The sequence below is a fragment of the Myotis daubentonii genome, chromosome 2, assembly GCF_963259705.1.
Source record: "Myotis daubentonii chromosome 2, mMyoDau2.1, whole genome shotgun sequence".
NCBI classification, from domain to species: domain Eukaryota; kingdom Metazoa; phylum Chordata; class Mammalia; order Chiroptera; family Vespertilionidae; genus Myotis; species Myotis daubentonii.
This window is the reverse complement of record NC_081841.1, coordinates 163,856,144-164,000,322: the sequence shown is the minus strand read 5'-3', so window position 1 is coordinate 164,000,322 and position 144,179 is coordinate 163,856,144. Positions and strand designations below refer to the sequence as shown.

Here is a 144,179-nt window from a genome sequence, read left to right as displayed (position 1 = left end):
ATATTATTTTATAATACATAAAATCTAAGCCAAAACATTTAGAACATTACCACTAAATATATAAGATATAAAACAATTACAGAGGTGATAAACACCAAGCTAACAATTTTTTAAAAACCTGAAACAAAGTATATGTACTTGTTAATTCTCATGATTAGTATAATGTAGACAAATCAGGTATGCTAACATAAAAGGAATAATTTATAGATTCCGATAGATGTCAGCTATATTAATCTGCTACATTGCTCTCAAAACAGAAAATCATTTTATTCCTCCCTAAAAAACATAATTTCCAGGCTAGCCTCGTTTTGTTGTTGTTGCTGTTTCTTTTCTTTTTAAATGGTTTACATTTAAATTAATTGTATTGATGTTAGTCGACTTGGCTTTGGTTCCTAATATCACCTAGCAGCTCTAACTCACAATGGTCACTGCTACCATTTACAAATCTTTTCAGATTTTTTAATTGCCATTATATCTAAGGCAGATTGGGCAAAACTATTAAGGTAAAACAGGAAGAGGGGGTTTACAGTTGGTGGAAAGCAACAGCTGTTGGATATCTGGCAAAGGGAATTAAGGACAAAACAGAAACTTTTCTGTTGATCATGCCTGCAAGCAAAAGAGATAAATGACTCAATTAAATGTCTCACTTCATTTTTAAGTAAACTTTGTAGCTGTGGCTTCTCTACTACTGTGTTAAATATTTAAATTTACCTTTAATTATAGCTAAAGACTAGACACTAAAACTTAAATTCTTTCAGCCTGCTGCAGAGAAGACATTAAATACTTTCTTCCAAAAATAACTTTGTAATTGCATTAGTAAGACATAGATCTGGCAGCAGATCCCTTGAAAATAAATACTGCATGGATCAAATCATCTAATTATTTCAGACAAGCCATAAATGAGTTTTAATGGGCCCAAACTCTAAAATTGTTGGAGGCACTGCATAGCTTTTTGGGAGAATTAAGTTATATTGCTGCTAATAGTATTTTTATGTACTCAGATAAGACTTGGAACTATACACAATATATGGTCAAAGAACTCTTAATTTTAAATTGAAAAGAAAAATAAAGCGGTTATGATTAAGCACCTTCTAAATATTTTCATTTTTCTATTTTTGTATTCGTTTATTTTATTCTTCATTCAACCTTGAAAGCCTCCAAGCAAGAGAAGGAAGAACATGAGAATTGTGGACTATAGATCTTTTTTGTTCTGAGGCTGAAAGAGGAAGAAATAGGAAGGGCAGCAAACAGAAAGGGAAGCAAAGTATTGGATCAGTTGGGGATTATTGGTTGTAAGCAACAGTTCTTGGTAATTAAGTGAAATTAAGGGAAGCACATGAGTAGTTCACAAAATGGTGAGTAAAGCTTGGATCTAAGACTTCGAAAGGACAGGAATGAGGGCAGAAAATAATGGCCACATTCTTTCATATGGGATAAATCAGTTCCAATGATTTTCTGTCCTTCCATCACTGTGCCCTGGATACAAATATCAGAGCTAGAGTCTAACCAGCTAAGTTTGAGTTAATGCCTATCCCTTTAATAAGTGGCCTACCTTATTTCTTATTATGGCCTTCACTTTGAGGTCTATTTTGTCCTCTCTCTTGGCTAAAGGAGATCCAGGTGGATGGTCTCCCACCAAGACTGCCCCTATTGGGAGAATGTAGAAAGGGGAGCAGAAGACAATGCAAAAAAGTGAGAATGAGAAGCAACTAAATAACAATAAGCCTAAGCAAAAACAATTAGTGAATCATTTGAACATGTATACATTCATTAAATTAAAGCACTTTTTTTAGGCTCCCACAAGTTTTTTGGCAGGATGAGGACAGAAGGGGGTGAATGAGGATGGTCAAGAAATTGAATGTTTCTCAGAAAATTGATCAGTAAACCATTTTCTAGAATTTCTAATAGTAATATGAATAAAAGATATACATTCTAATTGAATGCTCTGTCTTAAAATTGATTTATATATGACTACCAAAGTAATTTGCAAAATCAATATGAATTATAAATTATGTTATAAAGAAAATCACTGTTTTGTTTATTTAAACACAATATTTTAATTAAATGCCAACAAATTTGGAGTTTCTAGAACTCTACTGTTTCTGGAATGCTACAATTTTTTTTTAACAGTTTTAATGAGATTAAGTACCATAAAATTACTTCCTTTTAATTATACAATTCAACAGCTTTTAGTGTATTCATAGAATTGTTACCACTATACAGCTTTGGAGCATTTTCATTATCCCAAAGAATCCTCACATTCATTAGAACAACTCCCCATTCCTCTCTCCTTCCAGCCCCCAGCAACTACTTCCTGTCTCTATAGATTTGTCTATTTTTGTTATTTTATGTAAATGCATTCATAAATTTTGTGGCATTTTGTGACTACCTCCTTTCACTTAACATGTTTTTAAGGCCCATCCATGTTGTACTACACTTATCAGTACTTCATTCCTTTTTATAGCTAAATATCATCCCTTTGTATGAATATACCAAATTTTGTTTATCCATTCATAAGTTGATGAAAATTTGGCTTTTTGGTATGTTTTGTTGTTGTTATGAACTTTATTTTTTATTTTTTTCCTTTATTGATTAAGGTGTTAGATATGTGTCCTTATCCCCCCGTTGCCCCCCAACCTCCACTCATGCCCTCCCCCCACTCCCCTGGTGTCTGTGTCCATTGGTTTGGCTTATATGCATGCATACAAGTCCTTTGGTTGATCTCTCCCCCTTACCCCCACCCTCCCCTACCATCACTCTAAGATTTAAAGGTTTCTTTGATGCTTCTCTATCTCTGGATCTGTTTTTGTTCAACAGTTTATTTTGTTCATTATATTCCACAGATGAGTGAGATCATGTGATATTTATCTTTCTCTGATTGACTTATTTCGCTTAGCATAATGCTCTTCAGTTCCATCCATGCCGTTGCAAATGGGAAGAATTCCTTCTTTTTTACAGCAGCATACTATTCCATTGTGTAGATGTACCACCGTTTTTTAATCCATTCATCTGCTGATGGGCACTTAGGCTGTTTCCAAATCTTAGCAATGGTAAATAAATTGTGCTTCTATGAACATAGGGATGCATATATCCTTTCTGATTGGTGTTTCTAGTTTCTTTGGATATATTCCTGAAAGTAGGATTGCTGGGTCAAATGGGAGTTCCATTTTTAGTTTTTTGAGGAAACTCCATACTGTTCTCCACAGTGGCTGCACCAGTCTGCATTCCCACCAGCAGTGCGCGAGGATTCCTTTTCTCCGCATCCTCGCCAGCACTTGTCATTTGTTGATTTGTTGATGATAGCCATTCTGACAGGTGTGGATGGTACGTCATTGTCATTTTGATTTGCATCTCTCAGATGATTAGTGACTTTGAGCATGTTTTTATATGTCTCTTGGCCTTCCTTATGTCCTCTTTCAAAAAGTATCTATTTGGGTCCGTTGCCCATTTTTTGATTGGGTTGTTTATCTTCCTTTTAGTAAGTTGTATGATTTCCCTGTAAATGTTGGAGATTAAACACTTATCGGAGATAACATTAGCAAATATGATCTCCTATGCAGTGGGCTTTCTTGCTGTTTTGTTGATGGTTTCTTTTGCTGTGCAGAAACTTTTTATTTTGATGTAGTCCCTTTTGTTTATTTTCTCTTTAGTTTCCATTGCCCTAGGAGCTGTATCGGTGAAGAAATTGCTTCGGCATATGTCTGAGATTTTGCTGCCTGTGGATTCCTCTAGTATTTTTATGGTTTCCCATCTTACATTTAAATCCTTTATCCATTTTGAGTTTATTTTTGTGTATGGTGTAAGATGGTGGTCCAGTTTCATTTTTGGCATGTATCTGTCCAATTTTCCCAACACTAATTATTGAAGAGACTGTCTTGACTCCATTGTATGCTCTTGTCTCCTTTGTCAAATATTAATTGAACATAGTGGTTTGGGTCAATTTCTGGGTTCTCTATTCTATTCCATTGGTCTATATGTCTGTACTTGTGCCAGTACCAGGCAGTTTTGAGAACAGTGGCTTTGTAGTATAGCTTGATCTCTAGTATTGAGATCCCTCCTACTGTGTTCTTCTTTCTCAGGATTGCTGCATGTATTTGGGGTCTTTTTTTATTCCAGATGAATATTTGGAAAGTTCATTCTAGATCTGTGAAATATGCTGTTGGTATTTTAATGGGGAGTGCATTGAATCTACAGATTGCTTAGGGTAGTATGGACAGTTTAATGATGTTGATTCTACCAATCCATGAACACGATATGTTCTTTCAATTGTTTATGTCTTCCTCTATCTCTTTTTTCAGTGTCCTGTAGTTTTCTGACTACAGATCTTTTACCTCCTTAGTTAAGTTTATTCCAAGGTATCTTAATTTTTTTGGTGCAATGGTAAATGGGATTTTTTTTATCTCTCTTTCTGTAAGTTCACTATTGGTGTATAAAAATGCCATAGATTTCTTGGAGTTAATTTTGTATCCTGCTACATTGCCAAATTCATTTATTAAGTCTAATAATTTTTGGTGGAGTCTTTAGGGTTTTCTATGTACAGTATCATGTCATCTGCGAATAATGACTGTTTTACATCTTCTTTTCCAATTTGGATATCTTTTATTTCTTCTTCTTGTCTAATTGCTATGGCTAGCACTTCCAGTACTATGTCGAACAGGAGTGGTAAAAGTAGGCATCCCTGTGTCATTCCTGTTCTTAGGTAAAATGGTTTTAGTTTTTGCCCATTGAGTATGCTGTTGGCTGTAGGTTTGTCATATAAGGCTTTTATTATGTTGAGGTATGATCCCTCTATTCCCATTTTGCTGAGGGTTTTTATCAAGGAAAGGTGTTGGATTTTGTCAAGTGCTTTTTCTGCATCAATTGATATGACCATGTGATTTTTATCTCTCAATTTGTTTATGTGATGTGTCATGTTTATTGATTTGCAAATATTGTACCATCCTTGCATCTCCAGGATAATTCCTACTTGATCATGGTGTATGATCTTCCTGATGTAATGATGGATCCAATTTTCTAGAATTTTGTTGAGGCTTTTAGCATCTATGTTCATGAAGGATATTGGCCTGTAATTCTCTTTCCTTGTGTTATCTTTATCTGGTTTTGGTATTAGGGTAATGCTGGCTTCATAGAATGAGCTTGGGAGTGTTTCTTCCTCTTGAGTTTTTTGGAATAGTCTGAGGAGGATAGGTTTTATTTCTTCTTTGAATGTTTGGTAAAACTCCCCTGTGAAGCCAAATGGCCCCGGGCTTTTGTTTTCTGGAAGCTTTTTGGTGACTGCTTCAATTTCCTCCATAGTTATCAGCCTATTGAGATTTTTAGATTCTCCCTGATTGAGTTTTTGAAGGTTTTATTTTTCTAGAAATGTGTCCATATCCTCCAGGTTGTCTAGTTTGTTGGAATAGAGTTGTTCACATTATTTTTCAACAATCCTTTGTATTTCTGTGGGGTCTGTTGTTATTTTGCCTCTTTCATTTATGACTTTGTTTATTTGGGTCCTCTCTCTTTGCTTCTTGGTGAGCCTAGCTAGAGGTTCATCAATCTTGTTTATCCTTTTGAAGTACCAGCTCTTGGTTTTATTGATCTTTTGTATTGTTTTTTGGTCTCTATGTCATTTATTTCTGCTCTGATATTTATTATCTCCTTCCTTATGCTCACTCTGGGCTTTTCTTGCTGCTCTCTTTCTAATTCTTTACGTGGTAGGGTTAGATTATTTATTAACCATTTTTTCTTGTTGTGTTTTGTTTTTGTTTTTGTTTTTTTGATGTAGGCCTGTAGAGCTATAAACTTCTCTCTCAGGACTACTTTCACTGTATCCCATAGATTTTGGATTGTTGTGTTTTCATTGTCATTTGTTTACAGGATGTTTTTAATTTCCTCTTTGATCTCTTTGATAACCCAATCATTGTTTAATAGCATGCTATTCAGCTTCCAAGTGTTTGAACTTTTTTGATTGTTTTTATTGTAGTTTATTCCTAATATTATGCCATTGTGGTCTGAGAAGATATTTGATATGATTTCAATCTTTGTGAATTTGGAGAGACTTTGCCTGTGACCCAATATGTGGTCTATCTTTGAAAATGTCCCATGTGCACTGGAGAAGAATGTATATTCCATGGCTTTGGGGTGAAATATTCTGAAGATGTCAATTAAGTTCATCTGATCTAGTGAGCCATTTAGGATTGCTGTTTCTTTGCTGATTTTTTGTCTAGATGATTTATCCAGTGATGTCAGTGGGGTATTAAAGCCCCCTACTATGATTGTATTGTTTTCAATCTCTCCCTTGATAACTTCCAGGAGTTTTTGTTTTGTTTTTTATGTAGTTGGATGCTCCTGCATTGGGTGCTTATATGTTTACCAGGGATATATCCTCTTGTATTGATCCCTTTAGTATTATGAAGCGGCCTTCCTTATCTCTTATTATGGCCTTCACTTTGAGGTCTATTTTGTGAGATATAAGTATTGTTACCCAAGCTTTTTTTTCCATTTCCATTTGCCTGAAAGATATTTTTCCATGGCTTCACTTTCAGTCTGTGTGAGTCCCTTGTTCTGAGGTGGGTCTCTTATAAACAACATATATATGGGACATGTTTTTTCATCCATTCGGCCACTCGATGTCTTTTGATTGGAGCATTTAATCCGTTAATGTTTAAAGTTACTATTGATAGGTACTTGTTTGTAGCCATTTTTATTTTTTGTTCCTGTGTTCTTTCTTCCCTTTTTATTTCTTCTTTTTACAGCAGTCTCTTTAGAATTTCTTGCATTGCTGGCTTGGTAGGGATAAACTCCTCCCTTAGCCTTTTTTTGTCTGTGAAGCTCCTTATTTCCCCTTCAATTTTGGATGACAGCCTTGCTGGATAGAATATTCTTGGATTAAGTTCCTTGCTTTGCATGACTTTGTAAATTTCCTTCCATTCCTTTCTGGCCTGACGTGTTTCTATTGAGAAATCATTTGATAATCTAATGGGAGATCCCTTGTACGTAACATTTTGTCTCTCTCTTGCAGCCTTTAAGATTCTCTCTTTGTCCTGAATGTTTGCCATTATAATTACGATGTGTCTTGGTGTGGGTCTTTTCGGGTTCATCTTGTTTGGGACACCCTGTGCTTGTGTGACTTTTGTTCCCCACATCAGGGAAGTTTTCTAACATTTTTTCTTCAAATAGTTTTTCTAACCCTTGTTCCTCTTCCTGTTGTTCTGGCACCCCTATTATTTATATGTTGCTTCATTTCATGTTGTCCCAAAGTTCCCTTAGGCTCTCCTCCTGCTTTTTAATGCTTTTCTTCAATTGCAATTCAGTTTGGGTGTGTTTGGCTTTCCTGTCTTCTAATTAGCTAAATTGGTCCTCTGCTTCTCCTAGTCTACTGTTGAAACTTTCCATGGTGTTTTTTATTGCAGCTATATCACTCTTTATTTCTTCTTTATTCTTACATAAGTTGTTGATTTTTTCATCCATTAGGTTTATGAACTATATGACCCTTAGTCTGAATTCTTTTTCTGACATATTGCATGCCTCTGTTTCACTTAGTTGCTTTTCTGGTGCTGCCTTCTTTTCTTTCCTTTGGAGGTTTTTTTTTGTCTCCCCATTTTTGCTCAAACCAAAGGATCTAGGTGTCCAGTCGTGCAGGGGCTGCTCTTCAGGCGGCAGCAGCTCCTTGGGCGGTGGCTGCTCCTCGGGCTGTTGCAGCAGCAGCTGCTCCTCAGTTGGTGGTGGCTCCTCTGGTGGTTGCTGCTCACAGCAGTGGTGGCTCCTGTGGCTGGCAGGGGCAGGGTGCTTGCGCAGCTGCTGCTCCTCAGACAGGTGCGGGCTGCTTATGAGGCTGCTGCTCCTTGGAGAGGGGTGGGCTGCTCAAGTGGCTGCTGCTCCTTGAAGGATGGGGAGTGCTGAATGGGGATGCTGCTCCTCAGACACGGGCAGGCTACTCGCAGGGCTACTGCTCCTCAGATGGGGGCGGGCTGCTCACCTGGCTGCTCTTTGCATGGTCTCAGTGCCCTGGGCTAAAGTGTTGGGCTGGCCTGGGGGGAGCATGTTTTGGAACTCACATGAGCCCATGCTGGAGTCTCAGTGACTGTGGGACCACAGCTGAGGCAGCAGGTCCCTGGGTGGCTGTAGAGTCCCGGGTGTTGTCTGAGGGCACCCTGGGTGGAGGTGAGGCTGGGCTCTCAGTCACAGCAGCTCTCCCCTTCAAAAAGGTGCAGCTCTGGGGAAGAGCTGTTCTCTCCAGGACTTTTTGCAATGGTAACAGAGGCTGCCTAGTTAGGCAAGCCTGGTCAGTCTGCCCCCAAAGGTCCTGCAGGATCTAACTGTGCCTCACTCACACACACACATACACACCCCACATGTCCACACACTCCTCTTTCGTTCCCTCACTCTTTCATGCTCTCTCCCTCACTGCCACCTTCTTCCTGCCTCTGTAGTTGAGTCTGGAGTGTTATTGACCCATTCGTGGATGGAGCCTCTTCTCCAGGTGTCTGGTTATATTGGCTCGCTCTCTACCACATTGGCCCAACAGGACAAAATGCAACTCAATAAGACACGACACAAAGGAAACAAAACACAAATGTACTCTCGACACTGATAACTCCAATCTAAGTGATCACCAGAGAAAAGAGAATTAGGGGAGAGAAAAGAGAGCATAAATGATATCGAAAAGAGAAAAAATGGTATGAGAAAAAAGAAAAAAAGAAAAAGGAAAAAATATGTATATATGGAGAAAACACTAGAGAAAAGAACAGATAAATCAAAACATAAAACACCAAATACCCAGTAAAGAGGGTTGGGGCAGAATCTGTAGAGGCTGAGCTTATATACAGAACGTAAGGTTAAGGAATTGAATATGGGGAGGACCTCAGTTCAGTATAGAGGAAATAGAAAGAGGATGAGTGGATAAGAAGAACGAGAAGAAAAAATAATAATAATTAATTAATTTAAAAATTAGGATAAAATAAAAAATAGAATGATGAAAAAAGAATGCAAAAAGAAATAGAAAATAAAGAAACAAATGAAAAAGGAAAATAAAGAGAAAAAGAGATAACAAAATAATAATAAAATAAAGTAAAATAAAAATGAAAAAGTGAAGTGTCATTTCTTTCTGCCAAGTTTTAATTCCCCATGGGGGCTGGTTAAAGATCCCATCTTCTGTACTGTCTGCTACTTCTCAGTTTCCTGTTGCTGGGACTGAACAGCCTCTCTTTAGGCCAGTTCCTGAGGACTCTCAAGGACTACCAGTTATTCTGATTTTTTTTGTATCCTTTGTACCACTCAGGGTGTAGTCTGGGTTTGGCTGTATTGGTTGCCTGGAGACTGCAGGGATGGGGCTATCTCTTCAGGAGCAAATGGCTGCCCAGATCTGGCATGTCAGTTATGACTCAGCCCCAGACTCACGACCACCTCTCCCCGACCCTCTCCTCTCCTCAACCCTCTCCTCTCTCCAGCCTCTCCCCAGACTCCACAAGTCCGCACCTTCACCAGCACCTCAGCCACAGGTGAGTGTTTGTATTTGAAAGGTCCTAGGAACTGGGTTTAGCGAATAAAAGCAAAGACCAAAAAGAGGGGAAAGATGCGCCACTGCGAGCCCCTCTCCCCCTAGCACGGTGAGGCTTGGGCAGCCATCCAAGCTGCTCCCTCTGGGCTCAGTGTCTCATGGCTGTGGACTGAGATCTAGAATCCCCTGCCACCAACAGCCCTGCAGATCTCCCTTCCACAGTCATACGCTATGCCTATCCCAAGGGACGTGACCTCCGTGCCGTGAGGCTTCCTTCTGACCCTCTGGGCTCCGAGGTCTTGCAGTTCTCTCCAGCCCAGATCCCTGATTTTACCGTTCTCCAGGTGCCCTCTGCCCTTCCCGGCTGCGAATTGTCTCACCAGCTGTGTCTACTTTGCCAGTTCGGGGTGGATGTTATTCGACTTAGTTACTCATTCTATCTGCTCTGGCACAAGGCTCCGGACATGTCTGCCTATTCTGCCGCCATTTTGTCTCTTCTAGCCCTATAATTTTATTAATAGATCATTTTATAACATACAAATAAATTATACTGAACATACCTAAAATAGATTATTCTCTTAAAAAGTTATCAGCATTTTCTTTGCATTATTTATTTATTCATTGTTTTAACTCATTTTTATTTTAAAGAGAAGAAGAAGAAGAAGAAGAAGAAGAAGAAGAAGAAGAAGAAGAAGAAGAAGAAGAAGAAGAAAGAAGAAGGGGAAAGAAGAAGGGGAAGAGGGAGAGGAAGAGGAAGAGGAAGAGGAAGAGGAAGAAAGATTAGTTGCTCTGACAAGGGAATAAACTCAAGCCTGGGGAATGTGCTCTGACCAGGAATGGAACACCCACCTTTTGGTATAAGGGATGAAGCTCCAATCAACTGAGCAATACAGGCCAGGGCTATTCATTCATTTTTAAGAATCTGGCAGAGCTAAACTCCAACTCAACCTGGATGAAATTTCCATGAAATTATAATTAAAAGGGTACAGATTTAAAAGGTTTTATGTTATCTTAATGTAATAACAATACACTAAAATTTTTTTAAACCTGTCTCTTTTAACATAGGTTTTAAATATTTTAGAAGCAATTCCAAATATGTGTTTATTTTCAAAAATTTAGCTTCAAATATTTGAATATTTTATTTATTTATTTTTTAAATATATTTTATTGATTTTTTTACAGAGAGGAAGGGAGAGGGACAGAGAGTTAGAAACATCAATGAGAGAGAAACATTGATCAGCTGCCTCCTGCACACCCTCCACTGAGGATGTGCCTGCAACCAAGGTACATACCCTTGTCCGGAATCAAACCTGGGACCCTTCAGCCTGCAGGCTGATGCTCCATCCACTGAGCCAAACCGGTCAGGGCAAATATTTGAATATTTTAAAAAATAATTTCATAAACACAGGATAGGATAATAAAACATAAAACAAAAAAGAACATAATTTTGAAGGAGCCCATGTAACTAATGTCATTTAAATAGTAGCTACTTTAACAAAGGATGTCTGGTTATTATAAACAACTAAATAAATAGGCATCTATGTTTCTATTTCTTAGTTATGTGATGTTATTATGTCACTTAATCTCTCTGAGCCTCAGTCTACTTGCCAATGAAATGGGAATAATAACATTGCTTACCTCATAGGTTTGCTGTGATGATTATATAAGTAAATGTAAAGTGCATGTTGTGATGCCTCACACATAGTAAGTATTGGATAGTTATTAAAATTACTAGTGTGTCACTATATAGATGAAGCTCTTGCAGTGGTTCTCAACCTTCCTAATGCCGTGACCCTTTAATACAGTTCCTCATGTTGTGGTGACCCCCAACCATAAAATTATTTTCATCGCTACTTCATAACTATAATTTTTCTACTGTTATGAATCGTAATGTAAATATCTGATATGCAGGATGTATTTTCATTGTTCACGACCCACAGGTTGAAAACCGCTGCCTATAGTCTGAACAAAAAGAATAGAAAAATGACATTACTCCAGATATGAGGTAAAGACTTTCCAAACTGTGGTACTGCATTTCTTATAACTAGGCAATTAATATTTGTCATATAAAATAAAGTCTAAGCAGAGCAAAGCATCAGTGTAAACTTCCCAGCCTGTTCTACTAGTCCTCAAAGTAGCAGATGATGTTAAGATAAATAATGATGGCAGTGATGTGCTTTTCTCTGTATAGCATAACTATTTCATCATCCAAATGTGGTTATATAAATTGCTTCCTGATGGGAACTGAAAACCCCCAGACCTCCTTCCTATTCATTCTATCCATGCTCAGCAATTGTGCTGTCCTCTGACAATGAAGTCTGTCTCCATTCTCATCACTAATTGTTATCTCTTTGAAAACTCCCAGCTTCAAAGGCACTGCAGAGAGTAGCCCCAACTCCAAATGTTCTACTCAAAAGCAATAACCACACATGAGTGCTCTGCCTTGGTGAGCAGCTAGCTAGCTACTTGGGTGTCAGCTATTTGTTGAGCCCTGCATTGAAGGCCCCTTCTGTCCATTAGGTACCCTGGGCTCAGTGCCAAGGGCCAATGAACTTGCCAAGACCTACAAAAATGTTTGGGTCTAAAAAAAAATCATAAACTCCAAGATACAAAAAGAAAAACCAAAATTGAAGTAAAAAAAAACAAAACCTTTAAGTTAAGGCCTGTTTCTCTCCCATTGTTGTTTCTATTTAATTAAATCAATTGCTTGAGTACATTGATATGCATAAAAATTTTATTATAGTTGCAAAAACTTGCAGATTGGTTTTTCATACTTTACCTAACTTTCTGACAATTCACAGTGATTACCAAGAAATATCAGCCAACCATAAATTAAATTTTATTATAACCAAGTAACTTTAAACTTAAAAAAACTAACAAAAATAATTATTTCTATGTGGAACATGAATGCATTGAAATGCATATGCAATGATATGACAAGGTGACTCTAAGATAAAGTGCTTATGAACCACTAATGTCTCTTCCTTCTGGCTTGTAGGCTTTGGGAATACAAGAATGAGATATCTCTTTCTCCCAAACTGCTTCCAAGTCTAACCAAAGAGACCAACAAAGCAATATGAAAGGATTCACAATAGAGGTAAGTACAGGTCCTGTGTCTATGCATATGAACCAGGTGCACAAGAGTGCCTCCCCCCCCCCCACACACACACACACACTCACACTCACACTGGTAAATGATGGGGAGAGAAGGCATGATCTTCAAGTGACACCTTCACTGATCTATCAATCCCAATTTTGAAAAACTAGAATTTCAATCTAGTTCGGGAATATTATTGAATTGATATTAATATAAATGTGAGTCAAGTATGATTAAGATACATGATAGAACAGGAGTTCTCCATGTTTGATTCTCACCCCAAAACACATGAATGATGACTCCATTTTATCAGTTAATGTGTATCTACTATTTAAAGCAAAACTGTTCTAGGTTCTAGGAATACCTATTTGGCACTTCCCTATGATCTTGAGGACATTCCTGCAAGTTTTGGAGAATAAAGCTAATTTTTAAAAATATAGTATTCACAAAGCCATGGATTAGTAGCTGGCTCTCAAATGGTTTCAAGCATAGATAAGATCAACTGTGAATTGTGCTCAAGCTCTAGTTCTTGCTCCCCATTCAGGAAAACAAGAGAAAGCTAGTGAGTGATATAGTATTAATCATTCAATTGTAAATAATTTCCCAACATCTATACTAAGCTTTTCTTAGCAAGACCCCAAAGCACTTTTTCCTACTGCTCTCAATTACAAGAATAATAACTGCTAGGTCATAAAGGAAAGTTGACAGATTATTTGATTAAGAGGAAGAGAGTAAACAGCTGTCCAATCCTTAGGGTCAGTGGCCATTTGAGTCTTAAGTATTTCTAAGGACTAAATAATACTCAGTACTCATCATGGGCAGCATAGTGGGGGAGAGTGGATTCCATTGGGAAAAAAGAAAGGAAGAAAAGCTGCAGGAGAAGGGAAGAAAAGAAATAGGGGAAGGGAAAGAGAGGAGGAAGAGGAAAAGGAAGGAAGGACACAGAAAAGAAAAGGATGCAGATATTAGGGCATTTCTGGAAGCTCTGTAGCTCTGAAGTTTACTACCCCCACTAGCCCCCACCTCTTCCCTCTTCTGCTAATTTTGCATTTTGAAAACAACAGCAAGAAGTAATAAATGTTACCTTCCCGCTCCAAGTGTTATAATCATACTTAGCTAGTTACTAGTATTAATATTAATAATAGGAAAGGAACAAAGGGGAGGCCAGACATTATAAGCATGGTCATCAGGGCAGCTTCGCCAGGAAGCTGCAACTTTACACTCCCCAGGAAACCACCGGCCCATTCCCTGCAGATCACTGGGGGAAGGGTCCAACAGAAAGGAAGATGGGAGCACAGTGAAGTCGGGGTGCCATAGGGAAGGTGCTTGGCTGTCAGGCTAGCCTGGGGAACAAAGGCCATTGGCTATGGGGGGCGGAGGGGCAGTACTACTATAAGTATGTGAAATCTTGAATAATTAATCGGTTAAACTCCCAGTTATAATCCCCAATGAGTTCTCACTCTCTTGTTCCTCTTGCTCCACTCCTGCTTCCTTGCACTCACTTGCACATTGACCCTCATCTGCTTGCCATGTGACCCTAAAAAGCCACATGGCCCTGGGCATGCGGACACCACGTGCAGTGGACTGCCACTAGGAATACAGACTAAGCTAGCCAGACGCTAGAATGGACTGTGCTTTCTATGGAGCAAAGACTTGCAGTGGCTTTAATTCTAGCCCTGTTGAAGACAGGAGAAACGAAGAGAGACCAGAACTTGGAGGGGAACTTCCTTAATCTTACATCATCAATCAAGCTTTCCACAATACCTCATCCTCCTGTGGGGGCCTCAGGAAGTTCTTGTTCCTACGGCACCCCAAGAACTTCCTTTCCACCAGTTATAGGTGGAGACAGAGAAAGCTTCCCACCGATAACACCAGTTCTGACAGTTGATGTGAGAAGAACCAAGATAACAGATTCTAGTATATCTAAGTGAACTGAATTCCTGGTCTGAGTTAAATCTGAAGTCTTTGTTTTCTCTGACCTTTCTCTTTCAATTTACTTAAAAGATGGATTAAAAGATTTATCATCTTTAGTTCTTAGGAGTGAGTGCCATTTGGTATGGCGAGTTGCATCTTTGAGCCCAGAAATCATCATGGATAGAGTAGTTAGTTTAGTTTTATGAAGAAGCACTTAACAATGATAAAGCAAATGCAGAAGAATAGGTACATTGATCCCTTGAATAAATTAGTATCAGATTCAGTACTCCAGATGAATATTTACTGCATTTGGCTTGGAAAGACATAACCGAAAATGAATCTTCCACTGGCCAGAGAAAGGGAGATTCCATCCGGTTTTCTTTTTCAATGTTCCAGTGTTGTTTTGAGATTGGAAAAAGACATTCTTACAATGACATGACTTTATTAGCCTTCCAAAAGAAGTTTAAGATTAACTAGTGGAGATATTACTTAGGACAAAACATTAATAATATATTCTGCAAGGAAACAGATGCAAAAGAAGCCAATAAGCCCAGTCAAAACTAATTATTTAGCAGGCAAAACATCAAAACCGAGTCGAAAGATATATTCCACACGAGTTTGCCTTTGTGCCTGAGCCACTGGAGCCTGAAGGATCATCGCATTACTCTGTTGGCAGATGCATCCAAAGAACTGGCCATGTTGTGTCTTGTCATCACAATGCTTCTTTCTGTTAAATGGTTTGAAATGTTTGACAAGGGCATTACAAAGCTATCCAAGGAAATGCTTTCCTTCCAGGGATTAGATTCTTGAAACCAACCATTAACACTAGCCTTTGTCAGCTATTCAGCACACACACACACACACACACACACACACACACACACACACACACACACAGAGAAAGGTTCTTACAGACTGGGCTCTTAAGGAGCCTCGGAACACTGAGTGCTTTGTTACTGCTCCTTCACACACTATTAATGGAGGTTTACCTCAGGGAAAGGGGTCTTCCTTGTCTCCAGCAACTTGTCTTTTTTTCCCAACAGTTATTTCCAAACTATATCATATTAAGGCAGTAGTCAAATCAGATTGCAACGAGACTAATGACTTGGTTCCTAATTAAAAGGAAGGAAATCATCTAACAAAATGGTCTTTTTCTCCAGTGTATACACCTACCAAAAAGCCAAAGAATGCTCAAACCATAGAAAATAGGACTGGCTCCAGATGAATATTTCTCTACATAATAGGGCAATGATGCAACTAGTTCTCCTTTTCATTCAGTATTTATTACCATGGGGTAGCTTGACTATCACTTGGTTTTGCAATTTGTTTTCATGGAATTTTGTTTTGAATTAAAAATTGATCCTATCTTTTATCATTTGTTCACACTCTCAAGTCTTTACATCTTCTTATTTTATTTCCTGTCACAGTTTCCAGAAACTATTGACTGAACAAAGAAACTTCAATAGCTCATCATAGTCATGAAAAACTCTCCCTCCTACCCTAACCTTAAGAGACACATGGCTACATCTCAGTTGGAAGTTGGTTACTTGTCCTAACATATTTTTCCTTATGTTCACATATAGAAGGAAAGTGAAATAACAGTTTTTTTTCTCTGAATCACATGCTATAGTATTGCCCCTACTTCCCATATGAGGGCATATTATGGAGCCAGTGAGATGATATAATTAAATAATTTCCCCAACCTCTAACCAGGAGGTCTTGTCTGACACAATGACACAATTGGGATTTATAGATCACTATTAATTGAAAATTATTTAACTTAAGAAATATATGTGTATATACACACACATTGTACTTTAATTTAATATTGTTGTGCACTCATTTTTCAGTTTTCTGTTGCAGAACAAAGGTCTTTTGAATTTTTTAATATGGGTGTGCTGATTGAACCTGTTCTCTGCATAATTCCATAAAGACTTATCTATGAAGTTCAGGGTTAATTTTTAAATTTTTTAAAGCAAACTAGAACTTACCAGTATTTGCAAAGAGCAAGCTTAATGCAGAATCATAAATTTTAATTTTCCCCCAATATTTGACAACTATCTCACCAATGCTTAATTTAATATAATTTTTTAAATCACTCTCCTTTGTGTTGTCTTTCCAATATTCTGTATGGTTTTGCACAGGAAATATCTTTCTTCTCACATTTAATCACTTTAAATATTTAATTAAGTTAGCTAATTAACAGTACATTTAAAATAAACAGCTTAAGGAACAAGCATAACTAATATATAAATTTCCTAGATATGACACAAAAAGCAAGATCCATTTAAAAAATTGATAAATTCAACTTTAAATTAAAATCTTACATTTTTCAAATGACACTATTAAGAAAATAAAAAGAGCCCTGGCCAGGTAGTTCAGTAAGTAGGAGCATTGTCCCATACACCAAAAGGTTGCAAGTTCAATTTCCTGACAGGGCACATACCTAGGTTGAGGGTTCAATTCCCAGTCAGGGTGCACATAGGAGGCAACCAATCAATGTTTCTCTCTCTCCCTCTCCCCCTCCCACTTTCTCTAAAGTCAATAAACATATCCTCAGGTGTGGATAAAAAAAGAAAAAAAGATTAGCCACAGATTGGGAAAAAAATATTTACAAGCCATACATCTTATAAATCATTTGTATCCAAAATATATAAAGAACATTTATAACTCAATGGTTACACAAATAATCCAATTTTAAAATGTGCAAACTTTTTGAATGATATTTCATCAAAAAAGGACATATCAAAGTTTAAAACTCACATGAAAAAAATATAATTGACTAATATCCTTATTTTATGGATAAAGAAACTGAATCAGATACAGGTTACATTATTTGCCAAAAAGCATATGGTAAGAAGTGGAGCCAGGATCCTGGCAACCTGACTCCAGATTCCCATCTGTCTCTAAAGTACTGCATGTACACTGTCTCCCAATAAAAAAACCAGTCTCATTACTTCATCTGAATTGTTAAGTTTAATGAGATTTGAAGCATTCTCAAATCTTTCTATAGTCATGATAATATAAGGCTCCCAACACCTTATATATTTAACTATATCAAATCGCCGATAGTGGACCATTCATGACCTTAAAAAATGGCAGTTCCATGTGGTTCAATCATAACTTTATCTTTTTTCAAAAGTTACTGAAATAAGAGCTCATAGTCAAGTACATGCTATTTTCTATTCTAAAACATTCTCATACTCATGCATTATCTTCCTACTAGAGGCCAAGTGCACAAAATTCATGCACAGGTCCTTCAGCCCAGCCTGCACCCTCTCGCAATCTGGGACCTTTCAAGGGATGTCTGACTGCCAGCTTAGGCCCAACCCCATGGATATCCCTCTTGCAATCTGGGACTGCTGACTTCTAACTGCTCACCTGCCTGCCTGACTTCACCCCTAAAACTCAAGCTCCTTTCTTTCTTTCTTTCTTTCTTTCTTTCTTTCTTTCTTTCTTTCTTTCTTCCTTTCTTTCTTCTTTCTTTCTTTCAACTATATTTTATTGATTTTTTAGGGAGAGGGATAGGGAGTTAGAAACATCGATGAGAGAGAAACATCAATCAGCTGCCACCTGCACACCCCCTACTGGGGATGTGCCTGCAACCAAGGTACATGCCCTTGCCTGGAATTGAACCTGGGACCCTCCAGTCCGCAGGCTGACGCTCTATCCACTGAGCCAAACCAGCTAGGGTGCTTCTTCTTTTTTTAATTTTTAATATTTATATTTCTTCTTTATTTTTATTTTAAAATTCAAGCTTCTTGAGAACATGAGGCGTTTAACATTATTCCATATTCCTTACAGGGAGCTAAGCATGGTAAACACAGCAAATACTTAATACTTATGGGCTTCTATACAAACACTTCCCAACCAGGAATGTCTTAATAGGCAGTCTCCAAAAATTTGAACTGGAAAACCTGTAAGTAGAGTGCTCAGATTTCAGGCATCAGGTGCTATTAGCAGGATTTCTATCCCAATTAAACTCTAATTCTGAGCTCTCGACAGTCTGGACAAACTGCCCTTCACTATCTCCAAAGATTTTTGGGTGGTTTTTTTTTTTTGTGTGTGTGTGATTCCAAAATAGAGATTTATTTATTAAGAATTATTTAGTGTTTGCATAAAAATCACCAATTGTTCCTCACTGGGTTTTTAACACACATGAATTCTTTGGGGGTCCCTGTATTCACCCCAACACTTTCAAAATACAGCTCGTGTTAGTGCCAGGAGGGACAGTTAAGGCAGCGAGGTGTTTCCTTGGGTCTCCGCATCGGGAGGGCTCATGGTCTCCCCTCTGAGAGAACAGACATGATAGGTAGTTTCTTTTGTGGGATAGGCTGTCTCTGAAGAAAATACTTATGCAGAAGAATGCAAATTCAGTCATCTGTGGTCAGTTACTCATACCTGATAGCTTTAAAATAAAGTCCCCTTGGTCAAGGTCATCAAAGGCTTGCTGGTTGTTTTCAGCTATTGTGGGAAGAGCTCAGGAGATTTATCTCAGTGCAGTGGCAGATGCAATGGCGTGAGGGCACTCCGCCTATACAAGCTTCCTTGGCACACCGGGAAGTGGCAGCGCCTGCCTGAGTAAGCCCCCTAGAGCCCCTACATAGTACCCAAACTTTCCTACCATTGGTTGCCCTAAGGATGTTGTAAACTTCTGATTGGTCCAGAAAGTTATATATATCCCTGTACTTAAACAATAAAGTTCAGACTGCATCTTGAACCTGTCTCCGGAGTCGGGCATGCTTCGATAGGACTCCGTCGGCCTCACCCCCGCGGGACCCCCTGCCTCAAACTATAAAAACCTGTCTTGAAAAAGACAGTAGGAAAGAGCGGGGTCTATACTGACAGCTGTGCGCTGGGCTGTGCAACCACAGGAGAGCACACAGCAGTCTGCTTTAAAAAAAATCCCGTATAATTTCAAGTCAGACTCCTCATGGTCCTTACACGATCTGAAACATCACTGCACCAGATCCTCATTTTTAAAATGAGGTGTATGACAGGGCTCCCCCAGGGTCACGCACCATGTGGGGGGATGGGGAGAGAAAACCCTAGGACTTGACTTATTAGCAACATTAGCTGATGCTTATAACACTGAAATGAAGGCAGTGGGTCTGTGCGGCCCTGAAATTAAAGGTGATTCGGAAGTAGGGTGGTTATTTATTGCTGTTAGGATAGACCCCGAAAATGACTTTTCAGAAACCAGGGCTGTCCCCTGCAACTCCAGCCAGACTTTGGGCCATTCTGGGGGACGTAAGCCAAGATGGCCTGCCAGCTTGCTTCACAGTGATTCTGGCTGGTCTGTTTCTGGGAGTGCCGGCCGCTGGGCACGCCTACATCTTGTAGTTGAGCTCGGCGTTCATCTTGGTGTACATCTCATAGATGACGTCGATGCTGGCCATATAGTTGACCAGGAACAGGCGAACCTTCTCCATGCACTCCTCCTCCATCACGCTCTGGCCCTTGGAGAGCACTATCAGGAAGTCAGACTTGTAGGGTGCGGCATACAGCGCTGCCTGGAAGATCTTCTGCACGATCCAGCTGTGGTACTTCTTGAGCACCATCTCGTAGGCCTTGGTGGCATTGACACAGATGAGGTTGAGGTGGCTCTCATCCTGCTCCCCATCGCAGATGCTCTGCAGAAAGACCTGAATGAAGCGGGGCCCCTTTTCAGCCACATCAGGCCAGCGTGACCCCCACTTTGGGCCACTTTGCTCCATACATTTCCTTCTCCCCCTCCAGGATGTTCTGCAGGGTCCGGAACTTGGCCAGGTCGGTGTTGTACACAGCTTTGATCTTTGTGATGTTACCACTTATTTCTGCCTTGATGGGCGTAAACACTGGGGACGCAAGGCAATCGAAGAAGGGCGGCAGGTGGGACACTACCTCCAGGAAGGGCTGGTCTCGATCTGCTTGTCCTTGGGCAGTGGCTTCAGCAGGTGCTTGGCCAGCAGTGCCATTTTGGGGTCGATGCCGGCGGTGATGCTGTTTTCTAATTGGATCTTCCTCTTCCTTCCCCAGCACACTCCAAACCTACTTCAGAGGAACCACCCCAACCCCGCAGACCCTTAAGAACTTCCCCCTTATTTCTTTGACTTTTCCCCATCAAACTTGAACCCTATTGTGTTGCCTAGAGGCGCCCCGAACCGCTCTATGGGGGGGCGGGGTCAGCCTAGCTAGGGGCCAGGGTGGTTCTTTTCTAACGGTTATTACGGTCATGACACTGTTATAGTCGCTGGATTTTTATATATATAGACTAGGGGCCCAGTGCATGAAATTCGTGCACTGGGTGTGTGTGTGGGGGGGGGGGAGTGTCCCTCAGCCCAGCCTGCCCCCTCTCACATACTGGGAGCCCTCAGGCGTTGACCCCCATCACCCTCCAATCGCAGGATCGGCCCCTTGCCCAGGCCTGACGCCTCTGATAGAGGCGTCAGGCCTGGGCAGGGGACCCTCATTTCCCCCCATCACTGGTTCTGCCCCCAGCCCAGGCCTGATGCCTCGGCCAGAGGCGTAGACCCCCATCACCCTCTGATCGCCTGATTGGCCCCTTGCCCAGGCCTGACGCCTCCGCCAGAGGTGTCAGGCTTGGACAGGGGACCCCCATCTCCCCCTAATCACTGGCTCTGGCCCCCGCCCAGGCCTGAGGCCTCTGGCCCAGGAATCATGCCTGGGCAGGGGACCCCCATCTCCCTCTGATCGCTTGCTCCACCCCGCGCCCAAGCCTGATGCCTCTGACCCAGGCTTCAGGCCTGGGCAAGGGGATCATGATATCCCCCCAATCCCCGGCTCCGCCCCCCACCCAGGCCTGATGCCTCTGGCCCAGGTCTGATGCCTCGGCCAGAGGAGTTGATCCTCATCACCCTCCGATCACCAATCACCGGATCGGCCCCTTGACCAGGCCTGAGGCCTCTGGCAGAGGTGTCAGGCCTGGGCAGGGGACCCCCAGCTCCCTGTGGTTGCAGGCTCCGCCCCTGCCCAGGCCTAACACCTCTGGCCTAGTAGTCCGGCCCGGGCAGCGGGGACCCGCAGCTGCAGCGGCCCCGCGATCGTGGGCTTCGCTTTAGGCCCAGACAAGGGACCCCTAGCTCCTGGGACTGCCAGCTTCGACCGTGCCCAGCTCCCATCGCTGGCTCCACCCCTACTTCCTGCTATCACTGGCCAGGGCGGCAAAGGCACCTGATTCTCTGATCATGGCTGGGGGGCAGGGCAAAGGTGGCCCCAGGGCCGCCTTTGCCCTGCCCCCCATCTCTTAGCTCCCCCCTGGGTTTCCGATCACTGTCAGTGGCAGGGGGCTTCTTCCTGCTTTCCCTTTCGCCTCCCTGCATTGTGCCTACATATGCAAATTAACCGCCATCTTGTTGGCAGTTAACTGCCAATCTTAGTTGGCAGTTAATTTGCATATAGTCCTGATTAGCCAATGAAAAGGGTATCGTCGTACGCCAATTACCATTTTTCTCTTTTATTAGTGTAGATTATTACCAATTCCATAATGCCCTTAGGCTTTTTAAACAGTGGCTAAAAATGGTTCAGTCTGTTAAAATCTATTACCCTCACTATTGCAGTTCCTATAACCTGCTAGTTTTGTGTTGGCATTTTCTCTTTTTATATTTCTTCATTAGTATTTCTGAAGATGACATCTATTTGGCCTCTTTTCATCATAATAAAATGACAGACCCTTACAGAAGTAGACACTGTTTTATGTAGTTTTCACAACAAAGCTCTGGGGTGAGAGTTTTATTATTTCTAGTTTACAGATGAGCAAACTGAACCTTAGTTTACTAAGTTACTTAGCTACTAGTAGGTTTTGCCGAGGAGATAAATTCTCAGGAAGCTTAATTTCAGAGACTATAGTTTAAACATCATACATACAGGAAAAATTAAACAAGATAAAGTTAAAAGATCTGAAGAAAAGAAAGAAATTTTGTTCAGCACATCCAGAAACCTGATTCTATTCCAGGAGTTTTCTATATATTGTCTCCTCTGATACTTAAAAAAAAAAAAAAAAGACTCCAGAAGGGCAACATTAGTCCCATTTTATAGACAAAGAAATCAAGGCACAGAAAAGTTGAATAATTAATAATGGGTAAATGGCAGGATGTAGATTCTAAATCTGTCTGGCTCCAAGCTGATTAGTGTGAATTCTGAAATACTGTTGAATTGCTGGCATATTATGGGACTATAAACAGTTTGGTGTGGTGAGATAAAATGTGCAAGGGAGAGAGAGATAGAAGATAGAAATAGAGGAGCTGAAATGGAGCAGAATGGGTTGTGAGGTCTTTATTCATGCAAAAAAAAAAATTTTAGTTTTTTCTGAGAGTGATTTAATTTTAAGCAGGAAATTAATACAGCCAATCAGATTAACATTAAAGTGGCATATATGCCCTGAAACTTTTGATTGTAAGAAATTCAAGTCCACACTAAGTTTTCTCCTTGGGAATGAGGGGAAAGACATTGATATAACTTAACTTCAGAAAATGGGATTTTTTTTTTATCTTGATGTCTCAATTATTTGCATACTACAGTGCTTCCATATTTAAACTTGTACATAGATGTCAGTAACAACTGATTAGTTGATTATTGTCCTTTCACTATGTATTAAGAATGACCCTGTATTAGGAATTCTCTTACTCAGTTATCTACATGTGGGATAGTTATATAATACTAGAGGCCCCGTGCACAAAAATTTGTGCACCCGGGGGGGTCACTCAGCCTGGCCTGTGCCCTCTCGCAGTCTGGGACCCCTCGGGGGATGACCACCTGCTGGCTTAGGCCCACTCCCCGGGGGAATGGGCCTAAGCTGGCAGTCAGACATCCCTCTGGAAGCCTGGCAGTCCTCGGGGGATGTCTACTTGCCAGCAGGGAGCAGGCCTAAGCTGCAGTCGGACATCCTTAGCGCTGCTGAGGAGGCGGGAGAGGCTCCCACCACCACCGCTGTACTGGCAGCCGTGAGTCTGGCTTGTGGCTGAGCAGAGCTCCTCCTGTGGGAGTGCACTGACCACCAGGGGGCGGCTCCTGCATTGAGCATCTGCCCCCTGGTGGTCAGTGTGTGTCATAGTGACCAGTCATTCCCAGTCATTCTGCTGTTAGGGTCAATTTGCATATTACCCTTTTATTATATAGGAATGCATGGCCAGCCTGGGTGAGAGGCTGATGGCTGTTTGCAGGCTGGACACAGCACCTTCAGTGTGGGGGTCCCCACTGGGGTGCCTGGCCAGTCTGGGTGAGGAGCTGAGGGCTGTTTGCAGGCTAGCCACAGCCCCTTGAGGGTGGGGGGTCCTGCTGGGTTGGCTGGCCAGTCTGAGTGAAGGGCTGATGGCTGCTTGCACTGGCCAAGCCCCCCAGCAGGGACCCTCACCCCATGAGGGTGTGGCCAGCCTGTGTGAGCAGCTGATGGCTGTTTGCAGGCTGGCCACAACCCCCAGCCACCCAAGCTCCCAGTGGAGGCTGGCTGGAAGCAGGTATCTGGGATTTATTTGTCTGTTATAATTGAAACTTTTTGCCATGAGCCTAGGCCACAGCCGGCTCAGGGCTGGTGGGAAGCTTGGCTTCCTCCATCGCCTGGTCAACCAAGCCTCCTGCTTGCTCCAGCTCCGTGGCTGCTGGCTGCCATCTTGATTGGGTTAATTTGCATATAGTTGCTCTGATTGGCTGATGGGCATGGCTTGGGGCATAGCAAAGGTACAGTCAATTAGCATCTTTGTCTTTTATTAGTGTAGATTGTGCTTAAAGAAAAAGATAAGACAGTTTTATAGACAAGTCTGAACAGCTTCAAGTGTCAAATCCCAACGCAAGTTTTAAATCTAGTATGTACAAACTGACATAAAAGAATGTCTTCCTAGGATGGCTACTAGAGGACTGTTATCATTGCAGTGATTTTATTATTATTACTAGAGGCCCAGTACATGAAATTCATGCATTGGGTGGGTGGTCCCTCAGCCCGGACTCCACTCTCTCCAATCTGAGACCCCTCAGGGGATGTCTAACTGCCGGTTTAGGCTAACTGCCTCTGCCTGCTGGCCTGATTGCCCCTACCTTGGCCCCCTGCCAGCCTGATCAACCCTAACTTGCCCCCCAACCCGCCTGATCTCCCCTAACCACCTCTGCCTCGGCCTGGCTTGAGCCGCAGTCTGGCCTCCCTCAGTGGGAAGCAACATGGCGGATCAGGGGAGGCGCCACCCCCATTACCCCACTGCTGCTCCCACTGCTGGCCTGAGTCTGGGCCCTTCACAGCTGCTGTGACTTTGTCCGAAAGACATCCAGAAGGTCATCCGGAAGACATCTGCCCTAATTAGCATATTACCCTTTTATTAGTATAGATTATTTTGGCTAAAAATTGGCCTTGTGGCTTTGGCTTTCACTTTATTTAAGACACCACCCTTTATTAACTGATGGGTGTTAGGAGCAAAAAGGTAAAGCCAACCATGCCTGATTTTCCTCTTCCTTGTATCTCCATATAGGAGGTGCTCACAACATACTTATTTAATAAATAAATGAAACTCAATTTAGGTCTTCTCAAACACTAAGAATTTTCAGGAATTTTTTTGTTTTGTTATTGTTCTGGCAATACCAAGATGGATAAGACATAGTTCCTATCTTCTGTTTTAAATTATCATCAGGCACAAATATTTATTGAAATACTGATTTGGCAAATGCAACAACAGAGTGCCATGAGAGCAGAGTTTAGCCACCTAGCCCTGGGCATGAAAAGATCAGAAGAGATTCTTGGAAAAGTTGAAGCATTATCTGAGTCTTAAAGAAAGGATCAGAGTTAGAAAAGCAATAAAGGGGATGAAGGCAGCAGCATGGGGGCATGTACGTGACCAGCATTAATGTCTCTCAGCATTTCAGGGATAGAAAATGTAATATAAATTCACTTGGGAGTTGGTGCACATTTCACCAGTCAATGCCTGGAAACCACCTCATTCACCCCTCCCTCCATTATCTCCACCTACTACCACTCCACCACAGCAATCACAGGGAGTTTTAAATAACCATAAAGAAATTGCTGGCATTGATGAGATTTAGTATGAAAGTTAGGCTCATACAAAACAAGCAAGGCCACTGGCCTGGAAAAGGCCTTTCTTCTCTGTGTACTCTTCCTACATGTCTCCTATAGAAAACAGAGTTCCTTTGGATTAAAGAATCAAAGAATCCTGGAGCAACAAAGGAAAGAGTTCCTTTTGTTTTTGTTTAAAACAGTTCCGGTAAGCCAGCCCCAGGCTTCAAATCTCCAAGTCATAAATAATTGCTGTGGTGTGCAGTAAAATGCTAGTGCCTGGGGCAGTCACTAATGTCAGAGGAAGGAGAAGACCAGAGTCTGCAAAAGTGAGATCATAAACTTGTCTAAGGATCCAAAAATTTGGTTGGGGATACTTGCACTGAGGGAGGAGGATTAAGAAAAGGGCAAGGGCTTTGGGGTCAGATACAGGTGGGTTGAATCCTCCCTCTCCTGCAAATAATTATGTGGCCTTGAGCAAATCACCCAATATCCTTGAACTTCAGGGTCCATATCGACAAAATGGGAATAATAAAGCCTTCCTTGGAAGGTTGTTCTGCACTTTAGTGAAAGTATATTTTAATCCTTCAACACAGGGCCCACCACAGAGAAAGTACCTAACAATTGGTGACTGTTAACTATCATTACATCACCATCCTAAATCTAGTTGCTCAATACATGTAGCTTTGGAGAGGAAGGTGGCAGCTCCAGAATCTTCCCAATTGCATTAACATACTCAGGTTCACTGTCCAAGGCCAGATTTATCCCCCTTGCTAATTGTAAATTAATAAAACATTCAGGTAGATCTTATAAGGTATTCTCTCATAGTCTTGCAAACCCTGACATAACTAACACTCACCCTGCTTGTTTATTTAGATCTGACATCAGTCTTTAATTGAGAAAGACCTTTCTCCCTGACCAAATTTGCCACATCACAGCTCAAGGCTTTAGCCATAAAAATCTACAAAAAGGGCCTGGCCAGTGTGGCTGTGGTTGAGCATAGATCCATGAACCAGGAGGTCACAGTTGGATTCCTGGTCAAGGCACATGCCCAGGTTGTGGGCTGGATCCCCAGTGTGGGGCATGCAGGAGGCAGCCAATCAATGATTCTCTCTGAATTGATGTTTCTATCTCTCCCTCTCCCTTCCTCTCTGAAATCAATAAAAAATATATTTTTAAAAATCTACCAAAAGGGACTGACAGACTCAATTTTTAGAACAAAAAAAGTTCTTAAAAATCAATCATCAAATAAATAGAAAAAGACAATTGTAATCAAAGTTGGTTTTTAAATAGTTTGGTTTTGTTTGCTTTTGTTTCACTAAATGCAGAATTAATAGTGAAAGCATCTTCAAGGAAAAATTGCACTAACAAAAAGACTAGGCACCTTCTAGATATGCATTAAAATAGAATTCAAGTCCTTTTATGGAAAAGTAGCTTCAGTATTTACTTCAGTACATCTTTTCCCATTAAATGTTTCTGTGTCTCTGCAGTATAATGTGATATATATCTTTGGGTGATATTTTTTCTGTTTTTTGATACATCATATGGAATCTCTTTCCACATTGAATATTTGTGAATAGTTCCCAAAATTGGAAAATAAATGTTGGAGGGTTTTTTCTGCTCTACTACACATCTAGAAAAAAATCAAATTGTTTTCCTTCCACTAAATTTGAAGTTCTTCTTTGGGAAGAAGAAAAAACACATTAATATTATATTTATGCCATATAAAACAACAGAATCAGTTACTTTATTACCTATTTTATATTGTAGTAAACCAAGTTAGATAATTCAGAGTAAAAATCCATGTTAGGTCCATCATAACCAGCTGTCTACCCAGATGAAATTAGGTAGTTAATTGTCAGATCTGGACATTACTTTGTGCATTGAAAGCAATCTAAACATTGTGCTTCATAATTTAAATTTTTGCTGTTAGTATATGACACTTGCCTTGTTCTTAAGCATAAAACAGTACATCAAAGGTTTACTTTGCAAAGCAAAGGATGTATTGATTACATTAACATTTTTCTTATCCTTCCCACATCCCACCATGCTGTGGATGATGGCAGAGAGAGGGCTTCACCCTCACTTCTCTTAGTGGAGAGCCGTTGCTTCAAAGTTGCTGCCACACCAGAGACCACATTTCCTAACCCTCTCCTTTCATGTACTTATGGGCATGTGCCTGACATGTTCCTGTGGAATGGGAGCAGCAGTAATGTATGTCACTGCCCTGCTGGGATGGTTAAGAAGTAGGTGTTTCTTTCCTGACCACCTCGCTTTCCTTGGTAGATGTCAATACCCAAAGAGACCTGGATGTTGATGATGGCTGCCATCCACTTGGACCTTGTATAGTTGAATGGGCACCTCATCTCCCCACCAAGAACATTTGCACTAGAGTGTGAACAAAAAGAAATAGTTTATCTGGTTAAATGACTAAAAAATGTTGGGATTTGTGTATTATAGCAGCTAGTACTATCATAACTAATACATGGCATATATATTATAATTATTTAAACAAAGAAACTGAAATACACAACAAATTAATTACACAGTATACTTACTATAGAAGTCAATGTGGATAGAGAATTAAGATTACTGCCAAAATTAAATAACAATGTATAAAATGCCAGCTCAGACAAAGCTTGTTGTATAGTATCTTAGGGTGTAAAGTCAACTTTGTTTAGATGACCTATCTCACATTAGCTAAACTCATGAGATGAATTTATAATCCTGAGTACCAATATATTTATTTACTATGGTACCTATACCTATTACATCTTCTTGAGAACCTAAGATAAGTACTCCTAGAGACATATTCATCAATCCTAGTTTTTTCCCCCAGATTCTGTTACATAATTATTTTAAACTAGTGGCCTGGTGCACGAAATTTGTGCACATTAAAAGGTAATTAATTAGAGGAAATATTTTAATAGTGCTATTTGCCCTTTCTCTATAATACAAGTGTCAGAGATGAAAGAAAATTAGTAAAATGTATATGAAAATCTTCCTGTTAGAGTCTGGGTTGTGCCACAGGACCTAGAATCAAGTCCCCACCCACTTGCGTGTGCCTCAAAATTGTGTGAGACCGAGACCCAGCCGGCCCCACCCCCATCAAGCCCTGCCTGGTGGGGGGGGGGGAGGCACAGCCTCAGGGCCCCTGTCAAGCCCTGCCAGGCGAGGGGGTGCAGCCTGAGGTCCCTTGGCCCAGTGCCAGGGTGGGCGTCGTGGCCTGAGGTCCCCTGGGCCAGTGCTGGGGCAGGGGGTGTGGCCTGAGGTCCCCCGTCACAACCCATGCAGCCTCAGGTCCCTGCTGATCACTCATTAAGGGAACCCGCCTCCGCTGTGGGCTCAGCCATCTTGTGATGGTGTGACAGAGTGAGGGTCAATTGCATATTACCTAGGATCATTATGTTATAGCAGAAATGAGTAGATAAATGTTACATCATTATCTCTGCAAATATATCTGACTCACCTAGTAGAGACTTGGAAGTCGTTTACTTTTAAAGTATTTCTTGAGGTGGATTGCTACACTAATGACTACAGGAACCTTCTTTATGTGATATTTATTAGTTTTACTCTAAATGATTGACCATTTTCTTCACTGTAAGGGATACACTGTGCTGAAAAGAAATACACATTACCTAAGGTCATAGAAGACAAGAAGTGGGAATAAAGAAAGGTTGAATAATTATGTTGTGAGAGATGAATAGCCCTGAAGAGAGATGCATATATCAAATTAAAAGGATATTTCTCATGACATCATTACTTGCATTGATGGCCAAGAAAATTGAGGTAACTGGATTATTTACAGAATTACTGTGCTTATGGTTGTGATCCATATTTTGCTACATCATCCATAATGCCTGAGTAAATGATCTTCTAGAATGTATTTGTAGAATACCTGCCCCATGTGCTATACTTTCCTGAGGGCCAAAATTCATGTAAAAACATGTAAGATTTACTGGGCCAGGGAATTAGAAGGCTATTTTTATTGATTTTATTGATTTTTTTACAGAGAGGAAGGTAGAGGGATAGAGAGTTAGAAACATCGATGAGAGAGAAACATCAATCAGCTGCCTCCCGCACACCCCCTACTGGGGATGTGCCTGCAACCAAGGTACATGCCCTTGACTGAAATCGAACCTGGGACCCTTCAGTCCTCAGGCTGATGCTCTATCCACTGAGCCAAACCAGTTAGGGCTAGAAGGCTATTTTTTAAGTGGACAGATTTTTCAGGATAGAAGAAAAATGGAAATCTTAAAGTTTAAAAAAATTACTTTTAATATTAAATGAAGATTATTCCAAGAGAATGGAGTATATCTACTGAAAAGTTCTAAGTGTGCTTGAACTTACTTCAACACAAGAAATACCCTACTACAAACCAAACTTGTAGACAGTGAAATGTATTTCAAAATTTGTGTTTTTAAGAAAATTCTGTACAGAGACTCTCGTCTAGTGTACCATGCCATAAAAATACCTTTCCATCATTATGCTTCATTGTATTCATCTGGTCTACCAGATAAGCCACCACTACCACCACCACCCCAGCTTCATGAAGCAACAACTACATCTTATTCTTCTTTTGCCCTTACAACCAAGTCTCCAGAATGAATACAAAGATGTTAAGCAAGATAATCTAATATAATACAGGAATCAAAATATTAGAACTTCCATTAATTTACTTAACCTCATTACTCCACTTATTAAATATGTTTTAAAATAGAACATAGTATTGTATTTACAAAATAACTATTTGGGGAGAGCATGAACAAGACTTCTTAATTAACAGTGATATATTAAGATATCAGTGATATTTGGGACTAAAAAGTCTATAGACCTTTGCCTTATGGAAACTAGCATAAGAGAAAAAGAAAAAAAAATTAAAATGATGTGCTGACTTGGCTGTTACCATGCCAATGGTGTAGCTGCAGAGAAAATGAAATGGATGCCCTTGAGATTAAATTCACTCTTTCATTTAACAGTTATGCATTGGGCATCTACTATATGCCAGAGGCTGTGTGGGGCAGCAGCCACCAGAGAAGCGATTGGGTTGTTAAAAATAGAGTGAAGTGTCAGTAAATCCATGATCACTTTTTCACTGGGGATTGTCCTTCCATTTCCTGAAAAGTGTTCTGATCCTTTATCTTCAGTTAAGGACATCCCTGGAGGAACCCCCTCCATTCCTGTATGGATGAGAAACTATGATCTACTGTGGTCACTTAATGAATACTTATTGACATACTGACAGAGTGATTGCCAACACAGGGAAAAAAAGATAAATTAATTCAATTATTTCAGTATTGCTCAGGATTTTCAAGTGCCTATACTTTTCAGTTGTGCGGGCCAGGGTTCCAAAAGAGAAAATGTGACCCATACACAGTTGCTGTGAATGGCAGTTCATAATTTCTCACTATATTCTAACAATTGCCCTCACAGATACCTGAGGAGCCCTAGATGCTACCTTCACATGTAATCGTATAATTAAATAGACATAAACAAATAGAGCAAGATTGTAATATAAGACCAACATTATAGTGATCCCTGAGTTAAATGTACATAAGAGAAAAAGTCATAACTGATAAATTACAAACATAAGGCATCCATAGGATTTGGAATAACATGCTGCAAAAAAAAAAAAAAAAAGAAATATCTGACACATGTTTGGTTTTTCTTTTCTATTTTTTTTTTCTCCTTAAGGAACATTCACATGGCTTGCTTAGTCATGTGATCGTCTGTCTTGAGACATCTGGCTGAATACATCATAATATTGTAATGCATGTTTTGTCTCTGGAAGCAATGTTTCCCCAAAATTCAATCCCTGTTTAAATAAAAGTGACATTCTCTCTCCATATTAAAATTAAAATAGAAAGAAATAGCTATGTTGCCCACTAGCATTTTCCATTTTTCTATAAATAAGGAAACTTAGCAAGATGTGATCCTTCTTCAAAATATTTACAATACTCAAAGGAAGTCTAATTTATATACAGATCACAGTGAAAAAACATGTAGTTGATTTAATTACCTTAGTAAATGGAAAAGTAAGAATCAACCAGTCCAGTTTTACTCCACTCACCTCATACATGTAGTGAATGGGGGCTCACAACAAAAGATTATTAATTTCTTGGCTCACAAAATCTGCCAGAAACATTTTCTGCTATGAAATACTGGAAAAAATAGAGAATTTTGAATGACACTGGCTTTTCTCCATCATCCTTTATTCAGTATGTCTGACAACAATTTTCAATAAATTTTTCAATAAAATTACCAAGCAATCATTCTATTTGATCCCTAGAAATAGAATCTAATCTGATTTAGATTTATGTGTTAATATTGAAAGAAATCATAATAATTTTATTATGGAAAGTAATTAAGAGTTAAACTATTAAATGTAAAAGAATATATTAATAAAAACATAAACATATTTCGCAAAAATATAAGCATAAATTTCAACATACCCCAATGGATGTGTTTATATAAAAGACGGAATGTGTGTTATAAAAATAACATGATATAGACTATGCCTAAAGTTGTTTAGTCTTAAACTCTCAGAATCACAAATAAAAACCTCTAGTAGTCTAGCAACATAGTCTTGAAGAAAGGAAAAGAGGAAGCAAGCCAACTTGGGAACTGATTAAGTATTCAGCAGAACATTTTCTATGGCTCTGTCCAAAGGCTCTGTCAGTGCATTTAACTATCCACACAAAAGGCTGTGAAATCACACAAAGGGTTTTCCCAATTCAAATGCTGCAGATGAAATGATAGTCACACAGAAGCACAGCACATCTCCAAAGCTTAATAAAGGCCACATCTATTCCTTTCATGACTTGAACTTGCAAGTGGAGTCAGAAACTGAAATAAAACAAGCATCAAGAAATTTCTTTAGGGATGGAATCCCTATTTATACTTTACATATTTACTTCAAAGCGCACATTCGGGAAGAGGGCAAGTGCTAGGTCAGACACAAAGAAGAGACGTGAGCAGGTTATTTCATCCCAATGTAAGAATAGCACCCATTTCTATCAGGCTTTAAGAGCCTCATTTTGTGAAAAGTGGGCAAACACTTTTGTGTTAGAACATTTTTAGTTTAGCATAACAGTCTGAAATTTTACATTTAAAGCAGCCACCTATTCAAATTTGGATAAGGCTTAAAAAATAAACAAAACGACTTCATGTATTTAATGGCTCTTTCATGGGTCAATGGGTGCAGTAGCTTTAATCAGTATTAACTCAACAATAGAGGAGGAGGGGGGAAGCAACAAGTCAGATTACCTCCACCAAATGGGTGTAAATTCTGTGATCTTTTTCTTGCTAATGTTCTGTGCTCACCCTGTAGTTGAATCATATAAGATTCCAATCAGAAAGACCTTGGTAACATTTAAGAGAGAATTTCTCAAACTATGTCCCACAGACTCCTTAGCTCCAAACGAGGTGGCAGGAAAAGAGGGAAGTGAGAGGGAAGCTGTAAGAGCAGGACCCCAGGCTGGCCTCTGGAGAACCAGGGAAGTTCTTTTTTAAAAAACCATTTTATTGAGATATAATTGACATATAAAAAACTGGACATATTTAAAGTATGGGACCTGAAGAGTTTGGAGATCAGTAAACACCATGAAACCATCACCACCATCAAGGCCATAAACTTATCCATCACTTCCAACAGTTTCCTTCTACCCTTTTATTTATTTGTTTCATTTTTTAATTTATTTTTAAAATTATTTTATTGACTGATTTGAAAAAGAAAGAGAGGCAGAGAGAGAGAGAGAGATTTGCTGTTCCACTTATTTCACTTATTCATTGATTGATTCCAGTATGTGTCCTGACCAGGGATCAAACCTGCAATCTTCATGTATCAGGCCAACACTCTAGCTGAACTACCCTGACAGGGCCTATTTGTTTAATTTTTTTAAAATATTGAGTTAAGATCATTTAACATAAGATTTACCCTCTTAGCAAATTTTCACGTACACAATACAATATTGTTGACTAAAGGCCCTATGCTGTACAGTAGATGTCCAGAACTTATTCAGAAACTTGGTACCCTCTCATAGACACCTTCACATTTCCCCTCCCATTAACTCTTGGTAGCTGCCATTCTATTCTCTGGTTCTATAAGTTTGACAGTTTTAGAGTCCTCATTAAAATGGGATTCGACAATATTTGTCCTCCTCTCTGACTTATTTCACTTAACAAAAAGGCCCATCCTTTTGGCTGCAAATGGCAGAATGTTCTTTTTAAAGGCTAAATAATATTCATGAATGTACTACATTTTCTTTATCCATTTCTCCACTGATGGACATTGAGGTTGTTTCTATATTGTGATTATTGTAAAATGCTGCAGGGAACTTGAGAGGAGTACAATATCTCTTTGAGATCCTGATTTCAAATACTTTGAATATATACCCACAAGTAGGATTGCTGGATCAAATGTAATTCTATGTTTAACCGTCTGAGGAACCTCCATACTGTTTCCATAGTGATTGTACTCATTTAACATTTAACTTACTTTCCCACCAACAATGTACAGGAGTTTACTTTGTTCCACATCCTGACCAACATACTAGTATATATATATATTAAATAGCCATTCTAACAGGTGTGAGGTGATAACTCATGGTTTTTACTTGCATTTCCCTGGTAATTAGTGATGCTGTGCACCATTTCACATGCCCTTTGGACATTTGCATGTCTTCTTGGAAAAACGTCATTCAGTTCCTCTGCCTACATTTAAATCAGATTGTGTTTTTGCTCTTGAGTTGTGCACTTTTTTATGTATTTTTGAATTTAACTCCTTATCAGATATAAGATTTATAAATATTTTCTTCCATTTCATAGGTTGCCTTTTCATTTTGTTAATGGTTTTCTTTGCAGAAAATTTTTAGTTTGATTTAGTCTATTTGTTTTTTGATTGTTTGTTTGTTTTAAAATATATATTTTTCTATTGAGTTCAGAGAGGAAGGGAGCGGGAGAGAGAGATAGAAACACCAATGATGAGAAAGAATTGCTGATCAGCTGCCTCCTGCACTCCTGCAGATAGAGCCTGTACCCTGACTGTGACTCAAACCATGACCTCCTGGTTCATAGGTTGACACTCAGCCACTGAGCCATGCTGGCTGAGCTAGGCTACTTGTTAATATTTGCTTTGTTGCCTTCATTTATGATGTCAAATTTAAAAAATCATCACCAAGATCTATATCAGAGAGCTTTCCCCTGTTTTCTCCAGAAATTTTATGGTTTCACATCTTACTTTCAAATGTTTAATCCACTTTGAGTTGTTTTTGTGTATGGTATAAGGTAGGGGTCCAGTTTCATTCTATTACATGTGGCTTTCCAGTTTTCCCAATACCATTTATTAAAGAGACTATCCTTTTCCCGTTTTATATTTTTTGCTCCTTTGTTGTAAGTCTGTTGACCATATAGGCATGGTTTTATTCCTGGGCTCTCTGTTTTGTTCCATTGGTCGATGTGTCTATTTTTCTGTTCATATCATGCTATTTTTATTACCTTTGTTTTGTAATATATTTTGAAATCAGGAAATGAAATGCCTTTAGCTTTGTTCTCCCTTCTCAAGATTGCTTTGGCTATTTGGACTCTTTTATGGTTCCATATAAATTATAGGATCATTTTTTTTACTTCTGTGGAAAATACAATTGGCATTTTAATAGGGATTACATTGAATCTGTAGATTGCTTTGTGTATTATAGATACTTTAACAATATTAATTTTTTCAATCTATGAGTATGGAATGTTTTCCCATTTATTTCTATCTTCAATTTCTTTCATCAATGTCTTATAGTTTTCAGTGCACAGATCTTCTACCTCCTTGATGCAATTTATTACTAGGTATTTTATCCTTTTTTATACAGTTGTAAACGGGATTATTTTCTTAATTTCTCTTTCTCATAGTTTTGTATTAGTGTATAGAAATGCAACTGATTTTTGTATACTCATTTTATATCGTGCAGTTTTACTAAATTTACTTATTACTTCTGACAGGTATTTGGAGGAAGCTTTAGGGTTTTCTATAGATAACATCATGTCATCTGAAAATAGTGACAGTTTTCTTCTCCCTTTCCAATTTGGATGCCATTATTTTTTCTTGCCTCATTGCTGTGGCTAAGACCTCTTGTAATATGTTGAATAAAAGTGGTGAATGAGCATCTTTGCTTTCTTCCTATTTTTAGAAAAGCTTTCAGATTTTTACCTTTGAGTATGGTATATGTGGAATTGTCATATGTTGCTTTTATCATGTTGTAGGGTGTTCTCCCAAAACCCAGTTTATTGAAAGTTTTTATTGCAAATGGATGTTGAATTTTGTCAAATCTTTTTTGAATATGATCAGGTAATTATATGATTTTTATTCTTCATTTTGTTAACATGGGGTATCCTATTGATTGATTTATCGGTATTGAACTATCCTTGGATTCCTAAAATAAATCTGGCTTAATTATGGTGTGTGATCCCTTTTATGTATTATTTAATTCAGTTTGCTAATATTTGTTGACGTTATTTATGTCTATGTTCAGGGATATTGGCCTGTAACTTTCTTATAGTGTCCTTGTCTGATTAAAGCTACGGAGCTCATATTTTGTTCATAATCTGGCTGGTGGCAGGCAAGTGCACACTGCCCATTATTTGGAAGAAAAATAATGAAAAAGATTTCATTCAGACTGGATCACTCTTACAAATAGCTATCAACCAGATTTTAGAGCAGTAAATTCACTGTTTATTAGAGGGATGGAATTTCTGGGCCCCAAATTCCCTAAGTAAGATACATTTTTTAAATGAAATAATAATTAATTGGAATCAAAATTATTTACACAAAGGAGAGCTTAGCCCCAAAATTAAATGACTTTTTAGTATGCATCCAATATTTTAATAGTTAAAACATTTATAAAACTAGCATTTTTCTTCAAATGCTTTCTCTTTACAAGTGGAATAGTAACAGATGGCTACAAAATAGAGTGGAAAGATTCTTGTAGAATTTAACCTTGTAGATTCTTGTACACAATCATAGTTTGTTATCCCCAAAAAGAGATTATCTCTTGTAAATTATTATCAGGACTGAAGTATCATAATTTTACCACTGACTCCTCAATTTAAGCTACTATTCTGTCCATGAAACTATATGTTGGCCTGTGGCTACACAGAAATATTTAGTACACTTATTCTTAGAGTTATCATTCGTCAAATATTGTTAGATCAGACAGGCTACCTAGGTTTCAGTTTCTTAATCTGCCTCACAGAAAACATCAATCCAGGGCCATTTCCAGAATTCAGATTTACAATTTAAAATATGCTAAACAAACTCTCAAAATTGGGAGGTTTCAGGTAATTATGCATCAAGAGTTTTTATTACATTTGCACATGACAAACATCAGAAGCCATTGTTCTCTGTTGCTAAAAACATCATTTTCTATCTTTTGGCACATTTAATCAAATTATCAAGGAGTATGACTATAGCTAGAGCAAAAGGCTCTTTTGATTTAGAAAACTGTCACTTGCTTATGCAAGTTCATTTGTACCTCCTCACTTGATTCCTTTAAATATTTTATCTCTCTTTACCCAAAGCAATAAGAGTTGGCTAGGTGACATTTTAATTTCAATAAAAAGAGAATGGGCTTGCCACACATCTCCTCTTGTTTTCATTTGTGAGATGTGCTTGCTTAATAAAGTGGACATGCTAGGAAAGATGACATGTTCAAACTGTGTGGCAATTTGGCCAAATCTGAACTGCAGGGGGAAGATGTAAAAAAGTGGATGAATGAATAAACTGAATGGGCAATTTGGGGTGAGTACTTTGAAGACACCACCTGCTAAACACCGAAACCTACAGAAATATTGCTCATGCGTAGAATGAAGAAGGGTAACTGTGGAGAAGAATTAAGAATTGTAGATGAGTCCACTGGATGGAGATGGTTAACAGAGGGAATACACTGAAGTTACCAAAGTGAGGACAACTGTCTTGTTAGCACTTAATTAGGATGATAGGTATATCCCTGGTACCCTATCAGGCCTCTTTTTTACTTTTAAATTGTGAGAGTTGGGTTATTAGGCATGGCCTCTTTAATTACCTTTATATTCACTTGTCCAATAAAACTGATAACAGTCATAGTGTCCTTCAGACTCAAAACATTAACTCTACCAGCCGTGCAAATGAATAAGAGGGAGAGGACCCTGTTCACCTCTAATGGGGCTTTCCAACCAGCCCTCTCATCAACTCTACAGCCTGCTTATTACTGTGAGCCCTGAAGATTGGTAACAGTTACATGAATACTGGAAGGGAGACTTTACTTTTTGCCTCTTGTGTCCATTTGAATGCCCGATCTCACCCAGTACAATGTGTAAACTACTCAAGAGACATTTAGAAAAAGAATGCCTGGCTAGACCTGGACTTAGTATCTAACATTTACCCTACTCCAGAATATATAACTTAAATCAAAGTTACCAGTTCCTTTGGCAATCAGCATAAAGAACTGGCAACTTGTGGGGCTTCACTAATTGCCACAACTAATTGCCACATAGTTCTGGAATCCAAGAACCAGAAGGAACCTTATTGCATAATCTAATTTAAAGTTCATTCCACAAGTACGGTCCTCCTCAGTCATGTAAAATGGAAGTTGATTTATGCTAAAAAAAAAATACATAAATAAATTAGTAAATAAATAAATAAGGATTTCATTTATTTTTGTCAGCATTAGTGTCTATAGTTTAGCCTGGACTTGATTATAAGTCAGTTATGAATGAATAATATAAGCATCAAGATCCTTATGAGATGCTGTAGGAAATTAAAATGAAGACATAATCCTTGAAATCAAGAAATTTACTGTGGAGTGATAGAGGCAGAGCAAATACAGGTACACCATCTGTAAAAAGAACTTGCCATCCTCAGTGCTGAAGTCTTGATCTGGTAAACTAGTTTACCCTAAAGTGTTTATTCCATGGCCAGGTGGTTAGATTCGGCTTCTCTGGCCAACCCCTAATTGATGTGTTAGTTGGATTATCTGTCATGTTAGTCCCTCCTTATGAACCCTGCCCCACCCTACAGCCATGCCGGACTCAGAAGAGATCTTAAAATAAAAAATATTCCTGGATATGAGAAATTCAGGCCAAAGGATCAGAGAGGAGCTGAGACAGCAGAGGTTTTTACTTCGTTTTTTCCCCCCAGTGAAAATGAATAAGCAGTACCTGTCACACACACCATAAAATATTTATTAATTGATCTCTCAATCTTCTATTTTATTTCACACTATCCTAATTCTAAGAACCCTAGGAATTTCCTTTACTTGCAGTGTTTTAGTCACTTTTATATATTTCTTTTAAACTTTTAAAGTCTTCCATACAACTGTAAATGTATAACAACACATTTTATAGCATAAAAAATAAAGTTACAGCTCCTGTGTGCCACATAATTATATTTACAGTTATAATTATAATTGATTCATGCATTGAGTTAAGTCATGTTTTGGTAAAGTCCAACGAAGTCCGAATCTGGAAATTTATTCAGTTAGACTTCTGTCTGTAATCATATGGGGGAAATTCATTTTATTTGATCAAATAAGGTGAATAACTTACATTAAACATTATAGGAAGATATTGGATAAGACTGTTTGGAAATTTAAGACTTCAGTTTAAACAAAGTGTTAGTGCATCATTAAAATTAAATATTTTAATAATTTTTCCATGTCTGGGTCTATAAAATATGTCACTGGAAAGATATTTACAATTCTTAGTCATCCTGTCTGATATCTATATAGTGGCTATATAGTCTATTAAACCTTAATGAGAATTACTAGAAATAACATAATCAACATTTATCTTGGACACAATGTAATACTCAGGGATACTCTTACCCTACATATAAGAAATATAATCATAACTCTGGGTATTAGGCCAAAAGTTCTCAAATCTCACATTTTGGAACCTGTGATTGCAAGGAGTAGTCTTCTGTTCAAATCCTAGGCTCCTTTGGGCTGTGAGATCTCACTTGGAAATAAGGGAGTACTGAGACCAGTATCCATCTGTTCTCAGGACAATTGTATTAGTCAAGGTCCAAGCAAGAAATAGAAGTCACTCCTCAGATTATTCAAATGAAGAGACTTTAATAAGGGGAATAATTACAATGATGAGCACAGGGTTAAGGGAAACAACAAGGGATGTTACGACACTGAGATATTAGCAACAAAAGGGAGTCATTACTATCATGTTGGTTAAAAGAAACAAGGGGAGGAAATAGAATTATCAGAGTACAATGAAGACTGAAGCAACAGGGGAGGATCTGCCAGATAAGAGCAGTATTTTAGCTATTACCAAAGTCAGGCCACCAAAGGGAAGAAATGGAGATGAAATACTCCAATTATCTCTCCTCCGGCCCTTTCATCTTCTGCCAGTGTTTCCCATTGGCTGAACCCAACCAGAATCTAGAAAAGCAGCCTTTCGAGGCACAAAACAGGGCAGAAAAGAGAATAGATTACAGGGAGGGCAAACAGAGAAGAACTAGTATAACCACCAAAACCTAGCAGAACCCAAGAGAAAGCAAAAAACTGTGTAAAGTCTTCCAGCCTCTTTTCCACACTTTTAGAAACTTCACTGTCCATTACTAAGAAAACTATAATCCCTACACTTTTCACTAGAGAAATATGGCGCCAATTCAAATGTCCCTGGCTTGTACGTACTAGGAGAAAATAGCCACAAGCTGTGGGCAGAGAATACTTGCAGATGTTGACCAGAACTGTGGGAACAGAGAGAGTGATCAACTGTAGGCCATTGGTGGCTGAACTTACTCATCAACCAAGGACCTGGATGAAAATACCTGTCACCATACTTCAGGAACTTACTGAAATGTAGAATAACAATTCTATATCTTTCTCTGCTTCCAAACACCTCCATAAAATGAACCATCAGCATTTCAAACTCAACATGTACCAAAAACAAACTCATAATTTCTCCCTCTACCTAAACTCTCCCATATCATTCTCCACTTAAGCCCACTATCAAACTTATACACACACACCACCAACCAAAAACCTGTCCATCTTTCTATATTCCTTATTTCTAATGATGGACTTTATAATACTGTAATTTAAGTGATATATATTTTATCTCATCATCTTTGCTCCCTATCCCCTAAATCTAGAGCCAAGCACCTCTAAGAGATAACATGCCCTTACATGAGCTCCCAATAAGAGTAAGCACCAAGCATTGTGCTTTGCTTACTCCATTGTCCTAAAAATTTTTGGTTCTTTCCACTTAAAATGTTTCCTTACAATCTCTTTTGAGTCTCATTCATTAGTGCTATATCCATTAGTGCAAGACCCTGCCCCATTAGCACGTACCTTTTCCCAACTGAGGGCATCATTTACACCTGCCATCTACACTGTTCTTTGTTTCCAGTATCTCCGTGGCAATAAATACCCTGCTTGATCCAGAAACTGACTCACTTGATCAGTCCTTTCACCAATTTTGTTACAGGCCTAGAAGAGCAAAACTGAACAATTGCCTTCCACATAGAACTATCTCCTAAATTTTAAATATTCAATTTAAGCAAGTACTCTCTCTAACCCAGCGGTTCTCAACCTGTGGGTTGCGAACAATGAAAATACATCCTGCATATCAGATATTTACATTATAATTCATACAATAGCAAAATTACAGTTATGAAGTAGCAATGAAAATAATTTTATTGTTGGGCGTCACCACAACATGAGGAGCTGTATTAAAGGATCGCGTCATTAGGAAAGTTGAGAACCACTGCTCTATCCTCTTTTCTGTATTCTCACTTATGATTCTTATTCAAGTATATTTTTACCACCTTTTGTGCCTGCATCCAATTTATCTAATATTATAATACTGTTCTTTTAATCTGCTATGAACACTGAATTCATCCACTCAAGTATCTCGTCAGTCTTCCTATCTCCTATAGAAGAAAGACGAAATTACTAACATGGTAGTCAAGTTCTAGCCTCCACTTAACTTTCCAAGTTTATTCTATATAGCTTTCCTGTATTTTAATATTACAGCCAAACTCATTTATACTGTATTTCTTAAATATACCTTGTATTGCTGCTTCTAAGACATTTCTTTCCTATAATGAATAGTTTACCATCTTTATATATCCCAATAATTCTTTTTCATTATTCAAATCACTCATGGCCTTGCTCAAATGCCACTTCCTTTTCAAAATTTTCTCTATTATTCTCCAATTTTAAAAAGTTATAAAGTCACTGGCATACAGTAGACCATAGATAAATGTCCCCTACCATCTACCACCTTTTCTTATTTGAGGAGTCAAAGGACATCACATGTTCCTCTTGTGGGATTCATTACTTTCCAGCTTATACTATGGTTACTTATATATTTTATGTACTTCATAAAATTATGTTCATAAGAGAAAAAAAGATGTTTGCCAATTTTGTTTGGTACACAACATCTAGAGGAGAAAAATGCTTAATAAGTACACCTTATACTTTGCAAGCATTACCTCATTTAGGCCCCATAACAACAGCAACTGATCCTAATAGCCCTGTTTTATAGATCAGAAAACTGAACCTCAGAATGGTTAATTAACTCACATAAATCAAAACTAGGACTACAATTCATGTTAGACTGTGTTAAAGCTCTTATTCTTTTGAAAACACATTGCGGCATTATGTGGATGGCGTCTACAGGGTGTTGTGATGAATTCAAAGAAAACTGAAGACACTGGTCTGAAGGGCATTTCAGTTTAGGAGTCATCTTCAAACATGGTTCACCACCAGAGAATTTAACACTTTTACTGATCCTAAGAAGCAACACCAAGAGCTTCGCTTAAAATAAAAATCTGAGTGAGAACATTACAGACTTGTAAGGATATTCTTCTTTAAAACACATGTTTATTTGAGTATAAAATACATATAGAAAAAGGCAAAGATCAAAAATGTCCAGCTCAATGAAGTTATACAAAGTGAACTCATTCATTTATCAGCACCAAGATCAAGAAACAACATAATCACACCCTAGAATCCACCATGTCCACTTCCAGTCACTCCTAGCATACTCACGGACTATCATGACTTCAATTCCATACATTAGCTTTAAATGTTTCCATTTACACAAATGGAAGAGTATGCACTATTTTGTATCTGCTTCTTTTCATTTAACACTATGCTTCTGAAATTCATTTATATTGTTGCATATATATATTGTGTATTCATTCTCATTGCTGTATAGTATTATATTACATGGATATACTTCAACTTATTATTGATAATATTATTGATGAGCAATTGGAGAAATTTCCAGTTTGGGGTTAAATAAATAATACTACTATAAACAATTTTGTACATATCAATTTTTTGAAGAATTGGAATTTTGTAGAGCTGGAATTACCGGGTCATAGAATATGCATATTGATATACCAAATATTTTCGCAAAATATTCTAGTGATTATTTCTACTTATATGCAACCAACAATGTACAAGAAGTCTGGTTGCCTTACATCCTCAACCAGAATTGTAGTTCTGAGTTGTTGTTTTTTTCTTTTTTCATCTTAGATATTCTAGTAGATGTGTATTAGGTCATGCAATGGTTTTAATTTGCACTTTCCTGATGATTAATATACATTTCATATTTATTTTGACTGTTTAGATATTGTCTTTTGTGAAATGCCTGTCCCAGTATTTTGCCCATTTTTCTATTGGTTTTTATACTTATTTCTTATTCATTTTTAGATGGTTTTACTATGGGATTGGAAATATTTTCTCCCATGCAGTGTGGTGTCTTTTGATGAACAGAAGTTCTTAATTTTAATATAATTCAATTTATGAATTTCCCTTTTATGTTTTAGAGCTTTTTATCCCTTGTTAAGACATTTGCATCTGCTTCAGAGTGATGAAGATGTAGTCCTAGGTTTTCTTCTAAAAGCTTTAATTTTTTTTCAACTTGGTGTAGAAATTTATTTTTGTGTATGGTGTGAGAGAGAGTCAAAGTTCAGTTTTTTTCATCTGGATATTAGGTTGGCCCTGAAATATTTATTTAAAAGATTATCCTTTACCCATGTCATAAATCAGGTGACCGTACACAGGTAGGTCTTTCTAAACTCTATACCCAGTTCCATTGATCCTGTGACACATTCTATTACTTACCTTTAGAAAGCAAGATTGTTTGAATCTGAGATAACTTAAAATGCTTTTCTCTTAAACAGTACAAATAAGACAAACATGTGTGTATTTCCCCCCATAACTGTGAAGTCTATATTCCTCAATAAGTTAGCGAAATCTGTGTTCAGTTGTATTTACTTAAAGTTTGGCATAGACGCACTTACATTAAAAATAGTCTTACGCTCAAAAGCTGATCTGGCTTTTCTTGGTCAGAGTAATATTGACATACTATAGCAATTTTTTTTCTTTTTCTTTTAATGAAGATTGTACATGCATGTTCTTTGCAGCTTTATTCACAACTAAAGGCCTAGTGCATGAATTCGTGCACCAGTGGGGTCCATTGACTTGGCCTGTGGGATCAGACCAAAACCAATTCTCCAACATCCCATTAGGGTTCCCGGATTGTGAGAGGGTACAGGCCAGACCAAGAGACCCCACTGGTGCATGATTGGGGCCGGGGAGGGACGTGGGAGGTTGGACTGTGGGATGGCTCCAGGGCGTGTCTGGCCCATGTCGCTCAGTCCCAATCGGCTGGACCCCAGCAACAAGCTACCCTACCGGGCAGAGCATCTGTCCCCTGGTGGTCAGTGCACATCATAGTGAGCGGTTGAGTGGCCTTAACATATCATTAGCATATTATGCTTTGATTGGTTGAAAGGCCTACTGGATGACCAGACACTTAGCATATTAGGCTTTTATTATATAGGACTAGTAGCCAGGTGCACGAAATTCGTGCACGGGGGAGTGGGTGTTCCTCAGCCCAGCCTGCACCCTCTCCAATCTAGGACCCCTCGAAGGATGTCCTACTGCCGGTTTACAGGGATCGGGCCTAAACCGGCAGTTGGACATTCCTCTCGCAATACGGGACTGTTGGCTCCAAAGCACTCACCTGCCTCCCTGATTGCCCCTAACCACTCTGCCTGCCAGCCTGCTCGCCTCCAACTGCCCCCTGCTGCCGGCCTGCTTGCCCCCAAATGCCCCCTTGCCAGCCTGATCACCCCCTGCCCCCCCGCCTTCCTGGCCTGCTCACTCCAAACTGCCCCCCCCCACTGTCCTGATCACCTCCAACTGACCCCACTGATGTCCTGCTTGCCCCCAACTGGCCCCCCTCCTGTTCTGCTTACCCCCAACGGCCATGGCCCCCACCAGCCTGATCACCCACAATTGCCCTTCCCTCTTGGCCTCTAACCGCCTTTACCTTGGCCCCGCCACCATGGCTTTGTCCAGAAGAATATCCAGAAGGTCTCCTGGAAGGTCTCCCAGTCTAATTAGCATATTACCCTTTTATTAGTATAGATAGAGGCCTGGTGCATGGGTGGGGGCTGGCTGGTTTGCTCTGAAGGGTGTCCTGGATCAGAGTGGGGGTTCCCTTGGGGCATGAGGCAGCCTGGGTAAGGGGCTTATGGCTCTTTGCCGGCTGACCATGCCCCCCAACGGGGACTCTTACTCCATGGGGGGGGGGGTGGCCAGCCTGGGTGAGGGGCTGATGGCTGTTTGCAGGCTGGCCACAGCCCCTGGTGACCCAAGCTCCAAGCCCCTCCTTGCCAGCTGGAAGCAGGTATCTGGGATTTATTTATCTTCTATAATTGAAACTTTGTAGCCTTGAGCAGAGGCCAGGACGGGCAGGAAGCTTAGCTTCCTCCATCGCCAGGGGCAGCCCAAGTCTCCTGCTTGCTCCAGCTCCGTGGCCACCGCCATCTTGGTTGGGTTAATTTGCATACTCTCTCCTGATTGGCTGGTGGGTGTAGCTTGTGGGTGTAGCAGAGTGATGGTTAATTTGCATGTTTCTCTTTTATTAGATAGGATAGCCAATAAACTAGAAACAATCCAAATGTCCAGGAACAGGTTCATTCATTTTGACAGGAACCTAGCAATTCATCTACACATAACTCTGAAGCACAGCCCTTCTAAAATTTCTAAGTTAAAGTAAATTTAAGTGTCTTTTCTCTCATTTTAAAATATAAAAGTTATAATCTATACAAAGTTACTATTTAAATTAAACAAATGAGTTAACTCTCACACTTCCCTCTGGTATTGCAGTGATATGATACCTTTCTTTGGGTCAGTTGTTCTCAACCTGTGTTGCCCATTGGCAACATGTGTGAAACATTAAAAAAATACCTGGGTCCCACACCCACAGATTCTGATTCCATTGTGCTGAGTACAGTCTAGGCAAAGGGATTTTAAAAAACTCCCTCCACCTGCAGGCAATTCTAGTGTGCAGCCAAGCTTAAGAACTCCTGTTGTAGGCTCAGCAAGCATCTCTATCTCTTCTACAGGTGGCATGATCAATTAGGGGGATGCATGGGATTATTGTGACAATCAAATAAGATCACACATATAATATTTACTTACTCATCCCTGCCAGCGTGGCTAAGTGGTTGAGCATTGCTCTATGAACCAGGAGGTCATGGTTCGATTCCAGGTCAGGCAGAGCACATGCCCAAGTTGCGGGCTCAATCCCCAGTGTGGGGCGTGCATGAGGCTGCCAATCAATGATTCTCTCTCATCATTAATGTTTCTATCTCTCTCCCTCTCCCTTCTTCTTTGGATTAATAAAATATGTTTTAAAAAAATAAAATTGACTGACTTAGTGAGTAGCACATGATAGTTACCCAACATATATTTTTTCCTATGCACCTACTTACTTCTAGTTTCCCCTCTAAAACTGCCAGTCTGTCTGGGGGAGGCCATATTCTTTTTAGGTGACAGTTTCATTATCAAATAATTAATTCTTAGGCAGAAATCCAACTACTAGAAACAAAAATCCTTTAGGAGTTAGAGGAAGAATAACAGCAAAAATGAGAAGAGGCTTGTTCATAGAGACAATGGATACATAGCAAAACTTGGTTTACCTAATACAGACTCCTAACAGTTTCTTGTCAATTTCTTCAAGAAAGCCAAAAGTGTGACACATAGAGATTCTTCCCTAGTAGTCAGCTTTTTCCCAAAGATTCTATCATCACATACTCAACATTGGCCATTAATAGAAGCATTTTTAAACTGTCAATAAGAAGCACCAGAAAATCCTTCTATATCTTTTCCACCTGCCTGCTAAAGTCACCTTTCATCCATCAAGACCCAAGTCAAATCCCACATCTTTTAAGAAACCTTTCTAGATCATCTAGGGTAGAATTATTCTCTACCTTACCACTGTAACTCTTTGCTTATGAACAGAGTATGAGTTATTATTAGAGATGTTTACATATGACAGTCTCTGACAGACCATGATCCTAGAAGGCAGGAACCAGAATTGGTCATCTTTGTAACGTCCACCATGACTGGTAACAGTGCCTGTCACATACCAAGTGCTAGATAACTGTGGAATTTGAGTGTGATGATCTGTATGCCACATAAGGTTCTTCTGTGGTATGATATTTGCATTCCTAAAAATGATTGTGCTATGCAATATCTTCCTATATAAACCATAGGGCACATGGAAAACTATGAGATTAGTGTACCACATTCATTAGTGGCATGTAAAAACAGTAGTGCAGTTTTACACATGTTAAGTGGTTAAGAAATGTTACAGTAAATATGGCACTATACTTGAAAAAGACCCGAAGAGTGCTGGCAGAAGTAAAGTCTGGAAGAATTGCAGCTTGTGAGTTATTGTGAAGTGGTAGAAGCAGGATTTTCTGAAATCAAAGGGAAAGTTGTAAAGGCGGCTGTGGATGGGACTGACTCATAATACATCCAGATAGATGGTAGACGTTTGATGCATATGGGGTTGGATTTTATGCAGTCCCATGCTGCTAGTGCCAGCCAAGTGTAATTCTCTTTGTTTACCTATTGTTTCTGAGGACACAAATCCTTTACTAATATTTCAATCACATGGAAGCACATTCACATTTTCAAAAATCTGTTTTAGCAGAACTAACTTATAATATTACATATACAGTGTAAAATATTATTTATTTATATTTGAAAATGGGCCAAAAAAACTACATAAAAATACATTTTTAATGCTTCCAAAGAATGCTCAAGTATGAGATTATGAGCCAAAAACATAGATTCTGATCTTCTTTTAGGATGCAATGTAGGCAAATCACTGAAGTTCACTCTGCTCTTCTTCTACATTCTCTAAAATGGGAATAGCATGATGTCTCCTTACCGGATTACAGGACAGGTGCAGTGTGATGGCTGGGTAGTGTTCCACAGCCAGTGAAGATGAACGTCATTCTGATAAACTCCAAGGAAAGAGCTTTTATAAACTTCATAACAAAGTTCTCTTTTTTGCATATCAAAGAATGAGCTTTGCCAACAGATAGGATCTGTACTTTCTAGAAGAAGTTCAGTAGTTGACTGACAGTCAACATTTTCATGTAAGATATACAGGTACTGTGATGCATTGCTTAAAGCTGGTCCTTTAGGGTCAGTGTCTCTTGTGTTATCTATATTGGCTGTAAGTGACCTGAAGCAGTTTTTTTCTCTAGTAGTAAAAAGAAAACTTTTTTTAAAGATTTGGACTATAGTTTAATATTAAATTTGCCTTTTAAGACAAATGTCAAAAATGCAACTTTGTTTTTTTACTGTACTGAGGAAATGAACTGATGCTCCTCAAAAGTGACTTAAGGCAAGAAGACATTATAAAGGCTCTTCTATACTCAGATTAGAAAAAAGTAGAGACCACATGAATGCCACATGAGACCATCCAGTCATTTCCTGAAACACTGGTTTGGATTGCTAAGTAATAAAACAGGAAATAACTGTAGTTTTTCATTTATTTGCTAGGATAAGGATAGTTGTGTAATAAAATTTGTATATGTATTTATCATCTATCAGGAGGTTATTTCCTATTGAGAGGTATGAAGATTTTAACTTTTTTTCATTCTACTCCTTGAAAATGGAGTCTTCCCTTTGCTATCTATTCAGTCCATATTATTGATACATACACTCTGTACTTCCTAAACAAAGTTGAAAATTTTATATTGGTTCTTAAAATCTTATATTGACATACCTTCTAGAAGTTATTAATTTTGGTACTTTAAACTATTATCTAGAATCAATATGTCTGCATTCTAATATCCATATGACTCCTTACTGATTCTATAGAGAGTTATATAATTAACTAGGGGCCTGGTGCACGAAATTCGTGCACTGGGTGTGTGTGTGAGGGGGGGGGGGAGGAGTGTTCCTCAGCCCAGCCTGCCCCCTCTCACATACTGGGAGCCCTCAGGTGTTGACCCCCATCACCCTCCAATCACAGGATCGGCCCCTTGCCCAGGTCTGACGCCTCTGACAGACGCGTCAGGCCTGGGCAGGGGACCCTCATTTCCCCCCATCACTGGTTGTGCCCCCAGCCCAGGCCTGATGCCTCTGGCCCAGGCATCAGGCCTGGGCAGGGGACCCCCAGACCCCTCCAATTGCTGGCTCTGCCCCTTGCCCAGGCCTGATGCCTCAGCCAGAGGCATAGACCCCCATCACCCTCCGATCGCCTAATCGGCCCCTTGCCCAGGCCTGACGCCTCCGCCAGAGGTGTCAGGCTTGGACAGGGAACCCCCATCTCCCCCCAATCACTGGCTCTGGCCCCCGCCCAGGCCTGAGGCCTCTGGCCCAGGAATCATGCCTGGGCAGGGGACCCCCATCTCCCTCTGATCGCTTGCTCCACCCCCCACCCAAGCCTGACGCCTCTGACCCAGGCTTCAGGCCTGGGCAAGGGGATCATGATATCCCCCCAATCCCCGCCCCCCCCCCTCCCCCCAGGCCTGATGCCTCTGGCCCAGGCCTGATGCCTCGGCCAGAGGAGTTGATCCTCATCACCCTCCGATCACCAATCACCGGATCGGCCCCTTGACCAGGCCTGAGGCCTCTGGCAGAGGTGTCAGGCCTGGGCAGGGGACCCCCAGCTCCCCGCGGTTGCAGGCTTCGCCCCTGCCCAGGCCTAACGCCTCTGGCCTAGGCGTCTGGCCCGGGCAGTGGGGACCCGCAGTAGCAGCGGCCCCGCGATCGCGGGCTCCGCTTTAGGCCCAGACAAGGGACCCCTAGCTCCCGGGACTGCCAGCTTCGACCATGCCCAGCTCCCATCACTGGCTCCACCCCTACTTCCTGCTATCACTGGCCAGGGCGGAAAAGGCACCTGATTCTCTGATCATGGCTGGGGGGCAGGGCAAAGGCGGCTCCAGGGCCGCCTTTGCCCTGCCCCCCAGCTCTTAGCTCCCCCCTGGGTTTCCGATCACTGTCAGTGGCAGGGGGCTTCTTCCTGCTTTCCCTTTCGCCTCCCTGCATTGTGCCTACATATGCAAATTAACCGCCATCTTGTTGGCAGTTAACTGCCAATCTTAGTTGGCAGTTAATTTGCATATAGCCCTGATTAGCCAATGAAAAGGGTAGCGCTGTACACCAATTACCATTTTTCTCTTTTATTAGTGTAGATAGCAAATAATATTTAATAGTGTTTTATTAAATACTAGAGGCATGATGCACGACATTTGTGCACTGGTGCAGGGGGTCCCTCAGCCCAGCCTGTGCCTTCTCACAGTCCGGGACTTCTTGGCAGACATCCCCTGAGGGGTCCTTAGTACTGCCGCAGAGACAGGAGAGGCTTCCGCCACCGCGCTCACCAGCCATGAGCCCGGCTTCTGACTGAGCGGTGCTCCCCCTGTGGGAGTGCACTGACCACCAGGGGGCAGCTCCTGCATTGAGTGTATACCCCCTGGTGGTCAGTGCGCATCATAGCAACCGGTTGTTCCGCCATTCGGTCGATTGGCATATTAGCCTTTTATTATATAGGATTGTACTTAATCTGCTCAATAGTCCCATGTGTTAGGTAATTATTCCTATTTTACAGATGAAGTGCCTAAGTAGTTAACTTGTTCAAGGTCCAAAAATTAGAAGTGTTACAAGCAATCTAGCTTCAAATTTTATATATTAAACTACTCTGTTATATTGCCTCCATATTATAATATAGTACTAGAAGCCCGGTGCTCAAAATTCGTGCGTGGGATGGGGGGCCCCTCAGCCCAGCCTGAGCCCTCTCCAATCCAGGACCCCTCTTGGGGGATGCCCAGCTGCCAGTTTACGCCCTGCGGGATCGGGCCTAAACCGGCAATTGGACAATCTCTCACAATCCGGGATCACTGGCTCCTAACTGCTTACTTGCTTGCCTGACTGATCACCCCTAACCCCTATGTCTGCCTGCCTGATTGTCCCTAACCCCTCTGCCTGCAGGCCTGACCACCCCTAACTGCTCTCCCCTGTCGGCCTGATCTCCACTAACTACTCCCCTGTCGGCCTAATTGCCCCTAACCGCTTCTGCCTTGGTTCCCGCCACCATGGCTTTGTCTGGAAGGAGGACTGGACAACCAGAAGATGTCCGGTCAACCTGGTCTAATTAGCATATTACCCTTTTATTAGTATAGATATCTTATTTACCTTATTTTTTAAAAGAAGTTTATCAGATATTTTGTTGCCAATTCAAGATCTCAAACATGGTTTCAAATCATCTCAAATTGTTTTTGTGCCCAAACTGACTTACCCTCACTCCTTCTTGCATAGAAACCTAAATCACCTCATCCCTTCTCATTTTACAGCTCTTGTTTTCTCTGCATCTTAGTTGATTTTGGTGATTAAAGAGAATTGTTCATCTGCAACAAAAGCAAAGACATTCCCGCCGATAGCAAAAAATGACAGCTGAAACAGCATTTAAAGTACATCTTGAATAAATGTTCAAAAGCATGGCCTTAGGACAATTTCCTGTTTTACTGGAAATTCTACTTTGCTGGTGTCTGATAAAATTGTATGAACATTGGGAGCTTAATTCTCCGAGGTATGGTCTATGAAACATTTGACAGCTTATCTGATGAAACCCACCCTACTACCAGTTCAGGGAGATCATGTGCTCCTCATGAAGCAAGCCCAGTCTGAATGGCTCTTGCAGCCTTGCGACTGGTGTTATTAGTTCCTCAATGAACTGGTTAGTGTTTTGTTGAGTTATTTCCTAGCAACTGTACACATGCTTGACACACTAAACATTTTCCATCTTGTATAATCAATCCACTGTTGAAAATGATTTATTTGTGTGTGGAAATCTTTTTAGAGCTATTTAATATTTTGAGCCAGTCAGGTGATTCAATAAATCTAGACAAAATTAAATCACTACTTACATGAGATTGGATGAAGTATCAGTTCAAGCCCACAATTAAATATTCCACTTTTGTGAACTATTGCAAAATAAACAATCATTCATAAATGGAGTGCCAAGTGGGTGACCCCAGTAAAACTTGCTCTAAAATACTGTCATTGCACAAGTTAATAATACATTAACATTAATAACTCTTAAAATTCAAGTACAATTCCTTAAGATTTTCTACCCCAGACACAATGATATATGTCTATTCTGAGCCTATTCTGAGCTTCACTAAAGTGAGAATAAACAAGTAATTTTTTCTGTCAAAGAAGGGAGTTTAGGCAACTACCTAGGGGAATTAGGCCTGGGTGACTTGCAGCTCCCCTGGGGGCCACCATTTTGCAATGGCAAAGGTCAACCCATTCCTTTAAATTAGCCAATCATGCAAGAGTGTGAGCCTAAGCTCTTCCAATCAAGAGTGAGGGACAGATCATGTGCATAAGGAATAAAAGCCCGAGCAGAACACTCCCTCAGGGTATGTGCTGCCAGACTCTGTGTTGGTACGTACCCTTCTGCAGGAGTAAAGATATTTGCCTTGCTGTCTGGCTCCTGAGTATGCTTTGTGTATTACCAGGAGCCCCGATTTGGGGGGCTCACCTTATTTCTAACAATTTGGGGGCTCGTCTAATTTCTAACACTAACTGTCAAAGTTTATAATTACATACATAACCAGTATCAGAGTCTTTGAACTCTAGGTAGTTGCCAGAAGTTATGGTGTGCTTATAACTTATATCAAGTGCTAATCAGTACTGACCAGCTAGATTAGAGAGAGCAATACTTGTGATCTTATGTAATCCTGTTCCTTCTGTTTAAACAATATCCTTTAAAGGAGTTAAACCATCCCAGAACCAAGCTGGACAACCAAATAGAACTTATTTTGAGTTCCTCATAGAATTGTTTCTCACTCAATGAGGCTGTGGTGTGCTGTCATGTTACAGGGGAAAAACATGAAAATTTTGGCTGTACTTACTATATAAATGCTGTAGAAAATGTTATTTCTCACATCACACAGTGTCCTCATTGTCAGAAAAACCAAGAAATAGTACTCTGAGGTTTCAGAATTGTTCTGCTTTTGAATCACTGGTTACTTTTTGCCTAATGAACAATGTGAAGAATGTAATTGTTCTTTTCTTCCAGACAGTGTAAAACCAAAGTTTCTGACCGCCCTTAGAACATGCACCAGAGTTTTGAGCATTTTACATACTGACCATCTCATCTGTTCTCGGGATGCTTTTCCTCTTTTACTTATTTGACCATGAATGGTATCTACCTTCAGGGTGTGTGTTTCTGAGACACCTGGAATTTTGTAAGAGCCTGTCAGGGTCTAAATGTATGTTAAGATTAAGCACCTCAGTTGTTCATTCTACAAGGTGATTCTTGTGATAGTAGGACAAGGATGAAGATGAGAATGAAGACACAGTTATTAATAATCATGAAACTCTGAGAAATTTGGTTACACAGAAAATTTTATTTGCTGGCTCTGTATCATTAAGGAAATGATTTAACTTCACTGAGTCCATTTCTTTTTTCCTTTTTTTAATGAGAAAGATAATATTCCATACAGTTGTTATGAATATTTGATAAGATATTTCACTTACTTATTCAACCAGTACAATTGCTACTATACTATGTATATGGTGTGTATATATGGTATATGTATATACATAACAAACTGTTCTGCGTGCCGGAACAGAACAGAAAACAAGATAGGTAAGATTCCTTCTCTTCAGAAGTATATATTCTCCCAACAGGAGGCAGAAAATAAATACATAAACTAATAAGCAAACAAAATAATTTCAGATGGTAGTAAACGCTGTGATAGAGAAGTTAGCAATACAAGTCTTCTTGAGAAGGTGACATCGAGCTCAGACCTTAGACCCAGCATTAATTTTATGTAGCAGAGGGAGAACATTTCAAAGGAGTTCAGGCAAAGGCATCAGCAAATTCAAAGGCTGTGAGATGGAAACATATTTGTTCCCATCAGAGAACAGAAGGAAGGTCTCCATGCTGAGCATGGTGAGTGAGGACAGAAGAGTTGAAAAAGAAAGAGAATATATATGGCACTTTCTCTGTGCTTGCATATCTTCTTAGAACTTAGATGGTAAATGTGAGGCAACATTTTTAAGCAAAGACTGAAAAACAGAGATTGCTTAAAGTTATTTGCCATTTTGGGGTGAAAAAACAAAAACTCCATTTAGTTCTGCCATGATCCAAGACATAAAGCAAACACAAGAAAGGTGAGGGATAAAGTGGGACAAGGTTAGCTCCCTAAAGAGACAGGCAGGGTTTGTTCCCTGAGCATGGGTGTAAAGCAGGCGCTGTGTAAAGGTGCCTACAGGTGTCATCAGTATACTTCCAGAGTCCACACAAAGTCTTGGTGAGGACACAAAACTAGGACTGAGAGCTACGGTGAGTTTGTCCTCAGCCCCATTTCTTCAATAACCAATTCTCTAGCCAACTTAGCTCCATTTCCCCTTCTGGTAAAGGTAACAAAAGAGAACCATAATACAGCCTCTGCTTTTCAGATGCTTGATAACTACTAAGACAAGACTTGCACACAGGAAAAAATTGAAAAGTTACTACAATGCAATAGGAATGATGACTACTTTCTGCAAAAGCTGAATAATAGTATGCAGTGTATGCCATGTTTTACTAACACTCTAACTTTGAGGTATACAGGGAAAAGTCTGTACTAAATAATCCTTTAGAAAAGCAATAGTTATTTATTACATTAATTAACACAATTGTAAGGGAGCTTTTGAGAGAACATGAAGACTTTTGATTATTTTAAACCATTTAAACTATAGCTAGCATCTTGAATAGCTTCAAATTCTCAAGTGGCTTTTCTTTGTTAAATGAGAAAAGCCTCGTAGTCAAACCTGTGTAGCTGAACTATTTATCAGAGGCATCCAGAATTAGGTCAGCGCCTTTTTTTTCAGCATCAACGGGGTGGGCTTTACCACTGCTGAATATGTTCTGTGTTAGAAAACTTCTGATCTCAACCCAGAGAAACAAAGCAACGATTAAAATGTCACTGCTCATATACAGTTCTGCTTCAGGCTACAGAAGCTTGTATCTCCCAGAGAGCCCCGGAACTTCATCATAGAGAGCACTCCCAACCTCCACAATGTCTAAGGGGCCAAAGCAAGCATTTGTTGCTAGCGTTTAGTAGAGTCTGATGCCCTGCAACTGAGAGCTTTTCACCAGCCACCACAACTCACAATCTCATGAGAAAATATGGCAGAATTCCCCTCAAATTCCTAGGAATAGATACAGATGTGGAAGGAAGGAGGTTAATTATTTCCCATTGTAGAGAAAATTTAGCAAAGTGACAGAGACAGGACAAAGGACAAGAACCAACAGGCCTGTTTCCTGATGTGGTTTCTGGGTGTCTATGTGCGCTTTAATGAGATAAGAACCATCTGGAAGTTGTTGGACAGTTGACTTTGGGAATTTGGTCTTATTTCTCTGTTGTTATTGTTGTTGTTGTTATCGTTGTTGTTGTTGTTATCATTTATTTTATGTAGAAAAATAACAGCTAGAATGGTCCTTGAGATTTTGCTTTTAACATTTTCCTCTAAAATCACAGAACTTTCACATGAGGCCATAAAGTTGATTTATCATAGGGTTCTGAAAACAGGCAAGCCTTTGTTGATGAGCATTCTGTAGAGAGTTAGGTAAATTTGCTTTGGTTATTTAAAGCTTAAAAAGAAGACCAAACCTATAGCCTTAAAACTCCATGTAATGCAGAGATTCTCCTCAAAAAAACAAATACATTCGTTTGGCTTTTTTAGAGGGTGGGGCAAAAGTAGGTTTACAGTTGTGAGTATGCAGAACACAGAGTTTACTCTTGTATTATTATTTATCAATTATTTTATTTTTAATACTAACAACTGTAAACCTACTTTTGCCCTACCCTGTACAAAATGTTGAGGAGCTAACACCTGCAGGTTTATGTTTATGAAAGACTATAACTTTTTAAAAATTCAAAGTATTTACTTTAGTTATAATTTGTTGTAAAGATAAAAATTAAGTTTTTGTGGTTTTTTTAAAAAAAACAAACACAATTTACTTTGTAAAGATGAGTCTTCCTAACAGGACTTTGAAATCATGAGACCCAGCATTAGCCACTTGGGATTTTCCATGCTGCTCAACCTGATCGGAACTCCAGGATTGAGTAATGTGGGTGAGTTTCCATGGTTTATGTGACAGATACTTCTTTTCAAAGCTTAGATGAAAAATGAAAGGCAGGTAGACAAGAGTTCTTACGTTTCTCCCATCCCAATCTGAGCCCTAGCCAAGAACTTCAACACTGGCTCTGAGTCCATATTTTCTCCAACTGCATATTTCCTGCATTTAAAAACAACTCAGAAGGAAGAAAAAAAAACTCACAGCAATTGCACATCGACTTACACCATTTGGTTTTAGGCAGCCTTCTCAAGTAAGCTCAAAATCTCTCCCACAGACTAAAAGCTCACTGCACAAACTTGGGCAAGTTTCAAAATATAAATCACAAGTGCTTGTCAGATTCATATAAGCATTTGACGGCTCCCCAGAAACTCATGCACAGGAAACCTGTCTGGTTTCAAGAGGCATAAAAAGCCCTTCTTCTGTCAGTGTGTGGGTTCCATTTCCTTCTGCCCCTCTCATCAGTCCTAACCAAGGCCTGCCTCATCCTTCTCCACAGAGTGGTAGCTGAGTGTAACAAACGCAACTTAGGCAAAAACAAAGTCTTAACCTTGTTCAAGAGACATCTTGGAGCACCTCTTACTTCTACAGATTTATCGACCTCCACGAAACCATAAGCAAAAGAGTAGCCCAACCCACAACTCTCTCAGGGGAGCAATTGCTTCCTCAAGTGCTCTACCTAGGATTCAGCTGTCTGAAATATCACCATTTGTCACCAGGCACAGAAATCTTCCACCTCCTGAACTATAACTGCAAAGTAATAGTGCTAGGCCAGAGCGCCTGCTTCTGGGAAACATCTCAGAGTCAGGATGGAGGAGTCTCAGGGCTATATGACACTCTAGTAAATCAGGAAGAAGGGTAGGAACTCAGCAACTCTACAAGTTGTTAACTACGCAAATTCCCCATCTAGAAAGATACTATGCAAAAAGAAAAAAGTGATGGGAAAAGGGAAGGAGATTGAAAGAGATCACAGAACTAAGATCCATAGAAGTTTCCACAGAGGTCCTTTATCATGTTTAATCGCTATCTGCTGAATGAAAACGGATTGAGTTCTCCCTGAATCAACCATATGAAGCAAGAGCAGCTAGAGGAGTGTCAAGAAGTCACCTGGTTGGAAATTCCTAGGAAAAATTACCTGACACTGTCATCTTTGGTTTGAACCATTTTTTAAAGAATTTTATTTTAATCTAATTTTCTCCCTGAAATATACAGGTATTATTTGTAAAATAAGAAAATATAAGGAAGTAGAAATCAGGAAGAAAAAAAGAGAGAGAGAAATGTACAGAAGGATTAAGAGGGGGGGAGAGAGAGAGAGAGAGAGAGAGAGAGAGAGAGAGAGAGATTCTTTAAAAAGAAAACACTAGTACAGTCTCCTAGGAAAAGAGTTCTCTACACAATTACTATTAACTCACACTTGGATGAAATTGAAGTTGACATTTTTAATTAAACTAATTTTATTTCTCCAGGTTAAAAAAAATCTAAGGACACTTAAGTCTTTCTCTTTGGCATGAGCTTCAGCACAAATGACATAGTTGTAGCATTGAGCTTTTCGGTAACTCGTTAGAGAAGAAAGCTAAGTGACTGTGCCACTAGTCCCTTTGCATATGTTAATCCAGTAAATTTTAGCAGTAACTTATTGATATAGTCAATATTATTCCTAATGTACGCAAAGAAACCAAAACTCAAGAAGCTGACTGAGTGAAGGTCACACAGCTGGAAGAGCAAGGATTTGAAATCAGACCACATGGCCATGGAAATTGTGTACTCTCTTTACCCCATACTTCCGTGGATCTAAACACCTGCATCTCAAGAACACACTTCCTGTATTTTATAAACTCAAGTTTCATGCAACCTAACAAAGACATTAAACTCTTGAAACCACAGTAATTTTAATCTTAACACTAGTATGTTGCTAAGCACAAAAATATTGTGTATGTGTGTTTGTTTGTTTTTTGCATTCAATATATTTCTTAGCCAGCTGCTAAATTGCTAACAACAACAATTTGTTCGTTTCAGCTCCACCACTATACTTCAGTTGCTCTTGTCAAGGTGACCAGTGGTTCCATATTGCAAAACCAGTTGTCAAGACAGTCCTCACTTCACTTGACATAGTTGACAGTATTTGACAATTAATTATTTCCCCCCTTTTGAAAGTCTTTATTCATTTGATTTTCAGAGCACTAAACTTCCAGTTTTCTTTCTGCCTCAGTTAATGATTCTCTGTAGTCTCCTTTGTAAGCAATTTCTCCTCTTCTGCCCTCTCTTCTATCTTCATCAACTCCCTCACTGATTTTATCCAATTTCCACTTCAAATACCATCTAGATATCCCAGTAGCAGACTCTCCAATAAGCTCCAGATTTACATTTTGAATTGCCACGACATTAAATGGATTTCTAATAGGCTACTCAAACTCCACATATTCAAAACAAAACCCTTGCTTTCCACTCAAATCATGATCTACTATCAATACTTCTAACTTTAGTAAATGTAAGCTCCATTTAACCAGCTGCTCCGGCTGAAAATTTAGTAGTCATTCTTAGTCTCCCCCGCTTAAACACTATATCAAATGCAATAATAATAATTTTGGGTCAACCTTAAAAATATTTTTTTTTAGCCCTGACCAGTTTGGCTCAGTGGATAGAGTATCAGCCTGCGGACTGAAGGGTCCCAGGTTCAATTCTGACTGGTCAAAGGTATGTATCTTGGTTGCAGACACATCCCCAGTAGGGGGTGTGCAGGAGGCAGCTGATAGATGTTTAGAACTCTCTATCTCTCTTCCTTCCTCTCTGTAAAAAATAAATAAAATATATTTTTAAAAAATATTTTTTATTATCCAAAAACTCCAGAATCTAATGTATTTTCCCAGTTCCAGATACCATCATCTCTCGTGTATACAACTACAACAATCTCCACATCCCCCCTCAGCTTCCTCTCTTACATTTTTAGAGTCTATTTCTAACATACACAGAAGAAAATCCAGCTCCTTGCCTGCAAGTTCTCATATGATCTTGTTCTGCCTACCTCTATAATCTAATCCCCAATTCTCCCTCCCTCATTCTTTGCACTAACATCCCCCACTCCCATTCCTGTTGTCCCTCACATTCACAAACTCATTTCTACTCCAAGCCCTTTGCACTTATTATTCCCTTTGCTTAGAATGCTCTTCCACTATATCTTATGCTTTATCCTAACTTCAATGACCCCTTCTCTAAAATACTATTTCCTTAAAGAAATTTCTCCTATTCACCAAACCAAAGATATCTTCCTCCATCTTTGCCCTGCAGTGCCTGCTGCATTTGATTTTACTGGATGCATTCTTAACATATTCCATATTGTTTTGTTTATTAGCTATTTCCCATTAGGATACCAATTCCATATGGGCAAAGACTTTGTTGCACTTGTTCTCGGTGGTATTTACAGTGTATGGAACAGTGCCTAATACATATTAGGTGCCCTAAGCTTTTGTCAAGTGAAAAATAAATCAATAACTTAGAGTAAACAAAAGAAAATTGGAAGAGATAACACTGCAAAGGTAGGCTAAGATCAAATGACCGCAGACCTTGCAGTTACAAGAAGTAGTTTAGATTCTACTCTAAATGCAATAAAAAAACCTACATAAGATTTTAAGGAGCGAAAAGACATCATCCAATTAATATTTAAAAAGATGACTGACTGCTTTGTAGAGAATGATATACATGATTTTATGAAATTTCTTGAAAATCTGTGCACAAATAAGATTTTGACACATTGAATAATATTCTTAAGGAATTATAGTGATCCTCAATTTTATCAAATAAAGAATCCATGATTGGTGCTCTGTCTCCAGGAAGCATGTCCATGCCATTCCCTTCCCTCTCTCCTTCTCCAATGGGCATATATCTCCTAAACTCCAAGGGACCCCATCAGACTTATAACCAAGGGATCAATAGGCAGTGGCAGCTTGTCCTGGGTTAACCCCCTGAACTTATCTCCAAGGCCCCCTTTCTCTGACTTCCCAATGAGTCAAAGAAGCCCAGCCTAAGCTCTCCAGTTGTTTCTTCTAAGCCTTTCCTTGTTTCACTGTCCTAAGTATGTTTTTGCTGCAGTCAATAAATTTTTGCTTGCTTTTCTACACTTTGTCTCTTGATTAGGAAAAGAAGAAGAAGAAGAAGAAGAAGAAGAAGAAGAAGAAGAAGAAGAAGAAGAAGAAGAAGAAGAAGAAGAAGAATCATCATCATCCATGATCAATGACTGCTATTTTATGGGAACAGATTTTCCTCGTAAGGTGGGGGGGGAAAAAGTAGAAACAATTACAGCTCTGAACTAAATAGAAAACAATCTTAATATAGAGGAAGAAGAGTTAGCCCTTATTTTTATCCCCTGCAAATTCATGGACCTAGATATTTTTTATTGTTTATATGAACAAGGAGAAAAAAATTACCCCACTGTCAGACTTATTAAAGTTACTTTTACCTCAAACAGGTGGAAAGTAATATAAAAATATAGAAGCAAAATGCAGTGTGAAAGGACCAACAAAGAAAACTATAAGCCAAGAAAGTTACCTCCACAAGCTGGACTCATTTATGCTCATTATTTCCTCATCTGAACAATATACCTTCCCTCAGAATAACAATAAAGGCATGAAGCCAATTAAAAATTCAAAACGCCAAAACCGGTTTGGCTCAGTGGATAGAGCGTCGGCCTGCGGACTGAGGGGTCCCAGGTTCGATTCCGGTCAAGGGCATGTACCTGGGCTGCGGACACATCCCCAGTGGGAGATGTGCAGGAGGCGGCTGATCGATGTTTCTCTCCCATCGATGTTTCTAACTCTCTATCTCTCTCCCTTCCTCTCTGTAAAAAATCAATAAAATATATTTTAAAAAAAATTCAAAACAAATATTGAAGTACACAGAAGAAATATAAAACATGACATATTCTTGCTCTGCTTTATGGCAATAGGGAGACATATTTTGTGATATCCCACAATCTTGAAAGCGGTTTAAACAGAAATGGCAACATTACATGCCTGTTTATGTAGCTCCTTTCTTATCTCCACCAGCTATGCAACAAACAGAGCCATTACTCCAAAGGGAATTCTCAAGTTTGGGAAACTGAGGCAAAAGCATGCCTTAGTAGCATGGGAAACCCAGTCAATTAATAATAAAAAGAAGCCTAAAACTCCAGGCCCTTGCCTTCCCTTGCACAATTCACATTTCATTAAAAAATGTTTATATGTAGAAGATGGATTCAATTAAGATAATGGAAGAAACCAACTCAAACCTCATGAGTCTTGCCACAGAAATGTGAAACAGATGAGACGTTCATTTACAGTCAGTTGTACGTCGAGAAAAAGGAAGAGTAACACTCCCCCCACACACACATACAGGAAAAGGATGAGTGGGTTTGAGGAAGACTTCCGAATTAAGGACTAACAAACCCAAACCAAAGGTGACACCTCCCTCTGTGGGGGGCAAGGGGGAGAGTTGAGCAAATGTGAGTGGTTTGTGAGTATGTGACTATGACAATGTTTTTGCACAGAAACAAAGTGAAGCAAAGAATGGAGAATGCAATTTTAAATAAAGAGGAAAATGAAAATAAGGGTTCTTAAAAAATATTTTCTCCTCTTCTTAACTGAACAACAATCTCAAAGTTAAATGTTATTATATTGACTGTAAGCTCCTTGAGGACAGGGAACTATGTCTTACCCCTTTTTTATCTCAAATATCAGGAAATCAATGAATGTTAAAAAATAACAATTGAAAAGAAAAAACAGAGAAGGAGGAGGAAGAAGTGAAGAAAAACAGCCAGTGTTATTATCAGAGGCCTCATCCCTATCTTGCAATGAGAAGTTATCAAGTAAAAATAGATCCACTGAATATGGGGGCTTTCTGCATTTAAATACTTGACCTAAATTGCTAAGTCAAAACCACTCTCTTTATAGTGACAACCACTGTCTAAATCAAAACAAATATTTTAAAGTATACATTCCAAGTGCAGTTTTGCAAATTGGCGCAGGATCACAATTCCTTTCAGATCTCATCTGAATTAGGATTGTGGTCTGAGCATGAAGACCTACATGAGGTAGGATATGGGAAAAGGGGCCCCATTCTGCTAGCCCTGTGAAACTTCCCAGGGTCCCGACTGATCCCCTGACGCCTCCTTTTCCTGGCCTTCCCTCTCCACCAGAGCTATGCAAGGTGGACAGAGGGAGCTGTCTCCATCACCTGTGGAGCATTTCGCTCATTCCAAAGGTGCTGTATATACTACTAAGAAAATTACCAGGAGGAATTACTGATCTGTGTAAGAAAACTCCCCTTTCACTGGGCCTGCAAATGTACCTAGCGGAACTCCCTCAAGCTGCTTGTGTTGCTTAAACAGGATTTGGCTGTAACCTGCCAGATGGCAGAATTAGTCTGGCTTCTGCTTTTAAACACGGATAAATGTACTCTTCCGTAGTAGTCTGGATGCTTTTGATAGAGATAATCAAAATAATTTGGTTAAGCTAGAATAAAAATTCTATTCAGTGTAGCATTACTCATGCCAGGAGAGACAAGACTGACCAAAAGACTCTGAAAGTAGGAATCTGATTCAGCAGGTGAGCCTGACAGGTACTGCAAATCCAGGCAGACATTGCTCAAGGCACACGGCCAGTTAACTTATGAGGAAGAAAGGATGAATTGTAGATCCACATAAGACACCTGAAATGAGTTATGTGAAAACAAGGGAATACAATCTGGGCTGAAATACTCAAGCAGGGATTTCCAGCTAAAGGGACTGGATTAAATAAACTCATTTATCTCTAGCACCCACTAAGCCCTAAAACTTAAAAAAAAGAATAAAAATAATACCAATTAATAAAAACACAAAAGAACTGTAGATGAGATGATATGTCAGTAACATTTTAGAAGATGGAAATTCCAAGGATTAGTTCCAACTGACTCAATGGAGTCCAAAAAGCAGGGTCCCATCTGCCTAAGTCAGTTCCCACCTCAGGCCCCAGCCAGCCAGGCTGGGATGTGGGAGGGGGCTGATAAAACAGGACTCACTAAGTCATTATAAGAAACAGGTAGAATTCCAAATCCACTTTCAACTCTTCTAGCTGGGTGACTGTTCCCTCCAAAACAGACATGAGGTAGGAGGTTTATTCTCTGGTGAAGTTGGACCTAAAAGGCTCTCCTGGGGTGAGGGTGAAGCACCTCATTGACAAGGACTGTATTATATTTTGCATGTTGAATGTTTTAATATTCTGCTGTGTGAGTGAACAAATGTTCCCAGGTCTGGGGCTGCAACCCGAGGAGGTGGGAGGAGAATAATTTATAAGGACTAGTCGATATAAATTATTATATGTGCAGAATGCTCTGTCCTCCCGGGAATTTTACAATAAAATAATCACACCACATATTTATTAGTCAATAATTAAATAAAATGGGAAAATGGAACAATCAAAACTTTGCATGCAGTTTTTAAATCAACACTTCATAATAGAGAATTTGAACATATACAAAAGTAAAAAGAATAGTGTAATGAACCCATTATCCACATTTAACAATTATGAACTTCAGCAATTATTAACTTATGGCCTATTGTGTTTCACATTACTCCCTTCCCTCCTGGGCACTTCCTTTTATCCCTTATTGTTTTTAAGCAAGCCTCACTCATCATGTCATTTCTTCCACTAAGAGGTCAGTTTGTTTCTCCAAAAAAGTGTAAGTGTTTTAAAACTTCACAGATTTAGAACTAGCATCTAGGTTTACACATTTATCATCAAAGAACTTGTTCATCGGTTGAGTTTTCTAAACTCATTTCTTTTAAATTAAAAAAATAAGAAGAAGGTAAATCCTACAATCCGGATATGATGGTGTTAGAAAGCCATTTAGAGATATCATCTAAATGCTCATAATTAACCAGTGCAATATCTTCTGGTCAGGTGTTGAAGTGACCTCCCAGAGGTGAGGTGCTAGTTGGAGGTAGACCAAGCGTGTCAAACTCGCAGCCCGCAGGCCCCATGCCTCATTTATTTGGCCCATGTTAGCCTTTGAGTTTGACATGCTTGGTCTAGACCAGTGGTTAGCAAACTCATTAGTCAATAGAGCCAAATATCAACAGTACAACGATTGAAATTTCTTTTGAGAGCCAAATTTTTTAAAATTAAACTATATAGGTAGGTACATTGTTATTAACTTAATTAGGGTACTCCTAAGGCTTAGGAAGAGCCACACTCAAGGGGCCAAAGAGCCGCATGTGGCTCGCAAGCCACAGTTTGTCGACCACAGGAGACTATCAGGAATCCTTGGCCTATCTGGAGTCCATGAGCTTCAATTTAGAGCTTTAGGGACTGTAGAGTTTAGTAAAATCTGCTAACTGCTGTGATGACTTGGTACTGTGTGAAATCACCTAAGCCAGGACTGTGATTCTTTGCATGGCTTGAGTTAGGATGGGCCAGAAGAGAAGTTTGTTCAAGATTTACAAGGTGGAAGGGGAGCAGCAGCCATGTTGACACAGGGAAGGTCAGGTGAAGTCAAGCTCTGTTGCAACTCACATCATGCACAGTCACAGCCTGATCACCTTGTTGGCAGGGGCAATGTCCGGGCCTTGGTTCTTCCAGCAACTCCCAGATCTCCCTTTTCAGTTCTCCATGGCAAAGTACAGCAGCTCTTGTGCAATCACCCTTATCATGAAGTAGGAAGCCAGAAGCAAAGACCAGTGTGAGTTCCAGTGGAAGACAGACACAAGTTCCAGTTTCTCCTCATGGTCTTCACTTCGTCTTTGACCTCCCACCTTCATGCCATTTTCCCCTTTCTAACCTCTTCCAGGTGACTTGGGCCCAGCACTAGCCACTGGGGCAACATACTTCTAAACCAGCTCCCATCCTGCATAAAGTCAAATCCTTATAATAAATTCCTTTTATTACTTAATGTGGTTCTGGTTGTATCCAACTATACTAAAATCAATTAAGTAATGTATGGTTTAGACACATTTGAAAATTGTTATTGGCTACCATGTTTTATCAAAATAGTGTCTTTTGACATAGCACATTTCTCAAAATCATAAAAGAAAATGTCTCTGAAATATACATATAATTTTAATTTGTACAGTACTTTAAACTTTTCATAGCCTGCTCACCTCCATTATTTAATTTTATAAATTTGTAAAAATATGTAGGTATTTTGCAGAAGAAGTTTTGGGGCTTCTTGTTAATAATTGTGAACAGCTTAATTAAATGGAAGTTAGAAAAACTATAATTATAGGACTGTTCAGTTGAGTTTCCTATTTTTCTACAGAGACATGGCAGACCATTACTGCAAAGTTAATTTAAGGGTTTTCTAGGTGGTACATGTGAAATGTGAGGCCTGGTTGAGAGGATGTACCTAAAAATCTCATGGAAATGAAATACTTCTTGGAAGATGAATAGTGATGGAGGAAGTAGTGACAAAACTAGTCATTGCCTCATTTATTTATTCAATCATTTGTCCACAAATATTTATTGAAAACATACTCCTATTCTCTGAATATAAAGTAGTAAACAAGACAAAGGAAATTCTTCCTGCATGGAAGAATTCTTGTTGGAATTCTTATTCTTGTAGGAATATGAACATGAATGAATGAATAAATAAATAATAAATACACAAGCAAATGAAATGAGGTAAGTAGCATAAATAACATAAATACAAAGAGTAATAAGTGCTATGAAAACAATAAAATAGGATCATGGCAGAAGAGAGAGAGAGAGAGAGTCTTCAGGGGTATCTATTTTAGTGGGTGGTCAGAGAAGTCTTCTCTAAGGAGCTGACATTTATACTAAGACATGGATGATAAGATTGAGCCGGTCACACAAATATCTTGGGGAAAAGCATATATCCAGGCTGAGGAAGCAGCAACTGCAAAGGCCTTGAGGTAGAAATGAGCATGGAAGGTCAATGAGGCCAAAGCATGGAGAAGGCAGAGTGTGAAGAGGCAGGTACGGCCAGACTGTGCAGAGCCTTTTGGGCCCTAATGAGTACTATGGGAAAGTATGAGAGATTTTAATCAGAAAAGAAATCTAATCTGATTTATGTGCTGGAGCATCTGCCTGGCTAGAGAAACAAGGGCTGAAGGAATAAGAGCAGGTACAAAATCAGCCACTTTCTTGGAGGCATTTTCCATGATGTGATGAATTTTTACAACAATTAGAAAGGACTAGATCCCAAGGGATAGTTAATTTCCCTCAAGGTTATTCAAACAAAACACAAAGTAACAATCTGTGGCCATCCTTTAACAACTGGGGAGTGGCTACCGGGCCAGCCCCACTGCCATATAACATCACATAGCAATCAGGAACCAGTGCTGAGTTTCACGGAACTGTGGCCAGTGTAAGTGGGCATTCCCCTATTTGGAAACTGAGGACACTGGTGAGAGCCTGTGAGGCCTGGAGTGGCATTGCAAGGTCACCAATCCACTGAGTGTAGGAGTCACTGCTGGAGGGAATTCTTAACCTCTGATCCCTGTATGATAGGAGGGTTCAACCTCTGAGGAGCTCCTCTGCCCTGAAGGAGATTGAGAAAGCTGTTAAGAACTCACATGTGGAACTGGGCTCGTAGGCAAGATGCTTTATCATTTGAAAAATACCTTACTTGTAACTGCTTTATCTCATAAGTAGCTTGCTTTGTTATCCTATTTGTTTCAAACATTTGATGCTCAAGGTTTACTGCTTAGGAAGGCCTCAGACAAAACCCTTATGGTTTTCCTTGCAAGGCCTGCTGGAGCCTCACAATGAGCTGTCAGAGAAAGGGGAGTGAGGGCTGCGGATCTGTGGAGACTGTGAATCTCACCTAGCCATGGGATTAGTCATTCTGGGAAGGAGCAGCCCAAAGCACAAGGTCTGAGGGCAAGTAGAAATGCAGTTGTAATCCACTCAGGCTGTTTATCTGCTTAGATTTCTGAGCTGGCCGGTTAGGTAGGGCACTGTTTCAGATCCCCAAGTGGTGGGAATGAGGAGACAGAGGAAAGCTAGGTAGACAGGGACAGGGACCATGGGGGGACCATGGGGGAACCATGGGGGGTTGGGGGGAGTAAAACCTGAACCAAACTGGTCCCAGTTATTTAGGCTCCCCAACTGTGGGGAATGAAGGCCGTGCCCAAGAGACATGAACTTTAAAATATACAAATGTTGCCAAAACAGGCAGCTTGCAGAAAACCAATCACAAGGTAGTAAGGCATAAAAAAACAAGCTAAAAGATGTTGCTAAGGCAAAATTCAGGAGCTAACAAGCACAGATACCCAAAAGCGCGCACTTCCTCTCTCTCTCTCTCTCTCTCTCTCTCTCTCTCTCTCTCTCTCTCTCTCTCTCTCTCCTACCCAGCATACAATGGGTTTCTCTGGGGGAGCACATCCCTGTGCCCACGTGGCTTATGGCCATGTGGGCCTCCACACATAGACTATTAGACTTTAATTAGCTTGGATACTAAACTACTCCTGGCTGTAACGTGGAAAGGAAACTCTGGACACTGACCTACTCCTGGAACCCCAGTTGCACCTTTCCCAGGATTGGCTTCTCCCAATAAACTTCGGTTCCACTAACCATTTTTGTCCACAACTTCATTCTTCGACCATTCTTCGACTTCTCGAGACAGCTAACTTGGACTCAATATCCCACATTTTGGTTTCAGAATAATGGTTCTAGAGAGCTCTGAGTAAGGCAGGGGAGAAAACTACACAATCAGAACAGGATATTTTCAGGTATAAGGGCAGGTAGATGTTAAAAAGTTATCGCAACCCACTCTGACCAGTGTGGCTCTGTGTTTAAATAGTCAGCCTGCACACTAAAGGGTCATCAGTACTGTTCCCAGTCAAGGGCACATACCTGGGTTGCAGGTTGGATCCCGGGCCCCAGTTGGAGCATTGGAGCATGTGGGAAGCAACCAACTCATGTGTCTCTCTAATAGCGCTGTTTCTTTTCCCTCTCGCCTCCCTGACTCCCTTCCACTCTCTCTAAAAGCAATGGACAAATATTCTTGGTGAGGATTAAACAACAACAACAAAAGTTTTCATCACCCTAGCTGACTGACTACCACAAGCCTAGCTGACTATACTGTGGTTACAACTTTATCCCAAAGGGACAACAGAGGGCAAATCTAGATGCCAGGTAGACCAAATCCTAGAGTTACTCCAGAAACCACCTGCTGATGGGGTTGAGGCCAGGCTGGTCGGGATTGACTAAGGCACCAAGCAAGACTGAGTTTACAGTTTAAAATCTGCAGTTTCTGCAGCTGAGTAAAATTAGAGGCGGCAAGCCTCAGAGCCATAGCTAGTTAGTTAGTGCAGGCTATTATGCAAAGTGTCTGTTTATTAAAAATAAATAATTATTGATTTGTTTTAGAGAGAGGAAAGGGGAGAGAGATCAATTTGTTGTTCCACTTACTTAAGCATTCACTAGAGGCCCGGTGAATGAAATTGGTGCATGGAGGGGGCGGTGTCCCTCAGCCCAGCCTGTACCCTCTCCAATTTGGGACCCCTTGAGGGATGTCCGACTGCCCATTTAGGCTCGATCCCAGTGGGATCCCTCTCACAATCCAGGACTGCTGGCTCCCAACTGCTCGCCTGCCTGCCTGCCTGATAGCCCCTAACCGCTTCCGCCTGCCAGTGTGATCGCACCCTAACCACTCCCCTGACAGCCTGATTGATGTCTAATTGCTCTCCTGCAGGCCTTATTGCCCCTAACTGCCCTCCCCTGCAGGCCTAGTTGCCCCTAACTGCCCTCCCCTGCTGGCCCGTCCACCCCTAACTTCCCTCCCCTGCCAGCCTGGTCACCCCCAACTTCCCTCCCCTCCTGGCCCCGTCACTCTTAACTGCCCTCCTTGCCTGCCTGGTCACCTCTAACTTCCTTCCCCTGCCAGCCTGGTCGCCTCCAACTGTCCTCTCCATCAGGCCTGGTCCCCCTAACTGCCCTCCCCTTCAGGCCTGGTCCCCTCCAACTGTCCTCTCCATCAGGCCTGGTCCCCCTAACTGCCCTCCCCTTCAGGCCTGGTCCCCCCCAACTGTCCTCCCCATCAGGCCTGGTCCCCCCAACTGCCCTCCCCTGCAAGCCTGGTACCCTCCAAATGCCCTCCCCTGAAGGCCTGGTCCCCTCCAACTGCACTCCCCTGCCAGCCTGGTTGCCCCTAATTGCCCTCCCCTGCAGGCCTGGTTCCCCACAACAGCCTTCCACTGCAGGCCTGGTCTTCTCCAAATGCCCTCCCCTGAAGGTCTGGTCACCCCCAACTGCCCTCCCCTGCCAGCCTGGTCACCCCTAATTGCCCTCCCTTGCTGGCCTGGTCACCCCAACTGCCCTCCCCTGCTAGCCTGGTTCTCCCCAACTGTCCTTTCCTACCGGCCTGGTCACCCCTAATTGCCCTCCCCTGCTGGCCTGGACCTCCCCAACTGCCCTCCCCTACTGGCCTGGACCCCCCCAACTGCCCTCCCCTGCTGGCCTGTTTGCCCCCACCTGCCCTCCCCTGACAGCTTGGTCCCCCCCAACTGCCCTCCCCTGCAGTCCTGGTCCCCCCTACTGTCCTTTTCTGCTGACCATCTTGTGTCCACATGGGAGCAGCCATCTTTTGTGTTGGAGTGATGGTCAGTTTGCGTATTTCCTCTTTATTACATAGGATTGTTTGATTCTTGAATGTGCCCTGACTGGGAATTGAATCTGTACCCTTGGCATATCAGGATGTCATTATACCAGGATGATACCCAGACAGGGCAAAAGTATCCTGTATTTGTTTGTTATTGCATGTTTTCCTTTAGTTTTTCTGTGCTAACTCTTCATAACCTGTTCATCATAACCTATTGTACACAGAACATGCTGATAAGATGCAGAATTTTAGGTAATGAGATATTAAGCACTAAAAAGTTGATTTATGATTGTTGAGATGAGATAGTGGGCTCTATCCACTTCTAGGCAGAACAGTGATTAAATATCAATTTATATTTAAAGTAAAATCCTTTGCTTCAAAACTTATATTGTCTACTTCTACTTCATGATGGAAGTCAGGGGTTACAAACTTCTGTAAAAGGCCACATGGGAAGCAGTTTGGGCTTTGTGGGCCGTGCGGTCTCTGTCGCAGCTTGACTCAGCTATAGGAAACATGTAAACAAATGAGCATGGCTATGTTCCATTAAAACTTTATTTACAAAATCAGGTTATGGCCCAGATTTGATCCATGGGCTGTTTATCTTGACCTCTGGTCTATATCAGCACACTCCAAACTTTTTGGTCACGTAGCTTGTATATGCATACAAACATCACACACAATCACACGTGTACATATACACTTACATATATTATATCTGGTGTAAATAATATATGTAATATAGCATGTGTATATTTATTACAACATGTACAAAAAATAGTAGTTTTTAAAAGCTGAGATGAAACTATAAATGAAAGTTCTCAATGGATGAGCCTGTGTACACAATGGGGGACATGCACCCCACTGTGGAAACCCCTTTTGTTAACACAATGACAGCATCTGAGTGAATGTGTTTGTGCTCATGGATGCTCCCATTTGTATTATAATCCACTTCATGGTCCAAATGTTGAATAGTAAAATAAAAATTGCCCTGAAGTCAAGTAGAAACCTAGATTTAATTCCATCTCCTCCACTTACTAGGCCTGTGACCTTGGGGAAGTAAATCTCTCCAAGCTTGATTTTCTACTCTAGAAAATTAACATAATCATATGCATCCATGTTTGACAAATGAATTTAAAACTTATTTTTAAATGCTCAAGGAAATGCTTAGAAAATAGGAAGAGCTCAAAAAATAAGCCTTTCCACCAAAATCAAAGACGAGTCTAACTGAAGTGTTATATCTGTAGCCATGAGCAACAGTAGGACTTTCTGAGCCTCTTCCTGCGAATTTTCTCTCTTCTTCCTTCCCAGTCACTGCCCACCAGGCTACATGACCTCATCCCTTACGTAGAAGTCATACAGCAGAGCTTTCACTATAAGGGCTCTGAGGTTCCACTCTTCATTTCTGCCTCTTGAGCCACCTCTCAGGGCCCCACAGACATAATTTCCTGCATCATAATTTGCTGCCTAGTAAATGAAGAGATTGACTGATGTCTTTAATTTCTCTGTATCTTCAGAATCGTCTGGCTGAGTGAGGTAGCTGCCCTAGAGTGGAACCCACTTTCACTTGAACACCACTCACCTGCCTAAAGAAACTGTAAAACTTGCATTATAATATCCAGGGTGTTTTCTTTATCCTTTGGAAACAATCAAGCCATTGGCTGTGAGTCAAAGATACTTATCAGGAATTAGGATGGTAACGGGCAGAAAGATCTCTGCAGACCAAACAAAACAAAGTATACTCTGTTCTCTGACTCTCCGTGTTAATCGCTAACCCATGATATAAATAATGAACTCTGATAGGACAGGGCTAAAGTTATATGGTTTTTTTTTCCCTTGCCTAGAGAGAATGACTAACTTGGGTCCAATATACACAGACCTCTAGTTTTCCTGAATCACCTTAAGGCAACTTTTACTGCATCTTTCACACAGAGAACCCTCAAAATGATGACTTGTAGAAAGAAACCATGAAAACCCTCCGGAATTCTATGGCAGGCACTGAGAGAAAACATGCTAAGGCTCTGTCACCCTCAGAAGTATTGACTACAAGTTCCTTCCAATAAAATCCAACAGAGAAACAGACTGTCCTTGTTCTCCACGTTTCTCCAGCCGGTGGTGAGATGAGCCAAACACAATCCAGACTAACCTATCTCGGCAGGACTTCCCAGGTCATCTTTCCTAAAACAAAGCCCTCTGGCTCCGTATTGAACAGGACAGGCCATTGCGGTGAGGCAGAGTGTTGCTGGTAATGTGATCTGAATCAGATTCCCAGGACCCCACCGAGGGACAGGAGAGAATCCGTGTGAACCTGCTTTGAGCTGTTCAGAACGACGACTGAAAGTTTCATTATTGATATTTTCAGCTGCCTTTGTGTTCCTCGCACTTGGCTGGATGTGCTGGATCGGTACAGGAAGATCAAAGACCTTCCTTCCTTTCAAAGAGTACCCATTTGGGAGGAAATAAAAACCTCCTGGTAGCCAAAGACTCCTATTGGTTTGCATTCCCACTCCCTCTGCAGCCTCTCCGTCCCCCAGGGAGTTCACAGAGGCCACAGCTTGGGGGAGGCACTATTTAATGAAGTGGGGCTTCTGTGGAAAAGGCTGGTAAACGGAGGCTTTTGATAGTAGTTCTTCTCTGAGGTTAATTTTTAAAGGTTTACATCTGTATGTCTCCTTAATTGTATTTTTACATTTCACAACTACCAAAAAGAACAAAATATCTGTGAATCCATCACAAAGAAACAAAGGAATACATTTTAACATTTTGCCACGTTGGCTTCAGAATTGTATTTTTAAAACTATGATATTATAGTTTCAGCTACAACCTCCATCTCCCATCTCCTTCTCCTTCCACCTCCTAGAAATTCAATATCCGGATTTGGGGATTTATCCATTCTTGCAAGTATTTTCAAGTTTTGTGATGAATTATACAATTTATCATTTTGTTTCAATATCACCATTCATAAAATGCTATCATTTTGTCACTTGCTTTCTTCATTCAAAATTATGATTTCATTATATATTAGTTATATCTCAATAAACTTGAAAAAAATGTTTTCAAAAATTTTCCATTATTCCATATAGTTTAGCTCATTCAGTTAAACCACTATTCAGTCTTGCACTGTGTTCCATGCTCTTTTCCCATATTCCTACTGATGCTCTTCTATATTCTCTCCTATTTTCACTGCTATAAAAATTACCTCAGTGAATGTTCTGATACTTAGAGCTTTTCATCCTTCATTCTTATACTAGTATATGCCTTGCTCTCCACATATTTATTTTATCAGTCTACTCCTTTTTGGAATAGTTATGAAAAACAAAATAAAAAAGAAATTTAAAGGAGAAATGTTCAGTTCATCCCTCATCCTAATGTTCATATATACATCTATAACAAAAACTTTCTGTGCTTCCCAAACACTTGTTCTGAATTAAGAAAAACTTAGTCAATTTGTTTCCATCAACTTTAGCATCACCTGTAATGGCAGCAAAGCAACTTAGTGCTCATCTATTAACTTTCTAAGGGTTTTTTTGTGTTTTTTTTTGGTAAGGGTTTGCTATTCCACTACCAACGGGAGAATATGTGCATTCACAGGAGAGAACCCATCCAATTCCAGAATATGGCTCATTTCTGGGTTTCAGTATTAAGAGATTTTTTCCAAGGGATCTTCAAATTGTGGTTTAAAATGCTTGATTCTAGCCCTAACCAGTTTGGCTCAGTGGATAGAGTATCAGCCTGCGGACTCAAGTGTCCCAGGTTCGATTCCAGTCAAGGGCATGTACCTTGGTTGCGGGCACATCCCCAGTGGGGAGTGTGCAGGAGGCAGCTGATCGGTGTTTCTCTCTCATCGATGTTTCTAACTCTCTGTCCCTCTCCCTTCCTCTCTGTGAAAAGTCAATAAAATATATTTTTTTAAAAAATAAATAAATAAAATGTTTGATTCTGGGATCTCTAACTATGGAAACATATGCCATTCTATGTTCCTCTCATGGCAGATCCTGAATTGTTCTCCTTCAAATGTAGACCATAGCTCCAGCAAACTGGTATGTTGGTTTTTTTCCTACCAGTGTGTTACTTCTCTCTCCTCCATAATATTGCTTCTCCTCTCCAAATTCTACTCAGGATTCAGGTCAAGTTCTCATGGTCCAGAGCATGAGTCCTCTCTGCTCTTCCAGCACTCCCCTTCTAAGTTGACACCTCCTCCTTGCCCCAAGAATCTAGCAGGTTTCTTGTGCTTCCTCGTGGTCATGGCACCAGAATAAAGGATGCTAAGCTGAAGACTTGTTGCCTATTCCTCCCAGAACCAAAGCATTCAGCCGTATTTGCAACCCATACCTCCCCAAACCTCATCAGACACTTGGCATGTCCATCATCAGCTCATTTCTCATTCCCCACAATTTCTTGACCTCAGCTCACCTTATGTTGGACATTTCTCCCATCCAAACACATTTAATTCCCTGTCCCCCTGCCATTCTGGCTTCTTCCTACCTATAAGACCTTGTCTACCAACTTGTCTATCAATTACTTTGTCTATGTATTCAAGGTCAACAACAGCACCAGCAGTTATTCTGATTTTGTTTATAGAAAATGTTTTATGTTCCTACTAGGCACTATGCCATGTCTAGGGTAAGAGCACAGTCCTTGTCTTAAAGGGGGTACAGTCTATTTAGAAAGACTGGTAAGTCAACAGGGACCTACAATGCCAGATGAGTGGCTATACCCGATATGGCTCAGACTTCCTGGAATTGCTTTCAGGTGACTCCTGAAGCAGGGCATGAAGACAAAGGGTGGGCTGTGGGAACATCATGAGAAAGCAGGTCAACTGCAAAACCTCTCTACATGACACATTGATAAATAGAAAAAAATATGAAATTCACATAGATAGCTGTGCTCAATGTACTTTAAGCCCTTTAAAAGTGTGGAAACACAATCTGGTTAACTCAACCCCTCCCAAAATAGAAGCATCTGAGACAAATACACACAAAGGGTCATGTTATCACCCGTGTCAATGCAGGCCCAACGAAAACCAAGGGCAGTGGATTCATTCCATATGGAACTACAACATGTGGGCGCTCTTGCCCGTTTCCTATCCATTGAGTCACAGGATGATATTAAATCATACCATGACTTTAAGGTGAGATTGTAGTGGGTCCAGAAAAAAGGTGAGAAGAAGGATTCAAAATAGCATAGTTCCTTCTATACTCATAATTAGATTTAAGCTTCAAAAGACCTAATAGTCTGACAATATTTCATTAGGCACCCTGACACATCTCCAGGCAGGACTCCCCGCCCACACTAGTGAAGAGCATGGTATCAGTTCACAAAAGTGATACCACAGGAGCCCCTGGTTCGCACAGGTAGCAAGGAGGTGGTGGTCAGTGAGGAAATTAAGAGAGTGACTTTACAGTGAATCAAATGTTTATGACTGCCATTCCCCCCGGGCCCATGGTATTTGACCTTCCATGGGCCACCTGTGGGAGAACTAGGACAGAGAGGACAAAAAAGAGAAGTAGGGGGAAAAGAAAATGGGGTGAAAGAAATGCAAGAGGAGAGAAAGAAGGGATAAAAGAAGAATTCCACAGATTCTGCTGGAGCAGACAGAAAAATCAACCATAGCGCTTTTGGTTTTGACAAGAATAATTCACAATTACCAAGCAAGAAAACTTTTTGCCTTTCCTAGTACATAATAAATAATTCATTTACCAGAATTCCTACTCACCAGAAAACAGCAATTTTAAGTTAAGCCTAAAGCCTACCTAGAGCCGATGCTGCCCTCCTGTGGAGGATTATGATATTGTCAGTTGGCCTGTGATAATTTTAAGTAAACATTTGAAGATTATGCATTTGTGGATTCAGCTCATCTGCACCTATAATTAAGTTCATACTAATTTATTCAGAATAATTACTTTTTATAAATATACTAGAGTGATTTTTTTCTATAAAGATAATTATTTTTAGATCACTCATTAAAATAAAATTTGACCCTTAAGACCTTGTTTTTAAATCATGGGTCATGAAACTCATTTTGTGAAATTCATTTTGTGAGTTATGATCAGCTTTCTTTTAAAATTATAAAATAGAACAGAAAAGAATTAATAGAAAATATTAGAAAGGATTTCTCAGATTCTTAAGAAGAGCCCTGTAAACTAAGAAATGGTCACTGGGAAGTGTAAGTGTATGAAAGCCATCTGACAGGAATAATGTGATAATTGCATGTCTTAGCTAGGGAAGGTCATTTGATCTTTTGCTCACTAGTATCTCACTTTAGGTTCTGGCCTGTGGTAGTTAATTTGACTATCTACATAATGGACCAATGTGGTAGGCAGAATTCTGAGGTGCCTCCCCCCAAGATTATTGCCTTTTTGTGCACACACTATGTATAGTCACTCTTGAGTGCATTCGGAACACCTGTATAAAATGGAGTATCCACTCCCCAGTTGCCTTCTGAGCTCATCAAAAGGAATTGTAGCCAGGTGAGCCAAATCCAATTAAGGCAGCCCTTAAAAGCATCCGGGCTTCTCTTGAAAGAAATATGAGGCTTAAGGAGAAAGCCGAATGACAAAGTAGGACATTTAGGAACTGAGATAGACCCCAAACTGACAGTCTGTAGAATGGGGGCCCCAGTCCTACAATGGTAAGGAAGTGAATTCAGCCAGCAGCATGGGTGGGCGCAGAAGACACAACGTTTGAAAAAGGAAGGCTGACCATCGGCTGTCTTAATTTCCCTTTGAGAAACCCTGAGCAGAGAACCTGGGCTTCTGACCTAACAAATGGAGATTTAGATTTAGGAAGCTTAGAAACTTGACCCGACTGAAAAGAAGTAAGAAATGGTGGATCTTGAAAATGACTTCAGGTTTTCTCCCGGCGCAGAATATAGTCAAACACTGTGGCAGTTAAATATTTTACCCTTTGTTCTCCCTGTGTGATCTACAATAATAACCTGCTTCGTGTTGATATTTACTGCTGTGTTGCTGACAATTACCTGAAAGAGAAGTTGGGGTGTTTCACTGGGCTGGAAAAAGTTTAGCTAAATCAGAAAGCAGGTCTAATTAAGCAAGTTAATTCTACGTATATAAAAGGCTAAGTTGACTCGCCCATGTGTGATACATATAAAGCTCTCACTGAAGTCACACGTGTGTGTTTCGATCTGTCATTGTTGATCATGAATTTGGTTGACACTTCTATTATAGAGAAAGGATGAATAACGATATTAAAATATTTCTTCTAATTAATTTCCTTTCAATGTGCATGAATCTGTGCATCAGGCCTCTAGTTTTAACAATAAAGGTTTGTCAATTTTGTTTATCTTTTTGAAGAACCAGCTTTTACTTTCATTGACCCCTTGTATTATTGTCTGCTATTTCATTTATTTCTGCTCTAATCTTGATTATTTCCTTCCTTCTGTTAACTTTAGGCTTAATTTATTCTCTTCCTAGTAGTTATTCAGAAACTACAGGTAGTTTCTACATATTTGTAGATATTCTCACTTTTTTTTTTTGCTTGATTTCTAGTTTCATATTATTGTGATCAATAACATAGTTGGCATGATTTAAATCTTCTTAATTTGCTGAGACTTGTTTTATTTCCTATCATATTAACTATGCTGGAAAATGTTACATGTACACTTCAAAAGATTGTGTCCTTTAATGCTATTGTGTGTAATGTTTTATATGTGCCTATTACGTCCATTTGTTCTAAAGTATGGCTCAGTTCCATTTTCTTGTTGCTTTTCTGACTATCCATTGCTGATAATGGGGTATTGAAGCCCCATGCTATGATTGTAATGTTGTCCCTCAGGTCTGTAGTATTTGCTCAATATATTTAGGTACTCTGGTGTTGGGTACGTATGTACTTATAATTGTTATATTTTCTTGATGTATTGACCTCCTTATCAATATATAATGACATTGTTTACTGTTTTGACTTGAAGTCTATTTTATCTGATGTAAATATGACTATGCCCACTTTCTTTTGGTTTCTGCTTGCTTGAGATATCCTATTCCATGCCTTCACTTTTAGCCTATGTGCATCTTTAGTGCTGAAATGATTCTTCTGTCAGCAGCATATAGTTGGGTCTTACTTTTTTATTCATCCAGCCACTCTGTGTCTTTTGATTGATAAGTTCCATCCACTTACATTTAGGATGGCTATTGACATGTAAGGACTTGCTACTGCCATTTTATCTCTTGGCTTCTAGTTATTTTGTATCTTCTTTGGTTCTTCCACCTCCTTCTCCCCCCCTCCCCCCCGCTGCCCCTTCTGTTTCTGTCTACGTTTGTATATTGGTGGTTTTCCCTAGTGATATCTTCAGTATTTCCCCCCACCGTTTTTTAAAGCTCACCCCAGGATATGTGGATGCTTATTGATTTTCTATTGAGCGCGAGAGAGAAACATCGAAGTGAGAAACACCGATTGGTTGCCACTCATAGGCACCCTGACTGGGGACCTAATTTGCAACCTACATATAGGCCCTGACCTGGAATCAAGCTTGTGACCTTTCAGTGTATGGGATGATGCTCCAACCAACTGAACCACGCCGGCCAAAGCAGTTCCTCTTTTTTATGTAGTGTGTCTATACTCTAGATTTTTGTCTTGTGATTACCATGTGGCTTACTTCAAATATCTCATAGATAAAAGTTTTTTGTTGTTTTTGCTGTTGATAGCAACACATCTTCTTTCTCCTGTATGGTTCCACTCTTTCACTCCAGCTCTTTTATGTTTTCGATGTTCCAAATGATATCTTTTATGTTGTGAGTTTTAACAAATTGTTATAGTTACTTTCTTTACTTCTCCTCCACATCTGAAGGGTAACTTTGCCAGATAGTATATTTTTGGATGGCTATTTTAATATCTTAGTGCTTTAAATATGATATTCCACTCTCTTCTAGCTATAGTTTTCTGTTGAGAAATCTGCTGATAGCCTAATGGGAGTTCCTTTGTAGGTTATTTTCTTTTTATCCCTGGCTGCCTTTAAGATTCTCTCCACCCCGCCCCCCCTTTTTTTTAATCATTGACTTTTGACAGTTGCATTATAATGTGTCTTGAAGAAAATCTTTTTTTCACTGAAATAATGTTTTATTAGCTTTGTAGATTTCTATGTAAAGTTTCATTCCAATGTTTCAGAAGGTCTCAGCTTTATTTAAGAAAACTCTCTGCCCCCTTCTCCTTTTCTCGTATTGGTATTTTCGTTATTCTTATGTTGGCTTTCCTAATGGAGTCTGATAACTTGTGGTTTCTTTACTTTTAAAAAAAATCTTAATTCTCTCTCCTCTTCCACCTGAATCACTTCTATATTCCTATCTTCCAGCTCATTTATTCTCTCTTCTTCCTGATTTGCTCCATTTCCAATACTTTCTAATGCATTCTTCATCTCATTCATTAAATTCTTCAACTCCAGAGTTTCTGTTTGGTGCTTCTTTATAATCTCAATCTTTTTAGTAACGTACTTATTCTGTTCATTCACTTTATTCCTGAGTTCATTGAATTGCCTTTCTGAGTTTCTTGTAGCTCACTGAATTTCTTTATATGGCTATTTTGAATTCTTTGTCAGTTAGATTGTAACATTTCATGTCCTTGAGTTCTGTTGCTGAAGATTTGTCCTTTTCTCTTTGAGGTATTCGAGTACCCTGGTTTTTCATAACGTTTGATGAAATGTGCTCTGCCATCACATTTGAAGCAGCGAACACCATTCTTATTTAGGGATGGTTTTGTATGATTAACATTTCATCAGGTTGGCAATGAGAAATTTTATTTTGCTTTCCAGAAGGTGGCACTATAGAACAAGTTTTGGCTTGACAGGCTGAGAAAGTTGGGAGTGCATGTGTTGGCATTAAAAAAAAAAAAAAAAAAAAAAAAAGCTGGCAGCAGAGGGAGGTGTGGGCTTAGCACCTGAAGTTTAGGGTGTGCCCACAACCCAGTAGAGGAATTCTCAAGTGGAAGGAGTTCCAGAGGTTAGCTAATAGACCTCTCATTGAAATCCCAGGGCACATGGCAGGAAGCTTAGTCCTCAGTTCTCTTTGTCTGCCTTCTCCCCTTTCCTTTCCCTCCCCCTAGTCAGGAAGGTCCTTCCTCAGGAAGAGGAATGGATTCCCCCCACCCCAGCTGCAGCCAGCACAGCCTGGTGTATTTCCACTCACCACTTTCACTTTCCGCCTCCTCTGTTAGAGCTTACTACTGCTATAGGCTGACCACAACTCCCTCGGCTCTGTAACTTCCTCCAAGTTCCAATCCACTCACTTTTTGGCTGCACAAATGGATGGATCTCTTAGGTATTCTGGTGTGCTGTGCAGAGGCACGTTTAAAAATTATTATGGATGTCTGATTATTTAAAAATTCAAGGAGAGAGAAAAAAGAAAGGGAAAATTTTTTTTTAAAAGCATATCTCATGACACCATGAGGCTGGCATCACCTACAGTCTTTGTTTTAAAGTCTATTGTGTCTGATATGAGTACAGCCACCACAGCTTCTTTTTGGTTTCCATTTGCCTAGAATATCTTTTTCTAACCCTTTACTTTGAATATGTGTGTGTCATCTGAAGTTAGTTTCTCTCATAGGCAGCATATCGATGGGTATTGTTGTTTTTGACCAACTTACTCTGTCTTTTGATTAGAGCATTTAGTTAATTTACATATAAAGTAATTCTTGGTAGCTGTGTACGTATTGTCATTTTATTCATTGTTTTCTGACTCTTTTGTACTTTATCTTTTTTTCTTCTTCTTGCTCTCTTTGTGATTTGATGATTTTGTGTGTGTGTGTGTGTGTGTGTGTGTGTGTGTGTGTGTGTGTGTGGTATGTTTAGATTGCTTTCTCTTCATCTTTTGTGTAATTACTATAGGTTTTTGCTTTGTGGTTACCATGATGCTTATATATAATAACATATTTATAATAGTCTATTGTAAGTTGATAACAACTTAGGTTTGAATAATTACTAAAGCTCTGCAATTTTAATCCCCCCCAACATTTTATGGTTTTAGCTGCCATTTCACATGTTTTTATATATTACCAAAATTATATTTGATATGAACTGTTTTTTCTTTATTGTATACACTAATCATTAGCTTTCTTTCATAAAAATATACTAGTGGCCCAGTGCATGAATTCGTACACATTTGAAAGGAAATTAATTAGAAGAAATATTTTAAAATCGCCATTCGTCCTTTCTCTATAATAGAAGTGTCAACCAAATTCACAATCGACAATGACAGAAACACATGCATGCGTTTGGCACCAGTGAGAGCTTTATATGTATCATACATGCACGAGTCAACTTAGCCTTTTATATACGTAGAATAAACTTGCTTAATTAGAACTGCTTTCTGATTTAGCTAAACTTTTTCCAGCCCAGTGAAACACCCCAACTTCTCTTTCAGGTAATTGTCAGCAACACAGCAGTAAATATCAACACTAAGCAGGTTATTATTGTAGATCACACAGTGTTTGACTATATTCTGCGCCGGGAGAAAACCTGAAGTCATTTTCAAGATCCACCATTTCTTACTTCTTTTCAGTCAGGTCAAATTTCTAAGCTTCCTAAATCTCCATTTTTTGGCTAATGAAAAAGAAAATAGGTTTCTCCTATCTACCTACTCCAGGACTTCTGTGAGGATCAAATGAGATGAGGCATGGAAAAACGCTTCACAAACATTTGGTTAAAGTGTAAAATGTTTACACCTGTATTCCTGGAACTCCAAGGAGGCTAGTTGCTAGGGAGAGGAAGCAGGCCATTGCTACATGACATCATTACCCGGCCCCCCCAGGGGCCGTTTCTGGGCTGGGCTATGGGCTGCATTTTGCACCATTGGGTCTCGGCAGCGTCGGCTGTGACTTGGTGGGCTGTTGCTCTGGGGTGGTGGTGGGGCCTGTATCCCACTTGGGAGAAGCCAAGTGTTGCTTTCTGGGCTCCAGGTCTGCAGTGCCATTTCTCTGTGCATGTCACAGCAGCTCCTGCATTGAGCATCTGCCCCCTGGTGGTCAGTGAGCATCATAGCAACCAGTCGGAAGGTGGGAAGGACACTTAGCATATTAGCCTTTTATATAGATAGACTAGAGGCCCGGTGCACGAAATTTGTGCACTGGGGGGTGGGGTTCCCTCAGCCCAGCCTGCCCTTCTCACAGTCTGGGAGCCCTCAGTGGATGTCCTACTGATGGCCACAGTCTGGCAGCAGAGGCTAGGAGCAGGCGTCCCGTGTGTGTGTGTGTGTGTGTGCATGTGTGTGTCTGCTGGGGCCTGCCCCCAGCCATGCCACGTAGGCTCGAAGCAGTTGCCGTGTGTGTGTGTGTGTGTGTGTGTGTGTGTGTGTGTGTCTGCTGGGGCCTGCCCCCAGCCACGCCACGTAGGCTCGAAGCAGTTGCCGTGTGTGTGTGTGTGTGTGTGTGTGTGTGTGTGTGTGTGTGTCTGCTGGGGGCCTGCCCCCAGCCACACCATGGAGGCTTGGAGCAGGAGCCCCTCTGTGTTGATTTCTCAGGCTCCTGGCCTCCACTGCATGTTGTACTCTCCCTTGAGCTATGGCCAGGATGGGGGTGCTGCTTGCAAGCCAGGCTTTCCCAATCCCAGGTTTCCATGGCAACCGGGGAGCAGGCCCAGCTTGGAGCTGCCCGCAGGCCAGGCTTGCTCTCCTGCTCCCGGATCCCCATGGCGACCAGGGAGCAGGCCCAGCTGGGGGCTGTCCACAGGCCGGGCTTTCCTGCTCCCGTTTCAGGCCCAGCTTGGGGCTGCCTACAGGCCACACTTTTCTATTTACTGATGGCCCGATCACCACAGCGACCCAGGGCACAGCGGCACTTTCCTGCTCTCCAATAGTCATAGGGTCCCAGGTGGGGGCGGGGCTTAGCAGTGCGGGGCTTAGGCGGCACAGGGGTCCCAGCTGGGGGCTCAGGTGGCACACAGGGGTCCCGGCTGGGGGTGGGGCTTATGCCCCACTGCCCAGGGCTGCACATGGGGCCCGGATGGCAGCTCGCACTGTCCTGCCCTGCCTGTAGTATAGGATAGAGGCCTGGTGCACAGGTGGGGGCCAGCTGGTTTGCCCTGAAAGTGTCCCAGATCAGGGTGGGGGTCCCGCTTGGATGCCTGGCCAGCCTGGATGATGGGCTGATGGCTACAGCTGGTCACACCCCCTTCTGGGTGGGGGTCCCCACTGGAGTGCCTGGCCAGTCTGGGTAAGGGGCTGAGAGCTGTTTTCAGGCTGGAGGGCAACTTAAGCTCCCAGCCTCTCCTTTTTTTCTTTTTTTTCTTTTTATTCTGGGATTTATTTACCTTCTATAGCTGTCACTGGAGCTGAGAGCCGGCTCCAGCTCTGAGGGCTGAAAGCAGGTTTCTGGGTCTGTTTGGCTTCTATAATTGAAACTCTGTTGCCATCACAGCAGCTCTAAGCTCTGAGGCTGAAGCTGGCTGAAAGCAGGTTTCTGGAGCCTGTTTAGCTTCTATAATTGCAATATAGTTGCTTAGAGTGCAGCTCAGAGCTGGGCTGCGGCAGGTGGGGAACCTTGGCTTCCTCCATCGCTGGAGCAAGCAAGCCTCCTGTTCGCTTCAGCTGCATGGCTGCCGGCCGCCATCTTGGTTAGCAGTTAATTTGCATATCACCCTGATTAGCCAATGGGAAGGGTGTCAGGGTTATGGTCAATTTGCATGTTTCTCTTTTATTAGATAGGATGGCTTGTCCTGCTCAAGTTGAAGGGCAAAATTTCTCATACAAGATTAAAAAAAATTGAACTATAAACTGTTGAACATCAAAATGATAAAGGTGTGACTTTAAAATGTGTATCATAAATCTAAAAGAAATCTGATACAGCTACTTAATGTCAGAAAAATCTATCTCTCTGTGGTTTTTAGGATATCAATGTAATCAATTTCTGAATATTAATCCTGATACTTTACTGAATTCATTTTTTAGTTCTAGTTTTTTAGAGGATTCTTTAGAGTTCTCTCTATATGATGTCATATGATCTGTAAATATTGACAGTTTTACTTCTTTCTTTCCAATTTGAATGCCTTTTATTTATTTTTGTCTAATTACTGTGGTTAGGACTTCCAATGCTATTTTTTGTTTCTTCCTCATTCAGCCTTGGAAGATTATATGTTTCTAGGAATTTATCATTTTTGGGGGTTGTCCAATTTGTTGGCATATAATTGTCCATAGTATATTCTTATAATCCTTTGTATTTCTGTGGTTTCTACTGCATTCCTCTTTAAAATTTATTGTTGAACGTATTTCAGATGTCCCCTTTTTTCTCCAGTGAACCCCTCCACCCCATATTCACCTCCACCCCCAGGCCCTGTTGTCTGTGTCCATGGGTTATGCATATAAGTTCTTTGGTTAATCTCTTCCTGCCATCCCTCACTGCCCCCCTTTCCTCTCAGATTCATCAGTCTGTTCCATGTCTCTGGATCTGTTTTGCTCATCAGTCTATTCATTAGGTTCCACATATAAGTGAGATCATGTGATACTTATCTTTCTCTGACTGGCTTATTTCACTTGACATCTGCTATCATTTCTCTTTCATTTCTGATTTTATTTGGGCCCTCTTTTTTTCTTGACAAATCTGGATAAAGTTTTATCAATTTTGGTTATCTTATCAAAGAACCAGCTCTTGGTTCCATTGATTTCTTCTATTGTTGTTGGGTTGGGGTGTTTTTTTTTTACTCTATTTCATTTATTTGTTCTGATCTTTGTTATTTCCTTCCTTCTACTCACTTTGGACTGTCTTTGTTCTTTTTATAGTTCCCTTAAGTATTAGATTATTTACTTGATATTTTTCTTGTTTCTAGAGGTAGACCTGTATTGCTCCAAATTTCACCTAGAGGGCTGATTTAATAGATCTGGGGAGGGCTTGCGAACCTGCATTTCTAGTAAATTCCCAGGAGAGGCTGATGCTGATGTGGGGATCACACTTTGAAAACCACTACCCTAAGGCATCCGTTGTATGCAACATTTTAAATTCTCTCCTATGCACCTAGAATAACTGTTAAGTAGGAACCTAGGGAGAGTTGTGACAATAGGTAAAAGAGGCCATGAAAGCTTCAGGACTCAGTCTGTCTCTTTGGCTCCAAGTCTTTGTCCAGGTGTCAATTCCTTAATGTGAGCTACCCGGAGGAGTCCACTTATTAGTGTGATCTCTCCCCATCTCCAGATTCTCAACTCCTCTTACTTTGATCTTTTCTCCTTCTCTCCCATAGCACTTAGGCCCTAACATACTGTGATTCACTTACTTGTTTATGGTTTACTGTCTCTCCCCCCAATGAGACTATAAACTCTAAAATGCAGGGATTTTTGTTTTTGATTCCAAGGGCTGAACAGACTTTTTTTAAAAAAATATAAATGAAACATGTGAATTGAAAATGAATTGGATCCTTTAACTTCCTCAGCAGAATATAAACTCATTTAAAAAAATGTACTAACTTAAATACACGTGTTCATAGGAAGAGAGCATTGTGGGGAAAACAGAGTTTTGAGACTGGGAACAGCTGGGTTCAGAAGCCAGCTTCACCATTTCCTGGCTGATATGTACACAAGGTTAATGTCACATTTCTAGGGCTCAGTGCCTATACTTTTAAACTTGTGACAACATTGATGATTATTAGAATTAGACAAATGTATACAAAATATCTAGCACAGTCTTGTCACTAAATAAGTGCTTATTGCATACCACTTCCCCCTTGATACCTCTCCTCCTCTAGCTCACACTTCACTTAAAGTACAAGCTACTTTAAAGCCAGTCTTTTAATTTTGGATAGAATTCTATCTAAAGGCACATTTTTTAAAAAAAATTTCCAAGGACTTTAAGCAGAACTCTATTTTTAAACATTAAAACCTTTGCATCACCTTTCCATAACTGTACCTTCAGATGAAAAGTCTTCCAACAACTATCAAATATAATGTAGAATAATGATAATATTTTGCTGATACTGAGAAAGTATTTCAAGTTCAATCCCCACAAAGTATTAAAATCTCCCCTGGTCATGTTCATACATAAATGTGTTTCTGGGCAACAGGCTACTTGAGTTTTCTAGTAGCCCTTCTAAATAGGACTAAAACTAAACCTTACAAGTATTTTAGAAAAGGAAATAAATTTTACAAATGTGGATATTCTATCTACCTGCTTTAGCTATAAATGCCCTGCATGAGAACATAGCAACAATGACCACATTCACGACTGTGATGAGATATATATATGGTATGCATACATTTATGCTGCACATTCATACATGACCTGATATTGCTGAAATAGTCTTTATTTCTGAACATTCCAAAACAGCAGTGTACACAGTAACAAATATTAAGTCATATACCATAAGAAAAGCATTCATTAGTGCAAATGGGTTTTGTAAAAGGTCTATCAAAAAGATTTATTTGCTTTAAAATGCATTCATTTCCAGAAGCATTGTTAATAAAACATTACAGTTTCATCCTCTGTAATAAAGTATTGAAAATCGATGGTGGTATAGTAGCAAACATTGCCGGTATTAAGTGCAATGAGCTTGTGATGCCTTTATAAATATGAAACCCATGTGTGACAATAAATTAACAAGAAAAAGACGAGACCATTTAACTTGCTGTCTGGCTACCTCCTTGCAATGCTTCAGATTACACAGTGCTCATTCAACACAAAATTATGTCTCTGAAACTGTTTGGTGGATTTTTGCTGATATATCCTCAGAGTTAAAAAAATAGTCCCTTACCACAAAAATATTTTTATGGCACAAAATTTAAGTTGTTCCATAGTGGTTCACGTAGGTGTAAAAAGAAATAGGCACAAAAAAATAAAATTCCTGTAAACTATATAAAAGTAAAGTTCAAAGCATACATTGATCGAACATATTTGTAAATATGTAATGTATTAAAACACAGAACATGTACTGGGAAGATGTTTAGAACACGTAAGTAAATTGAACAAGTTACTTTAAAAACTCATATGGCAAAGAAAGCATTAATGATACATCTCAATTCTCTCAAAAAGTGTTCAGGTATGTAGCAGTTCTACAAAAACTTTCTAGATCTAAGTGTCGCAATACTGCAACCATGGATTTGAGAATGCTGCAGTATCTCAGGCAAATATTTAAGTGCAATAATTAGTCTCTGGTGATTGGTTCATTAAAAAACAATGCAGTAAGTATGTTAAAATGCAAAAGGGAAAGAATATCCTGACATCCACTGTTACCCAGCCAGCTAGGTAATACAACCCTCATTTCCACTTCTTTCCCGTTCTTCAAGGGTACGTAAAACTGCGTCAGTAGCAACCATCTCTCCAGTTTCCGTCCCTCAGAGTGCTGAGTGAAGACAGAGGCTTTGGAGGCTGAAGGAAACTATAAAGGTGAGAAAAAGGAAACAGAGTGTTAATAACCCTACGGGTCACCCTAGCCGGTTTGGCTCACTGAATAGAGCGTCGACCTGTAAACTGAAGGGTCCTAGGTTCAATTCCTGGTCAAGGGCACATGCTCAGGTTGCGGGCTCATCCCCACTAGGGGGCGTGCAAGAGGCAGCCAATCAATGATTCTCTCTCATCATTGATGTTTCTATCTCTCCCCTCCCTCCCTCTCTGAAATCAATAAAAATATATTATATATATAAAAAAATAACCCTACGGGTCACGTTGCTTCCTTTCATTGGCTCCTCCAGTCCTGACAACCTGTTGGCACTTCCCCAAGTGAGTCTTGTGTTCAACACTCTGGAGCTTTGCAACATGCGCGCCTGCTAGAAACCCAGTGCTCACCACAGTGCTATGTACTCTGCGTGGGCATGAGAAAAAAATGATCAATACCCTTAATGTATAAAACACACTTTAATCAGAAAGAAAAAGGTAAACTCAATAGAAAAAAAAATGGCCCCCAAACAGTTATTTCATTGATTATAAACAGCAAATTAACATAAATTTTTAAAAGCATGCTTTTATTGACTTTTTATAGAGAGAGGGAGAGGGGGAAAGAAACATCGATGGGGTACCTCCCATATGCACCCCAATCAGAGACCCATAACCTGGGAATAGAACCGAGACCTTTTGGTGCATGGGATGACACTCAACCAACTGAGCCACACTGGCCAGAGCATAACATGAAGAAATTTTAAACCTTATGGATAATCAAACATTTGCCTATCAGATTGGCAAAGAATTAATTCCCAGTGTTTTCCAGTTTGGGAAAACAGACCCTCACAAATAGTCTGCTAGTGACAACCTTTCCAGGAAGCTAGGTTGGAGACAAATAGATGGTCCTATTTACCTATACAGTATGTGTCAAATAACCTATGTATGTTCTATTCAGCCATAATCACAACACAGCTCTGCATTTACTAGGGGAGAATTTATTTAACAAATATACACCAACGTTATTTCTATCTGGGTAATAGGATTCTAAATCAGCCTTTATTTTCTGTGTTTTTCAATAGTTTCTGAATTTGTTTCTGATCTGAACACCTATTACTTCTAATCAGAAAATAAAAAAGCAAAACTATTTACACATACCAGTGCATAAAGAAAAGTTGTTTCCACATCCCTTTCAAACGTGTACTGATTCCCTCCCTCTCCTCCTTCATATATTCTTTTCTTATAAAGTTGTTTACATTTACTGCCTCCATTGTTTCATCTTCCAAGCTCTCCTCAACCCACTTTTACAGAAATGTTTAACCATAAAACACTCCAGGATATCTAAGTTCAAGAAGGGTACCTCATGACTATGAGTTCATCTAAAGTGTGTCCTGCAAGTAATCTAGAATTGTGGAGTGGGGAGGACTGTTACCTGGACCACAATGAACTTACACAAGCTAACAAAACTAATTATCACTAAGATGTTTTTTTAACCATGCATGTGATGGGAAGGTATATGTGTGCACATGCATGCGTGCCTAACACAGTTGGGCTCATTTTGATAGGAAAATTGACTCATAAAACATTTGCAATCCTACTCTGTGCTGGACAAACCGCTTGCCACTAGGGACATATAGCAATGAAGCAAAGATCAACTACCCCCCCTTCAGGAAGCCTGCATTCTAGTGAGGAGAGTCAGACCACATTATAAACTAATAAATGGAGTAGGAGAAGAAGGGAGAGAGAGGGAGGAGGCCCTGCAAATAACTTCAAGGAAGGAAAATGCAGGAGTTCTGGAGGTGGAGCTTTCCTGGTAAATTAAAGCAAACAGGGCATCAGGGTGAAGTGTTGAGGGAGGAAGGAAGAAGATGAGATCAGAGAGAGGAAGACTTGACCACACAGGGACACCCACACCCATCACTTTCCAGAGGGAGGGGGACACAAGTCAGGCCAAAAGGGTAGCATGGCCTACTATTAGGGTTAGACTGAGGCCAAGAAAAAGGCAAGATGGTGGCAGGAGCAGCTTCTGATTTAAAACTGCAAATGAAGTAATGTAGACACACTGCTTGACATTGGGGATGAAGACTCTTACCTTCTGACAGGTTGTGCAATTTTGCTACGAGGCAGGTTACTCCCATTTATTGCCAGTGAAGGTCTTGGAAGTGCACTGCGGCCCATGATCCCAGAAGTGGTAGCTTTGTTTGGTGTGGGGATTCCAGTGTTGGAATATAATTGTAAGCCATTGGATAAAGACGTGTTAGTGCTGCCTTGAACAGTTGGGCTCACATAGGCTGTGGCTTTAAGAGGCTGTCGGACAGACACAGGGAAATGACCCACACTGTGGATTCTGTGTTGAAGCTGTCCTGGTGATGGAACTAGAAGAGAAAATGATGTTCATATGAGACAAAATTTCTATCACTATCCAACTTCAGAAATGTTATATTTTTAAAAAGCCTATATTAAGATATATGTATATATAAAATGGAACTTTTAATATGTCTATATAAAATGGAATTTTTAATATATTATATATAATTGTACTGCATTATACAATGTTGCCAATTGACAGAAGACTCTGTTAGTATTGGAAAATCTAATCATTGACTTTTTAGAGAAACATTGATTTGTTGTTCCACTTATTTATGCATTCATTGGTTGATTCTTCTATGTGCCCTGACAAAGGAATCGAGCCTGCAACTGAGCTACCCAGCCGGGACTAGAAAATTCTAATTCTTGACAAGAAAGTCTTGTATTCTATCAATCAGCAGCTTTTTGAGTGCCTAACTATATTATATTATTACTAGAGGCTCAGTGCACAAAATTCATGCATGGGTAGGGTCCCTAGCCCTGGCCAGCAATCAGGGCTGATAGGGGCCTTCTGGCTGCTGGCTGGGGCCTCCCTTCATTCCACACTGCCCCCTAGTGGTCAGTGCATGTCATAGCGAGTGATTAAACTCCCATTCTCCCGGTCATACTCCCAAGGGGACACTTTGCATATTAGCCTTTTATATAGAGAGAATAATATCCTATCTAATAAAAGAGAAACATGGTAATTAGAGTACGACTGCTACCCTTCCCATTGTCTAATCAGGGCGATATGCAAATTAACTGCCAGCCAAGATGGCGGTAGGCAGCCAGGCAGCTGGAAGCGAACATGAGGCTTGCTTGCTTCAGTGGCGGAGGACTCCAACGTTCCCCGCCAGCCTTGCCGACCTCTGAGCTTGCAGTTTGAAATATTGTAACAAATATAGAAGCTAAACAAAACCCCAGAAACCAGCTTTCAGCTGGCCGGGATCTCAGAGCTGGAGTTGATACTGTGTTTCAATTGCAGAACCCAAACAAACCAGATACCTGCTTTCAGCAGCGAGGCCTAAGAGCAGAGCTAAAGCTGGCCCAGAATAAAAAGAAAAATAAAAAAAGGAGCAGTTGGGAGCTTCAGTCACCCGCCAGCCTGAAAACAGCCCTCAGCCCCTCACCCAGACTGGCCAGGCACCCCAGTGGGGACCCCCACCCTGATCCAGGACACGCTTCAGGGCAAACCAGCCGGCCCCCACCCATGCACCAGGCCTCTACCCTATATAGTACAAGGGTAATATGCCTCCCAGCACCGGGATCAGCGGAACCATGAGGCCTCCCAGCACTGGGATCAGCGGAGCCAAGAGGCCTCCCGGCACCGGGATCAGCGTGACACGGGGCAGTGCCCAAACCCCCGATGGCCCTGCAGCTCTGTGGGTGACAGGGGGCGGGGCCACAACCTCCCTATCCGCCCTGCTCTGTTCATGACAGGGGAAGGCGCCCCAACACCCTGATCAGCCCTGCTCTGTGTGTGACGGGGTAGAGCCATAATCTCCCCATCGGCCCTGCCCTGAGTGTGACAGTGGCGGCGACCCAACCCCCTGATCGGCCCTGCTCTGTCGGTGATAGAGGGTGGTGCCCCAACCCACTGATCCTCCCTGCTCTGTGTGTGACAGGGGGCGGTGCCCCAACTCCCCTATCGGCCCTACTCTGTGAGTGACAGGGGGGAGCTCCCCAACCCCCTGATCGGCCCTGCTCTGTGCGTGACAGGGTACAGAGCCCCAACCCCCTGATTGGCCCTGCTCTGTGCGTGACAGGAGGTGGCACTGCAACCTCCCCCTCGACCCTGCCTTGAGTGTGACAGGGAGCGGTGCCCAACCCCCCAATCGGCCCTACCCTGAGAGTGACTGAGGGTGGCATCGCAACCTCCCAATCCACCCTGCTCTGTGGATGACAGGGGGCGGCGCCCCAACTCCCCAATCGGCCCTGCTCTGAGCCCGACCAGGGGCTGCACCTAGGGATTGGGCCTGCCCTCTGCCACCCGGGAGCGGGCCTAAGCCAGCAGGTCGTTATCTCCTGAGGGGTCCCAGACTGGGAGAGGGCACAGGCCAGGCTGAGGGACAGCCTCCCCCCACCGAGTGCACAAATTTTTGTGCACCGGGCCTCTAGTATATATATAAAAGCCACGTGACCAGAACGCCAAATGACCAGAACAACCAGTAGCTTTGACGTGAACTGTGGCCCCAACCCAGCAGGGCATTATCTCCCGAGGGGTCCCAGATTGCGAGAGGGCACAGGCCGCCACTGTCACACTCAGAGCAGGGCCGATGGGGAGGTTATGGCTCTACCCCGTCACACAAAGAGCAGGGCCCGTGGGGGGGGGGGGGGGTTGGGGTGCCGCAGCCCATCACACACAGAGCAGGGCTGATTTTTGTGCACCGGGCCTCTAGTGTTATTATATTCTAAGAATAACCTCCTTTTCTTTAACAATTTTAAGTTCTCACAGGACAATTTCTTCCTTGCTTGGAAGACATTAGAATTTCTTGATTGTTACTTTGAGGAGGATTTCATGAAAATACAGGGATAATTTAGCTGTTATTATAGAAAGGAAGACAGAGGTGGCATCAGTAAGTAAAAAGTACAGCTGATTACATATATACTTCCTAAACAGTTTTCATCATAACATTTACAGTTTGTGGGGAGAATAAATGAGTTACTCTATATGAAGCCTTACAAGGCATCTGGCATGTCATAACCACTAAGTGAGTGCTAGCTATTATACCTTGATAAGGACAGCAAAATCTATAAAATGAAAAACTTCTCAGAGCAAGACTCTTAAAAGCTTCACTAACGTACTGGCCCAACAGAGCATATCATTTCACATTAAGAAACTGAACTGTTTGGCAGAAATTTTTTTAGTTTTATAATTCTTTTCTCCAATGGAAAACTGAATCACAAATTTAACGGAAATTTATGCACATAACTCTGCCTATTGTTTGCTAACTTTTCCAGCCTTTGCTGCCTCGTACTTACCATTCAGTTAAACAGGGACATACCCTATTTTCTAAAACATTTTAGCTGATTTTGAACTTAAGCATAGAATATACAATAAATATCTTTTTGAAATAAAAATAGGATGGGAGCAAAAGAAAATGTCTATAAAGTTTTACTTGATACTAGAGGCCCAGTGCACAAAATTCATGCATGGGGGTAGGGAGTCCCTCAGCCCGGCTTGCACCCTCACAATCTGGGACACCTTAGGGGATGTTTGACTGCTGGTTTAGGCCTAATCCCTCCTAAATCGGCAGTTGGACATCCCTCTCGCAATCCGGGAACGCTGGCTCCTAACCACTCACCTACCTGCCTGCCTCATCGCCCCTAACCACTTGCCTGCCTGCTTGATCACCCCTAACCACTCTGCCTGCCTGATCACCTCTAATCCCTCTGCCTGTCTGCCTGATTGCCCCTAACTGCTTGCCTGCCTGCCCGATCACCCCTAATCACTCACCTGCCTGTCTGATTGCCCCTAACTGTTCGCCTGCCTGCCTGATCACCCCTAATCACCTCTGCCTCAGCCCCACACTTCATCTGGAAGGTCGTCCAGAATGACATCTGGTAGGTCATTCGGCTGTCCGGTCTAATTAGCATATTACGCTTTTATTATTATAGATCTCTTGAAAATATTTTCTTAAAATAGTTTTACTCAAGTATATAGTAGGTGAATTCTATATCCAGGAGTGCTGATGTATGTGTACAGTAGTCAAATTCAATAAAAAATAAGGTCTATGTAAAATTCTGCTATAGTTTTGTTCCCATTGAGTTTTGGGGACACCGTAATCTTTTGTTGGTTGACAAATCATCTCCAGGCCTCCAGGTTTGGACATATCAATACTATGGCTGAGTCTGTTTCCCAGGGTCAGGTTCAGACTTAACCCCAACTACATGTATAGACCACATGAGCAGGAATGGGGGTGTGGGGGCCTGGAACCACGACATGCCCACAAAAAGTAAAAATATGAACACCAGACTGAACACTCATTACTCTGTTTGTTGCTGTGTAAAACACAGAATGACAGACTGCGGTAAGATGAAATGGAGTAGACAAATAATAAAACTTCATTTTGGGGGGAAAAAGCTGTGGGGTAGTAAAAAACAACACAAAAGTAACAGCTAACAGAAGTGGTGTGCTTTCTTCAGAGTAAAGGTATCAAGTAGACAGAAAGAGGCAGATCTATAAAGAAAACAGATTTTGTGTGATAATTAATCACCATTTAGTGCTTCTGCTGGTATCCTTGGATATGAAGGATTACATATAACTTACTATGTAATTGGTAACATAGGCACTGATAAAAATATTACTCAATTTTAATGGTGGGGGGAAAAAGTTACAGGATGAGAAAATTGTTCCTCAGAGGAAAAAGAAGAAATGGAAGAGTAAGACATTTGCTTAATGGTGTTATGATTAACTAAAAATTACAAAAAATTAAGAACTGATATACTTACTACAAGACTGTATTCTTGAAAGCCCATTTCCAGCTCCGTGCAAGCTTGAGTCAAAGCTCTGACTATTTCGCACGGTGACTGGAGAACTCACATTGCTACTAACGCCCATTGTGCTTGGCATCCGAGCTAGATTAGGCATACTTCTTCGGAGCTTGTCTAGAAGAGAAAAAATTTCTACTGAGTTAAAAATCACAAACTTTACACCTACTTTTTCAAAAGTAAGTACACATATAAATCATATTTTGTTCAAAAATAAAATTATCATGTTCATTATGAATTATAAAAAGCTAACGGAATTAACCTTCTGTATAGGAATACACACTCAACGTCTCCAGAAAGGTTGCACCAAATAGATTGCTAAAGGAACATGAGTTCTATAAAAAGTAGGAATTAGTCAAGCCCTGCTGGTCTGGGTCAGTGGGTAGAGCATTGGCCTGCAGACTCAGGGTCCCAGGTTCAATTCCAGTCAAGGGCACGTGCTCGGGTTGCGGACTTGATACCCAGTGAGGAGCATGCAGGAGTCAGCTGGTCAGTGATTCTCTCTCCTCATTGATGTTTCTCTCTCTCTCTCCCTCTCTCTTCCTCTCTGAAATCAATAAAAAAAATAGAAGGGATTAGTCAATTATATATTTGTTCACATACATGAAGTGAATAAAACTGTATCAAAGTGAGGTTAGAAAATAATCTTATAGCCATTTAGCTTTAAAAACATACTAGAAATTGTTACGTTTTAATGAAAACCTAGAAGAGTGAAAACCAGCACTGGATCTTTTGCTAGCATATCAAAATAGAAGAAATTATTAAAATTCAAACTTGAGATGTTTTGAGAAATCCACTAATCACATCAACATGACCATATAACTTCTAAAAAGTTTTAATTATCAAGAGCATGCCACCAAACCTTTGGGGGCTTGAAAAAGAACATGCTTCCATTCTCTTCTCCTTGGCATGTACATCTGCTGCCACTTAGGGGCAGGAGGGAGGCAGACATGGGTCTCAGTGTTGCTGAGAAGCTTCAAAACTGCAACTCCACAAGTTAGTTTTCTCTTTAATAATAACCACCCCCCCCCCCAAACACACACACACACCCACAACACAACCACTAACATATATCAGGTCACTTGAGCTTAGAGAAGAAAGGATATCCTATATAATAAAAATGTAATATTCAAATCGACCAAACGGCGTAATGACCAGTTGGCAAGGGGCGGGGCCAGTGAGCAGGCAGTGCTAGGCCAGCCAAGGCACATGCCAGTGGGCAGAGAGAAGGAATTGCGATGGGTAGGGGGGCAGCGACCAGTAGTGGCAGAGGGGTGACTGGCAGGGGGCTGGCACCATCCCTTGATCGGCCCGTCCGATCACCTCCTGCAGAAGGAGGCCAGGCAGGGTGGCGGCAGTAGCGGGAGTGATGGGGGTAGCACTATCCCCTGATCACCCATCCTGTTGCCTCCCCCAGAGGGAGGCCAGGCGGCAGCAGCACAGTGATGAGGGGCAATGCCATCCCCTGACTGGCTGGCCCAGTTGCCTTCTGCAGAGGGAGGCCAGACTGCGGCTTAGGCCCGCGCCCCATTCGGAGCGGGCCTAAGCCATCAGTAGGATATCGCGAGAACTCCCGGACTGTGAGAGGGTGCAGGCTGGGCTGAGGCGTACCCCCCCCCTCCCCCCGTGCACGAATTTTCATGCGCTGGGCCTTTAGTGTTTAAATACTAAGCCAAAACTCATTTAAGTACAAAACTGGATTCATTTCCTACTGCTTCACACAGGGCCTTTCCACATTACTTGGATCTGTTCATTGTAAGCCCTGTCTGGAAAGTCACCTAATCCAGAAATCTAGAGAATCTCCTAAGATTTGCCTCCCTTCTTTACCCTTGATTCCAAGTCCTCAAAAGTCTGTCTCATAAATATTTAATGAATCTTCATTACTATCACCTGGTTTGGACCTCTTATCACTGTTTTGTTTTTTTAATCCTCACTGTAGGATATGATTTTTGAACATCTTAATGACTAGCATGAAAAAGTGAGTCTCTATCAATACAAGATTAAATTACTTTGGCTAAGCAGCAGAGAGGTACAGGGAAATAATTACATGTTATTATTTAGAAAATGAATTGAGTTTCATGTTTATTAATTTTTCAACTCTTTATTCTAAAAGTTTTCATACATATATACATATATATAGTGTTGTAAAGTTTCAAAAACGTCTGTTATGTTTTTCATCTAGATGTAGTTTTCATTTTGCCACATTTACTAGTAATTCATCTTCATATATTATGTATATTCTTACCATTTGCAACAGCATGGATGGAACTGGAGAGCATTATGCTAAGCTAAATAAGCCAGTCAGAGAAAGATAAATACCACATGATCTCACTCATTTGTAGAACATAATGAACAACATAAATTGATGAACAAAAACAGTTCCAGAGACAGAGAAGCATCGAAGAGACCGTCAAACCTTAGAGTGATGGTAGGGAAGGGTGGTGGTAAGGGGGAGAGATCAACCAAAGGACTTGTATGCATGCATATAAGCATAACCAACGGACACATACACATACACCAGGAGAGTGAGGACATGGGGGGGGGGCATTCAGGGGATAAGGACACATATGTAATACCTTAATAAAGAAAAAAAAGAATCAACCAATGAATATGTAAATAAGAAGAACAAATCAATGCTTCTCTCTCTCTCTCTCTCTCTCTCTCTCTCTCTCTCTCTCTCCCCCCCCCCCCTCTCCCCCACTCATCTTCCCTCCTCAAATCAACTTTTTTAAAGAAGTAAGGATTTATTAAGAAGATGGTGCCATGCCCGGAGTCACATGAGCTACTGTTGACTCCCGATGGCTTCCAGGAAATGGATTATTCAGGGAAAATCATTAGTCATGGTGACTAATGGAGTTTGGGTCGTGGTTCCCACTGATGGGCTGGCACTAGGGTAGGGATAGTTGATCATTGCAACTGGTCCTGATGTCAGCTATGGCACCGCTTTGTCTGGTTTCACAAGGATGCAGTCAGTGGGGTAGTTCGGGAGCTGAAACACAACTAGCTGTTATCTCTAGTTTGACCAGAACTCTGAACCTGTGGTCAACAGACCCAAGACTTTATTTCTAGGACTATTGGATGCTGACCAGAACCTCATGGTCCTGAGGGCTTAATAATTAATTAAGCAAGGGAGAGGGAGGTGGGTGAGTCTGGGCACTAGGTGAGGCCAGTTTGAGTCAAAGGAAAAAAAATCAAAATACAGGGCAGATGAAAGAAAATAAGGTTCCTGTGTGGTTACACTTTAAAACTCAAGGAATCAAAAATAATGTTCTATCTTCACAAGAAACCAGCAATTTATCCTCAAGGACTAAGATGCAGTAGGAAGCTGGATGCACAGACCAAGGCAAGATTTCACATGAGTTTTCTCATAGGAAAGGAGTGGCAAGACTTGCCACTCTGCAATGAAGACTAAAGAATCAGGGGATAAAGAAAAGACTCGGTTACCACCAGTCAATGGGGTCCAGGGAGATCCTTTGGCTAAGAGTGATTATGTCATCATGCTACCAATAACCTTGCTGTGTCCTACAAATCAATAAAAATTCTGCAAGATTTAGTCATGTTTCCTATCTGGTAAATTACTCTAAAAAGGCTTATTTCAATCCTATGATCCCTAGAAATATTCCAATAACTCTTAAGAGCCACCTCTTTTGAACCTAGACCATGTAGGAACTATAGAAGCAATAAATGTAAATAACATATTTCTGGTTTATTTTTTATTATTTTTAATGCATCAATGATTTAACAATTATTTTCTCCTATCTATATTATTTTGGTATTTTAGAAAAATATTTGATGGATTAATTTCAAAGTTACCATTCTCATTTCACAACTGGGTTCCAAAAATATTCCATGGTAACACATGAAGGTTCTGATACTGTGTCCCCTTTTCCTTTGTAGGAAACCAGACCCTTTAGGAACCATGCACCTACCACAGCCGGACGCGGAGCTGAGACACACAGCACAGGTTCAGGGAAACCTAATCCTGCACATAACGGGGTTTAGCGTAAGTCAAAACCACTTTTCCAAGGTGAGACAATGATCCCATTTGACAATACTAATCAAGATACAGAGCCAACATCTGCTAGACAACTAGGATATGACGTTCTCAGACACCTGACAAAAAAATCTTCAGAGAAACAACACAAGGTGCCCTCCCCCTCAATTGTAAAATAAGGCTATGACTTTCTTTAAGCATACGGCATATACTGTCTTTCTGATACTATTAGCTTTTATAATCTACTAGAGGCCCGGGGCACAAAAATTTGTGCACTTGGGGGGAAGGGGGGGTCCCTCAGCCTGGCCGGTGCCCTCTCACAGTCTGGGACCCCTCGGGAGATAACGACCTGCTGGCTTAGGCCTGCTCCGGGATGGCAGAGGGCAGGCCCAATCCCTAGGTGCAGCCCCTGGTCGGGCTCAGAGCAGGGCTGATTGGGGAGGTGGGGCACCACCCCTATCATGCACAGTGCAGGGCGGATTGGGAGGTTGCGATGCCACCCTAGGTCACGCTCAGGGTAGGGCCGATTGGGGGGTTGGGGCATCGCCCCCTGTCACACTCAAGGCAGGGTCGATGGGAGGTTGCTGCGCCACCCCGTCACGCACAGAGCAGAGCCAATTAGGGGGTTGGGGCGCTGCCCCCTGTCACGCACAGAGCAGGGCCCATCAGGGGGGTTGGGGCTCCTTACCCTGTCATGCACAGAGCAGGGTTGATCAGGGGGTTGGGGAGCTCCCCCGTCACTCACAGAGTAGGGCCGAAGGGGAGTTGGGGCACCACCCCCTGTCACACACAGAGCAGGGCGGATCAGAGGGTTGGGGCGCCGCCCTCTATCATCCACAGAGCAGGGCCGATCAGGGGATTGGGGCGCCGCCACTCTCACACTCAGGGCAGGGCCGATGAGGAGGTTATGGCTCTACCCTGTCACACACAGAGCAGGGCCGATCAGGGGGTTGGGGCACTGCACACTGTCACACACAGAGCCGCAGGGCGATCAGGGGGTTTGGGCGCTGCCCCCTGTCACGCTGATCCCGGTGCTGGGAGGCCTCACGGCTCTGCTGATCCCAGTGCTGGGAGGCATATTACCCTTTTACTATATAGGATAGAGGCCTGGTGCATGGGTGGGGCTGGCTGGTTTGCCCTGAAGGGTGTCCTGGATCAGGGTGGGGGTCCCCACTGGGGTCCCTGGCCAGCCTGGGTGAGGGGATGATGGCTGTTTGCAGCTGGTCACACACCCTTCAGGGTGGGGGGTCCCCACTGGGGTGCCTGGCCAGTCTGGGCGAGGGGCTGAGGGCTGTTTTCAGGCTGGCGGGTGACTGAAGCTCCCAACTGCTCCTTTTTTCCTTTTTTTTTTTATTCTGGGCCAGCTTTAGCTCTGGCTCCAGCTCTGAGTCCTCTGCTGCTGCTAAAAGCAGGTATCTGGTTTGTTTGGGTTCTATAATCAAAACAATGTATAACTCTAGCTCTGAGATCCCAGGCTCACTGAAAGCAGGTTTCTGGGGTTTTGTTTAGCTTCTGTATTTGTTACAATGTTTCAAACTGCAGTCTCAGAGGCCGGCAAGGCAGGCGGGGAACGTTGGTTTCCTCCATCACTGAAGCAAGCAAGCCTCATGTTAATTTCAAGCTGCCTGGCTGCCAGCCGCAATCTTGGCTGGCAGTTAATTTGCACATCGCCCTGATTAGCCAATGGGAAGGGTAGCAGTCATACGCTAATTACCATGTTTCTCTTTTATTAGATAGGATGACACTCTTTGGCTGCCACTGTTTTCTTTTAAATCTGAAAGTACAAAACAGTGAAATTATGACTAAAATTTTCAATATTTTCAAATTCTCTCTCAATTAGCATTAATGATATAAGTACACAGAAATAAAGGGTAAAAAGTAAAAACATGGTAACAAATGACCCAAAAATAATTTGTACTAGAGGCCCGGTGCACGAATTCATGCATGGGTGGGGTCCCTCGGCCTGGCCAGCCATTGGGGCCATTGGGGCTGCGAGAGGTTGGCCGGCTAGGGTGGGGCTGCAGGAGGTTGGCTGTGAGTGCGCACTGACCACCAGGGGGCAACTCCTGCATTGAGCATCCGCCCCCTAGTGGTCATTGCACATCACAGTGACCGGTCACTCTGTCGCTTATGCTTTTACATATATAGATTTGGCTTTGCAATATTATAAAATTACCGGCTCGAGCACTTCTGGCTTCAGCTTTGCGAAATGGTGCTTTATAATTAAACTAGAGGCCTGGTGCATGAAATTCTGCACGGGAGTGGGGGTCCCTCAGCCTGGCCTGCACCCTCTCCAATCCGGGACCCCTCGGGGGATGTCCAACTGCCTCTCACAATCTGGGACTGCAGGCTCCTAACCACTCGCCTGCCTGCCTGCCTGATTGCCCCTAAACCCCCTGCCTGCCTGATCACCCCTAACTGCTCCCCTGCTGGCCTGATCGCCCCTAACCACCTCTGCCTCGCCCCACACTCAGGACCTAGGATTCTCTCCTCTGGCCAGTCACCGGCACCAGGGACCCGGGCTTCCCTCCCTCTGACCAACTGCAGACACCCAGGACCCAGGTTGGCTTTGCCTAGGCTGGCCGCAGCCGCAGGCACCCAGGACTGCAGGGCGGGCGGCTTGTCCTTCTCCCAGGCCACAGCCTGGCTGGTCCTCATTCCTTTCTCATGAGCTCATTTGTGCCTGGCTGGTCCCCATTCTTCTCTCATGAGCTCATTTGTGCCTGGCTGGTCCCCATTCCTCTCTCCCCAGTGTTGACTGTCTGAGCCATTACGGTGTGATGGCATGAGGGCATGACAACCAGTTGCATATTGGCTCTTTATTATAGAGGATGCTATACCTGTATAAATATGGTTTGTTTCTCCATAGTACATGGACCTGTGTGTGAGTGATCATTAGTACAAAAAAACATACCAGGCTTGCAACATTACAGTTGTTCTCCCTATAATTTGTTGGAAGTCAAGGAGTGTAACTCCTGAGAGTGGATAAGGAAGACAAATGAAGAGGCAGACAGAAAACCCACAAGAGAATGACACATATTTCAACCCACCACATTAACATTAGGGCTAATCAGCGTCCATTACCATGCCAAAGATTAGCCTCCATTTTCCTCCTGCTACACGGATCCTAATTCCAGATGTCAGGATCAGAGGGAAAGACATAGCCCAACTTCCCCTTAACCTGGATGTGACAAGCAGCATCCTCTCCAAGCATCATCGTGCACTAACCATCCACCACTCTGTGCTAGGAACAGGCAGGAAGAGGCTGGAGGTTATGGGAAAGGTGAGAAAGGGTAACTCTGTGCCTCGGACTCTGTGGAGATCCACTATGAGCTCAACTGGCACAACCCTGCCCATCCCACAGCTGAACTGGCAACAGCAAAAAGATGCTCCCATGTATGGCCCATTCTGTGCCAGTTACCATGCGGTGGTGTTCTTGAAGCCCTAGGTCTATAAATCTGCAACATGTAATCAGAAGCCCGTCAATTATAGATTTGAATTTAGACCAAACTGATAAGGTCTTGATAATGTACTTAATAAATCCGGGAAATGTTTACCTATTATTTACATTGACTTTAAAACCATTTCTTGAACCCACCACATACCAAAAGGGCATCATAACTTACCTCCATTGGCCCTATTTGGTTGCTGATCTGGAGTTTGGGCTTGAGGTGAATAACACTGTTGCTGCTGGTAACTATTTGAAGGGAAATACTGGGAACTGGGGTTCCTCCTACATTCCCGAATGCTGGAGAAAGTCTGTGAATGGGGGATTCCTCTTTGGAAGGGTGAACATCTTGGAAGACGGGGCTGAGGTGGTGGCAAATGGTCAAATTCTTCCTCATCCTCTAAACTGAATCTATCATATTCTTGATCACTACATGTCCCTTTCTTTCCTGAACTCAATGACACACTGGAACTGTGTCTTGACACGGATGCTGACGTGGAAGCATAATCTTGCCTGAGACCTAAAAAATAATAAGAAATAGTATTATCATTAACACATTTCAATCTAGCAAAAATTAAGTTCAAATATTAGAGGAAATTTTGTGCCAAATGATTCAGAGACCCATTATCGTGTTCTTAGTTTATTAAAATATTAGACTATTCTGTTTTGCAAAAAGATTGCCACAATTGCAGTGAAAATTAAATATAGTACCTACTGCTATAATTTATCAATCAATGTCTGTCAATTTCCCCAAATGATCCCTGCTGAGCTCCAGAGATACGTACTTAGGAAGGCTGCTTAGGAAATAGTATTCATCATCATTATAAATTGTTTGCTATGAGTTAGGCCATTAATCAAATCTCTGCCCAAGCAGGAACTCCTCCTGCTCCCCACTCCAATTCTCAAACCAGCGCAAAGTTCAAAATCTGTGGTACAAGTAGGTATTTTCTAACAAGGCCGCCTCTTTCATTCTTTTTATTCTTTTCCAAAGCATAGTGACATTTCAATATCGCAATGGTTTGGGGTCATCCTAAATGATAACTACCTAAAAATAGTAAACTTTAAGTTTCTAGTTATTCATCTCATTGCCAAGACCACAATTTTTTTAAAAGCAGTCTATCCTTAACTACTTAACATCTGAAAACTGACATCTAATCTTTTAGCCATATAGATGTAGAGTTAGTGTTAGTTTACTGTTACTGAAAAATGACCAAAAATAATCACTTTTCCGTCAACATGTATCTTATTAAATTCTGCATGAGCATTACCATGTTTCTTATAGTAGCCTTGACTAATTCTGAAACCAGGAAATAGTTACACTTAAATGATAGTTGGCTGTTTCTACTTATGTTGACCTGAAAAGATAACTGCAAAACAAAACAAGCCTAGCCAGGTTCTGTGATCTACACTGTATTGTGCCTTTTTCTGCCATAAATGTCCTTGAAGTGTTCACTCCCAGATTATTTACTGTAACTTTATTGCAGAACCAGGGATAAACTGTACCATTGCCAATGATCTTCTCTTCCATAATTATTCTGAAAAGTATACCAATGCATTTAACTGATTTTCTTTTTTTATTGATAACTATAGACTCACATGAAGTTCTAAAGAAGTAAGACAGGATTCTCTTGTGCACTTTGCCCAGTTCTCCCAATGATAACATTTTGCAAAATTATAGAATAACATGATGACCAGAACACTGGCAGTGACACAAAGCCATCTTAGGTGTCTCCGGGTCTACTCATGCATGCTTGTATGTGTTAGTATTAAGTTTTCTACTATTTTACTACCTGTAGGATCAAGTGCCTACCACCAGTGTCAAAATACTGAACAAACAGTTCCAAAAACCCCCAGAAATCCCTTGTGTTGCCCTTTTATAACCACATCCACCTTCCTCCTGAGATCCTACACCGTACCCCTAACCCTAGTGACGACTAAACTGCCCACTTTTAAGATTTTGTCATCCCAAAATGTTATATAAATGGAACTATCCTATCTAATAAAGAGGGAATATGCTAATTGACTCTCATGCCATTGCAAAGAAGGCGGCATCCACAGCCAATAAGGAGGGAATATGCTAATTAACTGTCCCGCCCTCAAAGATGGTAGCACCCACAGCCAGTAAGGAGGAAGTATGCTGACTGCCACGCCCTCAAAGATGGCGGCACCCAGTCCCCTCAGCCCCGCTGGGGTGCCTGCCTCCAGAGTCCCCCAGTCCCCTCAACACCCCAGCCGCCCAGGGCCACCCCAGGCTCAGGGAACCAGGGCCGGCTGAGGCTTACGCTGATGGCAGTGGCAGCAGCAGAGATGTGATGGGGCATCGCCTTCCCCTGATTGCTGGGTCGCCTCTCGCCCCTGAGAGCTCCCAGACTCTGAGAGGGGGCAGGCCGGGCTGAGGAATCCCCCTCCTCCAGTGCATGAGTTTTCATGCACCGGGCCTCTAGTATAGCATACAACCTCTTGGGATGATCTTTCTTCACTGAGTGTAATTCCCTGTAGACTAATCCATGAGAGTGCATGAATCTATGGTTCATTCCTTTTTATTGGTGAATATTGCTCCAGGACATGCAGGTACCACTGTCTGATTAACACTTCCCCTACTGAGACATCTCAGTTCATTCCAGGTTTTGGCATTTACAAACAGCTGCTGAGAATGTTCAGTACAGGTTTTTGTGTGAACACAAATTCCCACTGCTCTGTGATAAATGCCCTGAGTGAAACATGCTGGGCCTTGTGGAAATCATGGGTTTGGTTTTAAAGAAACTGTCAAACTGTTTCCACAGTGGCCATCCCAGCAATGGTCTTTGTGTCAGTGCATTTTGATCGGAACATGTCCTAACACCTTACGATGCTCATGAGAATGTGAGAAGCATTAACTGCTCCATCTACAAAGCAGGACAGAGTATGAGAGAAAGGACTGAAGTGTGTGCCCATTACTGGGAAGAAATACCTGAGAACTCCCCATGCCCTCCCAGTTCTAGTAGAAGCCTCCAGTTTAAAATGTGTTCTGGTCTAAAAAAACACACAGACGTACTTTCTTCTTGCAGACGAGCCATGATCTGCACGTCAGTGAGGTCCTGTAGCTTGTACCCCATGGAGATGGAGTCGTCCTCCAGTTCTGAAGTGCTCAGCTCACTGTCTATAGACGACTGGGGACTGAGAGGGGAGCCCCTGGAGGTGTAACCTAAAAACAAAGGATGTAGGTTTATTGTTTAGACTAAAGAACTGATATCTATTTCTGCTTTATAATTCATGTTATCAACAATCGCCAGTTTCTGCCCTGTTTTCATGTCACCAAAAAGCAACCAATACAAACTGTAAAGAAGAGAGATCTCCTGTTGTTGTTTTACCATAATAACAAAAGAAATCATTGATGCCATTAGATAAGCAGATATCTAAATGCATTGTATAAGTACATGTCCATGTTCACTTTAATTAATAATCAGATATGCTTCTCTCAGTAGTAATTATTATATAGTTTAAAATTAAAATTTAATCCGGTCCATTTTTTAAACAGTTACAAACAATATGTTACAAATAAGTAAGAAAATCACATATAAAAAGCACACATACATACACAGAAACATTTACAAAACCTGCGAAATTGTGTGTAGAGCAGTCAGGAGACTGGTAGGCACTCATGAGAGTGAAAAAGCAACGGCTCGAGATAAGAGAACAAGGAAGATAGGACCCAAGGGGAGAAAGCTGCAGGAATGGAATCTTCATCTCATAAAGAGCAACTATGTCTATTTTCCATGTAGGCCTGGCTGCATAAAAAGCTACAATAAAAAGCTAAAATAATTTAAAAGAACAAGATATAAATCCTTGTATTTTTGAATCTTAATAAAAAGTACTGAATTGTTTGACATTTCATTTTAAAAGCACACTGGGCACTTGGAAACACATTAACTATATACACATACTGTTGACAACAAGGGCAGACCGCCGACCACACACAACTGAGAGCAGACTAATGGTATTAAAGTACAAATTAACATTAGCCTTTTTCATATCCAAGGTAAGTGTGCAAAAAAACTCTCCATGTGATAAGATTAATCTCAAGCTTTTCAAGATGGATATTTAAGCTGTGTTTAGTAACTAAATGACAAGAAAGCAAGCAGCTAGTTGAGAAGTTGAAACATTACCTGTTCTTTCAGGTGTTAGTATTGCTTTATTTGAGGTTTTAGAGAAGCTGGGAGTATTAATGCCATTGCTATAAGGGCTGAGTCTTGCAACAGGACTATAAGGAAAAGCCAGGGAGACATTTGAAGAGAAGAGACTCCGCCATCGGCTGGCTGTCACAGAAGCAGAAATAAAGAGCAGCAGTTAGCAACATGGAAGCAGAATGTGACTTGTCAGAGGAAGGAAAAGAAGTGGTTAAAAAAAAAAATGAAAAGACAAAAAAGCAACTTTTCATCAGAATAAGTTAACTGACTTCTATTTACCTAAGGGGAAAGTATGTTTTTAAAAAAGGCAATTTGTGAATGAAGGTCATATTTATACCCCCTTTAAGAAGCAGTAAATCAGTCTCACCTTGATTAAAGCCAACATGCCCGTATATCAAGGAAAATTTGTTTTGAAAAACTCAAAAAAACTTACCATCTTCACAAACTGTGGAAATGTTCTTAATATTAGCCATACACAGTCTTATGTTCTTTCTAAGGTTAATTTTTCAACCCATTTAATATCAGAAAATGTTGATAACATTTTTTATAAAAACTTAGTAAATTATGGAAGAAACTTGAAGGGACTCTTGTGTTTCTGAATGGCCTTGAGTCCAAACAAGACTTATGCCAAAGTGATACAAAAATCACAGGAGGGTATAGATAGCAAAATGTAATGGCTGCTAGTTTTGATGGCAAGTATAGAGACTAATTGGGGATCTATTGGATTTTTCCTTTTTATAAAAATATTTCCCAAATTTCCATATTGAACATATACTATTCCTATAACATCTAAAGGTAGAATTATACATATTATTACTTTAATACTATAAAATAAGGAACAAAAAAGAATTTTACCCGCAATGGTTAGATAACCTAATGTTTACATTATCTCCCCTGGCTAACTAGTGTGTTTCCCTCCTCCAAAATTACCAAGCCCTTGTTACTTTCTAAGTGCTTGGGATCATGAAAAAGACCCCAAACTGTAAAAACCTGAATAAGTCACATGAAACATCACTTCTTCTCCCTTCAAGGAATACAAATTACTGCACTAGTCAAAATCCACTTTCCTAAAAAGTAACCATTTAGGCATGTACACAAGCAAGATAAGAAAAATAAATAAAAAATACAAATTTGGTTAAACTTCACCTTTAGGCAATAAATAGGTTTATATTTTTCTGGAAATTTGACAAAACTTGAAAAACATACAAAAAGGACTGTTTTGAAATGTGTTCCCCAAATCACTTTTAATAAGCAAGGCTAATGAGCAAACAGTTGGCAAGTATTTAAAAATGGGCATCGGGGTGGAAAGATAGAAACCATGGGAAGTAGTTTGTCAAGCAAATAATCAGCTCCAAAATTTGGATTTGTAAGACCCTGGCAAAATATCACCTAGGTTATTTTTAAAAAAGCAAAATGTTTCCTTTTATTTCAGCATTGTAGTAAGCACTGTTGAGATTTAAATACCATCCCTTTACAACTACATAAAAAATATCTTTTCCTCACGTAGGTGAAAAAACTAGGCAAGAAAGTGTCTACATTCACTGTGATTATGCTTTCAGAATTTGTAAGTTTCATGGTGGGGGCGGGGGGGCGACACTACCTGAAGCCCAGTTCCTAATTGACACCAATCATGTCACGTATCCAATATGTAATTAACTGTGGTTAAGCAGCTCTTCTTAAGCTGAGCCAGAGCAGAGATGTGTGGAGTGGACCACTCCCAGCTCCTTACCTTCTGGGTATGTAAACTTGATCCCAAAACACACTGAAAAATAGGGGTTAATATGCAACACACCCTTGGTAGCTGTTCTTACAGCTTCAATCTCCATTACTCGAAGTTTCTCATTAAAAATTCTATGTTAACAGGAATCAATAGTTCTTTGTGACTGCTAACTTGCTGAACAGATAATGTTATTTTATACCAGTCTGATCACTCGCCAGGCAAATTACAGTGACTGCGTGTTGTCACCCACAGATGCAGACAAATTCACACCCCAAGTAAACAGCATTCATCGCTCTGCACAGTAACCACTGTGACCAGCCTCCCAGCACAATGGCGCAGTGATTGTGACTATGACAGCAAGAGCCCAACCAAGCACACAATTAGCATCTATTGCAAGAGAGAATGCTGTGCATTGTCCCTTGGCATGGAGGCTTTTAAGAGGAGGGAGGAGCATTATTGTGGAGGCAAGCTAAGAGAGCAACCACGCTATATTAGTGCCAAGGTTGTGGTGGAGGAAAGGAGAAGGAAGTGGAAACCCACACATCCTACTTATTCTTCTCTGTGTAGCAGAAGAATTGTAACAGGAAGCATTTTTATAGAAAATAAAACAAAAAGAACTTTTCACAGGGCAGTTTTGTTTTTCAATAAATTAATTTAATGGGATATATATATATATATATATATATATATATATATATATATATGCGCGTTAAACTTTTTGAGAGGTCCAACGATGACCAAAATTATCCTAAGAAAGACTGAAGGAGAAAAGGGTGATACACTTCTGAACAGCAGTATTTTCCTAGACTCCTACTCCGAAGTCCTAGCTATGAGTAAAGGGCTTCTCTTACTTGGCGGGGGCATGACTATGTATTTTTCATTTAATTGCAACCCCTGGAATAGCAGGGAGGTGGGCCCAAGCATAAGGCTATACATTTCATATCACACTTGGCAAGGTTTTCTTTCCCAAATGCCTTAAGTTAAACTGCCTCTCAGAACACTGCTTTCGCTACGTTGCACTGCAACTTCCCGAAGACTCTCACCACCTCTGACCTCTCACCAGTTACTGCAACCTGTTCCTCAATGAACTCTCAGCTGCAGCACTGCCTTCCCCAAGACTGTCTGAACATCACTACCAGAGCTATGCTAGTCGTATATTATTTTGTTTTTTTTAATTCTTAATCTTTATTGCTGATGTATTACAGATGTCCCTCTTTCCCTCTCCCATTGCCCATCCACCTGGCTCCTGTCCCACCCCAGGCCTTCACCACACTATTGTCTGTGGCCATGGACTATGCAGATAAGTTCTTTGGTTATCTCTTCCGGCCCTCCCTCCTCCTTTCCCTCTGAGATTTGTCAGTCTCATTCATGTTTTCATGTCTCTGGGTTTATTTTGTTCATTTTATTTTGTTCATTAGATCCCACACATAAGTGAGGTCATGCGATACTTGTCTTTCCCTGCCTGGCTTATTTCACTTAGCATAATACTCTCCAGGTTCCTCCATGCTGCCTCAAAGGGTAAGAGATCCTTCTTTTGTACAGCTGCATAGTATTCCATTGTGTAAATGTACATATCCATTTTATCCACTCACCCACTGATGGGCACTTGGACTGTTTCCAGATCTTCGCTATTGTAAATAACACTGCTATGAACATAGGGGTGCATATATTCTTTCTTACTGGTGTTTCAGATTCTATTCTTTTAACTCCTACTTCTTCCCATTAAGTACTACAGTGGCTTTTCATCAAATACAAGCTTTTCAAGGTACTCACTGGCACTCTTATCTATTGCCATGTATTCCATGTCCACCTTTAGAGTGTTTTCTGAAACATACTCATATATGCATAACCCATCGACACAGAGAACAGGGTAGTGAAGGCCTGGGTGGGAAGGGGGGGCGGCTAGAAAAGGTCAATGGCGGGAAAAGGGGACATATGTAATACTTTCAACAATAAATATTTAAAATGAAAAGTTCAAAAGATGTAAAAATAATAATTATATACTAGTAGTTTAAGCTTTCTCACTTTGTCTCCCTTGCCTAATGAGCATTTCCTATTAAGATAAATGTTGTAAATTACTAAGTTGTTCAATTGTTAAGATTTTGAACACATTCAACATTTATTGATTGTATACTGTGTGCCAGACATTGTGTCCATTAGGTACCGAACTAGCTGTTTCTACTATGAGAAGAAAAATGAAAACAACTGACTCCAGAACATGTTAGAATGTTGCTTTATTTTTTAACTCTTTTAGGTTGATATAATACTGACCTTTTGATAAGATTTTCATTCAATCAGTTATTTTTCCTTGTATTTGTATGATCTACTGCTTTCTTAAGTTTGATTTTGAGTACCTGCAGGAACTACACAGCAAAAACTTGAATATTTATTATATTTACTACAAGTCTAGGCAAAGATGATCAAGACATGATAGGAATGTCATTGCTTAAAACGTTGTGGGGGGGGGGGGGCGGGGGGGGGCAAAAGAATAATTTTCAGTGTGGAGAATTAAAGAAATTTAGATTCTTTCTTAAACATATCATGTCACCTGGCCTTTGTGATTTTTTATCACTTGATAGTATCACTGGAGCATTTATCAAGTCCATTTTGGAAGGTACTACTTTGCTTAATGATGTACAAAAATAACTACATAGATATGTTATTTTTCAGGCCAGGCAACTTTGAAGATGTATAGACAATAAATTAATAGACATTTAGACACTCTCAGCAAATGTTTTCTGTAAAGGGGCAGCTAGTAAATATTTCGGGTTTGCTGGCCATATGGTCTCTGGTGCAACTACTCAACTCTGCCATCACAGCATCACAGCAACCTCAGACAATCCAGAAATGAAGGAACATGTAAAACCTTAAAACCTTAAAACCAGTAAAACCTTAGTTATATAGAATGAGAGTTGAATTTCATAAAAAGTATGGGCCATGAAATATTCTTTTGTTTTCAACCACTTAATAATGTGAAAGGGCCATACAAGAATAGGCATAAGGCCAGATATAGCTGTAGTTTTCCAACCCCTGGACTAACATACAGGCCAATTTTATGGCATTCACTCTGAAACATGCACAGGATTAGCATTTTAGTGCAAGGGTATATGTCAGGTGTCGAGACATTACAATGGTGGCCGATAGCATACTTCTTTACTGCAATTTTTCATAACAGTCTTGTAATAAAAGACCAAGAAGAGACACTAGACTGAGAATGCAGATAACAAGAGCTCCACTCTGAAAGTTGGAGCTTGACAAGGTAGCATCTTAGTGTTGAAGTGTTCTCATTTGAAAAAAGGTGTTTGTCAGAGGGTAATAAGCAAGCCTGTGGTAAATATTCAGACAAGTTTGCAGCATGCATTCTTAAACTATAAAGCAGTATTAAAAACTACTTAAAAGTTACAGCGAGTTGTAGCAAAAATCCTATATAATAAAACCCTAATATGAAAATCAACTGGTCACTATGATACACACTGACCACCAGGGGACAGACGCTCAACATAGGAGCTGCCCCTGGTGGTCAGTGCACTCCCACAGGGGGAGCGCTGCTCAGCCAGAAGCTGGGCTCACAGCGGGCGAGCACAGCAGCAGTGGCAGCAGGAGCCTCTCCCACTTCCACGACAGTGCTAAGGACCCCTCGGGGGTTCCGGACTGCAAGAGGTTGTGCATTGGGCCTCTAGTTTTCTATAAATACTGAGGGAAAATGTTCTAGAAGCTAGGTGGGAAAAAAGAGTGCAGACATTTTCCACACTTTCACTTCTCCTAATTCTTAGGTAGCTTAACCTGTCCTCTCAAAATAAAATGGGCATGCTTTTTCTATTATATCTTTTTTCCAATTACAGTTGATCTGCAATACTAGTTTCAGGTGTAATCATAGTGGTTAGACGTTTATATAATTTACAAAGTGAGTCTCCCAATAAGTCTACTATGCACCTGGCACCATACATATTTATTACAATATTATTGACTATATTCCCTATGCTTTTTTTTTTACATACCCAGGACTATTTTTATAATTGGCAATTTGTACTTCTTAATCCCTTCACCCAGCCTCTCAACCCCCTCCCATCTGGCAACCATCAGTTTGTTCTCTGTATCTGAGTCTGTTTTGTTTATTTTATTCTTTAGATTATACATGTAAGTGAAATCATATGGTTTTGCCTCTGACTTATTTCAGTTAGCATGATGCCCTCTAGGTCCATCCATGTGGTCACAAATGTTACGATTTCATTCTTTTTCATGGCTGGGTAATATTCCATTGTACATATGTACCACATGTCTATTGATGGGCACTTAGGTTGCTTCCACATCTTGCCTATTGTAAATAATGTTGCAATGAACATGGGGTACGTATATCTTATCTAGACTTAGTCTTTCCTCAGATGTTACCAACTCAGTGGCAAAGTAAGGAACCTTGATTTTTAACAATTAATCAAATTAGGTCAACTGTTCTCACTTATTTATCCAAAGATTATCTCAGAGGAAACAAATGTCCCAAATGCCACATTTTTCAGAAATATGGTTTCTTCAAAACCACAGACCCAGTTCAAATCTTTGCCTCTTTACCAGAGTCCCGGAAAGTAAGGGAAAAGGAAGCAAGGAGAAAGTAACAAACCTTCAATTCTTCTGCTTTTATTTTCTCTTTATACAACAGGTAGGCAGCCCTCAATTCTAATTCAAACAATTAGAGGAATTTAACTACATGGCCCAGCGTGCTCTGAGATCAGTGAAGGATGGGAGACATCAACTCTTTCAATACTTTTTCTTCTCCCTTATACAGGCAGGACGTTTCATGCAGACACAGTATTTTAACCTAAACCACAAACCAGCAGGGCAGGAAGACTTTAATTTTCACAACTAGCCTTTCTAGTATAAACTTCCTAGGTGGTCATATTACATCTTTACATACCTAGATCCTACAGAAATGCCTGGCCCATAGATGCACTCAGATGTTTAGGCTAAGCTTCAACAAAGGCAAAGATAGTATTTTACTGGTTCACTTCTATAAACTCTGCAGACTGAGGTACAAGTTCTCTGGAGGGGCTATATGTTTACTTTAAGCAAGCATGACTGACTTGGCTGCAAAATGAGCAAGCCCCCTGTCACAGTAACATATGGCTTGCAGCTTATCTGATCCACTATTTTTATGGGGTAAACTTGAGTAGCATTAATTTCCCCATGACCTGATAAATAAGCATATGGGATCTAGGAAGTCCAATTATTTAGAAACAGGTGTTCATAGTGTTCTCTCCCAGGCATACACAAAGTAAAGAGGATTTAACTATTGTGCATTTGCCAGTGTATTCATATAAGTAGAATTAAACGATGCTCCTAATTGGTATACTTAGGGAGTATTTAATTAGGGTGAGTTAGTCATAACCCCCAAATCTCTCAATCTTCAAATTATAGCTAGAAAAATCTACTGGATTAATTTGAATATTTTCCCACAATTTTAGCTCATTCAGCCTATGATGACCAATGTAATGGTTTAAAATTAGTAACCATGATATATATCCATGTATAACCCAAAACACTGTAGATACTCAATATTTCAATTTCATTAAAAATGTAGTAATTTACAAAAATATGAATTCATACCACCTTTAAGAAATATCTAGTAAAAGAGTTAATATGTCCATTTAAATAATACCTAGAACTAATCAAGAAAGTCACTTTCAACATTAGGATGAAGTTTTAAAATATATTAAGTTTGAGAGTAACTAAGGAATTATATACCTACAATGATCGGCAGACAAATGTTTAGTAAATATTTGGTCAATGAGAGTTAAAAAAATTTCACCACAAAGAGCATTGCTTAATAGCACTTAATCCCTAGGAATCAGAGTTTTAGAATAGTTATTAATCTGAATTTAATAGGCCAAGTGTTTCCTAGGTCTTAACAGTTAAAGCAATCTCGTTGGTTAATGTGTATAGTCATCATAATTAAAGCATCAAATCTCTTCTGCTCAAATCTTAACCAAGACCTCATGTCAGATGTTCGTCTCTCACTGCCACTACTGGATCCTTCTGTGGGTCTTCTCCAACCAGGACATAGTCTAAGAGCAAAGCTGAAAAGTGAGGGTTGAAAAGAGGAAATTCTATGGCTGTCAACTATTTCCACTTAATTGCTGGTCAAAATGAAGAGGAGCTTTAAGCACACATGGACCAAATACAGTGGCATCCAGGACCAGAGTGATCTCTGAGGCTTCACAGATCATCACCAGACTTCCCACCTGCAGTTAATAAGGGGGATTTTTTAGAAATTTAACTTTAGTAGTAATCACACTTCAAAGGCATGTTTAAAAATTCCCTTTTATAGGAGCCATTTTCTCCATAGGCCTGACTGCTCAGGCTTAAATCAAATTTAAGGACAGTGAAAATAGCCATAGAATGTGACAAGAGGGTCTGTGTGAAAGTAGTGACTTAACCTGAGAAGAACAAGGGGAAAGAGTGACCTAATAATCTGTCGAGGTTGTGATGCTGTCATGCAGATTCTAGACAGCCACTTTCAACTGGACTACAGCCACAATGCAGGCTGCGACAGCCAGCTAGAACAGCATCCAAGTTCCACCATGCAATACGAAGTAAGTTAAGATGCTACAGAATCTAATGCTATGAAGGAACAGGCTAGATTATCTCCTGTCTCAAAATAGTGGGTCCCCCCCCGCCCCAGCCCTGCAAACTAAGGATAGACTAGATAACCAGTAAGAGTCTCCTGACCTTGACTGTACAGTATAGTAGTAAATCCAAGCCCAGTAAGCTACTGGGATGCACTAGAAGTTCCTGAATAGAAGAGCGATGGAAATGAAATTTGGACAGTCCTTTCTGTTCTGCACCTCCTGGGCTATCTACTCTCCTTTCAGTGAGGGGCACAACGCAAGTGGCTTATCCCCAGTGACAGAAAAGGCCTCTGACCCACTAATCTTGGGAGGTGGCGGAATGTAAACATAAATTTAAAAGTTTTGACAAACAAGACACATTTGGGAAGGGGGTCCCTAAAACTAACCACTCTCATCATTTTATTACAATACCTGCACATAGAAGAACATTAAAATATACATAAAAGTCTAAAACAGCCAGACCCACTTTCCAAGAGCTTTGTCTTAGAATTGAGAGGCAATTATATAGTTAGTGTTTATAAGTGTAATTTTAAGTAGACAAACCAACACCACCTTGTTGGTAGCCGACTCCCCACAGTGAAAAGGTTAGACATTGAGGACACACACACTCTCTTACCTGCCACTTCCATCTCCAGATCTGACAGTTCTAGTTTTACATTGTCGAGGTTTACTGCATTATCATTCCATTCTATAGTTGTGATTAGGACCTCTGTAAAGTGATCAGTAGATGGTAAACCACATAAATGTGGCTTTTCAGTGTTTTGATATAATAAGTGTCATTCACTGAGGAACTAAATATTGTAAAAAAAAACAAGGGAAAGAAATGCAACTGCTTGGCAGACTAGACCCTAACCCAGTGATTGTGAACCTTTAGAGCTCGGCGTGTCAGCATTTTGAAAAACCCTAACTTAACTCTGGTGCCGGGTCACATGTAGACATTTTTTGATATTTGCAACCATAGTAAAAGAAAGACTTATATTTTTGATATTTAGTTTATATATTTAAATGCCATTTAACAAAGAAAAATCAACCAAAAAAATGAGTTCACATGTCACCTCTGACACGCGTGTCATAGGTTCGCCATCATTGCCCTAACCACTAGGTGAAGTACGTGACAAGCCAACTCCTTCCTTATTCCCTCTTTATTGGTTTCTCCTGGGTCATCTTGGTGGCCACTGTTCTCTAGATCTCAGGGATTTTTTCCTTGGACTTTTCCACCATCACAATAGGGTGCACAAAGTAAAATTTTCTAAATCTTTGCAAAATCAAAATCCCCTTCCATTTGCCCCACAATTTAGGATTTACCTGGGTGCAAAATTATAGTTTGAAAATAACTTCCCTTCAAACTAAAGGAAATATTCATTTTTCATCTAGCATTCAATATTGCTAATGGAATGTCTGAGGCCTGTTACCACTGTAGATAACCTATTTCTTTCTTTGAACATTTCCAGGATTTTCTCTTTAACTTTAGAAAATCTGAAGTTCAACCAGGATATCTAGGTAGAGACATTTTTTCATCTACCCTAGTTCATACTGAGGACTTGCCTGTCTTCAGCTCAAGGAGTTTTTCCTTTGTTATTTATTGGTGCTTTCTTCCCCTCAACTATCTGTTTCTGCTTCTAAAACTATTTAAAAATTAGAGTTTCTGTATCTGTCCTCCACATCCCCTAACTTCTCTTTTTTTGTCTTTCTTTTTGGGAGATCCCTTTGACTAAATCAGGTAAACGGCTTGGTTTTTAGCCCTGTTCATTCTTTTTTTTTAGTATTTCCAAGAAATTACAAATGACTTAAAAGTGATTTGACTGCTTATTTTCCCAGAAATCTGTTCTTGTTTTAAAAGTGCAGTACTGTCTTAAATCTGAGCACACAAATTCCTCTCTGGTCCTAAGGTGCTCATTTCCTACCAAGTCAGTTGCTCTGCTTATTTTTTCTTGCTGTTAGTTTTCCCAAAATGCAAGTAAGACTTAGTTGCTGGTTTATATTTATGAATAAAGACTAAATTCATCCTAGAGGTAACTAGTATGAGTTTCTTCTGAATCAATACAGGTATTACCCCAATGGGCCTCTAACTTAATAAAGAAAACTGAAAACAGGCACAATGTAAAGGATGGGTTATTCCATAGCAAACTTTCCATATGGTGCTGGACACGCAACAGCAGAAATGGCTGAGGATCCTCACAATGCAAAGTAAGGTGGTCTTTATCCCAGCGGTGGGCTGCTTTGGAAGTCCATCTGCTACTCCTCCCAGCCCCTGCTCAATGCAATGTGCACGTCTGACGTTAGCTCGAGCTCTGCGTCCCAATGAGCAGTAGGAATCCCACACTGAGATCGCTCTACCTTTTTTAAAAACAGGTATCTTGTTTCATCCTGAAGACTAGACATCCCCACCACTTGCAACCACCATCTGCAGCAAATGCAACTCCTACTGCCAGAAAATCCTGTTACCGAACCAACATTCCTTATCTAAAAATGCTATAAAAACGGGAATCACACACAATCATGTAGCATGTACTATACACACACACGCTTATGAAATGCACACACATCTATAAATCCAAATTTCAAGACATACTTTTACTTACACACTTACACACTTACACACACACACACACACACACACACACACACACACCGTTCCTTGAATTACAATCTTGCAGCTGTAACAGTGGAAAAAAATTAAACTCACAAATAGAAACTGGCAACAGCTCCAAAATCAAACACACGAAACTTGTTACTATATAAAAGTTTAAAGCTCTATGTATCATAAGTAAATGAGAATATCAAAGCCTTATGTTTTCAAAGTAAATTAAGTATCATGAAGAGTTTGGCCACATTTTTAACTACCACTTCTCACATGAAGTCATGTGAGAAATTCAGAATACTAATGAGAAAACCATAAGAAAACATTTTCAAGTTTATCTAAAGAATCCCCCTTAAAAAGTGCTAAAGTCTAACTTTACTCACATTCCAAAAAATTCCTAAAATCACTATTTCACTCCCCAGATTTTTCCAGATTTCAAAAAAGGCTCAGCCACATAAGACAATCCAGACTGTACCCTGTAGCTTTCCTATCCAGAATCATGTCATTTCCTTGCTTAAAACTATTCAGAGGTCTCCCCACCATCTTAAGGTCCAACCCAGAATTCTTCACTGCCTGAAAATCCTGCACACTCACTTCTCTAGTTTCATTTAGAGCCACTCAGTTCATGTTTTCTCCCTCTTCACTTCCCTCCATAAAACTCCCACCACATTGGTCTGCCAGTTCCTCTCACATCATGGGTCTCATCTCGCCTCAGGGCCTGTGCACATGCTGTTCCTATGCTCTGGGCTGTTCTGCTCCCTGCCCCTCCCCCATAGAGGTACTTGCTTATCTCTTGATGACTCCTCAACATACCATATCCTTGGGAAATTATTTCCTGGCCATAGCACTCTGACTCAGGTCCATTAGAGTCATCATGCTTGTTTTAAAGGAAAGGAAGAAAAAGAGCAAGAGCTGCTATATTTATAATGTTTCTTGTACTAAACTGCATGCTCCAAACACCAGCCATTGAGTTTGTCTTGCCACTGTATCCTTAGTATCTAGCATTGTGCCTCACCAGCAAGTACTCAATACATTTATTTTATGATCTCATCTCTCTGATCAAGGCCTGGTGTTTCAAAAAAGGAGAGTCTACAAATTATTGCATAAACTAATTCTATTTTGTAGAGGTCACAAATAACAGACATGAACAATAACCAAAATAAATTTTCGCTGCCATGGAGGAAATTTAATCAACTATCAGAGTAGTATGAAAACAGTAAACAAAGTATTTGGGAGAATCTCTTGTTTTATTTTTTCCTTATTGAGGTAGGTAACAAAATAGCATGTCAGTTATATATTCGTTATAACAAACATTTATCCTCACTGTCATAAGTTATTGCTTTGTTTTTTAAAGATTTGAGAGAAAAGAAGGGAGAAGGAGAGAGAAAAAACCGATGTCAGAGCCAAATATCGATTACCTGCCTCCTACACACTCCTACTCGGGATCAAGCCTGCAAACCAGGCATATGCCCTGGCCAAGAATCGAATCAGCAACTTTTTGGTGGACAGGACAATGCCCAACCAACTGAGCCACACCGGCCGGAGTAAGTTATTGTTTATTTTAATAAACACCTTCCTAATCATGATAGAATGTCAAAATAAAAACTACCTAGAAACACATGAGGTAGCAACTGCAAATTTCATAGGAGCACAATCTCAATTATTTGTTACTATTTGTACTAAATAACATTACCAGTAGTGAAGCAAATGCATTGGGGCTATTCTGAACATAAAAACAAAGAAAATATGTGACAGAAGCTCACAGGCATGAAATGTGACTTCTATTTCCCACATATGGGACTAATAGCAAATGTCAAGAGAACCTGTCTCTACACAAAAAATTTCAGTATGGTTCCAGATTACTTTTCCAATGAGAAAGGGAATCCTTTACAAAGCTTACCTAAAATGAACTGCACAGACCAACTTTCAATTTTGTGCTCCAAATGTGACAGAGTACCTCAAGACTGGAAACATGAACTGATGGAGATAACGTTTTGGGCCACGCAAGGAGAGACTGGACAGCTTCCAGGAGACAGACACTTAACAAGCTTCTTAATGTCTCAGTTCAATCTGTGTGGCTTTTACAAATGAAAAGGTCACCTTCAGAGCACTGGATTAGCCAACCACTTTCCACATCATTGGCTAAATTTAGAGAGAAATACTCCATCATAACAACTGAGACACGAATGGAGGAGGTATCATGAAGATTTAAGAAAAACTCAATAAAGAAGTAATAACCATCCACACTTGCTTAGCATAATCCCAGAGGAGATGAGACACAGTCATAGGGAAACATGACCCAAGATAGTAATTGTGCAGGGCTACACTATTTGTGAAAACTATACCCACACTCCTCAAATGTGACCTGTCCTGATTCAATAGTTATGGACATTCAAGTATCTTAAGGCAAGATAAGCTTTTATTAACTGGCCCAAATTAACTGAACCACATATTGGGTGTTTCAAATTACTTAGATAAGCTTTTTGATCATTACTTGGTTATTTAACATCCCAGCCTCATGACCTGGACTTAGCTCAGGCTCTAGTCTCATTCCAATGTAGGGTATCATGTGAGCTAACGCTGTCCATGAAAGTTCTGTGAGTGTTTGTTATTTATATTCTAAAGGGGTAGGGGAAGTGGGGAAGAATATAGAAAAGCATGTCAGAAATGGAATATACATCGATCTAAGAAGAAACAGAAGAAAAGAAATAGACTAACAATGTGTCTTGAATGTTTTACTATTCCTGAATAAACTACATTCATTAAAACTTTTCAATTTGAGATTTCTAACTCTAATATTTTTATTTATAATTAGAGAAAACAGACATCCCCAAAGGAAAAAATACTATTCGTTTTCTATAAAGTATAAATAGCTAAACGAAGAGTGTTCCCTGTATTTTTGGGGTTCATTTTCTGAATAAATAACTGCATATACATATAAAGCACTTCATATTTTTCAAAGTAATTTCACATTCAACATTTCCTGAAATCTTTCTAATAGTTCTGTGAAACCTATTCAATGTTCCCACTTACTTAGCAAAACACTAGAAACAAGTGGCATGCTTGTCGTCATACAGTTCAATTAGGGATGAGGCATTACCGGCACTAAGTCTAACTACTAGGTCAAAACTCTCCACCATAATTAGCATTCAACACCCACAATGTGATAGGAACTATTCCAGGCACTGGAGGGAGGGGGGGGAAGGGGGAGAGATGAACAAAACAGACTCAAATCTCCACCCTCAGACTAGCATTTTAATGAGCACCACTATGTGATTTTTCTTCTTGGCGTGGCTACTCAGATACCATTTATAACACCAAATGTTCAATTACTTTCTTTGTTCATCTAAGGAATTTAAATATAGTCAAATTAATAAATCACAAAAGCCAAACATTCGGAACTTAAAACTTGTTTGAAAGGTTATTAAGCATTGGCAATTCAGAATGAAATTGAGGAGTAGGCCCCTATCCTCAGATGCTTCCAAAAAGAAAGTAACAAATGTTAGGACCATTTTCCAAAGAGAAGAAAACAACCAAAATTTTGAGTTTTGTCTAATATTGCACATTCAAATGAGGGTTCAGTGTTGTTGCTGTTTGTTTTTTTTGGGGGGGAGGGGGGGAGAGAAATATCATTCTAGGCTTTCTTAGTTAATTTTATACCAATGGACTGCAGATTTAGAAGTACCAAAAGATTTAACTTTATAAATTATAAAATTTTCACATTAAAAAAACCAGTTTGGAAAAGGGAAAGTAAGTTTTAGTTCCACAATAAAAAGTTTCAATTGATTTAATTAATGTTCAATTAATTTGCCCTATGAGAATTTAAGGGTAATTAATACATATCAGTCATCTGTAAGAATATATATATACCTTCCACCAAAAATAATTATCCCATTGTGACTTATACACACTCACACATACAAATACACACACACACAGTTAACCAATTTGCAAAATAGGAATTGTGAAGACAAACTTCATTTAGCAATATCTTAAAACAATTATAATACCCTTGTTATTGCCCTATAAATCAAATATTACAAAACATGACTTACTTTCCCTCATTTTGTTCAGAAAAACAAACTTTCAGAAGATCAGGATTTTAATAAGATTTTCCTCACAACTTCAAGACAAAACTTGAATACTTCCATACACTCTCCTATAACACAGATCCAGTCACAATGATGTCAGATAGAGCAAGCCTAGCTAAGATCTCCCAAATAAAAAATGTAGGTAGCAAAAGGAGAGCTAGAGGTCCTTCAAGAAGTTATCATTAGCAATGACAGAATTAGAGATAATTTTGGGAGAAATGCTGCCAAATGTACCTGCATAAACTGAGCTTGAAAAACCCTTACTACAATCTGTTCCTGGAGATACATCCTTCTTAAGCAGGAAAGACAGATAATTTGTAATCAAGAAAATAGCAGAGGGTAAGTTCTAGAGTATAGGAGGGAATAAGAAAAGAATGGGATGGGATTCAAGACCAAGGAACCAGAAGGTATATAAGGTCCATCCACTAGACACACTATGGCTCCTCCTAGCTATGGCTCTTCTACACATGTTCTACAGAAAATTAACCTTTAATTTATGAGTAATTTCCCCCCCCCCCATAAAATCAGGGGCAAATATCTAAAATATATGCTAAGAAGCAGCATCTTATCTGAAGCCCCAGGCTAATATTAAAAAAGATTTACCCATCCCTTGATAAAACAGTGAGTGTGTATAAAGAGAGACAGAGCCCAGCCGGAGTGGCCCAGTTGGTTGAGCATCGTCCTGGGCACCAGGAGGTTGCCCATTCAATTTACAGTCAGGGCACATACCTGGGTTGCAGGTTCGATACCCAGTTGGGGCATATACAGAAGGCAACCAATCAATGTTCCTCTCTCACATCTATGTTTCTCTCCCTGCCTCTTTCTCTCTCCCCCTCTCTAAGCATGTCCTCAGGTGAGGATTTAAAGGAGAGAGAGAGAGAGAACGGACCAGAGACTGAAAGGATGAGTTTACCCTTTCTTCAAATCTAATCCCTAATTGCTCCTTGTCATGGCAGTGGATGGTTTTACCAAATAGTCTTTAAATTCATGTGAATGTATACAACTACTGATCATTTTGCAACAAAATGCAGTAAAATAAGTAAAAACTAATTATTTAAAATTAAACATGCCGATGAGTGGGAAAACAATGCCACAAGCTGATACTTCAAGTGACACCAGACTTTCTTTTGGAAGAAAGAGATGGCTAGTACGGAAAGTGGTGCAAAGACTCCACCCCATCTTAAAATATTCAAAACCCAAACTGAAATTGTAACAGTAGTCATTGTGACATTGGGTTCAGAAAGAAATAAAATTTCATTTATTTTAGCAACAGCCTATAGAATAGGCCAGGTTCCCTTCTACCTGGTGTGACCCTGCCCTTGAGCAATTTATACTCAAATGAAGAGTCCTGGTCTCAAAGAAAATGCTCAATAATATTTGTTCCCTGAAAATGCTGACTGTTCAAGAGAGAAATTAAGCCTAAATAAAAAAGAAAATGCTTCATTAGAGTTACTTGAAACTTCTAAAATATAGAATGTTCACATTATTTCAATTAAATATTTATACTAATTATTAATAACATTTAAGTAAACTGTAATTTGTGATATGTTAATTAGCTATCATTGACAAAGGACCCCCCAAATTGAAAGCCAGTAAGAATTCTTCAATATGAAGGACAAAATATGAGTTTTTATTTATTCTCTTACAAACCCACACTAGAATGGCAACTAAACTAAAAGTCTTCTAAAACAGATGAAAGACAATAGGGAAGGAGGCCCCATCAGACTGAGTCAAGTCATTTCATTCAGAAGTGAGACAACCGATGAACATCAGGTAACAGACTTCCGTTTCAGCACTCACTGCTCTGAGGGCCCACAGTGGGGGATAAGCCAACAAGGACCTGGGAGGGTTCTGGAATTGAAGGTGCCAGGTACCACAAAGGGTAGGGATTCTAGGATGAAACCAAAACAGGACAACTGTTTCAAAGTCTATAGCAAATTACTGAAACACTTGGGCTCCCTCCCCTGCTTTCCTCAAAGATGGCTTTTATTATGTAAACTGAAACAGAAAGCTGCTAGATTTAAGTTACGTTACACAAATAACAGTACTTTACACAAAAACAGGAGGAGTAAGTGTAAAGTCAGTACACACCAAAAGGTAAAAAAATTCAGTGAGCACAGGGACTTAACATCAGTTTTGATCACTGCTGTATCCCCATTACCTACAATGGTCCCTGACACACAGAAGATACTTAATAAATATGCAGCTAAGAGTGTAGAAAAGGTTTTTTAAAAAAATCTCCAAGAAAGTAGGAAAAATAAATTGATAAAAAATAGAGAGAAAGAGAGAGAGAGAGAGAGAGAGAGAGAGAGAAATAAAAAATGGGAACAGGAATCCAGGAGATTTGAGATTTGATAAAAGGAGTATCTGGAAATAAAGAACAGAGAAAACTGGAGGGGAGGGGAGAATTATAAAGAAATAATGCTTAAAATTTTGCCCAACTTGAGTTTCCAGGTTGAATTGCACACACTGACTGTCTAGCACAAAAATGAAATTTCAAAATACCAGAAAGAAATTATTCTAAAATACCTAGTGTATTTTAAATAGAAAGGTCACAAGAATCAGAAACAAGAAAGGAACAGGACTTCAAAAGCAATCCTGAAGCTAAAATATAATGGACTAAGCCTTCTAAACTCTGTTGGAAAGGTTTCTATACTGAGAAACCATAGAATCCCATACTGAGTCCAAAAACCAATCAAGTGTAAGAGTGAGGGTACAACCAAGGCACTTCCAGACATATGAGGTTCTCCCATGGATCCTCTATTCTCTCCTACTCCCCCAAAAAGCAACAGGAGAATATATTTTACTAAAATGGAATATAAGGAAAAGGAATTCTCTCCAGCAAGGAGACAGGTGATACAGCACTGAAGACAGAAGAAGGAAGGCCCACCATGACAGCTGTGCACAGGGCCACAGAGAGCCAGTTCAGTCTAGAGTAAGAGAACACAGGACACTACCAGGAGGAATAGTATTTTTTTAAAAAATCGGCTTTGCCCTAGTTGGTTTGGCTCAATGGATAGAGCGTTGGCCTGCGGACTGAAGAGTTCCAGGTTAGGATCTGGCCAAGGGCACATGCTGGGGTTGCGGGCTTGATCCCCAGTAGGGGACATGCAGGAGGCAGCCAATCAATGATTCTTTCTCATTACTGATGTTTCTATCTCTCTCTCCCTTCCTTTCTAAAATCACTAAATATATTTAATAAATAAATAAATAAATAAACAAACAAACTTGGCTTTATATGTCCAACTGTACAAAGGATGGCTCATTTGGAGAGTCTGCGGATAAATTAATGACAAAGACCAAAAAATCAAGTAAGTGTCTTTTTACAATTAACTCTAGGAAAAACAGAAAGTTAGATGAGAAAAGAAACATAATGATAAACTATTATGTGGCTCAGATGTGACTATTTCTATCATAATCAATTGATGCATCCTAAAATTAGTAAAAAGCTACATGGGAGGATATGTTAAAAAAAAAAAAATAGTACCATATTGGGGAGGGAGGGTTGTTAAAAAATTAAACCTTCACCACTCAAAGCAGAAAGCCAATGGATAATGTTTAAAATTTACAACTCAAGCAATAGCCATATAGGCATGGAATTTATAAAGAGGCAAACAACAAAATAAAAACAAATAGCTTTTATTGTTAATCCTAATTGGAAGATTTTTCCCCCCATTGCATTTCAGAGGGAGAGTAGAAGGTGGGGAAGCGGGGGAGGAAGAGAGAGAGAGAGAGAGAGAGAGAGAGAGAGAGAGAGAGAGAGAGAGAGAGAGAGAGAGAGGTGGAGAGAGAGAGAGAGAGAGAGAGAGAGAGAGAGAGAGAGAGAGAGAGGTGAGAGAGACATCGATTGGTTGCCTCCCACACCCACCCCAACTGATACTTGAAACCCAGGAGAGGTAGGTGCTCTTGACCAGGCATTGAATCTTCAACTGTTTAGTACACAGGCTTATGCCCTAACCAGTGAGCAACACCAGCCAGGGCCAAATAGCTTTTGTTAAGTAATTATATCTAGGTAATAAAACAAAATGGGAGGATGGGGTAGGAATTTGCTATTTTTCTTAAAGTACCCACAAGACTAATATTTCTAAACTACAGACATAATCCTTTATAAAATATAAATTTCAAAAAGAGAAATTCAACCAATGATTACCTGTTCTATGGGGTTACTTCTTATCTCATATTGAGATTATGGATCTTTGGAACAAAAGCATTTAGTCTTAAAGCAAAAGAGGATTTACAAATTTAGCAAAAGACTAATTTTGGTTTTGAAATGCTAGTTCTCTGCTTAACTTCAATTACACAAAATTTAAATAAATAACATCATGAATAAAACTCCAGCTTTCAGTTCATTTCCCCATAACCTCACAATTCTGCTTTAGCCCCTAGTCAATGAGTGGAAAATCAGATAATCAGGCACTTAGTCTAAATTCTCAAAAGCCCCCAGCAATCAGGATTATTTACATCAAACTTAAGAAAAGCCTCTCCCCTATTGAAAAAAAAAAAAAAAAAAGAGTGTATGTCAATGTACCCGATAAGCAAATGGTCTGAAGGGCCCAAATCCGATCTGTCTATTTTTGTAATACCCACCAGCTAAGAATGGTTTTAACACTTTTTAATGCTTTAAAAAAATAAAAATATTATTTTGTGACACATGAAAAAAAATCACATGAAATTCAAATCTCAATGTCAGAAGGTAAAGATTTATTGGAACACAGCCGTGTTCGTTACTGTCTGCATCTATGGTTGCTTTCTAGTGATGGCAAGGATTGTGGGGCTGCACAGCCTAACCTATTACTATCCGGTCCCTTTCAGAAAAGTCTGTGACCCCTGAGCTAAAGAACTCTAGTTCTAAATTTTATTTTAAATAAAATTAGGACACATTCATGTTTTTTAAAAATGCACATCTAAAAAGTCCTTGAATCAAGGATAAAGAAATTTAGGGATGAGCTAAACAACCTTGAAAGGGAAACATCCAGAGGGATTAAATGGTGGCTTAGGGTCATGCAGGTAAAAGGGAACAGAATCAAGATTAGAGTCTTCTGACTCTGAGAGCTGCTCTCTTAGATAAGCATCTGTTGCCAAAGTTTTAACCCCAATACTCCTTTGTTCCTATTCCACTCTTCAACTTTCTATACTAAATAACTTATTTCACTTTAAAATGTTAATAGAACATGCTTTTTAAATTTGATCTTCCCCAAATATTTAAAACAGACTGAAATTTACTAATGACTGTGCCAAAAAACAAGCAAACAAAAAACACAGTTGAGAATACTGGTTAAGGACAGTCTTCTGCACTGGGACACCCAGGCTCTTATCTCTGCCCCCAGGGTATCACTCTGGCCTCATAATCCCCCAAATTTCTCTAAACTTCACTTTTCTCACCTCTAAAAGTGAGGATAGTACCAACCGCAGTTGAGTGGGGTGGGACTGAATAAAATAAAGATATGAAAAACTTAATGTTCTATCACAGAATTAAGAGCTCAAGAAATGTTACCTATTATACTTTGTCTTATCACGTCCAAATATTTTTATAATCATTCATTATCCCTGAAGAGTTTCATAGGCACTGTTCCAAACTGCAGTGCCCATAAGAGCCACACTTGTGAGCTTGTCAATGCCGATTCCCTTGGCCCTACTCCCAGCTACACTGATTGTTTAGTCTGGAAGAGGCAGGAATCTGCATTTTCTTTCGTTTTAATTGATTTCAGAGAGGAAGGGAGAAGAAAAGAGAGCTAGAAAACACCAATAATGAGAGAAAATCATTGGCTGGCTGCCTTGCACACTCCACACTGGGGATCAAGCTGGCAACCTGAGTATGTGCCCTGACCAGGAGTCGAACTGTGATCTCCTGGTTCATAGGTGGATGCTCAACCACTAAGCCATGCTGGCCAGGCAGAAATCTGCATTTTCAAACTCAAGTTGACAATTGGAGGCAGGTAGTCCATGGGTTAGAAATAGTGTTCCTAGATAATGAATCAGATACTGAGAAGTTAAGAGACAATCAAAAGCCTAAATAATCACAACTTTAATTAAGTAGTCTACTTAATCAAAGGCGCTGAGTACTACTCATTTCTTTTGCCATTTTTCTTTTTACAACAGTCCTAATTTTTTTTTTTAATTTAAACTTGTGTTGGGCTCCATAAGTTAATTAATGCTACATATAATACAAGATTATTTTCCTATTTATGAAGGTTAGTACTTCCAGTTAAAGAACTCAAAATGGTCAGTACTCACATCCAATGAATCTTCAGTTTTCTATCTTGGAATTCAGCCACACAACCTTGTTACTATCCCCAGAGAATTTAAGACTGACCCATTTTAGTTATAGTATATTTGCAAACAGAAATAAAAAAAAAGTGTATTCCTACTGTACAATACAAACTAATACAAGCTAAAAATCTGGCTAAAAAATAAGCACAAAACTAAATATATTCTATATTAAGAACCCCTGATGTGTAATACATGTGAAGTGCATGCACGAGCCACACCTCAGGGCAAGGTTTTTCTATTTAAGTATCTATTCCAAAATCAGCAAAAACAGAGTTGACAGTGGCAAGAGTCTGAGAATGTAAAGGTATCAGTTTGCAATTACCTTGCTCCAGTCTATGGCACAGGGAGCGCCTTGCTGCTTCCATCTCCGGAGTCGGATTATCTAGGACGTGTCTACACCACTGCAAAGGGCTCAGGGATTTTTCTGATGATGAGAATGTCTTTGAAGACCCAACGTATAACCTTAAAAAGAGAAATCTACATTATAGGTATTATATAGGTATGTAGAGAATACCTGTCTTCTAGAGAAAAATAACACGTATTTATTAACAATCTCTACCAAAACAGAACTCACATTTGATTAGTTTAAATACCAAAACTACTTCTTAACAGACAAACATCCCCAAGTAGAATGGGGATGCAGCTTGGTGGGAAGGACTCCAAAAACTGTGAAAATATATCTCAGAGTCAGAGATTGGAGGCTTTTGTTATTGAACTAACCTTGAACAGATACCAGGATGATCTGACTACCTCACTTTTCCAGAAAGAAACATTTTCATCTCTTTCTTAGCAATAGAATCTTACATGAACTTGAGCTAATGTACCTAAGCATGACATAGCAAACAAAGCAAATTTTATGTGCTTTTTACAAGTGAATGTCAGTTGTTTATTCATGCTCTCAACCTTCAAATAATCAGATACTTCTCTAGTCAAAGTCTATTCTAAATTTGGTAAGTGCTTCATTCTTAGTAAAGCCAAACAAACAGCTTTTGAATGTATTTTAGGAAGAGTTCCCTTCCAGCATCTATACCATCCTATATAATAAAAGGCTAATATGGAAATCAACCGAACAGCAGAATGACTGGTTGCTATGACACGCACTAACCTCCAGGGAGAAGACACTCAACGCAGAAGCTGCCCCCTGGTGGTCAGTGCGCTCCCACAGGGGGAGCGCCGCTCAGCCAGAAGCCCTGAGCCCAGGCTCACGGCAGGCGAGCACAGCGGTGGTGGCGGGAGCTTCTCCAGCCTCTGCGGCAGCGCTAAGAATGTCTGACTGACGCCTGTCTGAGGGCTCCCAGACTGCAAGAGGGCGCAGGCTGGGCTGAGGGACCCCACCACCAAGTGCACGAATTTCATGCACCGGCCCTCGAGTTACATAATAATGGGTAGGACACAAAATAACAAGGAGGCACAATAAGTTAAAACAAAGATTTCCTCTCACTGATATACTGTGCTAAGGTAAATTTTAGAATTTCAGTGATAGGGTTATATAAAAAGTTTTATCTTGAGGATTAACCAATAGTTAACTTAAAAAAGAAAGAAAATTATAATCACTAATAATTGACCTTATTTTGTAAAGCTGCTTCTAATTACAAATCTCATTAAAGTAATATTCCTTCAAAGTTACCATAATTCTAATGAGTGCACTTTCTTGAAATAACACTTCATTATTCACTCTTTTACTGTTTATAGTCAGGACTCCCACCTACTAGAGTAATTTATCAGTTGTCCAAGATGGTTGGGGAATACACTGTTCATTGGTAAATTATTCTTTTAAGTCAGGGATGGGCAAACTTTTTCTGTAAAGGGCCAGCTAGTAAGTATTTAGGCTTTGTGGGCCAGGCTCTGTCATAACCACTCGACTTTACTATTGCAGTCCAAAGACATCATAGATGATATGCAAATGAATAAGTTCCTATAAACTTTACCCATACTCATTACAAGCTGATTTTCAGATGTCATGAAATAGGATTCTGTTGATTTTTTTTAACTATTTAGTAATATAACAAATATTATTTAGTCAGTCTCCAGGCCGACACTGGCAAGGAGAAAAGGGAACCCTAGTGCACTGTTGGTGGGAATGTAGGTTGGCGTAGCCATTGTGAAAAAAGTGTGGAGTTTCCTTAAAAAATAAAAAATAGAACTGCCTTTTTACCCAGCAATCCCACTTCTGATTATATATCCTAAGAATCCCGAAATACCAGTCAGAAAGAATATATGCACCCCTATGCTCATAGCAGCATTATTTACAATGGCAAGATCTGAAAACTGCTTAAGTGCCCATCAGTGGCTTAGTGGTTGAGTGTTAATCAATGAAACAGGAGGTAAAGGTTTGATTCCTGATCAGGACACATGCCTGAGTTTTAGGCTCCATCCCCAGTCGGGGGTATGTAGGGGACAGCTAACCAATTATTCTCTCTCTTCATTGATTTTCTATCTCTCTCCCTCTCCATCCTCTCTCTGAAATCAATAAAAACATATTTTAAAATACATATTTTAAAAATCGGTGGTACATTTACACAATGGACCAACTGCTATAAAAAAGAAGGAACTCTTACCCTTTAAGACAACCTGGGTGGACCTGGAGATTATTATGCTAAGCGAAATAAGCTAGCCAGAGAAAGACAAATACCATATGATCTCACTAATATATGGAATCTAACAAACAAAACAAACTGATGAAAAATATAGAATCAGAGGCATGGACACATGGAACAGACTGGCAAATGTCAGAGGGGAGGAAGGTGAAGGAGACTGGATCAAGAAAGGTGAAGGAATTAGCTGAAGAACACATATGCATAGCCCATGGACACAGACAACAGTGCGGTGAGGTTCAAAGGAGGGGAAGGGGGCAGAGGCTGGATAGAGGTGGGCAAAGGAGGGGAAGGGATGGGAGACATCTGCAATAGTGTCAACAATAAAAAATTTAAATAAAAAAAGGAATAAAGTGAGTTTCTTGTAAGCAGTATAAAAAAAATAATAATGTAAAAATTTAGCTGACCAGCCATATAAACCAGGCAGCAGGCCCAATGTACCAGTAGGATACAATCTAACTCCTATTGCAAATGAGGATCCTAAAATATCTGTTTGAATCGATTTAATAGTAATCCCAATATATCATCATTCCCTGAGAATGTGGACAATCCTGCCTTCATCAAGAGTATACTGATTAGTTAAAAAATTTATATTCCTGGGCCCCACCTCCATCTACTGGGACAAGATTATCACCTATCTACGTAAATCCATCCCATTCACCCTCCCCTGCTAAAGGACTTCTGAACTGTCCAGAACCGGGTAGCTCTCTAGACCCCCAGAAAAGGTTAGTCTAGGCCAGTTGTTCTCAATCTTTGGTGCATTGAAATCTGTAAGAGGGCTTGTTGGAACAAAACTTGCTAACACCTGATTACAGGCAAGTCTACCCGATTCAGTAGGTTTGGGGATGGGGTCTAAGAACTCGGAATGTCTAACCAGTTCCCAGGGGATACTGATACAGCTATCTGGAGACACACTGAGGATGGATGAACTGCGCTAAGCCAATCATAGTAATCCCATTGTTCCTGTTTACCCAGTGATTGGTTTAGGCACAAGCCCTGGACACAATCCTAACCTATAAAAACTAAGGGGAAATATTCTGATGGGTATGTGGACAATATTCTCCTCATTTTCAAAGGGGTCACAAACGACCCAATTACATGCTGCCTATAACATTTACACTTTATTTATTTATTTATTTATTTTATTAATTTTTTACAGAGAGGAAGGGAGAGGGATAGAGAATGAGAGAGAAACATCGATCAGCTGCCTCCTGCACACTCCCTACTGGGGATGTGCCCGCAACCAAGGTACATGCCCTTGACCGGAATTGAACCTGGGACCCTTGAGACCACAGGCTAACGCTTTATCCACTGAGCCAAACTGGATAGGGCAACATTTACGCTTTAAATATAAACACGCAGGCTAAAAGGATAGAAAACCTACCCACAAAACCTACCCACAAAAAAAGTCCAGACCCAGAAGTTTTCACCACTGAATTCTATCTAATACATAAAAAAGAATACCAATTCTTGACAAACGCGACAAAAAAAAAGAGAAACACATCCTAACACATCTTATGACATCAGTGTTACTGATACTGAAACCAGACTCAGACCTTATAATGAAGGAAATTAAAGATCACTATCCCTCATGAACATAGAAGCAAAAATTCTAAATAGTTTAGCAAATTGAGTTCAGCCATATATAAAAGGCATACTTCATCGTTACCAAGTAGGGTTTATCCCAGGAATGAAAGGTTGGCTTCCCAGTAAAACATAAATGTAACTTATCATATGCACTAAAATAGAAAAGCCATATAATAATCTCAAAGACTAAAGCATAATGCATCCATTCCTGACAAAAGCTCTCAGCTAGTTAGGAATAGAAGGAAACATCCTTGATCACAGTAAACACGTGTACAAAAACAGCATCTGTAATGGTGAAGCACCATGAATGCTTTTCCCCTAATATTAGAACAAGATGAGGGCTGGAGGTTCTAGCCCAGCCGTGGTCAAACTATGGCCCGCGGGCCGAATCCGGCCCGTTTGAAATGAATAAAACTAAAAAAAAAAAAAAGACCGTACCCTTTTATGTAATGATGTTTACTTTGAATTTATATTAGTTCACACAAACACTCCATCCATGCTTTTGTTCCGGCCCTCCGGTCCAGTTTAAGAACCCATTGTGGCCCTCGAGTCAAAAAGTTTGCCCACCCCTGTCAGTGCAATCAGACAATAAATAAAAACAGTTACACTGGAAAGAAAGAAGTAAAACTGTCTACTCACAGATGACATGATTATCTATATTTTAAAAATCTGAGGAATCTACACAAAAGGTACTAGAACTAATAAGGGAGTTTTCTAGCAAGACTGTAGGATACCACCAGATCAATGTATAAAAGTTAATTGTATTTCTATATAGTAGCAACAATCAGTATTTTTGAAATTTCACTTTCCACTACACTACCATAAAACACACACACACACACACACACACACACACACAATGCCTAAGGATAAATCTGACAAAGGATGCCAAGACCTATACACTGAAAGCTACAAAATACTCTGAGATAAATTAAAGATATAAATAAATGGATAGACAATAGTTATGGGTCAGGGCCTGGCCAGTGTGGCTCAGTTGGTTAGGCATCGGCCCATGCACCAAAAGGTTGCTGGTTCGATTCCCAGTCAGGACACATGCCTGAGTTTTGGGCTCAAACCCCAGTGGGGGTTGTACAAGAGGCAACCGATGAAGGTTTCACTTTCACATCTATTTCTCTCTGTCTCTCTGGCTCCCTCCCTCCCTCTCCCACTAAAAATCAATAAAATATTTATGGGTCAGAAGATTAAATATTAAGATGTCAATTATTCTTAAATTGAGCTATCTATTTAACACAAAATCCCAATCAAAATCTCAGAAGGCTTTTTGCACGAATGTCACAGCTGACTCTATAATTCACATGGAAATGCAAAGATCCCAGAATAGCTAAAATAACCTTTAGAAAATAACAAAGTTAGACAGCTAGTGCTGACTGAGCTCATTACAAAGCTATAGTAATGAAGACAGTTTCAATGTGGCATGAAGATAAATAGATCCATGGACAATAAGAGATGGTCCAGGAACAGAGCTACACATAGGTGGAATGATGACTCTTGGCAAATTACAAAGACAATTCCATGCAGAAAAGACCATCTTTTGAACAAATGCTGTGGAACAAATGGATATCCATATGCAAAAATAAACTTTGATTGATACTTCCCACAATATCCAAAGTTAACACAAAACAGATGACAGACAAAAATGTAAAACCCGAAAATACAAAATTTTTCGAAGAAAACAGAGGTGAAAGTCTTTGTATCCTTGGGTTGGCAAATATTTAATCTTAGATATAAATTCTTATACCGAAAGCATAATCCGTAAAAGAAAAAATTATCAATTAAACTTCAAAGTTAAAACTTTGCTCTTTGAAAAGACACTGTTAAAAGAACAAATGCTGAACCATAGAGTGGAAGAAAATATTTACAAATCATATATCTGATTAAAAAAACTTGTCTGTAGACTATATATAAGCAACCCAATTTTGAAAAATGGACAGAAGATTTGAGCAAACATTTCACCAAAGAAAATCTATGGATGGCAAACGGCAAATAGAAAATATGCTTGTCATTAGGGAAATGCAAACTAGAACAACAATGAGGTTGTTGCAAATGCAAACTAGAACTGCTATACATCCATCAGATGGCTAAAATGAATAAGACCAGTCACAGCAAATACTGATGATGTGGAGCAACTGAAACTGATACACCACTGGTAGAAATGTAAAATGGCACAACCACTTTGGAAAAGATTATGGCAGCTTCTTAAAAAGTTAACATACCCCTACCCTCCATTTCAGCCATTCAAACATCACTAAGTATTTAGCCTATAAAGACATGAATGCATGTGTCCATAACAAAGACTTGCTTGTAATAGTCAAAAACTGAAAACAAGCCAACTGTTCATTAATAGATGAACAGATGCCCTACCCAGTTTGGCTCAGTGGATAGAGAGTCGGCCTGGGTACTGAAGGGTCCCAGGTTCAATTCTGGTCAAGGGCACATGCCCAGGTTGTGGGCTCAACCCTCAGTAGGGCACGTGCAAGAGGCAGCCAATGAATGATTCTTTCATATCACTGATGTTTCTATTTCTCTCTCCCACTCCCTCTCTGAAATCAATACAATATATTTTAAAAAGAGATAACTAGATAAACCGTTGTTATGTCCATACAACTGAATAGCTCTCACGATGAAAAGGAATGAACTATATATTTTGATTCAAGGAACAACACAGATGAATTTAAAAATAATTATTTTGATTGTGAAAAGCCAAACGAACACAAATAAATGAAAAAGAGTACATACTATATGATTTCATGCCTCTAACAGTATAGGAAATGCAAACCAATCCAGACTGAAAGAAAACAGATCACTGGTTGCCTGGGTTGGAGAAGTGAGCAGGATCAGGAGAGAGGGAATACAAAAGGCCACAAAGAAACTTGGTGAGGGGCATTGCCACTTTGATTGTGGTGACAGTTTATGGGTGGACCACATATCGAAACCTATCAAATAGTGCATTTTAAGTATATGCAGTTTACATTTCCCCTTATTTAAGCTTTTAAAATAAAAGTCATGAGATAGGAACTGTCCCTCAATATTCTTGAGACTTGAGACTCAAGTAGCCATCTACCACACAGGTGAGTCAGAGAGGAGCAGGTGCCACAGCCCTGACATAAATGAGCCTTGACTAAATTAGTCAAGTGAGAAACTTCCTTATCTTTAGGTGGCTTTCAGTTAATAAAACATCCTCACTGCTTAATAAACCTACAAGTCATGTCACTGTCTGAATCTGTGCTTCTTCTCAAATCCTTCTCAGCTGCCATGTGAAGCTACTCTCGGAAGCACTTTCTGCCCATTACCTCTAGAATCACGAGGGGCAAAAGCTCATATCTTCTGCTACTAGGAAGCTTCCATCAACCAGCTTGCCTCAGAACTTCAGATACACCATTTTTTTTTTTTTTTGGTAGAGGTGTGTTTTTTTTGAGGGGGGGGGGCTCTTTTTGGTTTTTTCGTGTGTTTTTGGGTTTGTTTTGCTTGTAGGGGAACTCCATGGGAAGGTTTCCTTCATCTCTTAGAGCCTATGTAATATAGTTCTTTCGTTTCACCACACAGCCTCACAGCAAATTCAAAAGCAATGCTCACTTTCCACAGGCACATTTGACTACTATGTGACTCACACTGCCATATTTATTTATGGGAATTTCTGTCGTTCATACTCTATTTCCATCCATGCTATTTGTCTGACTCCCACCCTGAAGTTCATAGAACATAGATCATGTGACTGAGAGCAGGGAATTCAGTTGAAAGTCTGCATAAGGAACAACTGGAACCCAAGAGCCCCTACTCTACCCCACAACAGCCAGGCCCACCTCCGCCTTTCCATCACAACCTAAGACCAGAGGCTTACTATGTGGATAGACTGAGCCAGAGAAGCTCTGACGTCAGGCACATCAAATTTAGTTTAAGGAGGGATGCAGAACCTTCCTAAAGCGAAGTATCTAAATGAGAGTTAGAACCTTATACATCCCTAGACCTGGACTGCCTTACTTATAACTTCCAGGAGTATGGAAGGTTTGTCTCAAAAAACAGAAAAGCCCACGAGAAGACTCAAAGATACTGAAACTTGAACTGCTACCCACACCCAATCACTTAGTAAAGTATACCAGTCAAAAAGCTCCACCCCTGCAGAATTTTAGATCAATTTCAACACCTCCTTTGGGTATGAACAGAAAACCAATGAGCCTGGCTTCTGGCTGAGCAGCGCTACCCCTGTGGGAGTGCACTTACCACCAGGGGGAAGATCCTGCAATGAGCAGATCAGGCCAAAACAGGCTCTCTGACATCCCCTGAAGGGTTCCGGATTGTGAGAGGGTGCAGGCCAGGCCAAGGGACCCCACCGGTGCATGATCGAGGCTGGGGAGGGACCGAGGGAGGGTTTCAGGGCATATCCTGTCTGTCTCACTTAGTCCTGATTGGCCGGACCCCAGCAGCAAGCTAACCTACCGGTTGGAGGGTCTATCCCCTGGTGGTCAGTGCATGTCATAGTGACTGGTCAACCAGTCAACTGTCTGCCCCCTGGTGGTCAGTGCATTATTATGCTTTGATTGGTTGAATGGACGACCGGACATTTAGCCTATTAGGCTTTTATTATAAAGGATCATCTGAGAGAAAATGTTGCATTCATAAAACAAAAACAGGATATTAAAAAGAAATAGTTTCTTCATTCTTGGAAAATGAAACTATTATATTCAGTAAGTCAGTTTGGAAAGGCAAGTTGAAGAAGTCTCCCAGAAGCAAAACAAAGACGCAGATTTACAATGGAGATAAAATTAAATGGCTGCACCAGGTGGACCTAGACCTGATTACAAGTTCTAAAACACGTGCACACGCACACACACACACACAGAAGGTTATGGGGGGAAAGAAGCGAAAATTTCTGAGGGCTAAAGGTAGGCCATTGAGTTACAGTGAAAGTACCACAAATGTCCAGTACAATCAATGAGTAAAGAGGCCCATACCAAGGTACAATGTGATATTATAGAATGCTAGGGTTAAAGAAAGCTGGGGAAAAAAAGGTCAGGAAGGATTATATATCCAAACCACAGTGCACTTCAGTATCTAGAAAATAATAAAAATTAGAACAAAATGGAACAATGCCTTCACACATGAGGTGAAAACGATTGACTTTTAGTCTTTTATACGCAGCCCAATTATGAATCTTGTACTAGAAGAGAATAAAGACATTCTCAAATATGTAGGATTTCAAAGTGTACTTTTCATACATGTGCCCTTTCTCAGAAAGCTAATGGAGGCTGTGCCCCACCTGCAAGAATAAATGAAATAGGAAAATAATTTAATAGGAGATCCTATACAGGAATGAAACCTAAGGAATTCGCATGACAATAATAATGGGCACCCAGCCTAAGGAGCAAAGAGTAAAGACTGGAGCAATGGGCTTAAGAGTTCCAGAAGGACTGGCACTACAAAATACATTTTTTAAGATATATTTTTATTGATTTCAGAGAGGAAAGGAGAAGGAGAGATAGAAACATCAATGATGAGAGAATCATTGATCGGCTGCCTCCTGTACCCTCCTTACTGGAGATCGAGCCCACAACCTGGGCATGTGCTCTTGACTAGAATCGAACCTGGGACCTTTCACTCCACAGGCCAACATTCTATCCACTGAGCCAAACTGCCTACATTTTTAAAGACAGGTTTAAAAGATTATCATATGTGTTTGGGCTTACTGAGGAATTTAATGGCTCCAGTAGTATTTGGATAAATAATCATAATAGGTTAAAAAAAGTGAAGAGGAAAAAAGAGAGACCATTATTAACTCTTGGAGGAACAAAGGGATTAGAGACAATAAATGTAAGATACAATTAACAGGGTTCAGCTAATAACAGTTATAATCATAATACAGGCATTATAATGATGTAATACAAAAATAATAAAAAACATGAGAAGGGAAAGGAGATATGGTGGTTTGGGGGTGAGGGGAAGAGAGCTCCTTCCAAAACAAGTCTACAGATGTCTAAGTTCATATTGCATAAAGACTTGAGAAGTAAAGAACAAAAGAAACAGGTAGAAGAGTATAAAGTGATGCCTGTGTGAAGGACTCAAAGGCAGGAACGAGTAGAGGACTGCTGCTTTCAGTAATGAGCCTTGCTATAGGTGAGTTCTGAACTGCGTACATCCTATTTATTGTATTACTTTGATAAAAGTTTTGAAGTATTATGTAAATATATGGTATTAAGGCAAATGATTATTTTCAGAGTTAGTCTCCAAACAATGTAGCCCACACAGCCTCAAGCCTACTCTTTCTATAGCTAAGGACTACAGCTGAATTCAAATAAAGAAGAAAAAAGACAGAGAGATGCTGTAGCTACAAACTCCTTGAGTACAGTATCCTATATAATAAAAGGCTAATATGCAAATTGTCACCTTGGAGTTCCACTGGGAGACCAAGAGTTCGCTTGCTCACTATGACTTGTGCTGACCACCAGGGGGCAGCGCGGAACATGGCAGGTGACCAGTGGTGGTGGGGTGCTGAGGGAGTGAGGGAAGGAGATGGGGAGACGGGAAACCTGATTGGCCCTGATCGCCAGACAGGCCTAGGGACCCTACCTGTGCATGATTTTCATGCACCAGGCTTCTAGTCTACACTAATAAAAGAGAAAAATGGTAATTGGCGTACGACGATACCCTTTTCATTGGCTAATCAGGGCTATATGCAAATTAACTGCCAACTATGATTGGCAGTTAACTGCCAACTAAGATTGGCAGTAAACTGCCAACTAAGATTGGCAGTAAACTGCCAACAAGATGTGGTTAATTTGCATATGTAGGCACAATGCAGGGAGGCGAAAGGGAAAGCAGGAAGAAGCCCCTTGCCACTGACAGTGATCGGAAACCCAGGGGGGAGCTAAGAGCCGGGGGGCAGGGCAAAGGCGGCCCTGGGGCCGCCTTTGCCCTGCCCCCCAGCCATGATCGGAGAATCAGGTGCCTTTTCCGCCCTGGCCAGTGATAGCAGGAAGTAGGGGTGGAGCCAGTGATGGGAGCTGGGCACGGTCAAAGCTGGCAGTCCCAGGAGCTAGGGGCCCCTTGCCTGGGCCTAAAGAGGAGCCCACGATCTCTGGGCCGCTGCCGCTGCGGGTCCCCGCTGCCCGGGCCGGATGCCTAGGCCAGAGGCATCCTGCAGGGGCGGAGCCCGTGCAATCGCGGCGCCCCCCGCTGCCACTGCGGGTCCCCGCTGCCCGGGCCAGACACCTAGGCCAGAGGCGTCAGGCCTGGGCAAGGGGCCGATCCTGTGATTGGAGGGTGATGGGGGTCAACGCCTGAGGGCTCCCAGTATGTGAGAGGGGGCAGGCTGGGCTGAGGGACACTCCCCCCGGCCCCACACCCAGTGCACAAATTTCGTGCACCGGGCCCCTAGTGTCTCTATAATTGGATAAATAAAGAAAAACCTGAATTTCTCCTAACTGGTCTAATCTTCTAAAAAGTCATTTTAAAAATTGCCTTATTCATTATCATTACAATTCCAGCAACATTTTCAATATCCTATTTTGCCATCATTAATACAACATACCTCCTAGTTAAAACTACTCTTTCAACTTCTATTGTTTAATTGATGGTATAATTGAGTCTGGCAAGAATATTTGAAATGTCCCACTCTGGTTTTCTCTAACTTTACTTCAATAACTTCCAAAAGCACATGACTAGAAATTGATCCTTCTCATAAACTATCTTCTTTTCCATATATGACCCTAGACTTAATTCATGTGCTAACGCTGGGAGATCAGAAGTAACACAAAGCCCACCATAATGCTTCAAATAAAATACTACTACTGCCCAGAAAAAAGTCTTTATTATTCTGAAGTAAATGTTTTGGTTCTAAAGTCATCCTTCTCCAGATAATACAAAAGCAATATCTATTTAACTATCTACCTATATCTATATCAATCTGTAGATTGATATAGATATAGATATCCCTATATCTATATTATATCACATACACACACACACACACACACACACACACACACACACCTGTCTCTAAAAAGTAATATGTAACGATTTTCAAAGTAATTTTAAGAGACTTCAATCACAAGTTTTAAGAAAAGCTAAAACATCAGCACTAATAAGCAAAATCAATCAATCCCTAGTCAAATTAAACAGTGTTCAATTAACAAGCACCTGGCTAGGGTCAAACTGATCAGCCATTGAAAAAGAAAGGTACTACCACACTAAGCTATAAAAGGATATATGACATCTAAATTTTAGTTACTGAACTGTCCTATAGCAGACTCTCTCCTCTCCATCCACAGTTAAGTCTAAACTTCTATTTCAGTGTCTCCCTGAAGTATTTCGAAGTTACTCATTTCAAAGACACATCAGCACATATTTCAGTCAACTCCTTTTGGCTCCTAGAAAACACTGCTGTTTTTCAATTAGCATTGTCAGAAAGTGAAGCACCCTCTGGTCTTTTCACTGAAAATCAATTATGGGAAAAAGACAAAAAACAGTTTAGGTGGTCTAATTTAGCCGTGCCATATGTATAGTGCAAGGTGTTCAACAGCTTTGATGAAAAATTGGCAAGGATTTTAGCCAGCTGTCTGAGGTCTTGGTGTTACACATGGAAGATGAATATTCATTCATTAAATTTTCTTCACTTTATATACATAACATTTTTTCCTTCTAGAATTATGAACTTTCCTCCTGTCCTTTCCAGTTGGACAAGGTTAAAATCCCTTCACACAAGTCTCAATATTCTGCTGATTACCACTCCACTAAAATAACGGCCCCGTTTTATGACTACATAGCATGTATTAGCTTGCATGTTTTTATTTTGGCATTTTCTGAATATAGACTTACCTTTCTGGTTGAGGTGTGCAAAAACTGACTTTCCCCAGTGCTACACTATCTTGAGAGAGCTCTGCTTTCCCACCTGTTTTCTCCAAGTTCATTTTGCTTTCAAACAGTAGAAATGGGGAGTTTTTCTAACTCTGACCATAATGCACAAATACATTTACTATTTCAACCCAGGTCGCACACATGTAAAACTAAAATAAGTTTACCCAAGACAAGTTTGTATTGTAAGATATAATGCACTCTAATTTTATATTCTACTGCACTTCATTTTAAAAAAAATGCTGACAATCCACTAAACTGACTTTATAGCCCACTAATGGGTCACATCAAAGCTGAGGGAAATTCTCAATGGTTTAAACACTTTTGAATTTGTGAAAACAATCTGGATTGTGGTCTTAATTCTTTCAGTACATAACTGGAGGAGCTTACATAAGCCATTTCATTTAAGAACTTCAGTTCCTTAACAGTGAAATAAGGGAGCTGACACTATGGTATGGGACTATAATAACTGGACTTAAGAATTAAGGTTCTGGAACTACAGTCAACTTTAATTTTCTGAGATATTTCATTCTAGCAGCACTGTGCTAAGATAACTAAGGGATATTATGGCAAAATTAAATATTTAAATTCAACTGAGATAAATATTTGAAGACAACTGTTTTGTTTCAAATATTTTCATCAAAATGAAAAGCAAAACACATCATTCTTCTTACATTAAAATTTTGTGTTGTTTTGTTATTGATAGAAAATACATATAGGTTAAATAATAGTTTGGAAAAAAAACCCAAGTCGAGACCACAAAACAGGGACATACAGTTTGCAGTGATGACAGAACTTTAGAAAGCTTTTGCAAGCATTAACAAATGAGTTAAAGCCTGGCGATTATTTATTCATCAAAAAGCCCAAATATTGCAGTACAAAAATATCTCAATGCATAAATGCTATGATAGAAAGTTTCCTGTAAATCAGGTGACCTTAAAAAATGTTTACATCCATCCCACTAAGATTAATGATCCCTCCCTGTTTTTCCACCTGGGATTCTATTCCTAGGTTTGTTTTGAAGAAGATAGAGTACTCTATAAATACTATGCCATTTGTCTATAAAAACATTTGTAGTGCCAAGGCAAGATTTACCTATTCACCTATATACTTGAGGAGTAAATTAGTAGAACCTGCTACAATTTAAATTTGCTTCAAACCATCTAAAGTGCTGCTAAGCTAATCCACTAAGTAGGTGATTTTTTAAAAAGTTATTTCAATGCTATTTTGATTAAAAATAAACTACAAAAGGAAAGTCTAGCTATCAAGTACTAGCAATAGTTGGATGATAACTAATTATGGTAGAAATCCATTCAAAAGAGAAAATATTAAAAGCGTATTAGTTATGTACATACTATCACCAATCTAATATACTTATAAAATAGTAATAGCATAATAAGTTTTAAATGCTAATATTTTAAGGCACATAATTAATCCCCATCAAAAAATACAAAGAAGTTCCCTTCCATGACTTAGGTACATATCTTCAGAAAATGTCAAATGGGGACTAAATCAACCCAAAATAATATGAGAGTGGCATAAGGTCTTATAGTTAGTGATAACCTAAGAACCACCAACAGAGCATTTTCCAGTACCATATTCAGGCTGAAACTGAGCTTACAATACACTTGGGTTCCACAAAAATAAAGGTGCAGCTTCTAAAAAGAATGGCTTAAAGTTCCAGAAAGTAGCAAGTTGTCTTGATTTTACAGCTTGGAGCTACCACCAAAGAGTAAAGCACTGACAAGGAGGATGAATGCCTTACATATGAATATGCTCCATGCATTTTGGTTCTCGGAGGCAAACCAATTAGTGAGCGCACTTTACAGAGCTCTCACGTCAGAGTAAGGGAAAAGGAACAGCAGGGTCCCCAAAAGGAAACCAGTAAGGTTCTCCATTTCCAAGTGCCTCCTGCGCAATCATGCAATAGGAAAACAAAGAAAGCCAGGAAAGCCCGGCTTGCAAAAGTGGGAAGGGCCTTCGATTTAAAAAAAACAAGATAAAAGAGGGATTGCAGCTCTTCTTCAGGCCACTGCTGTGTGGAGGAGAGCGCTGTTCATGTTCCCTGGCATGAACCTAAGGCCCACCCCCTATCGTAAACTTCTACTCACCTGACCGTACCCCACCACCTCTAGTGACTGAAGAAAGCATGTTAGTATTACTCCGTGAGCAAGTAGCATGAAAAATAAACAATAAAAGAATTAGAACCCCTCCGAAGTGGCTCACTGATGGAAAGCAGAAAGAGCTAACCAGATTTCAACTGAAAAATAAATTCTGCCAGCCTCACATTTTTTGGTAACTTAAAAGTTTCTGAAAAATAAAAAATAAGTTCCTCTAATCTCACTTTTCTTCAATCAACAGTTTAATTTTAAAAATTAAAGAAAGTCCCTTGGTTGCTAAGCAATAAAGTGTCTTCAAACTGCCCACTCCATTCCCTAAAAAGCCCCCATTTTTTACAACATGATTGATAGGATAGGAAAGCCACCTTTTAAAAAAACAAAGTCAGTCTCTGAAATGAGGAGCTACCAAAGAAAACGCAGGGAATGGACGTAGGGCTGCACAACTGAGTGCAGGAGCGCTCGGTGAGGAGAGCTCCATCGCTAAGCAGCCTGGTACACCACGGGAGGAGGGACCACACGCGAGCCCCATCCAGCCTTCATGCGGGAAGAACAGAAACAGACACAGGCTGAGGCCAACCCCTCCCCATCCCCCGTCACTACCGAAAAAAGACTGGGAAAGGGAGCAAGCCCGAGTAACAAAAGGACAAAATAGCATGGGTTTTTCAATGAATGCGAACGAGGAGCTTGGGATCCAAAAATCAGCAGAGACCAGAATGCAAGGAGATGGAGGGACCAGTTCATCCCCTTCTGCATGGCGGGAGCTCGTGGAAGGAAGCAGGTTTCCGCCCTCAAGTTAAGCCTCCTTTCAGCGCCCAACTTGGCACCTGCCAGGCCACCACGTCCGGGGGCCCTGGCGAGCCCGCCCGCCCCCCTCTTGCAGCCCACGCCCTCCCCGCCTTCCGGGGCCTCGGAGGCCAGGGTCCTGGGGCAGGGAGCGGAGCTCGGCAATACCAGGTGTAGTCGTCCTCGGTCCGCCAGGCTGCCAGGCTCTCCAGGTCCAGCGGCTCCACCTCGTCCAGCAGCGTGGGGGGCGGTGAGGGCGGCGCAGGGGGTACCCCGGGAGGCGTCCCCGCGCCCCCCGGCTCCGGCCCGCTGCCGCCCGCGCCGAAGAAGCCCGCGGCCGGCTTGAAGTAGACGAAGGACGCCTCGGGGGGCTGCGCCAGGCTGCAGAGCAGGGAGGGCGCGGGGCTGGGCAGACAGTAGGTCCCCGGGAAAGCGGGGCTGGTGCCGCCGCTCCCACTGCCGCCGCCACCGGCGCCCAGCGCCAGCCCGAGCCCCAGGCCCCCCGAGGCGGCGGCGGTGGTGGCCGGGGGGCTCCGGGGACCCAACGGGCTGCAGGCCCCGGCGGGAGGCGGCGCGGCGGGCTGCGGCGGCGGCAGCAGCAGCAGGTGCGGGGCGGCGGCCGCGCTGGCCGCGCGGCTCCGCAGCTGCTCGTTCTGCTTCTCCAGCTTGCGCACCAGCTCCTGCAGCTTCTTCACCTCCAGCTCCGCGTTCACCACCGGCCCGGAGCCCGCTCCGGAGCCGCCGCCCGCCGAGGCGCATTTCACCTGCTCCGCCATCATCCTGGGCCCCGTGGGCGCCGCGGCTGCCGGCGGTTGCGCACCGTCGTGCCGGCTCCTCCGGCCGCGGGGAGGCTACGGCTCCTTCCCTGCTTCCCCGGCCGGGAGGGCCGACCGCGCTGGGGCTGAGCTTGCGGCTGAGTCGGATGCTCGCATCAGCACCGGGCCCCAGCCCCCGGCCGAGGCAGCCTCCGCCGAGCTGCTCTGCACATGCTCAGAGCGTCTCTCCGGTCCCCTGGGCGCCCGCGCGGCTCCGGGTTTTAGTCGCGGCCCCAGGGTGGGGTGGGGCGCGGGCACCGGTGGGCGGGGCCTGGGTGGAGGACCGGCCTGGGGTGCGAGGCCTCAAAGGGGCGGGGCCTCCGCTCCGCCCAGGCTACCTAATCCCAGGTGCCTGATTGGACCTTGACGGAACTTTCCCGCCAGAGGCACGTCCTCCGCCCCTGGGAGGAGGGCTCAGTACGAGCCTCCCCGAGCCGGGGGCGGGGTCCCAAAGAATCCGCTGCTGCAGGTGCGAGCCCTTAGAGGCGTGCACCTTGCGCCCTCTGGTTTGCTACCTTGCAAAAACACTGTTAGGCTTAGCGACATGATCTGCGAGCCACTAGCTAATGAAACCCGTAGAAAATCAAAAGGCAAGGGAATGTTACCCTAAGAACCGAAAAGTAAATACAGGGAACAGAAAGGCTTTGAAACGATGCTGTCAATCCACTCACGGGTGGATACAGAAGCAAAATGGTGGGAGAGGGGCGTCCGAGGAGAGAGATCCCCCTCACTAGGAGAGGGAGAGTGGCCAACTGCTAAAGAGACAAATGTCCACTTCGGTTTATTCAAAAATAGTCTAATTTGAACTATACTATTACCACCAAAGTTTGCCCCGATAAAACGATCGTTTTTCCATATCATATATATTCATACATTCATTAAACAAAAAACAGCACCCACTCTG

General features: G+C 40.7%; 1 protein-coding gene and 1 pseudogene across 2 annotated transcripts; both read right to left on the bottom strand.

Annotated features, from left to right (window-relative positions):
* Positions 1 to 19,752: 19,752 nt before the first annotated feature.
* On the bottom strand, positions 19,753 to 20,449 carry LOC132226380 (glycolipid transfer protein-like; annotated as a pseudogene).
* A 65,247-nt stretch (positions 20,450 to 85,696) lies between these two features.
* SLAIN1 (SLAIN motif family member 1) lies at positions 85,697 to 143,488 on the bottom strand. 2 transcript variants are annotated; one of them, XM_059684914.1, is made up of 8 exons: positions 142,629 to 143,488; positions 126,834 to 126,973; positions 105,209 to 105,358; positions 104,098 to 104,247; positions 101,242 to 101,583; positions 93,583 to 93,738; positions 88,877 to 89,159; positions 85,697 to 86,788 (listed from the first exon to the last, which is right to left on the bottom strand). In XM_059684914.1, exons 1-8 carry the CDS (start codon positions 143,237 to 143,239, stop codon positions 86,713 to 86,715), a joined length of 1,908 nt encoding a protein of 635 aa, XP_059540897.1. In that variant the 5' UTR covers positions 143,240 to 143,488; the 3' UTR covers positions 85,697 to 86,712. The 2 variants fall into 2 exon arrangements, with proteins under 2 accessions (XP_059540897.1, XP_059540898.1); XM_059684915.1 differs by lacking the exon at positions 105,209 to 105,358.
* Positions 143,489 to 144,179: the final 691 nt, after the last annotated feature.

Bases quoted from the DNA above. Each gene is read 5' to 3' on its own strand.
- SLAIN1 (XM_059684914.1), bottom strand. From the start codon at position 143,239: ATGATGGCGGAGCAGGTGAAATGCGCCTCGGCGGGCGGCGGCTCCGGA. The intron at 101,584-104,097 runs GTACGTCTGTGT...ATTATTTTTTAG, and splicing joins GGCTCGTCTGCAAGAAGAAA to GTCTCAGGCAAGATTATGCT. The intron at 89,160-93,582 runs GTAAGTATATCA...TTTCTCTTCTAG, and splicing joins TTCAAGAATACAGTCTTGTA to TTCCATCACCAGGACAGCTT.